Here is a 144,179-nt window from a genome sequence, read left to right as displayed (position 1 = left end):
TATCCTTACTTAGCGGTGCACCGCCTTTAGACTCACCCAATACCTTCTTAGCCACCTTTCTCATGCCACCCGCTATCTTATTCCACATTGATTCTGAATCCTCCTCGAGACACCAATCAACTTCCTTAACTATCTGCTCTACAAACATTCATTATTTAGCTTATTTCAGTGCCCACCACTTAATTCTAGGATTTATCCTATGTCTATCCCTTTTGCGGCATTGTCTAATTCTAAGATCTAAAATTAAGACTCTATGTTGTGTAGCTACACTTTCTCCCGGTATAACCTTACAATCTATGCAACCACCTCTATCTCTATTTCTAAGTAGGAAAAAATCTATCTGACTCGTATTAACCCCACTTTTAAATGTTACTAGGTGAGACTCCCTCTTCCTAAACCAAGTGTTTGCTAAGATCATATTATAGGACAAACCAAAATCTAAAATCCTTTCTCCACTTTCGTTTCTTTCTCCTATACCATAGCCTTCATGGATACTCTCAAATCCATCCCTATTAATGCCTACATGTCCATTAAGGTCACCGCCAATGAAAAGCCTTTCTTTATAAGATATCCCTTGTACTACTCCATCTAAATCTTCCCAAAATTGATGCTTAATGGAATCATCTAAACCTACTTGAGGTGCATAAACACTAATAATATTGATAATATACGTACCTAATACTAATTTAATAAGTAAAATCCTATCACCCTTCCTACGGACCTCAGCTACATTATCTATAAACTCACGACTCATAACAATCCCTACTCCATTCCTATTCTTATTTATTCTTGTATACCAAATCTTATATCCCCAAGGTTCTATCACTTTTGCTTTCTCACCTACCCATTTGGTCTCTTGTAGACATAAAATATCAATCTTTCTCCTACACATAACATCTACTAACTCTACCAACTTACCAGTTAAAGACCCTATGTTCTAAGTGGCTAACCTAATTTTATGATCTTGGAATAACTTCTTTACCTCCATCCGTCCAACAAAGTGAGGGAACTCTTGCCTATTTGACACCACATCCGGGCACCGGTGTGAAGCGTCGCTTTCGGGCGACGACCTAGCAACCCTTGCCCATTTATCACTACCTCCGGGCCTATAGAGTACAGTGCGTCACTCAGTAGGGAACACCCCAACGAAATTCTCATATTGGTTCATATTCATAGGGTATGACTAAGTTTTTATGGTGGCTATCACAGGCCTACCGCAACCCTCCTCCTTTATCCGGCTTGGGATCGACAGTGTATAAATAAACAGTTATACACAGGTGGAGTTAGAGGCCTTACTTGGGTCATATTTCAAAAAATTGGATAATAGTTTTTTGGATCTCTTAGGATCCAAATTCACGCCATAGGGGTTCATCTTAAGTTAGGATCCAAGTTTCTCTTCTTTTTAGTTGCAAGTTTAAGGCCCTAACGAGCTATATATCATGTTTCTTTGTTTCAATTCAAGTATGAATACAAGTTGCTTTAATGGTCTGTGCAGTTTTTAGATGAACTTAAATCTCAAAGTTGAGAATTTTTTGTTTTTTTTTCTAAATATTGGGTGTAGCTTAAAATAATTTAAGGTCTGATAATTTAGCTCATAGATTAAGAAATTGACTCCAAATTTAGTCACATGCAACCATTGAATTGTACTCGGATTTTCATCGCCACTCTTTTCTTGTGAACCGATTTGTGACTAGACAATGTATCAGTTTCGTTCAAGATACAACTGGATTTAGTAGCCCTTTTCAGATCCGGTTTTGATGGGTCCAAATATAAATATGTCTATATGGCGGATAAAGGTGAAGGCACCTATGACAACATGGGGGCTCTGCTTGTCTGGTAGGAGTAGCTAGTGCATGTTACCTTGGGTTAGGATGTTGCAGGTTCAAAACCCAATGCTATAGTTGTATAACTCCTCTTGCCTTTAAAAAAAAAGTCCTTTTAAAGAGGGATGTCATATGGGATATACGGTGCAAAATCATGGAGGACATATGGTAGAGGTGGAATACTTCACTCAGAAAGGCAGGTTGGAAGAGAGGGAATGACATTCATGGGATACCATCCTAAATAATACAGAGATTAGAGGGAATGTAATTATGGAAAGTGGCAGAGTGGATCTTGCTCACAGACTATCGCAAGTGCTGGAAGGAAGAGGTCTTAAAAGGGAGATGCCTATAGGGCTATTAGACCTAGGGATCCCAGTGGACCGGGGCAGGAGCAGGGGATAAGGTCTTCACCCCGCCCCATCTCAAAAACATGCCCTTCATCCCCTCTCTAAATGGGGCGAGGAGGGGTGGGGGCCTGTTTTCCTTGGGTTCACTGCCATCCCTAAAGAAGGATCAAGGACGGGGTGGGGCTGGGAAAGGCAGGGGCTCGGGATGGGAACAGGGGGGTGGGGGAAAGCGTAAGTTCATCCCCGCCTCTATCCCGCACGGGTTTTGATTTTAACCTCCATCCCTGTTTCATGTCCTCCATCCTCGATTCAAATAGGGAGAGGTGGAGCGGGGCCCGCTTTCCCCCAATCCACTGCCATCCCTAATTAGACCTTATATAGAGATTTGATAAATTTAAAATTAACTACAATTAATGTAAATCTCATTTTTTGGTTAAAAATCTAACAAAACTAGCAAGAGTGGGGCAGGGATGACAAAAACTGGAAGGATTATCCACTAGACTGGCATCCACTGTTGGAAGGGTTAATTTTGTATACAATTTCTGTTATAGTTTATTCCGACTATTTATTAACACTTAAGAATTCTTGTTAAATTGATTTTGAGGCATGGTTCTTAGTAAATAAGTAATGATAAACACATCTATAGGTTTGAATTAAGCAAAAAACACCTGTAAGTGCATTTTTTTAAAAGAGTATGAAACTATATAAAAGATAAATAGTCTGGAACCTACACATTACTCGATATCAAAATAACATGTCAATCAGATTACTTGTGCGACCATTTTGTTTACGCTCTCCCTCCACAACCACCACTTATTCCTATTTATTTACAGCCTACCATGATGTAGTAAATAACCAAAAATCCATATTATTTAAATTAAAAATGCTTATCAGCCTACCCTACCTCAACATTATACTTTGACATGCTTTTCAGGTATGCCAAATCATCTGTCATTAATAAATTTTAGAAACCCTTCAAATGTGCTAACACACCTACTCTCTAAAAAAAAAATCATTGAGGTGACCTTTGTCTGTCAATCAGAATCCATGGATGTGTACAACACGATTCATTTTCTAGTCGTTGCGCTTTGAAATGATGTAAAACAAATAAAATCAATATAAAATTTGGATGTACTATGGACCTTTTATTTTTTATACTTTGAAAAGTAATTGCTTAAAAAGATGTTCAAAAATTCCAAAAACATGTTTTTACTAAACCATGTAGACTATATTTGTAGGGCTTGATCTAAAAAATAACCAATATATGTGTATAGAAGAACAGATAGAGAGATCACACCAACTTGTCGATGTTCAAATTACTTTTAGTTTAATTCAAGAGAAAAAGACCCATCACATACACACATTAGATGACCTCCAGTTGGAAAAACCCTTGAGGTCCCCCTGCCCACATGAGAATACACCCGGTTTCAACCTTGCAGCAAGGGATGCCACCCGTGGGTTTCGAACTTGTGACATCCCATCAATTTGATAACATTCACAACTCGCCTCCAGATGAGCAGAGTCCTTGTGGGATGTTGTTGTTTACAAGTTACTCTTAGCGGTAAAATTTTTGTGGGGCAAAAGTATGGTAATTCTGAAAGCTAATTTTAGTAAATTTTTCCTCTTATGTAGGTAAGTTTTGCAGTGTTCATCCGGGAACCCCAGGTAGCATGCCAGCAAATACTGCTACGTTGGATCCTTTACAGAACCCACAATATTTTATTTTATCTCCTGTGAATTGTTTATAATAATTTGTACAACCGGTTAGCATCATTCATCTCTGCTAAGCAATCCAGCATAAAACATTAAAATATAAGACAAGAGGGAAATATCCCGGAGAATCAAATGAGCGCAATTCCATCACAGTAGTAATTTTTGTGCAATTATCAATTTATGTGAACAAGAAAAGTTATCCTTTTAATTATTTGTCTATACATTTATATCCTATTGATGGTGACCTCTCTCTCTATATATATACACAGAGAGCCTAAAGAATTATTAAGACAGGAAATCAACAAAGAGTTGAGCCCACAAACAAACAAGAGACCCAAACTAAAGGGCCAAAAGCATGAAATCAAAACAGAGAAAAAAGAACACAAAGATCAGCCAGGGTCTTGAGGAAGAGAGGGCAGCTGAAGGGGGTGAATAACATATGAAGAGAGGCACAAAATTGCGTACACATCAGCCAAGATGCAATGAACGAGCTTATTTAAGGTAATTAGAATTTGACAGAAGATCGCAGTGTTGCGAGACATCCACACAGCCCACCAGAAAGTAAAAAGCCAAGTTCTCCAGATCAGCCACCACCGCTTGCAACTGCCAACCTACGATGGGCTCCACAGAAGGTTGAGCACAAAAGATTCCTGTCTCATGATGACTTCAGGATGATTCCACGTACTTTTAAAGAGATTCACAAAGATTGGACAGGCCGAAAAGAGGTGGTAGGTGGATTTTTCCGCCGCTTGGCAAAGGACGCACCTACTTAGATACTGAAAACTCACTTTCTTTAGAAAGTTGTCTGTCTGGACCCTATCTTGCAAAATTAACCAGGCTAAGAACCGAGAGCGGGGAGTTAGACCATTAGCCCATAAAAAATGCTCAGGAAGCCAGTCAGCCCTAGGAGAAAGAAGAAACCGATAAAGAGTTTGGATGCAAAAAGCGTCGTTAGGCCCAATTGCCCATTGCAAAAGTTGCGTGTCAGGTCCGGAATAACCATCTTACATAAGGATGAAAGACATGGCCTTAAGCCACATGCAACGTAGGTGCGAGATATGAAGGATGCTGGAACGACGACTATAGTGGATCGACTCAAGGTAACCGTACTTAGCATAGAGCAAAGGAGCACCCGGATTGCTTGGACGGTGCACCATCCAACATTGCTTCACGTTGAGAGCAATACTCTTTAGTCTATGAGCGACGATCTCAAGACCAACCATACGCCTTGGTAACACCAACGAGTTCCATCCAACCAAGTGGCACTCAGTTCGAGGGTGGCAGCCAGACCAAAGAAAATCCATCATCAAACAGGAGAACTTGTTCTCCACACCCAAGGGCATCAGAAACATGGACATAAAAAATTTTGGGATAGAGGATAAGACGTTCCTAATAAGGGTAAGCCGACCGACGATGGAAAGGTAAAAAAACCTTCCAGGAAGAAATTTTGGTCTGGACTTTTTGGATAGTGGCAGTCCAAGCGACGGAGGGGATGCACTTAATTTTCAAAGGAAAACACAAATAGGAAATAGGTAAATCTGAAGTTGCACAGCTAAAAATCAATTGTCCGGTGGCCAACAATGAAGGGGGAGCATTGAACATTGACAAGCATCATTTATTGCCATTAAGGGATAAACCCGAAAGAGAGAGGAAAAGGTGAAGGATGAGCTTGAATCTCAACATCTGTTGTATGAAAGCGCGGCAAAAAAGGATCATGTCGTCAGCATAGGTGAGAATATGATGAGAGAAATTCTGGATGCCGATGGAATCAATTATGCCTTTATCTACAGTCCTCTTGAATAACACCACGAGACCCTCGTCAATGACATTAAATAACAAAGGAAAGAGAGAGCAGCCTTGCCGAATATCGTGCCCAAGCTTGAACTACCGACCTCTTTCTCTGTTAAGCTCAATCAAAGAGTGAATATTTGAAACCAGCTCGCGCACCCATCGAGAGAAACAATGATCGATACCAAAGTTGGTAAGCATGTGGAATAAGAAAAGCCAATGGGCTGAGTCAAAGGCTTTATGGAAGTCGAGCTTGAGAGAAAAGAAAGGTTGGCCACTGATATGCAAAGAGTGAAGAACTTCTGAGGCCAAGATGAAGGAGTGATGAATCCACCTGTGGGGGATAAAAGCGAACTAGGAGTATGAGAAGATTTGGCCAAAACCTTAGCAATAATGCGGTAGAACACACCCATAACCAAAAATGGATAGAACCTCGAGATATCAGAAGCTGCCACGTCCTTCAAGATAAGAGAGACAATGGCTAAGTGTGTGTGAACCAGCAGCCGACAGTTGCAATGGAACTTAGCGAAGACATTGAAAACGTCATGCTGAATTCAAGACCAAAAGATACGAAAGAAATCTACGAGAAAATTGTTGTAGCCGGGAGCTTTCCATCCTGAAAGACCCTTGATAGTCGAAATGATTTCAGCATCAACAAACTTAGATTGCATAGCTCTGGCTTAAGCTTGAGCTTGATCAATAGCCCAGACTAGACGAGGACCAATAGTGCCATCGGCGGAGGTCTGGGCAGTATAAAGGGTCTTGAAATAGATAGAAACCGTTGGTAAGATATTGTCGGCTAAGTACCTAACTCTCCCAATGGAGATAGATGGCATAATGTTCCTCCTGTGGCGGTGTGAAGCGTAGGAGTGAAAGAATCTAGTATTGTTGCCACCATCCGCAAGCCAATGCACCCTCGCCCGGTGTTTCCACGAATTTCATCCTTGATCCGCCAGGTTTGCAGAAGCAAAGAAAGCTCAGTGGATTTGACCTTTAAGCTTTGAAGGGTCGAATCAGAAAGGGATTTTGAGAAAGACATAGAATGATGAATGATCGACAACTCTTGCTCTCAGGCATCCATTTACTAGAATTTACTAATATTATTATTTAGAAGCCAAGCTTTGATGTCGCGGGTCAGGCAGGAAAGCTTCTATTGGCACTGGACAGTAGCCCTGAGCACAATAGAAGGCTTGCTCCACGAGTGGTAGACCATAGATTCGAAGTCTGGCTCCTTCAGAAACCACTTTTCAAAGATAAAAAACCTAGCAATGGTAAAGCCTTCCCCCCAACGAGTGATGACCTGGCTATGGTCCGAGATAGAAGAAGGAAGTAGGAAGCATGTGATGTCAAGGAGGATCTCCAGCAGACCGGGGGAGACGAGCACTCGATCGAGCAAACTGTAGCACGGGCAAAACCTTCTATTCGACCATGAGAAAGGCTCATCGGTAGGAGGAACAGGGTAAAGCTGGTGCTGTTGGACAAAATTATGAAAACCCTGCATAGATGTATGCGGAGAAATGAGAGAATTTGAGTTATAAATAGATAAGAAGCAGTTAAAGTCCCCCATAAGAAGGTGCAACTCCCAAAAAAAACTGATAATCCTGCTCAGATCTGACCATAACGCTGGATGAAGGGGAGGACGATTGGGGCCATAGACAATAGTGACCACCGCGAGAGAAGCTCCCACATTCAAGGAAAGGGCAATCGAAAGAGAGAACAACTAAAAAACACAATCTAAGGTTGATATCCACTAATTCAACCAATGTGTAGTAAATATTGATGTAATAAATAACCAAAAATCCATATTATTTAAATTAAAAATGCTTATCAGCCTACCCTACCTCAACATTATACTTTAACATGCTTTTCAGGTATGGCAAATCATCTGGCATTAATAAATTTTAGAAACCCTTCAAATACACTAACATGCCTACTCTCTAAAAAAAAAAATCATTGAGGTAACCTTTGTCTATCAATCAGAATCCATGGATGTGTGCAACCACTACAAGAAATATGTGGATTAGCTATAGTCATAATTCGTCGTTAATCCATCACAAATTCGTTACTGAACAGTTTAGCGGCAGGTAAGCGATGAATAACTTTCATCATAATTTCTTAGTCGTTAATTAGCGACAGAAAATATCTGTCACTACTTTCGTCGTTAATTTACAACGAATTAGCGAATGCCATGATTCATTGTGAGGCCATCGTTAATCCACATAGATTTATTTTTGCGATAGAATCACATCTGTCACGAATTTTGTCGCTATTTTATCGTCGGAAATGCGACAGATTACAATCCATCGCAATCCATCGACCGATTTATTTTTGTGATGGATAAATATTTGTCCCTAATCCGTCGCTAAATTGGACATCGATACTAATTAGCGACAGATAATATCCGTCGCTAATCCATCAAAAAAAAATTTAAAAATAAAAAAACTTATTTGAAATACAAATATCAAGAAAAAATTTCTCGTTATACAATTTATCTATCCTGTGTATAAAAAATAAAGTACACATAAAAAATACATATACAAAGTATCTGAAACAATGTATTGATCCACTATAATCCTCGCCAAATTCAAATTATTTACAAGTGAGCATTTACAAAAAAGTTTATTTTGAAACAACAAGAAGGTACAACAAATTCAATACATGAATCTAATCATCACCAAGATTCTGAGCATCATCTTCTTCATTTTCTCGATCTGTCCATTCATCCATGCCGCCATTAGCTCCTCTACGCTGATTATATCCAGCATCCTACAAGAGAAAAGAAAGGTTAGTATTGATAAACAAAATATAATAAAATAAATTATATGCAATGTACCTAATCTAAGGCAATCAAAGTAACATGAATAAATTACACATAGACTAGCTAACAATAAAGTGAAGAAAATTAACAGAATTCAGATATGTGTTCTAAGGTTGACAGAAAAAAATTCATAGTGATTCAATCATGCAGATATGTATTCTAAGGTTGTCAGAAAAATATCATAGTGATTCAAGCATGCATATATGTGTTATAAGGTTGTTAAATAAATGTCTTTTGTATCAGAATCATGCTTATATGTGTTTTAATGTTGTCAAAAAACTCTCATAGTGATTCAATTATGCATATACGTGTTCTTAGGTTGTCAAAAAACTTTCATAGTAATTCAAGCATGCATATATGTGTTCTAAGGCAGTCAAACAATTTCACAGTGATGAAATCATGCATATATATGTGTTCTAAGGTTGTAAAAAAACTTTCATAGTGATTCAATCATGCATATATATGTTCTAAGGTTGTCAAAAAACTTTCATAGTGATTCAATCATGCATATATGTGTTATAAGGCAGTAAAAAAACTTTCATAGTGATGAAATCATGCTTATATGTGTTCTAATGTTGTCAATTTTTTTTTATAGTGATTCAATCATGCATATATGTGTTATAAGACAGCCAAAAACTTTTATAGTGATAAAATCATGCTTATATGTGTTCTAATGTTGTCAAAAAACTCTCATAGTGCTTCAAGCATGCATATTTGTGTTCTAAGGTTGTCAAAAACTTTCATAGTGATGAAATCATACTTATATGTGTTTTAATGTTGTCAAAAAACTCTCATAGTGATTCAATCATGCATATATGTGTTCAAAGATTGTCAAAAAACTCTCATAATTATTCAATCATGCATATATGTGTTATAAGGCAGTCAAAAAACTTTCATAGTGATGGAATCATACTTATATGTGTTTTAATGTTGTCAAAAAACTTTTATAGTGATTCAATCATGCATATATGTATTATAAGGCAATCAAAAACTTTCATAGTGATGGAATCATGCTTATATGTGCTCTAATGTTGTCAAAAACTCTCATAGTGCTTCAAGCATGCATATTTGTGTTCTAAGGTTGTCAAATACTTTCATAGTGATGAAATCATGCTTATATATGTTCTATTGTTGTAAAAAAACTTTCATAGTGATTCAATCATGCATATATGTATTATATGGCAGTCAAAAACTTTCATAGTGATGAAATCATGCTTATATGTGTTCTAATGTTGTAAAAAAACTCTGATAGTGCTTTAAGCATGCATATTTGTGCTCTAAGGTTGTCAAAAACTTTCATAGTGTTGAAATCATGCTTATATGTGTTCTAATGTTGTCAAAAAACTTTCATAGTGATTCAATCATGCATATATGTGTTATAAGGCAGTCAAAAACTTTCATAGTGATGAAATCATGCTTATATGTGTTCTAATGTTGTCAAAAAACTCTCATAGTGCTTCGAGCATGCATATTTGTGTTCTAAGGTTGTCAAAAACTTTCATAGTGATGAAATCATGCTTATATGTGTTCTAATGTTGTCAAAAAACTTTAATAGTGATTCAGTCATGTATATATGTGTTATAAGGCAGTCAAAAACTTTCATAGTGATGAAATCATGCTCATATATGATGAAATCATGGATATACTTGCTTGATATCTAACAACACGAAACAAATGACATGAAACTTTCATACCTGACAGGCAACTGTAGGCGAAGTTCTTCTGTTCTGAAAAAAGTTACACAACTCATTACGGACAACGTCGAAAATTGATTCAAGTAAATAGTCATGCACTGTGTCCTTAATAAGCTGGCGAACACCATCCCAAGAATTAGCCTGGTCAATCAGATGCTTGGAGTTGATGCTGGTGGGAGAACTCTGAGAGCCCTAGCTGAAGAAGGCAACGACTGGTGTGGTATTCATATTACTCTCAAACCCGAACACACGACCCTTTTTTGGTTCACCGGTTGCAGTCACACATGCTGCAGGATCAAAAGGCGAATGCTGAGTGAAGTCATCGCCATATCGCTATATCATCTGCTGCTCGTATGACTCTTACAAAGTAATGATTACAGTATGGATTAATAATTAAGAATTACAATGTTCATGGTAACTTATATATTATAATATTTATTAATACAATAAATACATATCGTTGTAGTTCTTGCCTTCTCTGATATGAACTCTTCTGTGCTCTTACGTTTATGTGTTTCAACAAACACATCCTTGTAAGGGACAATGCCGCTTTTTCTGCTTTCTGCGAGGTTAAATGATAAAAAAATCATTTAAAAAGTATGCAACAATACTTATAAATTTGCAAATATATATATTGATGAGTTATCATTTTCTTCAGGTGGCTCCCAAAAGTCCTAGATCCACTTGTGTGTAGATGGGCATCGAGCATCTTTGCTCAGTTTTATGCAGTCTTTGCTGAGCGGTTTCGAAATTCATGCCCCGCCCACTTGTCGCACATTACATCCAAAAAATCTGACCTGATAGTAGGAGGGTCATGGCCCTTTCACTACAATGAATCATTTATCTCACTAGATGCTTTTATTGTTGCAGTCTTCATATTATGCAGCATGTCTGCAAATCGACTAGCAGCCACCTTCTGCCACACCCGCCTTACGTCTTGCTCCTCCATCGCAGTCGCAAAGCGACTCAAAGATGACAAATAATTTTATAAAGTTAGTAGACATAACTATAACAAAAAATTAAATATGAAATACATTAGCTATGATAAACGATTGTATACCATGAATAAGGACCACAATCTGTCCAACACCTATTTCGAGTATTCTTTTTATTGAGCGACCGGTCCTAAAAGATGTTGAACTAGTGACTGCCTAATTTCTCATATTACTTCTTGTGGCTCAAACCTCACACTGCACATGAATTGGTACACATTAACTATCGATATATAGTATTTATATGATATGTGAAAATGAAATACTTACGATCGATTAGCGATATAAACTATTTGATTGAGTCATTGTGTGTCAGACTGAGAAGACCCTGCATCTGGCGTTGTTTCGTGACTTGTATGAATAACTTGTGTAGGTGGGTCATGTGGAGGCGAAACATCATCTATAAAAAATGAGTTAGAAATTCACACAATGTGTATTTAAACTAATCAAGTATATGATTAGTTATATGATATACCTATCGAAGCAGCCTGTGAAGATGAAGGCTGAGATTGGCTACCACTGGGTGCTCGACCATTGTGACCTCCATGAACCATATTCTAACAAATAAAAATCTTATTTGGATCAGTTACATAACTCTATATCTTCATGGATACATAATCAAATCGAAAATAACTTCATTCAATACATTCAAATCATTGTAATATATTGCAATACATTCACATCAAACATTGCAATACATTCAAACATAAGATATGACATCACTTGCTAATCATAGATAACTTATCCTTAACTTGCAATACAATTAGATCAGTTACACAACTCAATATCTTCATGGATACATAATCAAATTGAAAATAACTTCATGCAATACATTCAAACATTTCAATACATTCAAATAATAAGGTATGTATTACAAGATGTATTTCACTAGCTCAAGTATGTTTCCTCATCACTTGTTTGACTTTCATATTCTTCTTCCTCCTCCTCCTCCTCTTCTTCTTTTTCTTCATTGGGCGCTCATCCACTTGGTATATTATTTGAATCACATTCTTCTGTACGTGTGTCATCAGACAATAGAGATATGACATACATACCATGTGCGACATCGTGACCATAAGAGAAGTCATACATATCATCTGATTGATAGTATTCACCCTCTTCAACAATCTTGTATTCTTGTAACTGATCATACTCGAGGTATAGTTTAGACTTCACCTTGCAAACAGCCCACCATTCATTTTTATCTCATTTACTTGTATTCGAATATTCAGTATAGTAAACTTGTTGAGCTTGCAAGGCTAATATGAATGGTTCATATGTTCTAAACCTTGATTTATGATTCACCTCTACAATGCCTGAGGCTTTGTCGACTCTTGTTGCTGTGCGATCAAACCAATGACACTTGAATAAAGTTACCCTATTATTTATGCCTAAGTAAGTCAACTCCATTATTTCTTCTATAACACCGAGTAGTCATGTTCATTTTCACTGTAGTTGCTACCCTTGACACACACGCCACTATTCATCGTTGACTTGTTTACACTGTAGTCTTTTATATGAAATCGATAACCATTTATGATGTACCTGTTGTAACATTACACAACTTTGGTCGGACCATTTTGTAAATTACATATTCCTTGGTCATTAACATCACTATGGCGAACCTACAAGCATAAACAATGACTGTGATCACGACCAATTAAGTAACTTATTGTTGTTTACACAGAAAGAATATATGTCATCATCCTTACCAACTCTTTTAACCATGCCACAAACTTATTTTCATGTCCTTTTTGTACTTCTGAATCAGTGAGATATGAAAGTTCTCTTCGCAACTCCAAATCAAATCGTCTGCACTTAACAAATATTTATATTACCAAACTATGTACGCACGTATAGAACTTAGTGTTACATATTAAGTATACTTACTCGATGTAGAGGTCGATCACTGAGCAATTAAAAAGGATATAGATTTGTACTGCGTCTTGCTCTCGATCTTCCAAGAGTCTTGACCGGCAACTACCAAAGGCATGCCCAAGTGGTTGAAATATCGATAGTTTTTCAGCTACAGTAAATTATTCTTCATCATCATTACGAGGTGGGCAAGTGTAACATGTTGGAATGTGAGGTTCAAAGTACATAGATGAGAAATTTGAGATCTCTTCTAAAGTGTATGCCTCACAAATAGAACCCTCCACTCTTGCTTTATTTCAAACCTTTTTTTTTAGGTCAAACATGCATCTGTCAACAATATACATCTTGTAATATAATAAATTCTAAATAACATTGAAGAAAAAAATATATAAAAAAAAATATCTTTCAAATGGGTACATCCAACGATATTGCACAAGACCACTAACCCTAAGTTCATATGACAAATGTATGATCACATGTTCCATAACATCAAAAAATATTGGCGAAAATATCTTCTCTAGCTGAAAAATAGTAGTGACCGTAGAATTCTCGAGATTTTTTACCTTAGTTACTACAACTTTTGATGTGCACAATGTTCTAAAAAATCTACTCAACTAGGATAATACCCCTCATATAGGTTTGTCTAACATATCATGGAATGCTAGGGGAATCAACCGTTGCATAATGACATAACAATCATGGCTCTTCAACCCATGTAATTGTCTCTCGTCTATCTTCACAGCCCGCGCAATGTTAGAGGCGTATTCATCTAGAAATCTCAATTGTCTCAACCATTGACATACCTTCTTTATTTGATCAGGTCCAAGCACGTACCTTGCCTTTGGTTTCAGTACTTTGCCATTATACTCTTTGAGTTCCAATTATAGTCATTTACATATTACTTTTAAATTCATACAGGCCTTTGGATTATCCTTTATTTTCTTTTTGACATTCATTATCATATTGAACACATTATCAAATACATTTTATCCACATGCATTGCATCCAAATTATGTCCTATCAATAAGGTCGGCTAATATGGTAGTTTCCAAAATATAGATTTCTTTGTCCAATTGTGATCCTTTCCAAATCTAAGGAAGGATGTCAGACTACGGGCATTTGTCAATCTATATGGAAAGTATCGCAATCATCTTAAAATCTCTTTGCCAGACAACCTTATAGGTGGACCTTCTATTTCAGTTGTGCCTACTCGGAACACATTCTTTTATCCTTGGAACGGATGGTCACTGGGTAGAAATCGACGATGGCAATCAAACCAGCACGGCTTCTTTCCATGCGTCAATCTAAAAAATTTTGTATCCTTCATGCAGTATGGACATGCCAACCTCTCATGTGTGCTCCAACCAGATAACATACAATATGCAGGAAAGTCACTGATTGTCCATAGAACAACAACCTTCATATTGAAGTTTTATTTTTTATGGGCATCGTATGTGAGAACACCGTCATCCCACAGTATTTTCAGTTCATCAATCAATGACCTTAAATATACATCAAGATTTTAGCCCGAAGAGGTCGGACCAAGGATCAATAGAGATAAAAAAAAAATTGATGCTTCATACACAAGCTTGAAGGAAGGTTGTGTGGGGTGACAAATACTGACCAACACGAGTATAAAGTTGATCTACCCCCAAATAGATTAAATCCATCTGTACATAAACCTAGCCTAACATTTCTCACTTTCATTGTGAAGGTCTGATGAGTATGATCAAAGCGCTTCCAAGCTTCCACATCAACAGGATGTATGATCTTGTCTTCATTATGTCGAACTTTATTTGCATGTCATCTCATGTGTTTAGCTGCCTTCAAAGACATATACAATCATTGCAATCTAGGGGTGAGAGGGAAGTAGCTGAGTGACTTGTATGACACATTTTTGACCTCATGCTACCATTGCCTCTTGTCTTTGTCTTGAATCAAGGATGCCCACATGACGGATATGATCTGTTATTTTCTTGATCTTTGAAATACAACATGCAGTGATTTGGACAAACATCTATCTTTTGATACCCCATACCTAGAGCGTTGACCATATTCTTTGCATGATAGAAATTTTATAGCAATTTCTTATCTTTGGGCAACATACTCTTCACAATAGAGCACAGACGGTCAAAACATAATTGACTCAAATTATACTCGAACTTCAAATTCATTAGTTAAAGAACTGCAAACAAAATAGTGTGACTCTCGCAACCATTCAAAAGTGGTGCATCTCTAAGTAAATCATAAAATCTACTAGCTGCATCGTTTGTTGCTTCTTCCTCTACCCCAGTTGGTACATCACTAGGACCCATAGCATAACCCAGTTCTGGTCCTACGGTATCAAATATCAAATCCATATATGGATTATTGTGCACCACATCCATCCGTGGGTCAAAATTATTCCAAAATTCTTCACCATGAAGAGCCCAATTCTGATAATCACTCACTAAAACCTTCCTGTATATGTGATGTCTAACGCCATGAGGTTCTACAAATCGATTATTCTTACACTTCATGCATGGGCACCTGATCCGACCTGTGGGATCCACTGTACTGACACTTGCCATTGCAAATTCAATAAAACTTTCAACACCATTCATATATTCAAGCGATACTTCATTGTCAACTATCCTACAATACATCCATTGATGGTTTGCAACCATTTTGTCCTATGATATTACAAATATTATCCTAACCAGTTAAAAGTGAATCATAAGAATGTTATAATGAAAAAAATATCTAATTTATCATGCATTCATGGTGGATGCAATGATTTGATATATATATATATATATATATATATATCATTCAATCACAAAAACTATGATGCATGCATTGATAACTTAATATTTTCATGTCCAAAACCATTCATTTGAAGCATGTTTGAAGCATTGATAACTTATAATTCATTTTTATGTGCAAACCCATTCATAACATGATACATTCATTTGAAACATGTTTTTATGATACAATTTTATATGAAAGGCATAATCAAATTGAAAATAACTTCATGCAAGCATGGATACAGTCACATCAAACATTATAATACATTCAAATCATTCATATCAAAATAATGTTAAACATGTATCTGCAACAAACACAATTCAATATCTCTCTAACTACTACCATGACTAGCATGAAATCTGAACTCCAAAAATAAGAGCACTTTTATTTTCATACATTAAAATCATGCTCAGCATGATCTTCGAACTCCATCAAAGCAGTCCTAAATATCCACATCTAAGTGAGTGTGTGAACATAAAATTGTTGCATCAAAGAAATTAAATAACCTGTAATGCGCTTGCATCACTTACTCATCACGGGTATTTACCCGATTTGCATGCTATTGCCTTTGCATTTTTTTTATTTCTTTTTACATTATATTTTTAGCCGCATGTGATGCTCAACACTAAGCATCACGCAATTAGCTCAGCTACGCACCTGCAAAGCACATTTATATATGATTGCGGGTTGGCTGCGGAGCGAGGCTACCTGAACAAGAAGACGACAAGGTCACCAGCGTGGGTCAGTTGCCAGGCCGAGCCTGGCCCCAACCTCAACCGAGAGAGAGGTGGGCTCGGCTACCTAGTCGAGCCCGACCCCATCGAAACAAAGAGAGAGAACGAGGTGCAGGGAGGGTCCAAAGGAGAGGGGGAGGGGCGCGATAGAGAGAGTGTCAACCTCCCATCGGCCATCCGATAGCCAATAGAAGGGGGAGGATGCCACAGGAGCCACCAGCCCCCTGCCGGCTATCCGACAAACCACAATAGAGAGAGGGAGACGACAGGGGGGCGTCGCACCTGCCGACCCTCTGACGGGCACAGAGGAAGCGGAAGGGCGCGACAGGGGTTGTCGACCTCCTATTGTCCTCCCAACAACATAACAAAGGGAGCGGGAGGGCGCGACAGGGGGTCGTCGGCCTCCTACCTACCTCTCAGCGATATAACAGAGAGAGAGGCAGGGCTCGACAGGGGGCCGTCGGCCTCCTGCCGACATCTTGATGAGCCCACAGAGATAGGGGAGTGAGGGAGGGTGCGGCAGGGGCCGTGGGCCTCTTGTCGGCCTCCCGGCGAGCCAACAGAAAAAGGGGGGGGGGAGCGGAAGGGCACGGTAGAGGCCATCGGCCTCCTGCCGACCTTCTGTCGAGACAACAAAGAGAGGGAAGAGGGGGAGAAGAACCAGAAGACAAAGGAGAGGAGGAGAAGGGAGAGGCGCGACAGGGAGCCGACGACATCCTACCGGCATTCTGACAACTAAAGAAGAAGAAGAAGAGGAGAAGAGGGGAAAGAGCGTACCTAAAAGGGGATTGGCATTAGTCGACATTATCGCACGCAGAGTACGAAAGAGATGTGGGCGTACCGGTGAGGTGGCTGGCCACTGTCGCTTCGTGGGTTGCGAGAAGGAGGTATCGACGTGAGAAGAGCGAGCAAGAGGAGGAGAGGAGCGTTGTTGAGAGAGATGAGAGGAAAGAAGAAGGGAAGGGAGGAGGCGGTCGCCGAAAGGCGGAGAAGGGAGGGTGAGCAACGGGGCGAGAGAAAGGGATGAATGAAACAAAAAGGGAAAAGAAAGGGGGCTCGCATTTGGGTTTTACGAAAAAAATAGTAATAGATTAGCGACGGAAAAATTCTGTTGCAAACGCCATCGCAAATTTGTGACGAAGTAGCGACGGAAAAAATGGTGTCTCGAAGTAGCGACTGAGTGTGAGACGGAATTCTTCCGTCACTAATCCGTCACAAATTTGTGACGACATTTGCGACAGAATTTTTTTGTCATAAATTCTGCAACTAATTCCAATTTTAGGGACGAATAGTTTTCACTCGCTAATCCGTCGCAACTTTGCGACGGATTATTTGTGTCACAAATTTTCGTCACTAAATAACACTTTTCTTGTAGTGAACATGATTCATTTATTAGTCGTTGCGCTTTGAATTGATGTAAACAAATAAAATCAATATAAAATTTGGATGTACTGTAGACTTTTTATTTTTTATACTTTGAAAAATAATTGCTTAAACATGATGTTAAAAAATTCCAAAAACATGTTTTTACTAAACCATGTAGACTATATTTGTAGGGCTTGATCTAAAAAATAACCAATATATGTATAGAAGAACAGATAGAGAGATCGCACCAACTTGTCGATGTTCAAATTACTTTTAGTTTATTTCAAGAGAAAAAGACCCATCACATACACACATTAGATGACCTCCAGTTGGAAAAACCCTTGAGGGCCCCCCCTGCCCACAGGAGAATACACCCGGTTTCAACCTTGCAGCAAGGGATGCCACCCGTGGGTTTCGAACTTGTGACATCCCATCAATTTCATAACATTCACAACTCGCCTCTACCAGATGAGCAGAGTCCTTGTGGGCTGTTGGTGTTTACAAGTTACTCTTATCGGTAAATTTTTTGTGGGGCAAAAGTATGGTAATTCTGAAAGCTAATTTTAGTAAATTTTTCCTCTTATGTAGGTAAGTTTTGCAGTGTTCATCCGGGAACCCCAGGTAGCATGCCAGCAAATACTGCTCCCTTGGATCCTTTACGGAACCCACAGTATTTTATTTTATCTCCTATGAATTATTTATAATAATTTGTACCTCGAAGGATCAAACCGGTTAGCATCGTGCATCTCTGCTAAGCAATCCACCAGAAAACATTAAAATATAAGACAGGAGAGAAATATTCCAAAGAATCAAATGAGAGCAATTCCATCACAGTGGTAATTTTCGTGCAGTTATCAATCAATTTATGTGAACAAGAAAAGTTATCCTTTTAAATATTTGCCTATACGTTTATATCCTATCGATTGTGACCTCTCTCTCTCTATATATATCTATATATATATATATAGAGAGAGAGAGAGAGAGTATATATATATATAGAGAGAGAGAGTATTTAGTGTTATTAAAGCACAGAACTATATATTGAGTATAAATCATTTTATTTTCAGATTTTTTAGATTTTGTGTATATCACACCTTATACATGATCTACAAGGTATATTTAGTAGAAAATGAGTTTTCAGTAATCTGATTGTGACATATAAGCAGATTTTTTCCAAAGCTTCAAAAATCAAGGGCCCACAATGCACTAAAATTTCATAATTCAAAAATTCATTTTTGTAGATCCAAATAACACGATCCAAGGTTTGGCTATTAGCAAACAAATCAGGTTGAATACATCTATGTGGTCATATTAGGTTAATAAATCTTGAACCTATGATTTCCAGCTCAGTAATTATGTGCCTTTAATAGCACCAAAGATTAACTCATATATAGATAGAGAACTGAACATATTAGACCCCATTTCTCGTTCTGCCCTATAGGTTTTAAGTGTTTTACTATAGATCTGAACCGTTAGATGTGTTTATCATGCTCAATTTAGTGGGAATAGACTCTTGGATCATGTTTTTGGATGAAAAATATATTTTTCTGATCCAAGAAAAACTGGTACCTTCATAGCCATTGATTTTGGATCACGAGAAAAAACTGTATACAGGTCAGATTCCGTCGATCCAAAAGCCGGTTTCCACTAAACAAAACCTATAGATCACATATACGGCATTAGACATGAGAAAAAATACCTAAAATTATGATTTTTTATGGAGCCTAATGAGACCTAGCGAAAAAGGGGCCTAAGAAACTCAATACAGGGGCCTAAGAAAATCAATTGCAACTGCAATATATATATATATATATATATATATATATATATATATATATATATATATATATATATATATATATATATATATATATATATATATATATATATATATATATATATATATATATTGCAGTTGCAATTGATTTAGCAAAACTTTTTTTTAGTTTTTTTTATTGTAAAATCTAACCTCATGGGTGTAATCTACATGTTCCTTTTAATATGAATCGACTTTGGACAGTTGAAAACTAACGTGTACAGGTTTCAACTAAAAAAAACATATTTTTTCCTATAAAAAACACAATCTAAGGTTGATACCCACTAATTCAACCAATGTGGTGAATAATTTAAAAAATCACCATTGACGGTGATTTTCAATATCACCTGATCCCATCCCGCAAATATGTGTGTGTGCGCGACCGCGTATGTGCAAGTATAACCTATACGCCTAGTAAAAACCATGTTCATATGCCAACGGGGGCTCTGGTTGTCGGGTAGGAGAAGCTAGTGCACGTCACCTTGTGTTGGGACGTTGCAGATTCAAAACCCAATGGTAAAGTTGTATAAATGGTAGGGGTCTGCCTAACCCTAGATTCTACGCCATATATTATCAATCAGGCCTCATAGATGTATTCAGCATAGATAGGTATCAAGCTTAACTCAAGTTTGATTGCCTTGTATTAAAGTTAATCTTGTCATTTTCCAAGGCTAATCCATCCAGCTCATCCTTGATACTGATGGGTTATCACGCGTTACTATATTATAATAATTTCGAGTTATCTACTGAGATATACAAGGCTTCATGTGCTTTTCTTTTGTTTTATACTTCGCAAAAGTTACTGCAGTGGACCTAGTTGTTCACATTATTCTCATTTTTCCCGTTTTGGAACTGTATGCAGTAAATACAGGTCTACATTGGCTCCCCTTTCCATGAAATCAGGTTGGAGTGCCAAGGCCAAGGATTTTTTATATAGGACCCCCTCTAGATCCGAATCTCTTGTTCCCTGATCGGAATCTGTCTTCCCGGCCAGTACCCACCAGAATATTTTGCCGGAAACCGGTCGCTTTACCTAAAGAAAAAAAAAATCTCTTCACCACATCACATGCTCCTAGCACCATTTTGGGGCACCTTGTCATTCCACTGCCTTACAAATGAACCATTGACTGGGCTAGTTTGAATAATATCCAAAGACTCAACATTAATCAAGCATGGTTTGATGAGTCAAACGGGATTTGTTCAAGTCAACCGTTAGCCTTCCAACTCAGATGTTCACCTAGTGCATGGATCTTTGTGAGACCAGATCAGGTCATATTGTATATAACAGATTCTTTGAATGGATTCGATCCTCACTGCACATCTCACTTGATGGAGATATGAATGGGCCCTACTCTCGTCGTTTCGCAATCGAGATGTACAGTTCCCCATCGCGATTTGTGGTGGGGATTGAACTTAACCAACACGGTCTGTTTTATACAATATGACACGATCTGCTCTTGGTCATTGTCATGGTTACTGATACTCACATTTTTTCTATTAGAACAAGTCTAGTTGTATACCCGCTTAGTCATTTGAGTTTTGATCAAGATTTGAGCAACTGGGTCGAGTGTACTATCCAATTCTGGACGCAGGCATGATCAAGTTGGTATCTATCTTGACATTTTTAGTCTACAAACTGGATCTTGAAATTATGATCAGATTTTGCTGACTATTAAAAACTCAATCATGTCATCATCATCATCATCTCACTGTTGAGGCAACGACTTTTAATAACCAATGAATTTTCAGCCCCTTGGTCACTTAAATGACCTATGCAGAAAAGAACAGGAAAAGTGATGCCTATAGTTGACAAAGAGTTCAGGTTCATGGGCATATTGGTTCTCACGGTGGAGGACCATTTTGTCCACCTCAATTATGTCTGATATGAAAAAAGAAGGGATTTAAGGGGTTTTAATTATCAATATATAGGGAAAAGTAATAAATTATCTTGAAATTGCTTTATGGATCCAAGATTGGACTTTTTCACATTCCGACAAAACCTTACCTGCCTCACCAAGCATCTTGAGAATTGTAGTTCTGTCATTACTCACCTCTCTCTCTCTCTAAGAAGAAAAACTGAGTCTCCCCTTTCAGGCCATGGAGCCACCGGAAAACGTCCCCCAAGAACCAGATGGGCTCCAAGCAGCACAGAGCTTCATCTTGAGGTGGGACTCATCATCCTCAGATGAAGCAAGGGACAGAATGATCTTCGACGGTGGCGACAGGCATGAGGCCGACCGATATCTCTCGGCGGTGGATCTGATCTGCAACTCCATGCAAACGGCCTCCATCACTGAGAGCCGTGACCCCATCCGGCTCGCGATGGCGAGGCTGGAGGATGAGTTCAGAAATATACTCATCTCTCACAGCTCGCTGCCCGAGCCTGATACTTTGTATCTTTCTTCATACTCGTACCAAGAAGATCAAGAGGAAGGCAAAGAAGGGGAAGAAGAAGAAGAAGAAAAAGAAACAACAACAATTTCAGCAAGCAAAAGAAACGGACTGACCAAGATATCATCTTCCGATATCCTACGCGAGATAGACCTGATCCCAGCTGAAGCAATCGATGACCTCTGCAATATTGCGGCCCGGATGGTCGCGGCAGGCTACACGCGCGAGTGCATCCAGGCCTACAGCAGCATCCGCAAGCCGATCCTGGACTCGACGTTCGGCCGCCTAGGCATCGAACGGCTCAGCATCGGCGACGTCCAGCGCCTTGACTGGCCGACCGTCGAGTCCCTCGTCAACCGCTGGATTCGCGCCTCCCGTGTCTGCATCCGTGTCCTCTTCGCTGGCGAGCGGCACCTCTGTGACCTCATCTTTCCGCTCGGCAGCGGCGCCGGTGATGCCTGCTTCGCCGAGGCAGCTCGCAGTGCCGCCGGTCGCCTCTTCGGCTTCGCAGACGCTATCAGCATCAGCCGCCGGACCCCGGAGAAGCTCTTCAAGATCCTCGACCTCCATGATGCAGTCTCCGAGCTCCTCCCAGACATCGAGACCGTGTTCCAGCCGAAACCCACTGAGTCCATACGAATCCAAGCAGGCGAGATCCAGACCCGGCTGGGCGAGGCCGCACGCGGGATGCTAACCGAGTTCGAGAACGCGATCCAGCGCGAGACCTCCAAAGTGCCGGTGCCCGGCGGGACCATCCACCCGCTCACACGGTACGTCATGAACTACATCAGCCTGATCTGCGACTATGCGCAGACGCTGACGAAGCTCATCAATCAACGGCCCCGGCTCGACCCGAACTCCGAAGCCGAACCTCCCGATCCCCACTTGACAAGTGGGGATGGGGAGGATGGGGAAGGGGAGACCTCACCACTGGCCTCCCATCTAGTATTTATTGCAACCATACTACAAGCCAACCTAGAGAACAAGGCCAAGCTTTACAAGGACCCCTCCCTAGCCCACCTCTTCATGATGAACAACCTGCACTACATAGTGCAAAAAGTAAAGGGCTCACCTGAGCTGCGCCAGATGATAGGAGATGCACGGCTCAGGAGGCACACAGGAAGGGTCAGGCAGCACGCAACAGGGTACCAGAGAGCAACCTGGTTGACCATACTGGGCTGGCTCAGGGATGAGGGGATCCATGTTGGGGGTGGGTTCTCAAGTGGGGTGTCCAAGTCTGCACTCAAGGAGAGGTTCAAAGGGTTCAACGCCGCGTTCGACGACACTCACCGTTCCCAGGCCGGCTGGCAGGTGCCTGATGCCCAGCTCAGGGAGGAGCTGAGGATCAGTATTGCAGAGAAGCTGCTGCCAGCGTACAGGGGATTCTTGGGCAGGTTCAGGCACCACTTGGAGGGTGGGAGGCACTCAGATGTCTACATCAAGTACTCTGTGGAAGACCTGGAGGCTGCACTGGAGGACTTCTTTGAAGGGTCCCCTGGTTCTGGGCTCAACAGGAGGAAGTCTCAAGGGTAGGAGGGTTAGCTGATGGGTGTGGTCCAGGGCAGTGGCTTTTAGGGGAGTCAATGGTCATGCCATGTCGGTTAAGTTTGACTGTAGGGAAAAGTGGGTTGGGTTTGTTTTGGAGATTTGAAGTGTTGGAGATTGGATCTATGGGTGTAGTAAGCCTTTGGGGTTTGGGGAAGCGGGTGATGGGATTTTGGGTATAGTATAGGATGGTAGGGTAGAAAGGAGTTAGGTCATGTTTTCGGGTTTTAGGGTATTACTAGGGCAATTGGGGATTGGATATAGGTCAGATTTAGTTAACTGTATTTTAAGTTGTGTTTGTTTGATTGGTGTTTGGGTCTGGGGGAGGTTCCAGTAAGGTTTAGTGTTTTAGATTGTAGGTAAGGTGGTGAATAGATGAGATTAAGGGGTTGGGGTATGTGCTTGTTTGGATGTTTTTTTAAGCACGGTGGGAATGGGGATTTGGGTCAGATCTCAGTTGTTGAAGTGGGTCATAGTCCAGATAAGGTTTTGTGTTTGCATGGTTGGAGCTGAGCTGTGGGTCAGATTCAGGCAAAGGTTAATGAGATGTGGGTCTGGCAATAGGACTTATATACATAAAATTTTCAGTTGTTTTCATTGGTATATATCATGATATGAGAATAGTGGTGGATTGATTGTTTGATTCTTTTTTTTGTTTTGCAATAATAAAGAAAAGTTGTGGTGATTTTTTCAAGGTTTTTCTTTCAATCATTTCGAGGATGTTTTTTTGTTATGAATGTTGAATCGTTGAATGGCATTGGTGGTGTAGCCGTGTGAGGATGTCAATTGGATCGGGTTCGATTTGAATATCCAACGTGTTGGTTATCATTCAGATTAAAACAGTCCAAATCCAATAACCTAATGGGTTGGATTCGGATTTACATTCTCACATCCAAAACGGACTACAACTAACATCTAAGCACTAAACACGCTTAAAAGTGTATCGTGTTCCATTAGTATCCGTTTTAAATCCAATTACACAAGATCTGATTATGTCAGATTCGGGTTATTAGTACATCCAAACCAAATCCCACCCATTTACATCCCCTGACTAGGGGTGTCAACCGGTTGGGATTTTTTCGGACCCCGGTGAAACCAGACTTGGACCAGATTTTTGGGTATGGTATCAGATCCGGACCCGGGTCTAATCAGGTCTAGTATAAGAGAAACCATACCTGGACCCGATAAGAACTACATGAACCAGACATGGACCATATTCGGTAAAATAATATTTTTTATCATTTTTACATTGAAAATTTGCATGTCCTAATCGAAACTCGGGTTGGGCTTGGGTCTGGTATAAATTTTCACAAACTATACCCGGGTTCATGTATTAATCGAATCTTTGGGTCCAGACCCGGGTCCTAATCGTGTCTTCTTATTTGTCATCATACCCAGACCCTATAAGGTTTGGTCTGGGTTGGGTCCGGGTAAGCCCGGCACTTTGACAGCCCTTGACTGCAGCAAAACCAGGCCGGTTCTAAGGGACACCAGACCCAGACACAGTATGGGAACGGGTTGTTTCCAAACTTCCAGTTGGGTTTGAGATGGCCATGAATACAAATAAAGAGAGAGAGAGAGAGAGAGAGAGAGAGAGAGAGAGAGAGAGAGAGAGAGAGAGAGAGAGAGAGAGAGAACAGTTCAGGTACTGATAGGATCTAAACAGGTCCACCACAATAAACATATCCAGATCAACTTAGAACCAGAGGTACGTATTGAACCAATTGGACGCTACGCGATGAGTCTAATGGACCAGGTGTAATAGGACCATGTTATTCCTATCCTGAGAAATAGGCTGAGCAGGTGAATAATCGTCCAGACAATACCTTAGGGTTGGATCTCATCTGAGTCCTGTGGATCAGGCTTAGGCATATCCAATTCCAGATGGAGATGTGACTGCTAATTGGATCCGGTCCAGATTCAGGGTCTATGAAGGATTTCCAGGATGAAAGTTTCGCAATTTTTGGCTCTTCCTGATCGGATCTGACTCCCCTATGTATATAGTTATTCTGGATCTGAAGTCATCCTTACGAAGCTGCACTCAAGATGGATTAGTCCAAAATGGACCTAAAAGGATTGAGCCAATTGACCAGTTTGGGCATGTATGTAAGAAATAGTTTGCATAGGAGCATACCTTGGGGTGTCACTTGGTTGGATCTTGACTTATATTGGACCAGATTTGACCCAACAAAGCCAGGTATGAACCAAGGCTCTTATTGAATCAGTCAGGTAGGATCCCCATTTGGATCAAAACCTCGTTCAAGTATCTTAATTTATTCAATTTGCATATGACCTGAGACATGGAAAATCATTGAATTTATATGTGACACAGGGAGAATCAGGAATTTTCTCTATAACGCTCAATCTGGATATAGTAAATGGGTCAAACTCGGGTTGAATATAGTCAGATGTAAGATAATTCCTATATTGAATCCAAATACGATTTGACTTTTAAAAATATATCTTAATAGATGAGACATATGCATATAATCGGATCAGTTCTTGTCAAGTCTTAAGTCGGGCTCGGATTTGGATTCAGACTCAGATGCAAGTGTGCTACAACCAAATCCTATTCCAATTAGCATCTAGATCCGGTTTTGGTTACCGAATTCAACTAAACCAACTCAGATTGGATCAGTTCTCTAAACCGAATCTAAATCATTTACATCCCTATCTACATGGTGAATAGAATGAATTGCGCCCATATTTGTAAGGGTCCCACATTCTCTGACCCATATCCATCAGTATGGTCAAGCTACACAGTCAAGTAAAATCATCCCAGGTCAATTTGAATATGGATCGGTATGGCACACTTAAAGAACTCATAATTACAGGTCCTTTTGATTAGTTTGAAACTATAAATGTGTTTATTACAGTTTATACATTAGAAAACATGCTTAGAATCAAAGTTTTAGTGCAATATGGACTGTGATCATTAGATTCTTTTAAAAACCTGCTTTAACACAAAATAAAAAATCATCTGATGGATGTTATCAACTAAATAAACCATAGAGATGATTTTCGATGAGCTTAATTTACAAAAAGTGTCATAAATTACCAAAAGTTTCACAAGTTAATATGGTCCATACGGGTCCATATTCAAGTGGCTTGGGACAGACCAATAAACAAATAATTATATATTAACTCGAATGGTTTCTTCCTACTATCCATATTGTATGGTTAGGGATGACAATGGACCGGGTGGGGGTGGGGGTGGGGGCAGGGGACAAGATCTCCACCCCGCCCCTTCTCAAAATCCTGCCCTCCATCCCTGCACGGGTTTTGATTTTAACCTCCATCGCCGTTTCATGTCCTCCATCCCCAATCCAAACGGGCCAAGATGGGGCGGGGCCCGTTTCCTCTTGGTCCACTGCCATTTCTAAAGAAGGATCGGGGACGGGGCAGGGCAGAGCAAGGCGGGGATGGGGCAGGGCAAGTAAAAGCGTAAGTCTATCCCCGCACAGGTTTTGATTTTAACCTCCATCCCCAGTCCAAACGGGGAGGCGGGACTGGGCCTCATTTTCCCTCGGTCTACTACCATCCCTATCATAGTCTGCACCAAGTTGTAATGTTTCAGGCCTTGTTTTGCAAATCAGACCCCACAAATGTGTTCAGCATAATGCATTTGTTAGGAATCAACTGTTGTATCATGTTTTTCAATGAAAATATATAATTTTATAAGCCTTGAAATTTATAGAAATTAAGTGTCATTGATTTTTGAAGCCTTGCAAAAAACTTCCTCACATGTCATAATCTAATGATCCAAAGGCCAATTGTAGAACAAAAACTGAAAAAATAAAAAATTTGATAAAATTAACAAATGGATGAATCAAATTCTAGAAAAGATACTCGAGAGGCTATTGTCATTCACGATGCAAAATTAAGGAAGATAATATGCCTTAAGCATGTGCATTAGGGAAAAAAACAATTATGTAAAATCTTGTAACAATCATAAATATAAAACAAACAACATACACGTCAAGGAGTTGAAAGTCTTTAGTGCAGATGTGCATACGGATCAATGGAAAATCTGGAATATGTAAACCAGCAAAATATGTAAACTAGTATAAACCGAGATTTTCATAGGGGTTTTTGCAAATCTAACCCGGCGGATGCATTCAGCGTGCTCCATTTGCTTGTAATCGACTATTGGATCATCATAATCGGATCAAGAAATGTGATTTTGTATACTTGAATATTTATGAAAATTCTAAGCCATTAATTTTCATGCCTTAAAAGATCCTTCTATACATCTTAATAAGATGATTTAAAAATTCATTTCTACAAAACTAAGCATCAAGATCACATCGGTACGGTAAAATTTTAGAAAAATATAAAAAAAAATTTGACTCTAAGAGCAGGAAGGAAAGTCAGGCAACTTGATGTGAACACTCTTCCTAAATGGCAACTTGAAGGAAGAAGTGATCATGGTTCAGGATTTGAAAATCTATTGTAAGACCCATAATTGTTTGGTAAAAGTTCTGAAAAAATTCATGAGGCATTTCAAGTGTAAATAGCATCTGAATTCGGAATATGAATCGAATCAATTTGTACGAATCAGTTATACTTAAGATATTCGTATCTTCGCAAATATATGCTCAAACTATTAGGGAGTCATAACTTCTTCCCTAAATAAAATCAAAGAGATTTGTATGAGCCAAACTTCTTAGTTACGTCAATATGAACAGAATGGCGTACTAAAAAAAATTTCAGAAAAAAAATCGCCCAAAACCCAAAATTTTTGTGGGACCCACAAAAATATTGGTGGGACCCACAAAAATATTTCTCAGAAAATATATTGTGGGACCCACAAAATATCCCATGAGAATATCTCATGCGGGCCCCACCTCAAAAGGAACCTCCTATCTTTATTCGGAAAGCTAGGGGCAAAATGGAAAAAAGATAACTTAGAAGCTAAGTTTTCTTGGCTATAAATAGCCTTGCCTCCTCTCTCTCTTCTCATAAAAAACTCCCCCCCCCCCCCCTCTCCTTCTCTCTCCTGAACCTCCCCTACCTAGCCCACTTGGTCTGAGCCTGCCTGACTTAGCCTGAGTCTGTCAGACCTGGTCTGCACCCACTTGATCTAATCCATACCCACTTGACTTAGCTTGAACCTAGTTGGGTTTAGTCAAAGTTAAAGTCCTTTTTTGTCCCAAAATCTGGTTTGGTTCACTTGACCCAGACCCAGCTTACTTGGACTAAGACTGAACTTGCTTGACCGAGTTGCCTTGGACCGAACCCAGTTTGATTTAAACCACTTAGGCTTAGCAGCTTGACCTACTCTTTCACTTTCTCAACTAGGTCGAACTTATTTCACCCAGTCTGACTTCTCGAAGGAAAGATCGAACCTTGTTCGAAGCAGTCGGAGCCTTCTGAAGTCGTTTCTTCCCTGATTTGAAGTAAGTTCGCTTCGTTGATTCATCTCTCTCAAGTATTTACTTATTTATATATGGCGTATACCTTCTGAAGTAGTATCTGACTCTAGTCCTTGGTTGAGTCCTCTAGAACACTTCGGTGTTCACGCGCTCGCCTTATGACTATCGTCAGATATATATGTTTGAATACGCAGTATATGCGTTCTTAAAAATGGTATCTCACTCTAGTTCTTGGTTGAGCCCTCTAGAACACTTCGGTGTTCATGCGCTCGTCTTGTGACTATCGTTGGATATTAATTCTCGTGTATATTGTATTTTGTTTTGTCGTCGCATAATATAATGTCAAGGCTCCTGCTTTCTGCAATTTACATTATGCACTTAAATTACGCATTTTGTATTACCATCGCATCGAACGATGCCCAAGCTCCTACTTTCTGCAATTATATATGTAAGATATTGTATTCGGTTTCACCCCCGAATAATATGTATATGCACTCTTTACATCGCTGTTATATAAAGCACATGTTTCTGCTTATACTACATATAATGCTCATAAATGAGACTTCAAATGGAGATCAACTCTAAATCACCGATGTGATTTTATTGTCACTCCTCGATCAAGATTCTGCTTGACGAATGAAGCCTCTATTGAAAAGGCTTCGCTTTTATGCAAAATTATTTTTTCGTAAAGACGTAAGTCACTTATGCATGTCCTAGATATGACTGAAGGTTTTATCGAACCTCGATGGATACAAAGTACGCACAATGGTGTGCATTCATTCTCGAGTTAAAGCTTAGTGATTTCTCTGTCAAAGAGAAAAAGTGTTGCAGAAAATTCTGAAGAAGTTCAACTAAGCCTGAAAAGAGCGTAGCATGTTACTCCATCATACAGAGGAGGTGTTGCTCATATTCCGTCAAGTACTTTCTATAATGTAGAAAGGTTCGACTCACTCTTGTCGTCGAAGCAAAGGAAGTGTTGTCGAAATAGTTGGCAAGAAAGTTACCAAAATCAGTTGAATGGCACGAGGATCCCCCTATTGTTGGAACACTACCAGAATGACTCATTTTCATGTTTGTCTGTAAGGACACTTTACTCGTAAGGGTCGCAGAGCTAGAGTAGTTGTCGCACCTTGACTAGGTCAACTGCTCATTGCGATGATTCGCGCTGAGCAGTCGATCCATTGAGATCATGTCATATGCTTGCTCATTGAGATACTGATACACAACTAAACTCGTAAGGGTCGTCGTGTTTGAGTACATTGTCCACCCGAAAGAAGTGAGATGTTCGTATGGCCGCAGATGCCGAGAGCAGAGTCAAGCATGCATATGAATAAGACTTAAAGTCTGAATAAACCCCGTGGTCAAAGATCATGTTAGGAAGGACTACTGAATGGGGTTGGGAACATATGTCCTCAATGCGGGAGGCACTGACTACCCGAGCGGCATGCGCATATCTGATAAGTAATTGTAAGATCGACAGACCCCTTTAAGACTATCGCTCACCATGGCAGACAGTGATGGTACAGCCCGAGTGACATGTATTTGATTATGAACCTGATAGAGTTCAATGAGACCTCAATCACTCAAGAGGTTTGAGGTCATGGTTATCCTTAAATTATCTAAGGATTGAACCCAACTACTATAGTAGAGGATGCATCCGAACCGACTTAGTAAAGTTCTTCTGGTACGAGCTTACCGCCATATCATGGATAGGATCAACAGGCCTCTCGAGTATCTAAAATACATGAAATAATCAACCCCTAGAGCGTCACATTGATGCCTGAACAAAAATTCTCCTGCGTATCAGGGGGTGAAAGGAATAATATCGAAACAATACATTAGCTCTAGGTTCAGCGATGTATAAATGTATGAGTGAATGAACGTTGTTGTGTTAAGTCCTGCATAACCTTAAGCAAGGTGTCATGGTCGATATACTACTAGATCGATAGAGCAAAGACCCGTGTTGTATTTGCACGACCAAGCGAAGCTCGAGTAGCTTGCATTTAGGTTCGTAGGATACGGATGTGCTAAGTATGAAGACTTGAGCTTTGACATCCCAATAGAGGCCCTGGAGAGGCTTACGCTAAGTCGTGGCGACTTGAGCGTGATATTCAAATCACAGCTCTGAAGAGGCTCACGATAAGTCATGAAAACTTGAGCAAAGTGTTCAACCCATAGCCCTGAGGAGGCTCTTGCGATATATGCTAAGTCATGGAGACTTGAACGTCGTTATTATGAACTATGATCCTGAGTGGTCAATGCATTTACTTGAGTTGAATGGATGTATGATTGCTTGCTTATCAGACCATCAGTAGTTCTGACCCCGTTTAATGGGAATTTTAGGTGTTGAATCTGCGTTGCGATATGTGGAGCAAGGCGGCATCGAGTTTTAGGGTTTCTATAGACAGAGTTGTACCGCTTTATTTATTAAAACTAAGTATTGCTTTTTCAAGCAGTGATGTTTGTAATAAACAAGTAGTTTTGATAAATGAAACACCTCGGTGGTCAAAGAGATTGGCCACATACCTGTGACTTACTTGGAGTTTTCTAAAATTGACAACTCATTATCATCTAATTTCGCTGCTAAAAGCTTTTCTAAGTTTCGCTGCAAAGAAAAAAATAAGAAATTCATGAAAATTTTAACTTAGCTTTGTTTTAAAAATCTGAGGCGTTACAGAATTGATATCAGAGCAAGTGTATGAGAAACATGATTCAAGATTCGTCATGTTTGCGATATCGCACTGTAAGTATGATTTTATACTCTCTGACCGGGTAAACCCTTGTCAAACTATAGATGACTTCTACAACAAGGAGAATCATGTCGAACGAGGAGTCTCGTACACATAGGTTCCTACTAGAGACACTCAATAAACTTGTGTCTGCCATTCGTGAAACAAGGCAGAAACCAACCTCGCCTCACAATGAGAACAACAAGAGAACATTCTCAGGTGGCCAGGAATCACGACCATATTTTTATAAGAGGGATTTTTAAGTAGGAAACTTTGCTTCACCGACCGAGCGGCCATCACAGATGGTAGAAGTCAATCAGTCTTATCAATAATCCAATTTTCATTGCTCAAGGTGTAGTTCAGATCACCTCGAAGGGGTTTGTCCTCGCGATACAACAAATTGCCTATATTGCGGCAAACCAGGGCATCGTATAAGAGAATATCGCAAGAAGGCCTTAGATCTTTAACAGAAAACATGGGATCTAGAGGATCCTCTCAACAAACACAACAACAACAACTGTCACTACCTAGGGCAAAGCAGAAACCTGTGTCAGGTCGTGTCTATGTGGTGTCAATCGAACAACTCACGAATAATGACCATATCAAGAAATTTGAATACCTTGATAGATAGAGTTGTGTTGGGTAAAAACAATCGGAAGACAAGATCCAATGAATGCTCGAGACAAGAGGATCATGACCTTGTGTACGGTCATCTGGATCGATATGTATTCTTGTTCTCTAAAGTAATTTTAGATTTGTCAAATCGAATTTTAAGTACTTATGCCCAAATTGGTGGTTATAGATCCTATGAATGAGAAATTTAATTTGCGTAATTAGAACGCTAAAAGTCAATAAAATAAACCATCAAGGAATTATTCCCAGGAAGAGTCTTGTAAGGTTTTACATATTTAAAATCAGACAGTCTAGTCAGGGCGAGCCTATGAGGATGTACAGCTCTACGTGAGTGTACATGTTCTAAAACCAGTAGCTTGGCTAGTATGATTTTGTGAGGGTGTACTGATCCAATATCAGGTAAGTCTGACAAAGACAAACATGTGAGAAAGTACGTTTCCAAGATCAGGTAATCTAACAATGGACTTGATCTGATATGGTTAAACCTTGTGAAAATGATCTGGGTGTATTAAATAGTTACACCGAATGGCTATGAGTAATAGCCAGTTAGAAGAGCATCGATTCAACAAAAGTTGTCATTGTTGCAGCATAATTTGAACTCAGATATGAGAAACATACCCTCATTGATCATAGATTATGATATAAGGTTATGATTGTAATGAATACGATGCTGAACTAAGTGAATAACACTATGAATCTAATATACGAGAAAAATATTCTGAGTTCTTCACGCAGTACTCTTAACTGAATTTCGTGGACGAAGGGGGTAATGATGTAAGACCTATAATTTTTCAGCAAAAATTTTGAATAAATTCATGAGGCATTTCAAGTGAAAATAGCATCTAAATTTGGAATATGAATCGAATCGATTTGTATGAACTAGTTATACTTAGGATATTTGTATCTTCGCAAATATATGCTCAAACCGTCAGGGAGTCATAACTTCTTCTTTAAATAAAATCAAGAGATTTGTATGAGCCAACTTTCTTAGTTATGTCAATACAAAGATAATGGCGTACTCAAAAAAATTTTGGAAAAAAATTGCCAAAAGCCCAAAATTTTTGTGAGACCCACAGAAATGTTGGTGGGATCTACAAAAATATTTCTCATAAAATATCTTGTGAAACCCACAAAATATCCTATGAAAATATCTCATGTGGGCCCTACCTCAAAAGGAACCTCCTATCTTTATTCGGAAAGCTAGGGGCAAAATGAGAAAAATATAACTTAGAAGCTAAGTTTTCTTAGCTATAAATAACCTTGCCTCCTCTCTCTCTTCTCATAAAAAATGTCCCCCCCCCCTCTCCTTCTCTCTCCTAAACCTCCCCTACCTAGCCCACTTGGTCTGAGTCTGCCTGACCTAGCCTAAGCCTGCTTGACCTTGTCTGAACCCACCTGACCTGGTCCAAACCCACTTGACTTGGCTTGAACCTAGTTGGGTTTAGTCAAAGTCAAAATTCTTTTTTGTTCCAAAACCTGGTTTGGTTCACTTGACCCAGATCCAGCCTACTTGGGCTAAGACTGAACCTGCTTGACCCAGTTAACTTGGACCAAGCCCAGTTTGGTTCAAACCACTTAGGTTTAGCAGTTTGACCTGCTCTTCCTCTTTCTCAACTAGGTCGAACTCATCTGACCCAGTCTGACCTTTCGAAGGAAAGATAGAACCTTGTTTGAAGTAGTCGGAGCCTTCTGAAGTTGTTTCTTCCCTGATTTAAAGTAAGTTCGCTTTGTTGATTCATCTCTCTCAAGTATTTACTTGTTTATATATGGTGTATACCTTCTGAAGTAGTATCTGACCCTAGTCCTTGGTTGAGTCCTCTAGGACACTTTGGTGTTTACGCGCTCGCCTTGTGACTATCGTCGGATATATATATTTGAATACGCAGTATATGCGTTCTTAAAAATGGTATCTCGCCCTAGTCCTTGATTGAGCCCTCTAAGATACTTCAGTGTTCACGCGCTCATCTTGCGACTATCGTTGGATATTGATTCTCGTGTATATTGTATTTTGTCTTGTCATCGTGTTATATAATGTCAAGGCTTCTGCTTTCTGCAGTTTACATTATGCACTTAAATTGCGCATTTTATCTTATTGTCACATCGAACGATGCTCAAGCTCATACTTTCTGCACCTATATATGTAAGATATTTTATTCGGTTTTACCCCCCGAACAATATGTATATGCACTCCTTTACGTCGTTGCCATATAAAGCACAAGCTTTTGCTTATACTACATATAGTGCGCATAAATAAGCGTTCAAATGAAGATCAACTCCAAATCGCCAATGTGATTTCATTGTCGCTCCTCGATCAAGATTTTGTTTGACGAATGAAGACCATATTGAAAAGGCTTTGCCTTTGCGCAAAATTGCTTTTTCATAAAGATCTAAGTCACTTACGCATGGCCTAGATATGGCCCAAGGTTCTATCAAACCTTGATGGATGCAAAGTACGTACAACAGTGCGCATCCATTCCTGAGTTAAAGCGTAGCGATTTTCTCGTCAAAGAGGAGAAGTGTTGTAGGAATTCTGAAAAGATGTCCATCGAGATTAAAAGAAACGCATGCTTCCTCAGTTAAAGAGAGGGAGTGCTGCAAAAAATTTTGAAGAAGCTCAACTAAGCCCGAAAAGAGAGTAGCATGTTACTCCATCATACATAGGAAATGTTGCTCATATTCCGTCAAGTACTTTCTACAATGTAGAAAGGTTCAACTCACTCCTGCCGTCAAAGCAGGGGATGTACTGTCGAAATGATTGCAAGAGAGTTGCCAAAATCAGTTGAATGGCACGAGGATGCCCTATTGTTGGAACGCTGCCAGAATTATTCGTTTTCATGTTCGCCTGTAAGGGCACTTTAATCGTAAGGGTCGTAAAGCAAGAGTAGTTGTCGTGCTTTGACTAGGTTAACTGCTCGTTGTGATGATTCACGCTGAGCAGTCGAACCATTAAGATCATGTCATATGTAGCTCATTGAGATACTGATACACAACTAAACTCGTAAGGGTCGTTGTGTCAGAGTATGTTGTCCACCCAAAAGAGGTGAGATGCTCGTGATGGTCGTAGATGCGGAGAGCAGAGTCAAGCATACATATGAATAAGAATTAAAGTCTGAATGAACCCCGTGGTCAAAGATCATGTTAAGGGGAATTACTGAATGGAGTCGGGTACATATATCCTCAGTACGGGAGGCACTGGCTGCTCGAGCGGCATACGCATATCCGATAAGTAATCATAAGACCGGCAGACCCCTTCAGAACTATCACTTACCATGGCAGACGATGACGGTACAGTTCGAGTGACATGTATTTGATTATAAACCTAATAGAGTTCAATGAGATCCCAGTCACTCAAGGGGTTTGAGGTTGTGGTTATCCTTAAATTATCTAAGGATTGAACCCAACTACTATAGTAGAGGATGCATCTGAACTGGCCTAGTAGGGTTCTCTCGGTACGAGCTTACCGCCCTATCATGGATAGGGTCAACAAACCTCTGGGGTATCTAAAATGCATGGAATAATCAACCCCCAAAACATCGCGTTGATGCTTGGACAAAAATTCTCCCACGTACATGGGGGTGAAATGAATAATATCGAAACAATGCATTAGCTCTAGGTTCAACGATGTATGAATGTATGAGTGAATGAACGTTGTTGTGTCAAGTCCTACATAACCTTAAGCAATGTGTCATGATCGGTATACTACTGAACCGATAGAGCAAAGACCCATGTTGTATCTGCACGACCAAGCAAAGCTTGAGTAGCTTGCGTTTAGGTTCGTAGGATACAGATGTGCCAAGTATGAAGACTTGAGCTTTGACATCCCAATTGAGGCCCTGGAGAGGCTTATGTTAAGTCATGGAAACTTAAGCGCGATATTCAAATCACAGCCCTGAAGAGGCTCACGCTAAGTCATGAAAACTTGAGCGAATTGTTCAACTCATAGCTCTGAGGACGCTCTTGCGATATACTTTAAGTCGTGGAGACTTGAGCGTCGTTATTGCGAATTGTGACCCTGAGTGGTCATTGCATTTACTTGATTTGAATGGATGTATAATTATTTTCTTATCAAACCATCAGTGGTTCTGACACTGTTTAATGGGGATTTCAGGTGTTGAACCTGCGTTGCGATATGCGGAGCAAGGCGGCATCGAGTTTCAGGGTTTCTCTTGGTAGGGTTGTATTGTTTTCTTTATTAAAACTAAATATTGTTTTTCCAAGCATTGATGTTTGTAATAAACAAGTAGTTTTGATAAATGGAACACCTCGTGGTCAAGGAGAGCTTGACCACATACCTGTGGCTTACTTGGAGTTTTCTAAAATTGATGACTCATTATCGTCTGATTTCGTTGCTAAAAGCTTTTCTAAGTTCCGCTGCAAAAAAAAAAAAAAAGAAAATCATGAAAATTTTAACTTTGTTTTGTTTTGAAAATTCGAGGTGTTACATCTACAGTTTTTCAATTATGTATGCAAATTAAAAAAGGCTCTATATGGTTTAAAACAGGCGCCTCGTGCATGGTTTAAGTGCTCAGTAATGCATTGGTTCATCATAGTATCATGGGTTCTAAGACTGATCCTTCCTTGTTTATATCTCATAAAGATAAAATGCAGATCTATATTTTGGTACGTGTTAATTGCAACTCTTACATCAACAATTTGGTTTTTTTTATTGGAAAACAATTTGCTCTTAAGGATCTTGGCAAGTTACATTACTTTTTTGGTATAGAAGCATGTTACGCTCAGGCAGGGTTTGTTCTTTCACAGAGAAAGTACATCTTGGACCTCCTCTAACATGCTTGACGTTAAGCCAATCTCCACACCAAGGTCTGCGTCGAGTAAACTTTCCACCACGAGTGAAACTGAATTTGAAAATCCTACTCTCTATTATAGTATAGTTGGAGCACTCAAATGTCTCACGATTAACCAAGCCTGATATTTCCTTCAGCGTGACTAAAATATTCATTAACCGTCCAACTACTGAGCACTGGACAAAATTAAGTCAAACGTATCTTGAGATATCTAAAAATTCTCCATTCAATACGGCCACCTGTTTAGGCTCTCCAAATCGCAAGATATTTTTGTTATTCATATGCAAATTAAGCTGGATGCTCGGATGCTCGTCAATCTACTTCTGACTATGCTCTGTACCTTAGACTGAATCTGGTATCTTGGAGTTCTGGAAAACAACATATTTTATCTTGCTCCAGGCCAAATAAAGAGCTCTAGCCAATGCTTTTTGCATAAGTCACCTAGTTACTTTTTACTTCAAAAACATGGAATATCATTACCCTCTCCTCCAACCATTTGCTGTGACAATGTCAGCACCATCTATCTGCTCACCCCACAGTTCATAATTGAAGCAAGCACATCGAAATCGATGTCAGCTTCGTTTGGAAAAAGGTGGCCAAAGGACAAGTACGTGTTCAAAATTTGTCCTCCTGCGATCAAATTGTAAATCTTCTTAGCAAACCGTTGCCAATGACTCAATTTAAGTTCTTCAGGAACAAGCTCAACTTGAACTCTTCCCCCCGGATGTTGAGCTTGCAAGGGAATGTTAGAGATAAAGATAAAGAGAAGAAGGTGCAACACTCTATTAACATTGTGCAAAACTCAATTAGCATGCAGGACTCTAACGTTATCACTTCCCATGTGAACCACCTCTCTATCCACACAATTATCGTTGATCCGATCAACGTTAATTGTGTACAACAACAAGACTTTAATCAAGGTTCCATGACAAGCTTGTGTCCCCGGTCAAGGAAATGAGTGTGAGAAATATGAAAGATTCTCAAAGATAAAAAATCATATAATTCAAGAAGTTTATCCATGTAAAGGAGTCCTCGTGAGACAAAACTTAGAAGAGTTCAATTATAGTGTGAATACTTGTAATCAAGGAGGAGTTTATCTCTCAAAAAACGTATTCCTAGGAGAGGGATTCCACTCCACAATCTTGTACTCTTATATATATATATATATATATATAGGTCCTTTCACCTATTCATGCATGAGTAAAAGAGTGAGAGGCCATCATCAGTGGAAGTAGATCCCATTGATCGAACCACGTTAAATAGCGTGTGCTTGTGTCTTTGTAGTTTGGTAAGTATGGTGCTCTTCACAATGAACTCTAACAATTATAACCATGTTGAATAGATACCAGGGAGGGTTGGGTAAAAAACAACTTCACTTATAAGTTTCAATTCATTGATTTCATATGAACACCTCAACCAAAGACTATATTTATATACGTTACATTAAACTAATTGTGTTTAACATTAGATAAATTCAATCTTGGTAAAATAACTAAAATACTTTTAAAAAGTAGCATTTTAAAAAAAAATATAGTTACCTTTTTAGGTCAAAAAAATAAATTTGATTCATTCATAAAGTTACTTTTTTTAAAAAGTGTTTGCCTTTTTCAATTTACTTCAAGTTTAAAAGACCTACAATGATAAAAAAAAGTAGCCATTTGTTTTCAAAAAAGTATCATTCTTTTAAGGGTATTTTAGTTATTTTTATAAAATTAAATCTATTTGATGTTAAACACTAGTTTAATGTTATAGAGAAATGGGTGTGTGTTGAACCCATTCGATGCTAAAGCATGCTGACCGTCCATCATGGGCGTTGATGGACGGTCAATTAATACAAAAAAAATTGCATAAAAAACCCTTTAGCAACGCACTAAAGACCTTTTTCAAAAATGTGCCCCGCTTTTATCTGGGCACTAAAAGTGCCAATAAAAGTCTTTTTGCCCAAAATTTGCATTTTTCATGCAATTTTTGCATTTTTTGTACGTTGTTCATCCATCAATGAGCGTGATGGACGGACGATTAAGGCATTTTAGCTCTGATTTATCACCAATGTGGTTTAGCACGGACCCATTACTCACATTATCAGAGTATATATATGAAAACTGGAGTATGTTTACCAATCAAATATGTTTGCTGGTATGAAATGAGAATTTCACAAGTTTTTTTATAAATCTAACTCTCTAGATGCATTCGCCAAGGTCCATTTGCTAGCAATCAACTATTGGATCTATCATAAATTGATCAAGAAATATAATTTTTTATGCTTAAATATTTATGAAAATTCTAAACAGTTGATTTTCAACCCTTAAAAGATCCGTTTTATACATTGCAATTGGATGATCCAAAAGTGTTTATATAAAACCAAGCGTCTACATCACATCCATACGGTAAAAAAAATTTAAAAATGTAAAAAAGACCTATAAAAATCCAGGTTCATAACAGTAAGGATATTTGGTTGACAAACATATATTAATGAGTCATTGGAAATATGAGAACTAATTTGTGAACCATAATTTTTTATGCCATCTACAAGATAGGTTTCATAAGAATGCACTCTTGAATCATCCAATTTTGATGCTTAAATGAGTTTTTCTAAGGCTTTAAAATCAATGGCTCATATTCTTAATAAATATTCAAGCATTCAAAAATCATATTTTTTCATCAAAAATACATAGATCCAATGATTGATTCCTAGCAAATTCAACAGGACAATCACATCCACATGGTTCTATTTGCAAAAAAAGTGTTGGAAATGCCCATATTTTCAGTTCTTATATATATATATATATATATATATATATATATATATATATAATGTGGTAGCTGCTAACCACCGGGACAACTAAACTTTCAAGGGTTCTCCCAAAGTTAGTACATATGCGTTGGCAGGATCGATTTAACACTTGGATCATGTTTTTTGGATGACATGATTTCTTAAGCCTTGAATATTTAGAAAAATCTTAGACCATCCATTTTTTAAACCTTACAAAACCTACCTTCATATCGGAATAAGATGATCCAAGAGTCTTCTGTAAAATCAAGCGTGTAGAACACATGGTCAGATTTAAGAAAAACATGAAAAATTCCTTCGAAGGCCCGGTTAACATGATGGTTAACTAGAAAAGTAGTTAGCAGCTATATATAACCATAAAAAAGTGGTTAGCAGCTATATATAGAGAGAGAGAGATCATTCAAAAAATGTTTTTCCATGTGCTTTCGAAATTCTTTTTATTATAATGCAAGAATCTTTTCTAAAAACATTTCATATGTACAACTGAGGCACCGAACTCCACGTAATCCTCCTTAGTGATCCACATCTGAGAAACAAACAGCAACATACATGTCAGCACGAGAGAGAGACAAAGAGTTGAATCATGCACAGTGCATGATTTTTTTTTTGATAGAACAAACTCAAAAAAAACATGCACAGTGACCACAATAACTCAGAATATGAATGATTTGGTGAGAATTGGACCCGGTCCAGGCACGGGTTATAATGTCAGGCCCCTAATCTATAGACGTGATATTATCTGTTTTGGCTGCTCCACTGGGGGCCCTGTTAAAATTTAACTATAGATTCCTTCAAGTGGGTCTTTATCAAGATGTGATCAGCCCATGTGTTTGGATCTGAGTTCAACAGGGCATGACCCACGTTGGACTTTATGAAATTCTTCCATTATGTACATGCAAATGGGTTGGATAAGGAGCAAGTAACCTTTTACATCTTGTCCAAGAGTTCCCAAGTTCATACATGCCACAGAAGGCATCATGGGGATTGAGCATCCAAAAGGTCAGAAAATGAAACAATGGTTTGTACCCAGTTAAGAACCCTCACTGGATCCAGGTCTAAGTGGGCCTAGGACCTGTCCCATCCCAACCAGATGCCTCCTGGTTTAGACCAGGTAGCTGATACACGGTTAGATCCAATAGATCTGGCACACTAACAGTTAGGGTGGGCAGGCGGCGCTTTATGGACCACAACCAGTCAAATAGAGACCGCAAAAGGGCTGGACCAGGCCATGCCTCAAAATCCCTGCCCAAGCTCAGCCCAAATGGTCCAGACTGCCCGTGGCCTATCAGCCTTTCAATGAAATAAATGTGGGCAGGGAGCTGACCGATTCATTCCTTAAAATGGATCAGCCGTCAGGCTGGTCAAGTCCAGTTTGTCAAGGAGCAGGCTGGGCCAAGCATCAAATACCCAACCCAAGTCCAGTCCAAATCATACTGGCTGAACTGATGCAATGCCCATTTCCACTAGCTGCCTAATATTCTCAATTGATCACAAATTTGAATGCTCAGGATTGAATCATGTTTGGTAAGTCCCACTGGACAATGCTATCTTTGAATCTTAATCAATAAGACAGAAATATGTCATGGATGAACGGTGGTGATGCACTACTAAAAAGGAGATACCACATACCTGTTGGAAACTGCTGAGGGAAGCCAGGATTGAGCCACCAATCCAAACACTGTACTGCCTGTCTGGAGGGGCAACCACCCTTATTCTCATGGTTGGTGGAGCCATTTCCTTGATCTCCTTAGCAAGCCTATTGGCCAACCCAGGTAGCATGGTGGTCCCACCACTCAACACAACGTTTGCATACATCTCCCTCCTCAGGTCAATGTCACACTTCCTTATGGACCTAGATACAGCTTCATGCAACCCACATGACTCCATGCCAATCCAACTAGGCTCGAACAGGATCTCAGTGCAGCTGAACCGACTCGAGCCCAATGTTATGACCTGACCATCCGGCAACTCGTACAGGCACGAGCTCTCTCCAGATGAAGCCATCTCCTGCTTAAAGTCAAATGCCACATAGGCTAGCTTTTCCTTTATGTCACGAACGATCTCTTTCTCTGCTGATGTGGAGAACACGTGGCCATCTTCCATTAGCGACTTTTCGAGGGTGCCAGTGAGATCCTTGCCGGCGAGGTCAACCCTATAGATGGCATGTGGGAGGGCATACCCTTCATAGATGGGAACCACGTGAGTCACACCTTCTCCTGAGTCCATCACAATCCCTGTGTGGGCATATAGTCTTAGAGAAGTGTCATTTTGCAGCTATGGTTGCATAACATTAGACTACATGAAGTTGGTCATGGTCATGCATAGGAGCACTAGAGCATGTTTCACATGAACTCAAGCATAGTATGAGCCTATGTGAATGGAACTAGTGACCAAAGATTCTGTCCTAACTAATGAGAAGCATCCTTAGGGTCCAACAGATGAATTTCTGCACTTATACTAAATGCACATGATGATTTTTCCTTAATTTGTTTAGAGAAAATTGAAAAATAGTAACAGCAACAGTCAATCTAAGACAACAAAATTGAAGAGACAACCTGATGTTGGATTCTTATCAAGGTGTCTGCTTGATGACTGAAGTATTCAGACATCAAACAGACCTGGATCTGTATACATCAGTCTGAGAGTTCCTGCAAGGTAAGGTTATAGTTTTCTCATACTAAATTTATCTGATTCAAGTACAAATATTGACAAGCTCTGAGCTATTATATGTGAAACGCAGATTTTCAGAAAGGCTAAATCTGAAAAGACTGGTGCTAAAGTTTTGAATGTGAATCAAATATGATCAAACTCAGATAATTAGGTTGAACTCAGTCACAGATAGATCCAAACTGAATCTAGCCCCTTTTAACTCCCTATGCTTGAGTTCGTGCATCCATATGTAAGGTCTCTGATTGATAGCCAAGTTAAAGTTATTTGTGACTCAGCCAAAGTCTCAATCAACTAGAGTCAGGACAGCTTGTGAAGCTTCAGCAAGCACCTGAACAGTATTGAAGAGCATAGCTGAATCTGCACAGATGTTTATTCTAGTTTCATTTGGCATGGCTCAAGTCCATGCAGACTTGGGTTATAAAGCACTACCCATGGTTGAACCACATGAAAACACAAGCAGACAACTTCAACCATGTCAAACCCTTGAGTTAGGGCCTGCAGATAGGTTGAACCTTGAGAAGGTTGGTTTTTGAAGTCACGCCTACATCTCACTAGACCAACATTGAGATGGGCTTGGGACAAACTGACCAAGTCATTGCAAAATATAGCAAAACCATAATCTAGACAACCCAAGTCTTAAGTCAATAAGTAATGTATTGGCATGGACCAAGTAGAGCACAAAGTGCATCTAGCTCGACTCTAGTCCTATATTTCAAACCAAGGTGAGGAGGCCCAAACCAGTTGTGCGCCCACTAGCATAGAGAGCTAAGACTGCCTGGACTGCTACATAGCTTGCCGGGACATTGAATTTCTCGAACATGATCTCGATCAACTTCTCACGATTAGCCTTTGGATTTAGGGGGGCTTCCGTCATGAGAACTGGTTGCTCTTCTGCACGTGCCGACAGCTCCTTTTCATATGTGTGCTGCCACATACACTCCATGCCTTCCCAGTCTCTAACTATGCCATGCTCTATTGGATACTTTAGCAAGAGGACACCTCTCTTGGCTTGAGCCTCCTCACCTACATAGACATCCTTCATGTTTGCGATGCTGGCATTCATGCTCCTGTTCTTTCGCCGTCCGATCACACTAGGAAAGATGACACAAGGTGCATCATCACCAGCAAATCCTGCCTAGCATTGAATCATGAAAAGAGGTCTTTAGGATCAAGGCAACATGGTTCATCTATGTTTTGAAGGCTTAGTGTTAAGCAGTTCAGTAACTCGTCTCTAGGACACCAAATGAGTAAACTTGGATATAAGAGAGAAGATCAGGTAAAACCCTGCTTTTGCAGGTTACTGTGAAACCAATATACAGGACAATCATATGCTCTGCAGTAGAAGCTACTGCCCACTTTGGATGCCAAACAGGGATCGTTTCATGTTCGGTGTAGTGGATTCACGGAAACTCTTAAATACAGGTTTTACACAATCAGCCCACTTAATAAGGGTGTTTTTGGATTTACAGAATGCAATGGAACTGGACTTGAATCAAACTGAATTCTCTTTGTCAGTTAGATTGTCGCATCTAATTGGCTAATTCCATTTGATTCTCAAAATGTACATGTAATTCAATTACTTGGAAATTGAATTCCTTATACTATCAAACTGGTTAACATAGGGAAGAAAAGGAAAAACCAAAGCTTTATATGGCTGTCAAAATGACTGATGCTGAAGAGGAGTCATTATAACCAAGACATGCATCTCAAACATATAGAAAAGAATATATAGGATGCAAATACAGAACCACCATCCAAGCAACTCCACTCAATTTTCAAGAATACGATTCTCGGAACAGATGAGACAATTTCCTTACATTGGAAATAGAAAACCTCTTTAAATGAACTTGGTTAGAAAAGGGGGTAAAAGGGAAGAAATTCAAGCATTTATGTAGCTGTGTCGTTTAGGATGACTGGTGCTGCAAGCAGAGTTACAATAACAAAGACATGCATCTCAAAGAAGGAAAAAGGTATACATAGGATGTTAACATAGACCAATTATCAGGCAGAAATCCATCTCAAAGATGAATGGTGTATGACATAAGTTCAACATTGTGATGTTCTGTGATCAACTAAATAACCAGCCCTCATCCATATTTGATACTGATGTCAGAAGAGACTGAGACATGTCCAGTATTACCAATATGAACTTTTTGTAGAGTTTATTAACTCTTCCCTGTATTGAAAATAATAATCAAAATCTAATGATTTTCCGATGCCATTACAAGCCTTCCTGGTATCCACTTATATATATTTTTTCTTTTTCCACATAATGCCTAGAACTATTACAAAACATGCCAAAAAATATGTCAAAGTGAAATTTCCTAACATTTTAGTTAGTTGGTATCCATAAATCTAAGAAAACCCACCACCATCAATCAAATGTAAAAGAAAAAAAGAAAAAACAAACTTATTTGATCATTACCTTTAGTGTGCCTGATCCATTGTCACAAACAATCGCTCGAATTTTGTCACCCTCATCCATCTTGATCAGATGAGCACTTTATCAGCCAATCTTGAGATGAAGATGTTGATGGTACCGGGGGATTCCTTTATTTTTGATATCAGGCAGTCTAAAAAATCTTGTGGTGATGATGTTGATGATTCTGATGATGAAATTGCAGAGAGAGAGATGTTATGGTATCCAAAGGAGAAAATGTTTTTCTTGGGTGCAAAGCTCTCTGCATCTCGGAGAACAAAAACCGAAAAAAGCAGCTTTACAGCTCCTCCCCATACGGCAACTCGGCAAGGCTTCCCACAGGGGCCAAGCCCAGGGAGGTGACCCCTACTTTATATGAGAAAAAGATTTCTTAAAAGTGCTACAGTTTCTTTTTTCTTTCGATTTTTTTAGGACATAATATGATTTATTGCTAATTTTTTTAAGAGCCATTTTCATGCAGCGGCGCTGGATGCTTAGCATGCAGCTCCATTACTGCTGACCAAGGTTGCCAATAAGAGAAATGCAAACGAGAAGCGGAAAACGCGATTTTCTAAAATTCATGTGAAACGGGAAACGGGATATATATATATATATATATATATATATATATATATATATATATATATTGTGTGGTTCAAAAGTGCAAATGTAACAATATGGATGAAAAATATTATAAGTTTACATAAATTTTACATTTTTACTGATATTATGTTAAATAGTATGAATTAATTTTTTTATAAAATATATGATTACATTGGTTATAATTAAAATAAGTAATTAAAATTTTGAATAACACATATATCTCAACTTTTCATTGAAAAAAATCTTATTCAAGAAAAACTTGTAGAAAAATAAGGAAACATGTTTCCAATTAAGAGAAATATGTTTATCATATAACGTAAGTAGGTTTCCCATATGATATGAAACGGACTTCTCACTCGATGGAAAACGGTTTCCCATGTTTTGCTAGAAGTTTTTCACAAGTTTAAAAAACACATGATTTTCAGTTTTAAAAATGTTTTCCTGGTAAACGAGTTTTCCACATATAAGTGGAGCTTCCGGTAACCCTGCTGCTAAGAACAATACACCTATCTCGAGAAATGTCAAGATTTTTAATGATAACATGGTAATAATTTTACCAGTATTCATCCGAATCGGCCCAAATTTGAATCTATAAGGGGGCTAACTAGGCCCTTATAGAATTAGAACATTCGTCCCCGATTTGAATAGGCCAATTCTGCCTAGCTTTTTTTATTTTTAATGAAATTTAAAAAATTAAAAATAAAATAAAATTGACTGCTTCGACTCGAATCGGTTTGAGTCTGAATCGATTTGAAAAATGATTCAAGTGTGAAACCAATATTGATAACATTGATGGTAATACCAAAGGGGGGCTCAGCTTGTCTGGTAGGAGCAGATGGTGCATGTCACCTTGTGATGGGACGTTGCAGGTTCAAAACCCAATGGAATGGTATAATTGTATAACTGGTAGAGTCTATCAAAAAAACTAAAACCAATTGATGGTAATAATGTTCAACCAATAGGTTACAACATGCTTGTCTTAGTAATTGACCAAGGAAAACGACAATTAGAGAAACTTTTTTTTTAGTCCATAAAATTTATCCATTTAATGATGACAATGGTAATAATGGTCATTAAGAGGTTAAAACATGCTTAAGTAATTGTCAAGGAAAGCAACAATTGGAGAAATTCACTCTAAGGCCTTCAAAAATTGACAATAAAAAGCACATCAAACTTTTTTATTGTTAAAAACATGTCAATTTTTTGTTCCGTGAATCAAAACCACACTTCTGTTAATTTAACTTGGGTTATCATTAATCCAAGTTGAGCCAACAGGACAAACTTACTGATTAACGTTTTGGAAATGATAAAACACATCTATCTTTTGGTAATTATAACACACATTCGGCGTGGAAACATAATTGGCAGAAATTAAAGAAAGGAGTAATAAGTCAGGAAAGCTCCTCGGAACAGAGGTAATCAGGATAACAGACTAGGAATTGGTAGACCCAACATATATCTCTGTTAATGAAGATCATGTTTTGAAATGTTAAGGTTTTGGGTAAGTTAGTTGAAGGGTTAACTGGAAGAGTGGATGGAGGGAGGATTCATCCAATTGAGTATGTTACCATGAAAAGCCCTTGTGCTATTTGTAAAGAAAAATGATAGATGGTTAAGGTTGTGCAATGATTATAGAATTCTCAAGCAGGCAACCATAAAAAATAAGTATCCATTACCTTAGATCAATCAACATCGAGAAGTGAAAGTGTTCTTCAAGATCGATCTCAGAACTCTGTATATCATAACTCAGAATAAAAGAAGATATATCAAAAACTGCGTTCAACACAAACCCACAAACACATTGCGAGAGTCTTCAAAAATCCTAGAAATTATGCGTTGTAAATAAGATATTTTTGGTAATTATTTAGCTAAATTTGCTAAGGGGGGATGATCATATCTTCAAAGGATCACGCCGAGATTGGAACCCATTAGGTGATTTTGCACACTGAGTTTTTGTAACTACCTGTAATCTAAGGGTCTGCCTAACCCAGTTTGCTTATCAAAAAAAAGAAATTTATAGCACACATTCGGGGTGAAACCACAAATTTTTTTTTTATAGAAGGGGACAACTGTGTGTGTGTGATGTTAATCGTTTTTTGTTCATGCACCAATTGAAACTTTCAACAATTCTAAGGCTACGTTGGGTTGCTTTGGGGTGTTGTGCAAATGAGATTCACTTTCTAAATCTCATGAGAATTAGAATCTCATGAGATCCAAACCAAAAGAATGTTAAAGAGGGTTGAGTGTTTCGATGCCAAATGAATTTTTTTGAAATGTTTATTAATGATGGTTCTACACTACCATAATCAACATTTATATTAACTCACAATCACTAATTAATTGAAGACAAGAAATGAGGCATTAAGATTTTCCATAATATGCCACAAATTGGAGCTATTGTAATTTTAGAACCATTAGACTTCAAATACCATCAATCTGAAGCGCTATACAGAACATTCTGTTTTTAGAAGCATTAAACAACAAATACAAGAATGGTTTATATAAGAAACACTGAATTGAATTCAAGTGGCTCAGAAATACTGATTTGAATTTCAGAAATTAGAACAGCAAGCAGCAAAAATCAAAGCTTTAAATTGGAATCTTCAGAAAATTTAAATGAGATGGGACTGCCTCTGCTGAAGACTGTATATATTATTAATCGTCGTTTGGTTTTCGGTTTTAGGTGGGGCCTGGACCCATAACTTATATGGGTCAAGGCTTACATGTATAAGTTTTTATTAAAAAAAAAACATATGAGGGGGCAGGGTCCCTTTTTTATATATACATGGAAAAACAACTCTCAAGATCAGATGTAGCCAGTGATGGTCTGCCGTGCTTACGGTCACTGTCCTGGCAGCATAAAACTCTATGGGCTTACCTTTGCCCCCAAAGGAGTCGAGTCGCCATGCTTCTGACACTCATGAGATTTGAACCTAAACCACCTTCCTAGCGGCCTCATCCCACTACACCAAACCCTTTGGGGGCGCGGGCCCAGGGCATCTGCCCACCCACTTTGGTTCGGACCCTGCACACATTTTCAAAGCCCAAGTTTTTTTTTTTTGTTAACCATGAGAAAGTTTGAGTTTGCTTTTAATAATATTAGAAACTTAGGTGTGTTGTTTATTATGGCCTTTTTTCTCTCTTTTTTATAGCTGAAGCAACATATAACCTTTTGTCCACTGGAACTACAATGGATTGGCTCGTGCCTTGTTTGCAAAGTGCATTGGATTAAAAGCTTACTCTTCCAATTCCAACGCCCATTCACCTACACTTACTTCTGCAGCCGAAACCAACATTTTAAGATCTAAAAACAGATGAAAAGCTCAAAGTCTGCCATCGGCTGGTGAGTTTTGGATTTTCGTCAGTTTTTTTAAAAATTGACTCCATAGATGTATTCAGCATCATTGATTTACTAGAATCGATACTTGGATTATGCATTTTGGATGGAAAAAATGGTATTTGGAGTCTAAAAATTTTATAAAAACTATCAGCTGTTGATTTTTGAAACCTTATAAAAGCTTATCTATGCATCAGAATCGAATGATCCAAGAAATGATTTCTATAAAAACAAATATATAGATCACAATTGTTTGTATGGTCAAAATTTCAAAAAAATACCAAAAATCCAATAACACGTTTTGTCTAACACTGTGATCATTTTGTAGGTTTTCATTTCAGCACACACATAATATATATATTGAGAGAGAGGGGGGGTGGTCCACCCAAGAAATGGTCTGCCCCTTGTCCTTCCCTTTAAAATCTCTATGTTAAATATTTTTTTCGCAAATATGATCATATGGATGTGATTTTCATCGTTGAAAACATATCAACAAACCCTTGGATCAAACTTTTTTAATGTATACACAGGATTTTACAAGGTTCTAAAAATTTTAAAATTTATATGTTATAAAATCTTACTTACAAATAAATAAAAAAATTGATCCAAGAGTTTATTTATATGTTTTCAATCATAAAGATCACATCCATATGGTCAGATTTGCATAAAAAAATTAACATAAAAATTTTAAAGGGGAGGTTGAGGGGTGAACCACCCCCCTTCTCATATATATATATATGGTCACTAAAATATGTGAACCAAAGTGTGAAGTAGGCAATTCGAATACTTTTTACAAATTCAACCTTGCAGATGCATTTTGCTAGTAATCGATTGTTGAATCATGTATTTTTGATGAAAAATGAGTTTTTTTGATGCTTGAATATTTATAAAAATTTTGAGTCATTGATTTTTAAGTCTTAAAAAGATCATTATTATACATCATAATCGGATGATCGAGTAGTTTGGTTCTATAAAACCAAGCATCTAGATCACATTTGCAAGGGAAATTTTAAGAAAAAAATAAAAATGCTTATGAAAATTTTGGTTCATACTCTAGTTAACAAAATTCTACTTAACATATTATATATATATATATATATATATATATATATATATGTGTGTGTGTGTGTGTGTGTGACAGCCCGGATAAAGGAGGAGGGTTGCGGTAGGCCTGTGACAGCCGGCATAAAAACTTAGTCATACCCTATGAAAATGAACCAATATGAGAATTTTGTTGGGGCGTCCCCTACTGAGCGACGCGCTGTACTCTCTAGGCCCGGAGGCAGTGATAAATGGGCAAGGGTTGCTAGGTCGTCGCCCAGAAGCGACGCGTCACACCGGCGCCCGGGTGTGGTGTCAAATAGGCAAGGGTTCCCTCACTTTGTTGGACGGGTGGGGGTAAAGAAGTTAGTCCAAGACCATAAAATTAGGTTAGCCACTTGGAACATAGGGTCTTTAACTGGTAAGTTGGTAGAGTTAGTAGATGTTATGTGTAGGAGAAAGATTGATATTTTATGTCTACAAGAGACCAAATGGGTAGGTGAGAAAGCAAAAGTGATAGAACCTTGGGGATATAAGATTTGGTATACAGGAATCAATAGGAATAGGAATGGAGTAGGGATTGTTATGAGTCGTCAGTTTATAGATAATGTAGTTGAGGTCCGTAGGAAGGGTGATAGAATTTTACTTATTAAATTAGTATTAGGTACGGATATTATTAATATTATTAGTGTTTATGCACCTCAAGTAGGTTTAGATGATTCCATTAAGTATTAATTTTGAGAAGATTTAGATGGAGTAGTACAAGGGATATCTTATGGAGAAAAGTTTTTCATCGGCGGTGACCTTAATGGACATGTAGGCATTAGTAGGGATGGAGTTGAGAGTATCCATGGAGGCTATGGTATAGGAGAAAGAAATGAAAGTGGAGAAAGGATTTTAGATTTTTGTTCGTCCTATGATATGATCTTAGCAAACACTTGGTTTAGGAAGAGGGAGTCTCACCTAATAACATTTAAAAGTGGGGTTAATACGAGTCAGATAGATTTTTTCCTACTTAGAAAGAGAGATAGGGGTTGTTGCATCGATTGTAAGGTTATACCGGGAGAAAGTGTAGCTACACAACATAGAGTCTTAATTTTAGATCTTAGAATTAGACAATGCCGCAAAAGAGATAGACATAGGATAGATCCTAGAATTAAGTGGTGGGCACTGAAAGGAGCTAAACAAGGAATGTTTGTAGAGCGGGTAGTTAAGGAAGCTGATTGGTGTCTCGAGGAGGATTCAGAATCAATGTGGAATAAGATAGCGGGTGGCATGAGAAAAGTGGCTAAGGAGGTATTGGGTGAGTCTAAAGGCGGTGCACCACTGGGTAAGGATACATCATGGTGGAACAAGGAAGTCAAATTAGCTATTAAGGTTATAAGAGAGTGTTATAGAAATCTAAGTAAGAGTCGTGATAATGAGAAATTGGAGAAGTATATGATAGCTAAGAAGGAAGCTAAAAAAGTAGTTCGAAACACAAGAGCTAAGGTATATAAGGAGGTTTATGACAAATTGGATACCAAAGAAGGCGAGAAGGATATTTATAGGCTTGCAAAAATGAGAGATAGGAAATCAAGGGATTTGGGTATGGTTAGATATATCAAAGATGAAACGCAAAGGGTTTTAGTCAAAGATGAAGAGATTAAGGAGAGATGAAAAGATTATTTTGATAAGCTATTTAATGATAGTCATGCTCAAGATCTTGGAGACTTCTCTATTCCTTTTCATGAGATAAATCGTGACTTCATGCGCAAGATTCAAAAGAAAGAAATTGCAGAGGCTTTGAAGAAAATGAAATCAAGAAGGGCAGTTGGCCCAGATGGTATACCTATCGAGGCTTGGAAATGCTTGGGAGAGAAAGGTTTAGAATGATTGACAAATCTTTTTAACTTGATTTGGCGAACAAATAAGATGCCTAATGAGTGGAGGAAAAGTACTTTGGTGCCTTTATATAAGAATAAGGGTGATATACAAGATTGCACAAACTATCGTGGTATAAAACTCATGAGTCATACTATGAAACTTTGAGAGAGGGTGATTGAGTCTAGGTTAAGGAAGGTTGTCATGATATCAGAGAATCAATTTGATTTTATGCCTGGAAGATCAACTATGAAAGCTATACATCTTCTTAGACAACTTATTGAAAGATATAGAGAGAGGAACAAAGATTTGCATATGGTTTTTATTGATTTAGAGAAGGCATACGATAGAGTACCTAGGGACATTCTCTGGTGGACAATGATGAAGAAAGGTGTTTCTCTCAAGTACATTAGTATAATTAAAGATATGTATAAAGGAGTAGTAACCAATGTCCGCACTTGTGGAGGGGTGACAACCAATTTTTCGATAACGGTTGGGTTACATCAAGGATCTGCTTTAAGCCCTTTCCTATTTGTGATAGTGATGGATGAGCTTACGAGATCAATTCAAGAAAATGTACCGTGGTGTATGTTGTTTGCTGATGATATTGTTTTGATTGATGAGTCTAGAGTTGGGGTTAATGCTAAGTTAGAATTATGGAGACAGACATTGGAAGCTAGAGGTTTTAAGTTGAGTAAGAGTAAGACTGAATATATGGAATGTCGGTTTAGTAAGCAACGAAGTACTGATGGGAGTGTAGTGAAGCTTGGTGAGCAAGAAATACCGGCGAATGATTATTTCAAATATTTGGGATCCATCATTCAAAAGTATGGAGAAATTGATGGAGATGTAAATCATAGGATAAAAGTTGGGTGGATGAAATGGAAAAGTGTAACTGGAGTGCTGTGCGATCGTAGAATGCCATTGCGGTTGAAGGAAAAGTTTTATAGGACGACTATTAGACCCGCTTTACTATATGGTACGGAATGTTGGGCTGCCAAGAGACATCATATTCAAAAAATGAGTGTAGCTGAGATGCGGATGCTTAGATGGATGTGTGGAAATACAATAAAAGATAAGATTCAGAACGAGGAGATACGTAATAAGGTAGGTGTTGCACCCATTGAAAATAAGATGCGAGAGAATCGTTTACGGTGGTTTGGACATATTCGGCGAAGGCCTAATGATGCTCCAGTTAGAAGGTTAGAGAAATGAGAAAATATATTAGTTAAAAGAGGTCGGGGTAGGCCTAAGAAGACTTGGATGGAGATGATAGGAAAGGATATGAATGCTTTGAACCTCACCGAGGACATGGCATTGGATAGAAATGATTGGAGGAAAAGGATTCATGTGGAAGACCCAAAATGAATTTCTTTTTTGGTTCATATCGCTGACCCCAATTGTTTTGGGATGAAGGCATAGTTGTTGTATATATATATATATATATATATATATATATATATATATATATATATATATATGTGTGTGTGTGTGGAGAGAGAAGGTGATAGCTGGTAACCACTTTTCTAGATAACAGCCGTGTAAATCGGGATTTTGGATGATTTTTCTTAAATCTATACAGTTGAGTTCGACATGCTTGATTTTATAGTAATCAACTTTTGGATCATTGAATTCCGACATGTTAGATTTTTATAAGGTTTAAAAAAATGATTGTCTAAGATTTTTTTATATATTCAATGCTTAAAAATAATATTTTTTATTAAAAAAACATGATTCAAGTGTTTTTTTTTAGTAAACAAACCATGTTGAACATGTGCGGTCATACTTAAGTAATACATGAGAAAACCCTTTGAAAGCACAGTTTGAGCAGCTACCACCTTTTCTCTCTCTCTCTCTCTCTCTATATATATATATATATATATATATATATATATATATATATATCGGTAAATGTTTGCTATCTTTCTTTTTAGTTTTCAAAGTCTAGCTGGAGTTAGGCAGACCCCACCATTTATTATTCAATCGTACCATTGGGTTTTGAACCTGCAACATCCCACCACAAGTACTGTCAGCTCCTACCAACAACACAGGAGCCGTTGGTAATGTTTGCTATCTTTGCGGATAAGGAACCCCCAAATGAAAAAATATAATATTTTTATGTTTTTTCAGTTTTTTTCACATCTAATCCTCCTAATGTGATTTACATATCATGTTTAGCAGAAACTGACATTTGGATAACATTTTCTGATGCATATGTTAGATTTTACGATGATTGAAAAAAACAATGGCATACAATATAGCAAAATTTCAAATCTCAAAAAAATATATTTTTACATCAAAAAACTATTATCGGATGGTTGATTTCTACTATTTAAATCATGTGATCAGATAGCTAGGGGGTTCCTTACGCACTAGGTTCATATATATATTATTTATTGATTGATTGAAAAAATAAAATTTTTATTTAAGAAAAAATTTGCAAAAATATATGAAAATTTATTTCCTAAATAAGAGAAACAAGTTTCTCAATTAATTAAGCAGGTTTCCCATGTGTTATAAAACGGGTTTCTCACTTGATGGGAAACAGATTTCTCATGCATTTTTAGAAGTTTCTCACAGGTTTAGGAACTCAGTTTCGGTCTTTGGAAACAATTTTCCAAGTTTGGAAACAATTTTCCAAGAAATGAGTTTCCCACATGTAAGTGGAGTTTTGTGGTAACTCTGGTATGTTGACACCCCTAGAAAAAGCTAGATGATTAGGCCAACACCCTTAGAGATAGCCGGATAATTAGGATCCACTATCATAATCAAAAGGTCTGGGTTCCAATCTCATTATTTCTCAGATATTTTTTTTTTATTTCTTGGGTTAGGTCATGACCCCACATTGACAGGCCTCCTATTGGTAAAAACCTCAAGGTCCACCAGCTTTCACCTTGCGGCAAAGAACGCTACCATGGTTTCAATAATAGCAAGATTGGATAAACTGGATCAAGATGGATCCAGTCAACCAATGATTACAACTAGAGGTGCCAGTTGATCAGATCTGTTGGGAGCTCTGTACTGAATCCAATATATATTTCACAGGGATCTCAAAATAGAATCTGAATGTGCTTTTGGATCACATTTGGTCTTATGTGATGAGTTTTTTTTTGGATTAGAGCTCATATTCAGATCGATAATTTTGTTGAATCAGTCCTTGTTCTGATTTAGATTCAGATTCAGAGTTAATACAAAGTTTGGATTCAGGTTAGGAACAACCATGATCCGGCTCATACCTGTGTCAAGGGTCGGGTATGACCTGATCCTGACACATAGCAGATCCGATTAAGAATTCGGGTTGGACCCTTAGGATATGATTAACAATTTAACATAGGGAGTCGGGTATGGTTTATGAAATCTCATACCAGATCTGGATCTAACCTGAGTTTCGATTAAGATCCATATTTTCTTAATGTAAATGACATAAAGAATATCTTTTTACCGGGTATGGATTGGGTATGGTTTATATAACTCTTTTGGGAACCAAGTATGGTTTTTCCTATGGTACCACCGTACCAGCATCCCAGAGTCGGATCCAAGTCCAATGAAGATCCGACCCGTTGAGACTCTTGCTGTCATGCCACATCCATGTGCACCCCTAGTTAAAAGTGGCATCACACCGAACCTGCAGGAGAGAGAGAGAGAGAGAGTATGGGATCAAAGAGGGCTTCGGAGATCGCATCTCTTCTGCATCTGCAGCCTCATCCAGAGGGTGGCTACTTTGCAGAGACATTCCGGGATTCTTCGATACAGCTCCACACCTCCCACCTCCCACCTCAATGTGAGAATCTCTCTCTCTCTCTCTCGTCTTTAGCTTTCTTGGTAGTCTTGTTGATGGAGTTACACCAATTTTATGGGATTCCTTTGTTGTTTGGTTGCAAAGTTTGAGGTAGAACAGTTGAATTGGAGTCATTTGTATACTATGGTTTCAAAAAGCCACCTTGGTGTTTCTTATTTTAATCATTTTTTTCTAGCTCATGAAGTTCATTTTGGACTTATCAGCAACTTTGTCATTTAAACTGAAAGTTGTTCTTCATCTCCTTGTTTGTGTGAAAATTAGTCTTTGCATGTGCTGCGGCATTAGGGGCTGAATCCTAATACATTTTCATTACAATGGCTAATTGGTAAGTTTCATTTGTATGTATGCACCTACTCTATTTCCATTATGATAGTTATTTGGTAAGTTTTATTTGTATGTATGTACCTATTCTGTTTTCATTACAATAATTATTTGGTAAATTTCATTCGCGTGTGCTGCTCTCATAATCATTATTGCTTGATCTACTTCTCCATTTATTCTAGATGTTTATTATCATTTTGGATCGATTTGTGTCAACCCTTTGGTTGTTCATCACGGTCTTGTTGTTGCTTTAAATTTGAACTTCTGGCGTATTCGTTCATATGTGGTGAGGATGTAATTTCTAAAGTAGAAACAGTTGTGGATGTTCTGGTATATGATACATATCATGGTGCTGCATTGAATCAAAGAAATCATGCAGCTGTCTATCGTATAAAGCTGGTTTGCACCCCATCCTTTTCTAGATCCATCATGGAAGAAGCATGTGATAATTATTATAGATCTCATGCATTTTCAGTATCTTATGTAGCAACTTCATCTGGTCTTTGGACATTTCTATGGTGTTTTCTGAATTTTTGGATAAGGATCCATGTATTCTTCTCTTCAGTCCTTGTCTTTGGCAAAATGGTTCTCTTATTCCAAAAATGAATATCAAACTCGTCTCCATTGGCTTTCAAGAGTTTTGAATTCTATTCTAAATGTATTTGGTGAAGGGCATAAACATAGAAAATAACTGCCTATTGAATTTCTAAAATAGTTCTATAAAATATTTGCATCTGCAGCTTCGGTTCAGCAGAGGGGTGTTATTTGTGTGTCAACAACTAGGAAACCTAGTTCTCAATTTTTATTCAAGCTGAAGAGAAATATGTTGGAAAAAAATTGTGGGTTGACAAGAAATCACCAACTCAGATTGAGGGCACATGGCAGCAGCAATGCCTCTAAGATAGTTTTGCCCTCATATTGTGGTGCAAACTGGATGTTTAAAGACTCATTATGCAACTACCCTAGCCTAAGCACACAGTAGTTTTAAAACTCAGCAAGTCGGCCTAGTTATCAAGTCAATCCCACTCAGCACTAGACCTGGTCATCATAGCGGATTAACCAGTTTCTTGGAAAAAGCTCTCCTAATCTAGTGGACAAGGCATTCTCACAATGGACATAACTGTGAAACCTCATGGACTTGTCAATCAAGCCTTTCAATGTCTGAATCAATATGTCATCAACTCTAATCAGAGAACCAAGTGCGACCAACTGATATGTTGATTCATGTAGACCATGATGGAAAAAGATCCTCTCCTGATATTTCCAATTCTTCTTCACTTTCTAGACCTTTTCTGTAAAGGTCTGCTCGAACCATCTATCAAGAGTGTTCCACAGATTCATAGTGGAGACTCCAGGAGGCACCTACAACAGAACTTCTTTCGAAAGTATTGTTATTATGTAAACAACCACAGCCTATCATCCTTTTTCCAAGCTGTGTACTGGGGATTGAGGACCGGCAAACTTTGGCTGCCACTTCCTTTTTAAATTCAGCCATATTGGAATGTTCAGCAGATTCAGGAATGGTTCCGTCAAGATGGTCTAAGACATCATGACTCCAAGAAGAGGTATAATTTGTTTTTTCTAAGTAATGAAGTTTGTGGACTCTGGTTTTTCTAAAACTAATTGGCTCAAGGAGGATTAAGGGGAGTTGATGCCAAGATTGAATGAGGTAAATGCTGCGTGTAACTAGCTTAAACATTTTCTCTAACCAAATTAAAGCCAAATAACTCAAAGATCAATCCAATTTGGTTAATAATTAAAGCACCTCATCAGACATGGGCTTGGGAAATATAAGACCAGGTATGTGAGCAGTCAATGAGAGTGTCAAATGGAAGCTAGATGACATCTCGAAGATTGAAAATTTTTATTTGATCCTTGGGCAGGCCAGTACTCTGCTCATCTTTTTAACCATCAAGTGAATTTCCAGCTATATGATAACCTCTTTAACGTTGCTAGTTCTGAAATGCTGGACAAATCTCAATGTCTAAGATGTGTCCTTGTTGATAGCTTTATGCATGTACCACAAGAGGTGAGGGAGATTATAGCAGACCAGATGTGGGATCTAATATAGGAAGATCAACTCAGATGGTCCAAGGATAATACATTCCCTTTATGCTTGGCTTGGGATGCAGCACGAGAGAAGGGGCTTCAAGTTAATTGTAGCAGGCTCTTTTGGTGCATAAAAAACACATTCCTAGAACTGCACTGACATTGAGGTTTGCTATTTCCTGATGTGTATTTATAAGAGATTAAAAGACCTTCAGTTTGTATTCCCTAGCATTTGTATTTTTTTTTGCCACAAAGAAGCACACTTTTTCTTTTGACGCACTGTTAGTAACCAGGTGTGGAAGAGGGTGAGTGATCTTCTCAGAGATGACAAACTCCAAGGCTGGTATCAAGGATGCATTGGCTTTTGTAGAAGAAATACCTCTCATCTTGGGTGGTGGATTGTCGCTGGATTATTACGTTTCAGATTATTATTTGGAGATTATGGAGTTTGTGTGATATGGAAGCACTTGAGAATGCTAATTCAACAGCTAACTGGTATTTTTGCCTCCTTAGGTAAGGGAGCACATGATCTTCAGCAACTGTGAGCACCCTATCATTTCTAATCGGGGTTGTGCTAAGAGATGGTATCCTCCAGAATTTATAGGTTAAAGTCAAGATATATAGCCTTTTCTCAGAACAAGGGAGGATTGAATTTATGATTCGAGATCACACTGGTCTTGTGTGCTGGTTGGTAAAAAACATGACAGGAAGTGATAAAAGATAATGGGACTGATGGCATTATAGATTAGAAGATTTGAATCAACCAAGTAAGACTAAGATTGAATAATCTAGGCAAGATCTTGTGTAGGGACGCAGACAGCCAGGCTTAATCAATAAAGAATTTATTGATTTTGTCTACCAATTTGAACATATTTGTTTTTGTCTTGTAATGAAGACCTGTAATTTCTTGCTAGGGGTTTAGCTCAGTTATCTATTTTGGGCCGGGAAAGGTCTTGTAAAGATGAACTGTTAAAATGTACCTCTTATATATATATATATATATATATATATATATATATATATATATATATATATATATATATATATATATATATATATATATATATATATATATATTACATCAATACCCGATAGGGGTATTTTTGTAATTTCACATAGCTGTTTTAGAAAACAGCTATTTTCCAGTTTTGATAAAATGTAACTTTTCTTTTTCTTTTTTATTTTTGTTTTTTGTATTTTTTGAGAACCAAAAGGGGCTCCAACCATAGAGTCGTTGGAGCCCCCAACGGTCACAAATGTGACCGTTGGGGGCTCCCAACGACTCTATGGGAGCCCCCTTTTGGGCTCTCCTTTTGAGGCCCTTGGCCTTCCTTTCTCTCCTCTCCCTCTTGTATAAATAGAGGTGAACCCCTTGTATATTTTTCATTCTTGAGAGATCTCTCTCTTCTCAATAAGAGGCTTTTTATATTGTTGCCTTCTTAAAGGCTTGTGCTTGTGTTGTCCCTTAGTGGACTTGTGATATTGTCTCTTTTATTCATTGTTGTAAGTGCTTATAAGCACTTTTTATATTTCCGCAATATCTCCTTACATGATATCAGAGCCACTCAATTCTTGAAGGAAAGGTGTGGTTCGTGTATTTCATATTTGGTGGACCTCTTCTCACTTCTTGGCAACATCATGGAGGCAAAGATTGACTTATCCTTCAAGCGCAATGGAAAGAATGATATGATGTGGGCATCGGCAATGGAAAATAACCTCAAAGGTAAGAAACTTTGGGGTTTTGTCATGGGGACCGTTCTGGAACCTAAGCTTATGCTCACAAAGGACGAAGAAGGTCAAGAAAAGGCTCTTGAAGGAGATGCTCGCCTCAAGGCCATTGAAAATCATCAAAAAGAAGTGGAAGATTGGGAAAGCAATCACGCAAAAATCCTTGCGTGGTTTATGAACAATGTTGAGCTTAAGGTATGTGCTAACATAGCTAAATTTCGTAGAGCCAATGAGGCTTGGTCCTTTATGAAGGGTATGTATACCCAAAATGATCTTGCAAGAGCATATTTCTTGCAAGAAAAGATTAGAACCACCAAACAAGGTGATTCTAGCATTCAAGACTATTATAGTGCCCTAAACCCACTATGGGATGAATTGGCTCTTTTGGAGCCAAAATGGGTTTCTATGGAAGATATTGATTTAAGACAAAAACAAATGGAACAAGAACGATTGTTTCAATTCCTTTTTGGGCTACGTCCCGAATTTGAGCAAGTGAGATCCTCACTTCTCCATAGATCTATTTTTCTTCCTATTGAGGATGCTATTGCCGAAATCACTCAAGAGGAGACAAGGCTTGGCATGAGTAAACATGTTGATGAAGTACTTGCCGTATCAAAACCGGGTAACAATGTTAGAACCTATAAACCTCTTCATTTTGGGAAACAAGGAAACTACAATGAAGGAAGAAAAATGATTGTTTGTCATCATTGCTATGAGCCGGGTCACATTAAACCCGCTTGCCCAAAGCTTAATGGAACTTTCAAGCCTAAGGTGGCCTCTCTTGAAGAAACTACCACCAAAGAAGATGAAGGCAAGAACAATGATCTCAAAGAAACTCTTGGACAAATATCTATGGCACTCCAACAAATTCTAAAAGTTTCTTCCTCCACATCGGGTGCGGCTATTGCTTCGACATCATCACCCGGTACGTATTCTTGGATCCTTGACTCCGGAGCCTCTTTTCATATGACCCCCCATGAAAATGCACTTATTGATGTTTGCATCAATTCAAAGGACTCTTGTGTCTCTACGGCCGATGGAACCTTTTTAAAAATTTCAAGTATTGGCTCTTTTAAAGATTCCCAAAAATTTTGTGTTCCAAAAGTAAGAGTTGTTCCCAAACTAAATCTAAACCTTTTTTCGGTCTCTCAAATTGCCGACCATGGATGTGAAATATCTTTTTCATCTAATGGTTGCTTTGTGCAGGATCTCCGGTCCGGGAAGCGGATTGGAAAGGGAGACCTCTATTATATGGACCATCTCGATCTCCCTTCAAATCATTTTTGTTCTTATGTCCAAGAAAAAAATATGGAAACTTGGCATAAAAGACTTGGTCATCCAAGTTATTCTAAAACTCTTTCCTTTTGGAAACAAATTTTGTAAGGAAAAAGAAATTAATTGCAAAGATTGCATTTTTGGAAAAATGAAGTCTATTCCATTTCCAACTAGAACTTTTCTTTCATCAAGACCTTTTGAATTTGTGCATTTGGATGTTTGGGGGCTTTCTCCGTTTATGTCTAAAGGGGGCTATTCGTATTATGTTACTTTTATTGATGACTTTACTCGGTATGTTTGGATTTACTTTCTTAGTCATAAATCGGAAGTATTCACTTTCTTTAAAGATTTTCATAAAAAGATTCAAAATCAATTCCAAAATGATATATCTATTTTAAGATCCGATTCCGGTGGCGAATACTTATCTCATGAATTTCAAAACTATCTAACCCAAAATGGGATTTTCCATCAAAGGTCATGTCCTAGGACTCCTCAACAAAATGGCCTAGCGGAAAGGAAACATAGGCACATTATAGAAACCGCTAGAACATTACTTGTTTCTAGGAATATTCCAAAGAAGTTTTGGGCCGAAGCCGTTCTAACTTCCACTTATCTAATCAATAGAATGCCTTCTTCCAAATTAAAAAATGCTTCTCCCTATGAAAAGCTCTTTAAAATTTCACCCGATTTCAATCGTCTTCGTATTTTTGGTTGCAAATGTTTTGTCCTATTACATAAAAGAGATAAGTTGTCTCCAAAAGCAATTGAATGTGTATTTTTAGGATATGGTGAAAATAAAAAAGGGTATAAATGTTATGATTTTAAGAATGATAAACTATATGTTTCAAAAGATGTAACATTTCTAGAAGAAGAGAACGGTTTTGATAAAATAGAAGAAACAAATGAAATTGATTACATATTCTTACATGATCTTATCGATGACATACAAGAAGATTTTCTTGAAAACATAGAAGATACACGTGAGGTGTCCCATCTTGATATAACACCCTCAAATGATAGTGATACAAATATAAATGTTTACTCAGGAAGAAATCAAAAAAATCCTATTAGTGCCCTCAAAAAATATTCTCAAATTTCTGAATCTTCTGAGGAACCTCAAGTTAGACATTCTTCTAGAATATCAATACCCCCAAATAGGTTTGTATTCTATGATTCCTTAACCCCCAACTATCGGGCGTGTTTAATAACCCTACATTCTTATTTTGAACCCACTCACTATAATCAAGCTAAATCTATACCACATTGGGTTGAAGCAATGCAAGTTGAACTAAATGCATTAAAAAAGGCTAATACTTGGGAAATAGTTAATCTACCCTCACACAAAAAACCTATTGGGTGTCGATGGGTCTTCAAAGTTAAAACTAAAAGCGATGGCTCTTTGGAACGATATAAAGCTAGATTAGTCGCTAAGGGATACTCCCAAGAATATGGCATTGATTATGAAGAAACATTCGCTCCCGTAGCTCGAATGACTAGTGTTAGGACCCTAATAGTTGTCGCATCAACCAAAAAATGGCCTATTTATCAACTTGACGTAAAAAATGTTTTTTTAAATGAAAGTTTAAGTGAAGAAGTTTACATGGATCCGCCACCCGGAATTAATATTAAGCAAGGTCAAACATTTCGGCTTTTGAAGGCATTGTATGGCCTTAAACAAGCTCCTAAGGCTTGGTATGATCGTTTCAGTGATATCATGATAAAATTAGGATTTCACTCTTGTTATACTGACACTGCTCTTTTTGTCAAAAATGTAGGTACTAGTATCGTAATATTGTTGCTTTATGTTGATGATATGATTATCATTGGGAATGATCAAAATAGTATTATTGATGTTAAAAATATGTTAAAAAATAATTTTGATATGTCTGATTTAGGTTTTCTTAGATATTTTCTAGGAATTGAAGTTGCATATTCTTCTCGAGGATATATTTTGTCACAGATGAAGCTTGCTGCAGATATCTGTTCTAAGTCTGAGATTTCTGATGACAAGAAAGTAGAGACTCTCGAGGTTATTAATGCCAAATTACGGTTGAAGGATGGGGTTCCTCTGGAAGACCCTACACCCTACAGACAACTCGTTGGGTCTCTCACCTATTTAACTATCACCAGACCAGATATCGCCCATGCGGTTCATTCAGTTAGCCAATTTCAGCATGCTCCTACCACTGTGCATATGAGTGCTGTTCTCCGAATCATTCGCTACATTCGGAATACCATCAATAAAGGGTTATTTCTATCCTCCTCTTCTTCCTTGAATCTTCTTGCTTATACTAATGCAGATTGGGGAGGTAATCCCAATGATCGAGTCTCAACTACTGGTTTTTGTGTCTTTTTAGGGGACTCTTTGATTGTCTGGCGATGCAAGAAGCACCAGAAAGTTTCACTATCATCCACTGAAGCTGAGTATCGGGCTATGACAACCACGACAATGAAACTTGTATGGCTTCGCAGTCTGCTTAAAGACATGGGGGTTGATATTGTAAAAGTATCTTCAACAAGATACTTTAGTCGATAACGCAACAACCTTAAGAATAAATGTGTGAACATACACACCCAAGAACACTTGTGCACAACAAGCACAACACACCGAATCACAAATGTGCACTTGCACCCATAAGTTTCATAAACACTAAAGAGGTTGGGCTATAATCCCAAATCCCTTGAGAAAATACAAGAGGAGCTGCCCATATATATAGGGCTTGGAGGAGGCCTTGGGAGGGGCTCCACATAGTCGTTGGAGCCCCTCCAACGGTCACAAATGTGACCGTTGGAGGGGTCCAACGACTAGTGGGTTGGGCCCCTCCCAATGCTAGTACAAGCATTAAATGCGAAAAATAAAAAGAATAAAGAAAAAGAAAAAAGAAAATAATTACAAAAACATATTCTTGAAAAAGAATATGTGTAAAATTCCTAAACTATCCTTACTAGGAATATATATATTTTATATATATAATTGGTAAATACATATACATATATTATATATATGTATATGTATTACCTTATATATATAAAATATATATGCGAAATTACAAGTTTGATTACATAATTTAACACCCCCCTCAAACTTAGGGCAAGATGACCGAAAGTTTGCCAAGAAGAAAGTTGAATCGTGGGGCGCACAGGGCTTTAGTAAAGAAGTCTGCCAACTGATATTCGGACGTGACATAGGGAAGATCAATAACTCCTCGGAGATATGCTTCACGAACATAGTGACAGTCCATTTCAATGTGTTTAGTCCGCTCATGAAAGGTGTGATTCTTTGCAATGTAGATTGCACTCTTGTTGTCGCAGCATAGCTTGGTGGGTCCTTCAATTTTGATCCCCATGTCTTCTAGCAGTTGGTGAATCCAAACAATCTCCATGGTAGTAGTTGCCATGGCCCGGTATTCAGCTTCGGTTGAGGAGAGCGACACCTTTTGTTGTTTCTTGCATCTCCACGAGATTAGTGAGTCTCCTAAGAACACACAAAAACCAGTGGTGGAGTGACGGTTATTTGGGTCACCTCCCCAATCTGAGTCAGTATAAGCAATCAATTTTAAGTCAGAAGAAGAGGACAGAAAAACTCCCTTATTTAGAGTACCCTTTATGTATCTTACGACCCGTAAGATGGCACTCATGTGAACGGATGTAGGCGCATGCTGGAACTGACTTGCAGTATGGACTGCATGGGATATATCTGGTCTGGTAATACTCAGATACATCAAAGATCCTACAAGTTGTCTGTAGGGTGTCGGATCCAAAAGGGGAACCCCATCATCAATTTTCATCTTTGCTCCTACAACCGCAGGAGTTTCACAAAGCTTTTCATCTGTAATACCTGACCTGTCAATGATCTCAGAAGCAAGCTTAGTTTGAGATAAGAAATATCCTCTAAGAGAGTATGCTACTTCAATTCCCAAAAAATAAGTCAGAAAACCCAAGTCAGACATTTCAAATTTATCTTTTAAGATAGATTTTATACTCTTAACCCCGTTAGAATCACTCCCAGTGATGAGCATGTCATCAACATACAGAAGTAAAATTACAATCCCTGCATTGGATTTTCTAATAAATAGAGCAGTGTCAGTAAAGCAAGAGGAAAAACCATTTTCAATCATAACAGAGTTAAATCTATCATACCAAGCCTTGGGGGCTTGCTTTAGACCATAGAGTGCTTTTTGAAGACGAAGCACCTTTCCCTTAGGAGTCTCCATTCCAGGAGGAGCATCCATGTAAACTTCTTCGCTTAAGTCGCCATTTAAAAAGGCATTTTTCACATCCATTTGATAGATGTTCCATTTGTTGATAGAGGCAACGGTTATAAGACATCGAACGGTGACCATACGAGCTACAGGAGCAAAAGTTTCTTCATAGTCAATACCATATTCTTGACTATATCCTTTTGCAACCAAGCGAGCTTTGTACCTTTCAAGGGATCCATCACTTTTAGTTTTTACTTTAAAAACCCATCGGCACCCTATTGTTTTCTTGCCTTTAGGAAGATTTTGAAATTCCCAGGTTTTGGCTCTTCTCAGGGCCTCAAGTTCATTGTCCATGGCATTAATCCATTCAGGGGACTTTCGTGCTTCTTCAAAATTTCTTGGTTCGGTATAAGAGTGGATGGCACTAAGGCAGACTCTATATCTTGGTGAAAAAGAGTCATAGGAAATGAACCTAGAAGGAGGCCTTCTACTTCTCTCAGTTCTACGAGGGATCACTTCATTCTGAGAGGTACTGGAACTGGCATCATTATATCTGTCAAGAGCACTCCTAAAGTTGTTTTGATCTCTATGAGAGTAGGTGATAGGGTCTCTAGGTAATTCAATAGGTTGATGTGACGAAGGTGGTAAGGAGATGTTTTCCTCGGTTTCAAATTCATTTGTGTTACTTTGATCTGACTCATTATCACTAGTGTCATCGTCCTTGTTTAGTAAATCAAATAAAAAAAAATAATCCATATTTTCATTATGGGGGTCACAACGTTCAAATCCACTAATATTTTCCAAGAAACTTACGTTTTTGGAAACATACAATTTATCACTTTTGATATCATAACAACGAAACCCTTTTTGGGTTTCAGAATAGCTAAGAAAGGCACAAGGAATGGCTTTAGGAGAAAGTTTGTCATTCTTATCAGTGAGAACAAAACATTTACACCCAAAGACCCTTAACCTGCTATAATCAGGTTCCTTATCATACAGTTTTTCAAAAGGGGAAATTTTGTTTAAATTTTTCGATGGGAGTCGGTTTATGAGATAGACAGAAGTAAGGGCTGCCTCAGCCCAAAGATTTTTTGGAATGTTTTGAGAAATGAGCAAAGTCCTAGTTGTTTCAATGATGTGTCTGTGCTTTCGTTCGGCTAACCCATTTTGTTGAGGGGTTTTCGGACAAGATTTTTGGTGAAGAATACCAAAATTTTCAAGATAACTTTTAAATTCATTTGAGAGGTATTCTCCTCCAGAGTCAGACCTAAAGATTTTCAAACATCCATTGAATTGATTTGAAATCATCATGTGAAAATTCTTAAAAGTTGAAAAAACTTCATGTTTATGTTTAAGGAAATAGATCCAACAAAACCTAGTATAGTCATCCACAAAGATCACATAATATGAAAATCCTCCTTTTGACATTACCGGAGCCGGTTCCCATACATCGGAATGGACAATTTCAAATGGTTTTGTCGTAAACATGGATCTTTGAGGAAAAGGCAAACATTTCATTTTCCCAAGAATGCATTCATTACACAAAAAATCACTTTTACAAAGATGTTTAACAAAAGGCAAATAGGAGATTTTAACTATATTGGGATGACCCAATCTCTTATGCCATACATGAATATCTTTGTTTTGAACGACATTGCAAAATTGACTCTTGGGAACTTGAAGAAAATCAACGTAGTAGAGGTCTCCTCTTCTAGAGCCTTCCCCAATCAATCTCCCGGACTGGCGATCCTGTATCCAACACTTATTAGAAGAAAATTTTATATCGCAACCATGGTCCGAGAGTTGGGAAACGGAAAGAAGATTTAGGTTAAGGTTTGGGATAAAACGAATTTTTGGAACAAAGAAGTCTTGTTTTTCAAAATTCCCTATTCCTTTAATCTCAAGAGATGTTCCGTCCGCGGTTGGTACAAAGGATGGAAAAGAGTTTTTAGAAAAATTTGAAAGAGAGCAATAGCTAGGGGTCATGTGAAAGGATGCCCCGGAATCTAAAAGCCAAGATGTCTTACCAAGGGAAGGAGATGACATAATGGCTCCGGAAGTGCCTCCCTTGAGAAGAGGTTGTAGAGCTTCTACGATTTGTTGAAGAGAAAAAGACTCACTTGATGAGGAAGGGCGTTCTTCAACTTGAGATGCCATAGCCGTTGCAATCAATTTCTTCCATTTAGGACACAAAGGTTTGATATGTCCGGGTTCTTTACAATGATAGCAAGTCACTTTGCTATAGTCTCTTTTACCATACCGATCATTTCCTCCTTGACCTTGATTCTTGAAATGAGGAGGTCTATAGGTCCTCATGTTATTTCCCGGTCTTGACACGGCATTAGCCATTTCACCATCTTCTTGAGTAGAGGAAGTAACAAGAATGCTAGGATTATTTTTGCCAATCCCCATACGGGTTTCTTCACCACTTAGCTTGGTGATAACATCTTCAAGAGAGGGGGATGTGAAGGCGGAGAGAAGAGAGGACCGAACTTGTTCAAATTTGGGTCTAAGGCCATTCAAAAAATTAAAGAACCGATCTTCTTCAAGTTGTTTGTGCCTTAATTCGATTGCCTCACTACTCCATTTAGGTTCAAGGATGGCAAGCTCGTCCCAAATGGAGGATAATTCGGCAAAGTACTCCCGAATGGTCATGTCATTTTGTTGGAGAGTCAAAGCCCTCTTTTGGAGAAAGTACTTGTGGGATAGATCTCTTGAGGTGTACATTTTCTCAAGATATACCCAAGCTTCGGAGGCCCTTTTAAATTTGATGATATTGGCGTTTATCTTGGTCTCAACGGATGAAAATATCCAAGATTAGATCTTGAAGTTCTTCATTTCCCAATCATAATGTTTCTTAGAATACTCTTCAAGAGCCTTTTGTCTTTCATCCCCTTCAAGGATCTTAATGTCCGCTCCTTCAATAATGGTAATTTTGGGTTCCGGTTCCGGTATGGATCCATGAACGTAACCCCAAAGCCCCTTTCCTTTGATATGAGCTTCCATATTACCTGCCCAAACATGATAGTTTGAGCCATTAAGCTTAAACCCAAGGGAGAAATGGGAGTCTTTTTCGCCCATTAGAGAGGAAAGAATGCAAGGGATAGTACGTACCTTAATTACTTTTCACGTCTTTCTTGACAAGAGAGGAGCCTAAAATATTGCTCGAAGAAGGTGATCTCCTTTGATTTCAAGAAACTTGAAGGCACGCTTTTCGAGGAATGCAAGAGGAGGCGAATCGTAATTCTTCTTCTTCAACGAGACTCTGATACCATGTAAAAGTATCTTCAACAAGATACTTTAGTCGATAACGCAACAACCTTAAGAATAAATGTGTGAACATACACACCCAAGAACACTTGTGCACAACAAGCACAACACACCGAATCACAAATGTGCACTTGCACCCATAAGTTTCATAAACACTAAAGAGGTTGGGCTATAATCCCAAATCCCTTGAGAAAATACAAGAGGAGCTGCCCATATATATAGGGCTTGGAGGAGGCCTTGGGAGGGGCTCCACATAGTCGTTGGAGCCCCTCCAACGGTCACAAATGTGACCGTTGGAGGGGTCCAACGACTAGTGGGTTGGGCCCCTCCCAATGCTAGTACAAGCATTAAATGCGAAAAATAAAAAGAATAAAGAAAAAGAAAAAAGAAAATAATTACAAAAACATATTCTTGAAAAAGAATATGTGTAAAATTCCTAAACTACCCTTACTAGGAATATATATATTTTATATATATAATTGGTAAATACATATACATATATTATATATATGTATATGTATTACCTTATATATATAAAATATATATGCGAAATTACAAGTTTGATTACATAATTTAACAGATATTACCGAAGCCTCAAAATTATGCTGCGACAACAAGAGTGTCATCTATATTGCGAGCAATCATACCTTCCATGAGCGTACAAAACATATCGAAATGGATTGTCACTATGTTCGTGACGAATTCTTACGAGGAACCATTACTCTACCATATGTCACTTCAGAATATCAGTTGGCGGACTTCTTCACTAAAGCTCTTCCGACTCCTCGCGTCCTGTTTCTTCTTGGCAAACTTTCCGTCATTGCCCCGTAAAGTTTGAGGGGGGGTGTTAAAATGTACCTCTTATATATATATATACATATATACATATATATATACACACACACACATATATATATATATATATATATATATATATATATATATATATATATATATATATATTACATCAATACCCGATAGGGGTATTTTTGTAATTTCACATAGCTGTTTTAGAAAACAGCTATTTTCCAGTTTTGATAAAATGTAACTTTTCTTTTTATTTTTTATTTTTGTTTTTTGTATTTTTTGAGAACCAAAAGGGGCTCCAACAGAGTCGTTGGAGCCCCCAACGGTCACAAATGTGACCGTTGGGGGGCTCCCAACGACTCTATGGGAGCCCCCTTTTGGGCTCTCCTTTTGAGGCCCTTGGTCTTCCTTTCTCTCCTCTCCCTCTTGTATAAATAGGGGTGAACCCCTTGTATATTTTTCATTCTTGAGAGATCTCTCTCTTCTCAATAATAGGCTTTTTATATTGTTGCCTTCTTAAAGGCTTGTGCTTGTGTTGTCCCTTAGTGGACTTGTGATATTGTCTCTCTTATTCATTGTTGTAAGTGCTTATATGCACTCTTTATATTTCCGCAATATCTCCTTACATGAACATCCAGATGAAATTGAGTTGTAACCTGATGTGTTTGTATCTAAAGCTGTATTATTCAAGTAATTGAACTGGTAGGGTCTGCCTAACACCAGCCTGTAAGAACAAAGAAGTGAAAGAGAGAGAAGAAGCAACTTTCAGCCAAGGGCACCTTCCTTGCTATTCTGACATTTATATGTGTTATAAGTTTATATCTATACAGATTAATGGTACAATTTATAATATTACCCAGTTACCCCTATGTGACAGGTGCGGATGCGTGTGTGGATACGGGTATGGGTGCGGCGACACTTTAAAAAAACTTGAGTGCAGGAAGGGTATATATATATATATATAATTTTTAATAGTTTTAAGTTAACACTAATGAAATAAAAACAATTATCAGATCATTAATTCATCATGCATAAATTCATGCAATAAATCAAATTAACATCTACAATTGCTATTCCTCGTCAATAAAAAATAACACCATAATTAAATCAACCTAAATATATTATGGCTATGCTATGTGAATTAAGAAAACAAGGAATAATTCAACAAGTCAAGCAGAAAAGAAGTAAATTATACTAATAGAAAAAACAAACAATGCATAATTGCGTACCAAAAGTATATCATACACAATGTTATACCTGGGTTTGGTTTTGGTGAACCCAACCTAAGCATACTAGTGAACCCAAGCTTGGGTTCACCAGAGTCGAACCCAGCATGCCTGGGTTCATCTCACCAGAGGTTCGACCCTTGTGCCAATGAGGGGTAGAGAAGGAAGAAGAAGAAAGAGAGGAGGTGGAGGAGAAGGAAGAAGAAAGAGAGGAGGCAGCGAAGGGAGGAGGAGAAGAAGAAAGAGAAGAGAAGGAAGAAGAAAGACATGAGGAGTCAGGATGGGGAGGAGCAGTCAAGGAGGAAGAGGAGGAGTCAGGGAAGGGGGGGGGGCAGTCGTGCCCTAATACCCCCACCCCACACATTTTCTTTTTTTTTGGACCAAAATGGACTTGGTCAAAATTGACAGAGTCCATTTTGGACAAACATAATTCTGGGTGCGGGTTGACTGCACCCAAAATTATTTGACCTCACCCTGTGTGGCAAATTTTCAATTTTTCCGCACTCACACCTGATAAAAGTTAAAACTGCCTTTGATTGGCAGACTTTGTCCTGAAAATCGAGAAGGAATGGAAGGGGAGAGGAGAGAGAAGAGAAGTCGTTTTTTTTCTGGGAATCGGCAGCCACAATCATTCTTAGTGGCTGCACTAAAACATCATTAAGATAAATAGGTTTTACAATTCTTTTACATGGACAAAACTGCCCTGTGTTAGTAATGTATATTACATTACAATATAACATACACGTGAACCATATGGATCCTCTACTGGATCCATATCCGATCCATATTCTAATACCCTCCCTCAAGTTGTGCATGGGAGTGAACCATGTGCAACTTGTTCTTCAGATACCAAAAACGGTTACTTGTGAGACCTTTTGTGAACATATCAACGACTTGGTCTTCTGAAGACACATAAACCGATTCAATGTCTTTGTCTGCTACCTTTTGTCTGATGAAATGTTGGTCAATCTTAATATGCTTGATCCGACTGTGATGAACAGGATTGAACGCAATTTGTATAGCACTTCTATTATCACACATGAGAGTTGAACTTGAGATACTCTCTCCCATCTCTATAAGTAGATGCCTAATCCAGGTCACTTCTGCTGTAGTAGCTGTTATAGATCTATATTCTGCCTCTGTGTTGGATCTTGCCACAACTTTCTGTTTTCTGCTACTCTATGAGATAAGATTGCTTCCAATGAAAACACAGTTTCCTGAAACAGACCTCCTTTCATCTAGGTCCCCTACGAAGATTGTACATATGTGAGTCCATCACCCACCGTGCCTTTTAGATAGCGAAAAATACGTTTGATGACATCCATGTGACCAGTCTTTGGTTCATGCATGAACTGAGATACTTGATTTACAGAATATACAATGTCTGGTCTAGTAAACGTAAGGTACTGTAACATGCCCACTAAACTGCGATACTTGCTTGCATCGGGATATAACTCACCATCACAAATACTGAGTTTTTGATTGACAACACTGGGTGTAGGCACAAGTTTGCAATCTGTTATTCCTGCTTTGGCCAGAAGATCAAGAGTGTATTTGTATTGAGTTAATGACATTTTTTCATCTTGTCTATCCACCTCTACACCAAGAAAATATCTCAGTTCTCCAAGATCTTTCATCTTGAATTGCATACTTAGTAAAGCTTTAATTCGTTGAATATGGTTTGGAGCATTACCAGTGATCACTATATCATCAACATATATAAGTAAGAGAACCATAGTGGTTCCATCTCTGTATATGAATAGAGAATGATCTACTTGGGAACGAATGAAACTGTGGTTCTGAATCTCTAAGGAGAAGCTTTCAAACCATGACCTAGAGGCTTGCTTTAAACCATACAATGCTCTGGTTAATTTGCATACATATTATTTTGGGTCTCCCTTTGCATAACCTTGAGGCTGCTACATGTAGACTTCTTTTAAATCCCCATGAAGAAATGCATTTTTAACATCAAGCTGACTAAGGGTCCACCCATGTTCAATAGTCAAGCCAAGGATAATACGAATAGTTCCCATTTTCACCACTGGACTGAAGGTCTCATCATAATCTTGACCGTATTTTTGAGTGAAACCTTTGGCAACAAGACATGCCTTGTATCGTTCAATGCTATCATTCGGTTTATACTTAATCTTATACACCCATTTTGAGTCAACAACATTTTTATCTGGGGGACGACCAACTATCTCCCATGTTTGACACTCATGAAGTGCCTCAATCTTCTCATTCATCGCTTCAATCCATTTGTTAGATTGAACAGCTTGACAAAACCCAAGTGGTTCCTTGTGTTTTTCAATCTTGGATAGAAAGATATGAAAATCCATAGAGAAGTTATCATAACTCATCCATTTTTCAATAGGGTGCCTTATCCTGCCTGATCTTCTTGGTGCCTCTCTGTTACTAGACAATGACATGTGTTCTCCAACAGGTGTATCTGTTTGCTCTCTGGGTCTCTTGGTATAGACATTTCCTTTGTATCTCAGACATTCTGTTTCTGATACCTTATCTGAAGCTGTCTCATCATATATGCTTTCAAGAGCCAAAGTGGTATGTTTAGCAACATGTGAAATAAGTTCAGCACTGAGCCATGGATCATACCAATTATCAGCTGCATCACCGTGTTCACGATTGTGGTTTGCTTTATTTTTCAGAAAACTATTTTCATCAAAAACAACGTTTCTGGAAATTCTAATCTTCTTATTGGCAGGGTCATAGCACCTGTATCCTTTGTGTTCATCTGCATAACCTACAAATTGGCACATAGAGGCTTCGTCCTGAAATTTAGTTCTCATGGATTTGTCAATATGTACATAACATGTGCATCCGAAAACTCGTAACTCATCATAATCAGGGTGTACACCAAAGAGAACATAATAGGGAGACTGGTTTTCAAGGATAAGCATAGGAAGACGATTTATCACATGAGTGACAGTGTGAAAAGCTTTTGTCCAAAGACTAATGGGCAACTTACAACCATGCATCATACTCATTACACTTTCCACAATATGTCTGTGTTTACGTTCAACAATTTCATTTTGTTGTGGAGTGTACGGGCAAGAAACTCTACGATGTATCTCATTATTTTGGAGAAAATCTAAAAATTCTTTGGAGGAATACTCACCACCTCCATCACATTGGAGAATTTGAATATTTTGGGAGAATTGATTTTTAACATAGGCATGAAAGTAACGGAAAATAAGAAAAACCTCTGATTTGTGTTTCATAAAGAATATCCAGGTAAAACGAGAGAAACTGTCAATAAAAGATACATAATATTTATTTCCAGAAGAGGAAGGATTGGGGGCTGGGCCCCAAACTTCAGAACATATTATCTCAAAGGGCATTGAGGCTCTTTTATTTATTTGATGAAAAGGAAGTACATGACTTTTGCAGACCTGACAACTGAGACACATTTTATCCTTTAATGAAGGTAGAACAGACTCTGAAAGAAAACCATTGGACACTAACTTTTCAATAAAGACTTAGCTACAATGACCAAGACGAGAATGCCAGAGATCTGACTTATTACATTTGGATATGCTTAAGACGCTTTTAGAGACATGATCAGACTTGGGCTTCAGGACATTGTAGGCTGAATCTTCATTGAAGACATACATGTTTTCACGTCGCTCTTCTTTAGCGAACATCTCCTTCGTTTGAAGATCCTTGACAAAGACAAAAGTAAGGGTAAATTCCACAGATGAATTGGTAGAGTCAACAAGCTTAGAAACAGAGACAATATTTTTCTTTATATTTGGTGCATGAACAACATCATATAAAAGAATAAATGACTTAGGCAAAGGAATGAGAACGTTGCCTATGTTTGAAATAGGGTGGTGAGTCCCATATCCAGTTACAATATTAGATTTACCAAAATAGGGAGTCAAAGTAGAGAACTTACCTGCATTGCCAGTGACATGAGTTGCTGCCCCAGAGTCAACATACCATATTCCATCATCATTCTATTTCAGATTCAAATTGGCCATCACAGATAAGAGAAGATCCTTAGCATCATCACTGGCCCCGAGTGTACCTGCAGTTCCTGATGTAGCAACATTTCTATTGTTTTGCGTTCTATTCCAGTTTTGTGGGTTGAACCAGCAGTTGGCTTTGATGTGACCTCGTTTGTTACACTGATAGCATGTGGGAACATTCGTTGAAAAACTGACAGTGGAATTTGGTGTAGGTAGTAACCCACGTCCACCCTAGATTGGAGTTTCCCTGCCCCTGCCATGTCCTCCTCGTGCATGATCAGCTATCATCCCTCTGGCAAGAACCTCATGTGTAGATGATTGTCCTGCTAAAGCATCAGACATGCTTTTCAGAGTCATCTCGTATTGAAAGAGTTTGACATGTAATTCCTCAAAACTGAGCAACGTAGGCAAGCATAATAAAGAGGTAACAAGAATATAATACTCTGATCTCAGGGCATTCAGTGTCTGTTGCACCTTTTCTTTATCTGGCACTGGATACCCAACCATGGCTAATTGATTTGTGATGCTTTTGACTTGATTTAAGAATTCAATAATGCTCATTGCCCCATTTTTTAACATCTGAAATTCACGTTTAAGAAACAACACTTTAGCTTCTTATATCTGAGAGTAGGTCTGAGTTAAAGCCCCCCACAAAACATTAGATGTGCAATCATCAAGAATGAAAATCAATACTTCTTGTGACAATGTGGAAGTGATGTACGCGACTAGGGCCTGATCGCGCTTCATCCAAGTAACAAATTGATGCAGCGGCTTCGAGGGAAATTGAATAGCTGCCCACCAGAAGATCGGTGGCTTTTGTTTCTTTTATTTTCAATAGTAGTTCAATAACTAATGGGAAAACAACAAACAGAAAGAAAAAAAAGAACTGACAATAATAGAAAAGGGGAAATAAAGGAATAAGCAAGAACAAAGAATAAAGTTGCAGTCTCTTCAACCTTCTCTGCCCACGAAACCCTAGGAGCGGGCCTTTTAAAAACGATTTCTGGATCCGGGTCGCGGGTCCAGTCCTGCACCCGAATCACGATTCGGGTCAGCTCCCATTGGCTGTTGACTCTGTGATGTCTGCACCGCACCACGCCTGGAATAGGTGCGCAGGGGTACTTCCCTGTGTCGCAGCTCCGTACCTGCACTGGGGTCGGACACATGGGTCTGGTCATCTGCCCTTTGTGGTGGATCGGGTAGCCCGATGGATCCAGTCGGGTCCTGCCATGCATCATTCTCCCCGGGTTGGGAAGAAGTCGGCTCTGACGACTTGTTGTCTCCATAGTAAGCATATAGATCAGTCACATTGAAAATAGGGGAAATATGCCAATCATCGGGCAACTGAAGGAGGTAGGCATTCACACCTAGTCGCCGAAGGATCTTAAAAGGACCATACTTCTTAGGACTCAATTTGCTATAGGTGCCTACCGAAAAACGCTTGGGACGCAAGTAGACCCAGACGAGTTGACCGACTTGAAACTGGACATCACGACGACTTTGATCTACGAAAGCTTTGTAGGCCTCGTAGCTTTCAACCAGTTTGGCTCGGACCTGTTTGTGGATATCGCGCATATACTCGACAGCATCAAATGCGTCTGGAGCTGGAGCTGGTAACGAAGAACTATTACCTAAAAGTAATGATGGTCTCATGGTTAGTGATGTTGGTAACGAAGAACTTCAACTCAATATCTAGGATGGTGCTAATCTTGAACAAATTGATTCCATGGTATTTCAATATGGTAGACATGAAAATGACTGACAACCTAGTGCCTTAGAAAACTACTCTAACTTAGAAAGACAACAATTAGGTGAACCTAGAAGATCTGACAGGATTTTCAGACCTCCTGATAGATTTGGTTTATATGAATCATTTTCTTCCTAGAATAGAGCCTGTCTAGTTAAAATCCTGTCATATTTTGAACCAGCTACCTAGAACCAAGCTAAAAAGTACCTCGAATGAATAAGAGTCATGCATGATGAATTAGAGGCACTTGAAAAATTCAAAACTTGGGAATCAATAGATTTACCTAACTGGAAGAAAACTATAGGTTGTATGTGGCTCTACAAAGTAAAAACGAAAAGTGACAAAACTTTAGAGAGATACAAAGCTAGATTAGTAGCAAAAAGGTATTATCAAAAGTACGGTATAGACTATGATGAAACTTTTGCACTCGTAGCTAGGATGACCTCCGTTAGAACACTTATAGATGTAGTTGTTATCAAAGGTTGAGAAATATACCAAATGGATGTTAAGAATACCTTTTTAAATGGGGGATTTAAAAGAAGAAGTTTATATGAATTCATCTCTTGGATATGAGATTTCTTCTGGAGTGGTACTTCATTTGAGAAAAACTTTATATAGCTTAAAACAAGCACCTAAGGCTTGATATGATGTATTTAGTTCTGTTATGATTACACTTGGATTTAAATCTTTTTTATTAAGAAATATGATGTAGGAATAGTCATTCTACTTCTTTATGTCAATGATATGGTTATCACAAGTGAAGATAAACGGGGAGTTGATCATATTAAAGTTATTCTCAAAAAACATTTTGAAATGACTGATCTTTGTTTTCTTAGATTTTTTCTAGGAATCAAGGTTGTCTATTCCCCTTCGAGGATATAAACTAACTCAAATGAAGTTTGCTAATGATATTATTGATAGGTTCGGGGTTACTGTTGAAATAATGGTAGATACTTCACAAGTTATCAATGTCAAAATGAAGAAAGATGATGGATCACCTTTGGAAGATCCTATTCCATATCGCCAATTGATCGGTGCCTTGACTTAACTATTATCCGTCATGATATTGCTCATGCAGTATGGAGTCCATACTGAAAGCCAGTTCTAACATTCTCTCACCATAGTTCACGTGAGTGTTGTGATAGAAATCATTAAATATTTACAAAATTTTGTTTGTAGGGGTGTTTTATTGTCTTCTTCCCCTCTTGAGTTAATTTCTTACTTTGATTCAGATTGGGGAGGATATCCAAATGATAGATGCTTAACTATTGTCTTATGTGTTTTTTTTATGTAACTCTACGATGCCTTGAAAGTGTAAGAAGCAACAAAAAGTATCGGTGTCATTTATTGAAACTGAGTATTGTGTGATGGCAATCACAACATCAGAGATTGTATGGCTATAAAGACTACTTGATGACATGGAGGTTTATTTGCGGTCACCCTCTAAGCTATGTTGTAACAATAAAAGTGTTATATACATAGTTGGCAACCATGCATTTCATGGTTGAACCAAACATATCGAAATGGATTGCCACTATATGCGTGAAGAATTTTTGAAGAAAACTATCATCTTTCCCTACGTTGCCTTAGAATATCATTTGAATGACTTCTCCAAGGCGCTTCTGTCACCTTGGTTTCACTTTTTCCTTGACAAACTTTTGGTTTTTACACCATAAGTTTGAGGGGGAGTGTTAACATACATATAATAAGTATGTATATATACATATATATGTGTATATATACATATATATGTAATAGAAAATACTCATAAGGGGTATTTTGGTTGTTTTTAGATTGTAATAGTGACTGCTTGGTAGGGGCGGGATCTTTCCCCATGTATTTCTTAATGATTTTCTAAGCATTTTCAATATAATCCAACATATATATTTTACTTTGTTGCTCTCTAAGTGATTGTGTTTGTGTATCTCCTTTGGGAGATTGTATTAGGCCCATAAGTGATCCTTTGTTTGTATTTGTTTATCTCCTTTGAGAGATTGTATTTGGCCCATAAGTGGCCCTTTTGTATTTGTGCATTCTTGTAGCCCTTAGAAGCACTTTTTGTATTCTTTTTGTTTCATTACACATTCCTCATCATTACCCTCCACAATGCCTTTTTCGTGATGCAGTCAATTTTTCTTTTCCAAGCAAGCTTATCTCATGATAAACTAAATTGCACATTATCCAATCTCACCCAACTTGAAAGAAGGTTGGTTAGTTCGTAATTATTGTTATACTTTTGGACATCCTCTTCTATTGTAAGCTGTTGTTTTTGATAAATTGTGCCATTAGCAGCCTTATCTACATCACTGAAAATGAATTTTCGGATCTATGTTTTAGTCCAGAATTTTGGCAGTGCGTGCATCTCGAGTCCTCCATATGCAACGATATGAAATGTGCCCTTCCATCCCCAAATCCAAACCCATGATCCTCTCTAGACACCTTACCAAAGGACCACCATAATCTCTTGGTCTTTAGGTACTTATTCTTCATGAAGTTTGTCCATTGTGAGTCTTTAGTGAGGCTGTTCTGTCCACAATATGTTAAGAGTAGCTTTGTTAATTTCTCAAGTTTTCTTATTCCAGCACCTGTCTCCAACTTGCGACTGCAAACAGCTTCCCAGTTTATGAAAGTCATGTTGTTTCTATCCTCTACTTCAATCCATAAGAAATTATGAACGTATCTTAGAAGAGATTTGATGATTGAGTGGAGTTTGAGGGACAAAAGCCAATTCAAGGGCACACTAGTAAGTACATGTTGGATTAAGCATAACCTACCAGCATAAGAAAGTCTTCAATTTCCATCATTAAAACTTTTTAACTCATACTGATGATCAGCCTTAATTTCTTATGAAATGAAAAAAGTTTTAGATAATTGAATGGACAATTACCTGGAACCAAAACCCATTAGAGAGCATAATCTGGATGCTTGGTCTCGATTTATAGGAATCAGTAGATTTGGCTGTATTCACCTTTATATCTGCATGTTTTTCAAACTCTACAACATTTTCTTAAGCTTTAGATCACAAAAGAAAAGTGCATCATCAGCAAGACAGGGAGAAGCTATGACCTCTCAACATCTAGGCAATGTGGCACATACAGTTCAACTTGTTTTATATCAGGCTCTACCTTTTTAAAGAAGCATGCCATCACTATGATAAATAAATAGTCTGACAGTCATTTTGGTGAATATCACTTGATCTAGTAAATCTCCTATCAGGAGACCCGTTGATGAGCACTGGAGATAAGGTTATAGTTATGAACTAGAAGGCTTGCCTTCCAGTTCATCTTTTCAAGAATATGGCCCTTGAGGCATCTGAAAAGAATAGGCAGGTGACTTTTAATTATGTGATAATGGCTCGTCCCATGGAACAACCTGTCCCATGAATGCATTGAGGACCTTAGTGATTGATTCACATAGGAGGAAAGATATAACAATTCAGAAAGGGTAATCTGGGGCATCTCATCCTGATTAAAGGAGGCATCTGTCGGAAGTACCTGGTCAATGTCCAGCACCACCACAACCTAATCGTCATCCAACAAGGGATTCAGGCATCAAATACACTTGGCACATTGGAATGACTGAGCAGTTGGCTTCTAACCAGAACTAACTGTGGAGACACATCATTTGCCAATATTTCTATACAGATGGGAACCTCGACGTATGAGAGAGAGAGTGTTGCTTGCCCCAAAATCAAGGGTCCAAATGTGGGACCCTGTGCCGACCCTAGTCAGATCTGATAGGGCCGAGGTGCCAATCATAATGTGATGGAACTGATTTGCTAATGATCTCTGTCATCTGTTAGAGTAACACCAACCCTATTGAGGACTGTTTGTCTTCATTTTTTTTAATTTGGGTTGGATCCACATCATATATAACCTTCACAAAGTCTATATTCCATGAATGGACTCCAACACCTGCATATGTGTCATATCATTTGTAACCATTCCAAGTGACACCTACATAGATAGAGTACAACAGTCTTTAAGTTTGAGTCTGTGGCCATATGATTCATATCTAAGAGCCCCTTTGCAGACTTCCCTAATGGCCTTAGTTTATTCCCATCGGAGACAAGTCAAGCATCAAGTCAGTTGGTAAACAATGATCCTTGACATGATATTCTCATGAACAGAATCCCCAACCATGGCTGATTCCCATTTGATTCGCTTGTTTGGGAAACTTGTTTACTGATATGCTGATTATCGTACTTATCCCCTACCATACTTAAGATTTGACATGCAGAACAGATTTTGATTGTTATTCCAAGAGAGGGAGGCAAGGACATGCAGAATAAATTTGATTGGAGTTCAAAAGTGTGCATCACAGACAATTAAAACAGTTACATCAGCAGATTTCACTAGCTTAGACTGATTAGTTTTCTTATGCCTACTATTAGCTGGCTCTCAAACGTTTTCTGTCACACTGTTATGAGTATTGTGGGTTCATTTATTGAGCTTTATGGTGTGTGATGAATCACAAATGTCTAAGTTGGCTCCTCTTGTGAGATTGCAGACAAGGTGGACAGACCAATAAGTACAGCTATATATTTCCTGTTGCCATCTGGAAGTGTGTCGCATCTCCATCGGATTCCTTGTGCTGAAACGTGGCATTTCTACATGGGAGAACCACTCACGGTGAGTATGATTTGCTTTTTGCTTTTGCAAGATCCCTTGAAAGTCCACCGCCTTTCTAAAATGTAGAAAGATTATATACTATCTTTCATCTGCAACCATCTCCAGATTTGATAACGAGGTGCCACTGGATCTACAATACTCTTTCGTTAATAGTTCTAATAGAATCATGAGCATTGAGGTTATGGGATCTTCTATTCTACTCCCATACAGCCCAGCATTGATTTTAGAAGACATACTTTGAATGTTGGCTTGCACATCTACCCTGGTAGCTCATACTTCTGGGTTTATATAGATGAATGGAAGTTAGGTCGGAAACATTCTTATGTAATCTGCTGTTTCCATACGTGTGCCCCTATATTGGTATCATTTCACATCACTTATCCCCCCGCTTGACTATCAAAAGAATGGACCTCAAATATCCACAGCACCTATGTCCTGGCAAAACATGCGCAGGCATGCATACAAACACATGCATGTATGTGCAAATAGAATTAAGACATAATGTTCTACTCTTGCCCCCAAACATGCATCTGCATTTGTTATAAAGAATGCTCTTTGAAAACGCCTGCACACACACACACACACACACACACACACACACACACACGCGCGAGTTTCAGTTTGACATCTTGTCATTAGACCATGAAACCAACATGTGATTAGGGGTTTAACATGTCCGACACTGGTCCAGAAAGCAGTAGGCAACATTCCCCGTGGATTGCCAGATCCAAGAGATATCTCTTTTGGCACATTAAGATTTTCTTATGAACCGGGGATACAACCAGAATGGTTGGGCTAAAATATACACTCGTGAACCTTATTAGTGATTAATCCTTTGGCATTCACTTACTGCTATGCGTTTGTTTTTTCATTGAAAAGGTGTTTGAGCTAAGCGAAGATGGAAAGTTCAAGCTGACTATTTTGGGTCCCGACCTTGAAGCCGGCCACTGCCTTCAGTACACAGTGCCTCCCAACGTCTGGTTTGGTTCATACCCTACTAAAGACGTCCAGGATTATGCACTGGATGGCAGTTCTATCACGATAGGTCCACCGAGGGACCCTGAGCTCCACTTCTCTCTGGTTGGATGCACGTGCGCTCCTGCATTTCAGTTTGAAGACTTCAGGCTCGCCAAGCTTTCTCAGCTTCTCCCTCTCGCCCCAATGCTTGAACCATTCTTACGTTATCTTGCGTTGGCAGACTGAGTCAGTTTAGTTCCTGGCGTTGATGTCTTAGTTGTGTTCTTCATGCAGTCAAGAGTACCAGAGACCATTCAAACTGGCTAGACAGATTATGTACTACAGAGTACTTTTCTACTTTTCAGAATTCTGCTACCTATTTTACCATCACCTAGTTGACGCATAAGAGAGAGAGAGAGAGTTTCTTTTTCCTGTGGTGGCAAGGAAGAGCTAAGCTTTTTCAGTGTACCTACTTACAGCATGAGATAAATGTATAACAGTAGGCAAAGAGACCAGAAAGCATCAAGGCAATGCATTGAATCAAGAATGAACACCTGAACTCTGAACAGATACACCAAAAGAAACAGCCCTACAATCACGTATTGTTTCTCTTTCCTGTTAAAATATAACATACAACTTTCAGCCAACAGCTTGGCTGAAGATTCAGCATGAGCATCACCCAAGTATTCATTCGTTGAATGGGTGATGCAGAACTAAGAACAATATATTTCTACTGGTGTCTACTCCCTCTTGTCCTCTTGGGAGTCAGCGTTATGTGGAGAAGAATCGACGCTGATGTGCAATTGTTTGGTCTCTGTGAATCCAACGCTGCTGTGTTCATCCTTCACAGGCATGCGTGCAGGCCTAATCAGAGTCAAGGTATCTTCCCTGTCAAAGTCCTCACCCGCTTCCTCCGAGTATGCATAGCTGAGACAATTCACACACGCAGCAACCATAAACTATGGAAGCAAAGGAATTGACTGTATCAACTAACTTGTTCAAACGATGCTTACCGCATAGAGTTCTGCAAAGGTGCCCAGAGCACACAGATTACACAGAGGATCGAGAAAGAGAGCACCTGCCAAAATGCCAGAATGATCCAGGCACTCTGCCACCGTTGGTTGTAGATATCGGTCGACTTGAAGTAGAGCTGCAAGCATAATATTTAACTTTTCAGGGAGTGTTTGGATCAGAGAAACAACTTTCTCATGTCAATTTCACCTAGGAGCTGGCAAAGGTATAGGGGGAGTTTTTTTACACACACTTATGGGAAGCCACTCTAACGTGAAAAGGATGGCCATGCGGAAACAGGGGTGGGGCATTCCACATCTTTCCCAGGGGGAGTTCTTTTCACCCCCAGTGGGAAAGACCCTCTATCTTACGAAAGAGGGTCTATTTCATATGAAATGGAGTGACAAACACCCCCGCAGGGAATCAATATGGCAATCCCATCTACATGAGCACCTTGAGCATTCTCTACGGCCAAGGAGTCTGACCAACATAGACATGTTTCTTTTTCTAATAAGAAAAACCAAATGTGATCAGTATCAAGCAGATCAATTCTGGATACCTCATAGCCAATCCAGCCAACCGATACAAGCACAGCCACCACCAACGCGTTGATGAATTTCTTGTAGATATCCAGTTTGGCCATCATCCGTCTTGACTGCAATAGAGCATCCACAATAACAGTTAGTAAGCGACTAACTTATTTCAGAAGCTCAACAATTGTGCTTTAATCTAATATTTCCATCTACCAAACTAGGGTCAGAGCTAGATCATAGTCCTGTTATGTTCAGCTCCAGGATATGCATTGAATCAAAGTAGGTGGCACTAAGTGCTGCAGTTATTCAGTTTCAGACAAGTCAAGAAAGAGTCGGAATAGGATCAGGGAAGGGTGAACAAGGCAGCCTTAGAAGAAACCATCACAACAGAGGAATCTGAGAACATGTTTATATTCCCATAAGACGACCTATGGATCAGAGTTATCCAGAATCCCAGATTATTAATAAGTGTCTGGCTCCTGAGAGTCGAAGATGTCAATAAAGTTCAGAGTTATCCTGAGTGAAAGTACAGTAATGCACATAGTACCACAATAAACAGTGCAACACAATCCGAATTCTGATTTCACTACCAAGTTTGAACTCTAAGCCAAGAGAACAAGGCCTTGCAGTACCAAAAGCTAATGAAATATAAAACAGAAAATAGAAAATGAAGGGGAAAAGGTTCAAATATTACATTATACCTGAAGCTTACCAAGTGTCTTGGAGAGAGAAGAGAATATCCAGAGAATGAAGAAAGCATCAAGAAGGGCAACCGGAAGTACGAGAAACAATCTTGCCTTTCCTGAGAAATCACTTATCGAGCCAACATTCTCTACCAATTCAAGAACTTCTGATGCCAAGAAAAATGTTCCTCCTAGCAGAAGCACCTTTGATGTGAGACCCCCGAGTGTTGGCCTCACAACCCCATAACCCATAGAAACCACAAGTATTATCACATGTGAAACTGTTCTCTTAATAGCACCGAATGTGACTGCCCATATCGTAATTCCTGATGGTCGGACTCCAGTTGCATTAAAAGCAGCATACTCGAAGTACCACAGTGCCATCTCAAACATTCCCAACCCAATAACAAGGGTTATACAATTTTGGAGTGGCATAACTTCTCACCAGAATCTGGCATACTGAGAGAACCAGATGATTCCAAGTAGTACAAATGCCAGAGATATAAACCCATAGAAGTTCATAAGCGGGGCCATTCTTCCAGGAAGATAACCAGTGGAGTTTTTCCATATGGTCTTGCCATCTACAACAAGTCCCTTGAGGTTTGAATCACAGTGAAAGAAATATAGGTTATACATTCCAGTACTTGTGATCTGTATTGACTTTGACTCCATAGTTGTGTAAAGGTTGTCTCCTTGAAAGTATACAGGGAATACTTTCGGCCAGTCAGGATTTTTCACAGAGGGACGGTGAATGATCTGACCTTCCATACAGGCACCAATCTTAGCAAGATCTGGTGTGCAGCACACAGCTCTTTGGCCACCATAAGCAGAACCACCAATTGTTTCTCGATCTTCCACCTCAAAGACAACAGCCTGAATCAACCCAGTGTTTCCACCTGTATTGGAATGAAGCTCAGAAGATTTTTTTGTCCTTTTGAATGCCATTTTTTCAAACCTGATTTGAAATAATGGGAGTGAGTATGGAAAGTAAATCATAAAATACAAGGGAAAATGCTCGAAAGCAAATTGCTGGTTCCATCACTGTATTATTACAGTGACTTAGAGTTATCAAGGCACAACTACCCACTCAGCCTGCCATCAAATAGTTACCAGTAGAGACTATCTATATGTAACAAGTTCAACATTAATATCATGATTTTATCACGGTTTTTCAAAATCCCATACTGTCCAAAAAAATGTGTTATGCTCAAAAGATCACCTGTTAAGAAAATATCACATTTTATTGCCATGTTAATATGACAAAAAAATTTATTTGTTTATATTTTATTCTTCTCTACAGTTCTGTGTGTGTACAACAACAACAACAACTACGCCTTCATCCCAAAATAATTGGGGTCGGCGATATGAACCAAAAAAGAAAATCATTATGGGTCTTCCACATGAATCCTTCTCCTCCAATCATTTTTATCCAATGCCATGTCCTTGGTGAGGTTCAAAGCATTCATATCCTTTCCTATCACCTCCATCCATGTCTTCTTAGGCCTACCCCGACCTCTTTTAACTAATATATTTTCCCATTTCTCCATCCTTCTAACTGGAGCATCATTAGGCCTTCGCCGAATATGTCCAAACCACCGTAAACGATTCTCTCTCATCTTATTTTCAATGGGTGCAACGCCTACCTTCTTACGTATCTCCTCGTTCCGAATCTTATCTTTTATTGTATTTCCACACATCCATCTCAGCATACGCATCTCAGCTACACTCATTTTTTGAATATGATGTCTCTTGGCAGCCCAACATTCCGTACCATATAGTAAAGCAGGCTTAATAGTCATCCTATAAAACTTTCCCTTCAACCGCAATGGCATTCTACGATCGCACAACACTCCAGTTGCACCTTTCCATTTCATCCACCCAACCTTTATCCTATGATTTACATCTCCATCAATTTCTCCATACTTTTGAATGATAGATCCCAAATATTTGAAACAATCATCCACCGGTATTTGTTTATATTTTATTCTTCTCTACAGTTCTGTGTGTGTATGCCAATAATTTCCCGATATCTTTCTCTAAATACAATTTCTTAATTATTGCTAATATTTTCCCTAGAACGAGATTTGTGACATTGGATACTGCAAACTTAGGAAATTTAAGTTCATTGATAATATATTCGGCAAAAGTACAAATCACATGAACTGCCTAAATCTTGATTGTCTCTTTCACACCATGAGACTCTAAGATACCAACATAAATTATACTGGAACATTCATTTTTCAACTTTTGCTGGAATTTTATCAACCTTATTAACACTAGAAATAATCAATCAAGACTTAGGAAATTATATGTGCCTCTGAAAGCCTTGTAGCTCAGATCAGAGGATCTGAGCTGGCATGGGGCTTGCTGATGTGGTGCAGGCCCCATGCCAAGATCCGAGTGCATTTAAAACACTAGATCTAAATTCAGGGCTTTTAGATCCCTGAAATAAAGGGAGAGAATGAGGGATCTTAGGGTGTGTTTGATAGCACGTTCTGTGGCATGCTGTGGATGCGCTGAATGGCATCACCATCAAACAGTGAACGTGGCGGATGCACAGAACCACGTTCGTGAAATGGTGTTTCCCCGTTCCAACCCCCACCCCTTACGCTGGGAACAGGGACGGGGTTTGCACTAATATATATATATATATATATATATATATATATATATATATATATATATATATATATATATATATATATATATATATATATATATATATATATATATATATATATATATATATATATATATATATCGGGCAGGGGGTAATACCCCCTGTCGCCCTTCATTTTGTCTCCCCTGCCCTCTCTGTGAGCCTCCCCCCAACGCCGACCCTCCGGTGACCTTCACAGGTATCTCTCTCTCTCTCTCTCTCCTCTGTGTTTCCCTCTTTGTGGCCTTATTTGGAAGGGCTAGGGTGTGGGATTTGTTTTTCTTGCAAATTAGTGTTTGGATTTGGGGCTCTCATGATTGATAGGATTTGGCATGCTCTGTGTGTTGAGTATCAGTGTGGATGGCTGATTTTTTACTGTTTTTAGGGTTTAGATTTGGAGCTTTTGCTTGATTTGGATTAGCTTCAATTGTAGGATATATTTGATTTGAATGGCACCCTACATGTATTGAATCCATAATAAACATGTGAAAACACTCATACGGTGGGGCAGATCAGGTTGTATGATCCGAAACAAAGTTATCTGACCCATTATCCATGTGTGTCCGAGTTGTCCGCACAGCGTAAATCAAACGCCGGATACAAGGAACAAAGCTACTTGTTCAGTAAAAAAAATGCTGGACGGAGTATAGTTGTTACAGAAAGACAAAACATGTGTTATGTCTGTTCTGTTCTACTGTTTCATCCAATCTTGGACAAGCAATCAAACACACCCTTAAGGATCTCTCCTCCAAGCAGATCCCATGGATCCGAGGGATTCAAACACACCCTAAAGGATTCTCAGATCATGAAACCTAACCAGCAAGTGAGTACTTCATGCATCCATCACAATCACAATGTTTTTTTAAAGTGATGACAATTTGTTCCTATAAACAATCATACATAAATATTAACCATGAAAATCATAATATTATTTGTGTTTTCTTCCTTCTAATGATAAAAGAAAGACAAGGCTTCATCAAATTAAGGAAGAGAAAAAGACTGAATAGTGGCTTCATCAAAATAAGAAACATAAAGACTGAATGGTCAGTAGTGATAAGCTATCACCACCCTAATCTTGTAGTTCACATGATACAAACATGTTACATCCAATAGTAATCCACAGCAATAGGTGAAGGGCCAACCTACCACCTATATCACATGGATATGGATGCAGGACCATGATGCAATGCAGATACACTTGTTATTATATGATACTTCTAAAAAATCAGGACATGGGAACAAGGCCATACACACATAGATGTGTTTATGTGTGTCTGTGTGGATAAATCAGCAATTCTAAATCACTATCTTCACTCTCAGGTGACATTATGTTCCCATTTGACAATGTTAACCATAAGAACAGATTATAAGCTTATAAAAAATAACATCATCATCATCAGTATCTTCACTCTCAGTCTCAGGTGAGGCCCAATATTTCTTAAAGTCCAACAACCTTGTTCAGAGAATACCAAGCTAACATGCCTTAAAAATTTTAGTTAGTTCATAAAAAATTACAAAGAGAAACAACAAAATTTTCTCAAGTAAAAATCCCAACGGAAACATCATCTTTCTAAGGATAGATCCTACTATTCTTGAAACGTGATGACAAAACTAATGCATAAAGTTACACATGCCCGCACAGGTTACCCATGTCCATCACCTAACCTAAACCCTCCACTAATCTCTGATAACCACTGAAAAAGAAACCAAAATTTTTAAACCAAGAAATTCATTCAAAATGGAGAAGAAAACTTCCAATAATATCTTTCCTAAAAACTCAAACCCAAGCATAAGCATGAACGACGTAACTCTTAGACCAGGACTCTTAGCTCTAAAAAAGAACTCTTAGACCAGAACAGATGAAAAGGACCAACTAAGCCACTCCACACCGTAGAAATAAACCCATATTTCTCAAAACGTTAAAGTTACCAGCAAAGTGTCCATTTCCCAAATAATCAATCACAAGCATAAAGAGAATGAAAGACATGGAACCATACCATCAAAAGAAGAATCATCAAAGAGAAAGAATAGGACATTATGTGCATTGCTAAAACCTATAGATTAGCAACAGAGACAAATTTTGCAGTAGAACAGAACCAGCCAGGTGGATGAACCGCCCAAACAATGTATCACCAGAACACAAGATATCAAAAGGTCTAGAAATTACTCCCTAGAACGGAGAACAAAAAGAATCTCCAAACTCTAAACCTAGAAACCAACTGATAATAACACTTATAGTTTCTAGCTAAGCATCTCTTAGTTTCAAAGACCGAATGCATTGATTGCACCAAAACATATAAGAACAAATATGCGATGAATACCAGACATTAACTCAAGAACCTTCAAATAAACGCATGATTATAGTTAAGACGCATAAATTTTCACCAAGAAACAACAAAAAATAAAAAAAAATCAGGAACAAACACAAAAAGAAAAAGAAAAAGAATCCAGAAACAAGGAGAAAGAAAGCTTTCTTAATGACTACAAACCGTAGAATTCCACAACGATATCGAATACCCTAACACGGAAAACATTCCGTTCTATATTTTCCCCAGAAATTCACACCGATTAGGTCATTCTAACAAAGTAAATAGTTCCATTCACAGAAACTCTCACTTAAACCAAGAGATCCAAGAAATAGAGATTAAAAATGCATGAGATCTAGAAATTACCGGATATACGACTCTCCGTTCGCGATCGCAGACGCATTCTTGCCGGAAACAGACGCGTAAAGCCCCTCGCTGCCACCATGGAGGACAAAGGCGTTCCCTTTCGGGACCAATTCCTCCTGGACGTATTCGTGAACAGAGGCATCGGCAGAGAAGAAGAAGGAAGAAAAGATGCAGAGAAGAAGGAACCGATCTGAAGTTATACACATTCTCCGGCTTCTTTTCTTCTTCTTCTGAGAGAAATCCAGTGAGGAGAAGCAGAAGAAGAAGGGAGCAAGAGAAGTGTTTCTGGGAGGTCCCTGAGATCTCGATCTTCTCTGCAAATCGAATGAGTTACAGAGAGTGAAGGAGTGGGAGGAGGGTTTAGCTTAACCTGTGTCGGTGGTTTAAGCCCAAAGTGTGGGACTGGGGGAGGCCGGGAGAGAGATCTCATGTTGGATTAAATATTAACCCGTGGCTAAGAAGGGGAGCCCAGCTCTGTGTGGGTAGGGATACGATCGGACACGCGATTCGAATTTGACATGCGTGTTCAAAAATGTTTTAGAAAATAGCAAACCCAAGACAGATAGGTCTGGTAACGAACCAATTGGCTCGGCTCGTGTTTGTATTTAGCCGAGTCGAGTTCCTAAATGTGACGAGCCTAACGTGTGTTAGGCGGTGGTCCATGTATCAGCATGACACATTTTAGGTGTCCTGCAGTGTTTCACCTCTTTTATTGGAACAGTTGTTTTTGAGACACTTGCGGCAAGTTTGACACATGAGATTTAGAAATCTAATCTCATAGCAATCAAACATCAAACTTTTTTTTAGTACAAAACTTTAAAACGACAATAAATTGGCACAAAACTCATAAGTAAGATTTAAAAAGTAAATAGCATTTATACGTGATTCATTTTTTCAGGAGGTGTAGTGAGATTTTGAAAGTGAATCTCTTTAGAACAGTATCTTCACTTTAAAAAAACGCAACCAAACGTAATTTGAAACAAAATTAAAAATTAAAAGAGTGAAACACTTAAGACAAAAACTAGACTTGTTCCTAATGCCTTTGTGCTCAACAGGTACCGTCAATCAAACGCCTCCTGGTAAACCCAAATCCACCAAATAACAAGCATGTGGCTTTAAGCTCGGGTTTGTGTTAAGTATAGAATCTCAAGCCTGACCATGATTACTCGATTGGCTATGAGAAGTTTTTTGAGACTTTGAAATTTTTCTTCCTAATTATGAAGTCACACACACACACACACACTTCTTTGATGCATTCCAAATTTTAGAAAAATTCATTGTTGAAAATTGAAAAACGTGCTTCTCTTAATACGAAAATGAACTTCCATATTATAAATGTTTTCTCTCGTGCTAAAGAGATTGTATTTTTTCATTTATCTTGCATTATAATATATAAGATATTAGTCATAAAATTATAATTTATTTTACATAAGAGCACAAGTTCTAACTGTATTTTATGAAATACTCTTCTCACTTCACAGTTTCACCTATGGCTTATTGCACCTGCTTCTTACTTTGGTAGGGATGGTTTGCATCAATGTCAAAATCTGTTCTCAAGAAAATCTCAACAAGAAAAAATATTGCAATAAACTGAAAACATATACACAAAAAGTGTAAATATTATCATAAAAATATACCAGTTGTGAATTATAATAAAACTGCAAAATTTTCAAAATATAGGTGACATCTTGAAATATATAGTGTTTTATGGCCTGCAAAAATTTCAAATTATTATATTATTATGGCTTGATATTTTGTTGTACAGGTTTGAGTGCAAATGAGCCTAATATAAGCAGGACCAAACTAGACCTAAACCTAAATTGGAAAAATATGAGTTTACATCCGAATCAAAACTGGTCATGGTCACTGGCACAGGTCCCAAAGTGGTTTATGTCGTTTGGTGATCCAACGGCTCACATGGAATCAGCATCTTTGGATCCAACTTGTTGATTGTTGCATATTTTGCGGGTCAATCTTGGCTGTTGTTTACTAGATTCATGTCAGAGATGGAGTAGAGTCAATTATTGATGTTAAGAACAAAGAATGGTGTCATAATTTAAAAAAAAAAAAAAAAATCCCTAAACCGTAGGATTGTCAATTCTAATCGTATTCTTTAAACAAATTTGCAGTTTTTCTATATTTTGTAGCAATCAAAGTGATTAATCAAATCTATACACGGCATCACATCTTGGTTGTTGCTTTTTTAGCTTTTGGGGCAGTGGATAGGCCGAAAACGGTGTCTCTCACCTTGTTTGGATCGGGGATGGAAGACATGAAACGGGAATGGAGGTTACAATCAAAACCCGGACAAAGATGAAGGTAGGGATGGACTTACGCTTTCCCCCACCCCTCCTTGCCTCGCTCTGTCACGTCCTCGATCCCTTTTAGTAAAATGCTAAAATACTCTTTAGGGACGACAGTGGACCGAGGAGAAATGGGGCTCCGCCCGGTTTGGACCAAGGATGGAGGACATGAAATGAAGATGGAGGTTAAAATCAAAACCCTTGCGTGGATGAAGGCAGGGATGGAAGGCAAAATTTTGAGACAGGGCAGGGGTAGAGACCTTGTCCCCCTCCCCGGTCCACTACCATCCCTACTATATGGTAAATTTACTTTTTTTTCCGACAAAGAAAGGTGGGGTTAGGTAGACCCCCTACCAGTTATACAATTATACCATAGGATTCAAACTTGCAACATCCCAAGACAAGGTAACGGGCACTGACTGCTCCTGTCCAGGTTGGTGGTAAATTTACTTTTTAGCTACATTAGTTTTTAAATGTTTAAGATAAGTATTTTTTTTAATTTATAACTCGATGAAATCACACCTAGCACGAAGACCTGATCGCGCTGGTTCAGCATGACATACCTGCCATCAGCATAAAACTCTGAGGCTAGGACCCCTGTCCTCGAGGCCTATGCTAAGTATTAGCTTGCCCAGAGGGACAACTTACAAGATAATCTAACCTTGACTGCAGGTCTAGCAGCCAAGGTCTCACCCCCCTTGGGCTTAAGATAAGTGCTTACCTTTCTTTTCTTTTTTTACCCTTTCAAGTTACTTATTTGCCCTTCATTGCTTACAAAAATGAAGAGCTACAAAAATGATATTCAAAGAAAAAGGTTAATCATGTATGTTAATCTTAAAGAGTTCTCTGGAGTCTAGAGTTGGGCAGGCGTTTATCTTAAATATGAAAAGTGGGGAGGCATCTAAAGATAAAATTTTCAGCCTATATACAAACAACAAATATGAATGCTTTGAACCTCACGGAGGACATGGCATTGGATAAAAATGATTGGAGGAGAAGGATTCATGTGGAAGACCCAGAATGATTTTCTTTTTTGGTTCAAATCGCCGACCCCAATTGTTTTGGGATGAAGTAGTAGTAGTTGTTGTTGTTGTATACAAACAACAAATAAATGACTTATTTTAGAAAAGATCATGATGGTGAGGATTGTATCTGATTTAAGGTTATTCCACATAAAAGAAAAAATGATTTTTCTCATATGGGAGTACAAGTATGATATTCTTACCAAAATAACTGGAAATTTCAAACAATAAGTTACAGTAACTACAAACAAAGGAATACAGACTCAGCAATGCTTACTTTTGCCAAATTTGTACAGCATGCACTGCTCTAAAGTGTTATTTGTGCATGCACACTTGAGCACATCAAAAAAGGAAAAACAACATATTCATGTATTTTATAATACCATTGCACATGGATTGGATTGGCTAATAACATGGTGTGATCCATCATGAACACACCACTCTGTTTAGGGGTGGCCATTGGTCTGGGTGCCCTGACGGGCTGTCGGGTACCCAGCTTGTAAAGGTCGGGCAAATGCAGCCCAGGCCCTAATGAACTTGGGCTAGGCTCAGCCTGACTAAACAATCGGCTTGATTTGGGCCACGCCCATGTAAAAAACACATGGGGCCTGACAACTCCGAGAGCCCAACCCAAGCCTGATTACAATTGACTCAGGTTAGGCTCGGGCCAAGAATTGGGCCGGGCCTGTCGAGCCGTCCCGATGGCTACCCATAACTCTGCTAGAGAGGAACTCAGTTTGGTCTATTAGTAAGAAAAACTTCGGTAATCCTATTAATAAAACACTTAGCTAGAGATGTAGAATGGGCCAGATTCTATTTAGATCCAGGCAATAACTAAAGTCTGACTTACTTAATCTAGCCAGTATATGATAAAGTGATCCTTTGGCTCAGGTTAACAGGATGTCCCTTACTGGAGTCACTAGAATATAAGAACTAGAAATATGGGCATTTCCAACACTTTTCTTGCAAATTCAACCATGTGGATGTGTTTGGCATTGCGAATTTGTTAGGAACCAATCATTGGATCGTGTATTTTTTATGAAAAATGTGATTTTTTAATGCTTGAATATTTATAAAGATTATGAGTCATTGATTTTAAAGCCTTAAAAAGTCTTGTTTATGCATCAAAATTGGATGATTCAAGAGCAGGTTCTTATAAAACCAAACATGTAGATCACATCCATATGGTTAGATTCAAGAGACAAGAACAAATAATTTATGAAAATCGAGGTTCACACATTAGTTCTCATATTTTTAGTTCTTTCTAGTGACTCTCCGTTCTTGTATCCGAATCTCTCTCTCTCTCTCTCTCTCTCTCTATATATATATATATATATATATATATATATATATATATACATTTGTTGGAGAAAAAGAAAGTTCGGGTACACCATTGGATCGGATCAGCGGCCTGCAAAAAGGTCACGAGGTTTCCCATTCCAAACAGACAACTGACAAGTGAAGAATGTATAGAAATTTCAGGAAAGCAGGCTGCAACAGGACTCCTCCAATCTTATCTCATCTAAGGAAGAATCCAGAAGATGCCAACAGCTTAGGAAAAAGCCTAATCTCCAAGAAATCAAATTGTATTCTTGCCAGTATCAAAATATTGTAAATCCCTTATTCAGTGAGATGTCTTTGTATTCAACACACACACACACACACACATATATATATATATATATATATATATATATATATATATATATATGAATTAATGGAATGCTCTCTCTCATTGACAATTGAGAGAGAGAGACACGTAGGTCACAAACTCTTTGTGCATGTGTAATGTCTGATATCAGAGTTTGCAGGGAATCATGCCAACTGCATTGTCGTTCAACAATTCTGCGGCTCCTAGTCAGTCCAGTGTGAGTGCAACTAAGGTTGCAAACGTGTCACTCCAGGAAGCCATTTTTGGAAATTTTGGCTGTTTTAGCTCCAAACCAACTAGACTCCCCAATGTATTTTGTGATCCAATACCCGACCCGTTTGCATTCCTACATGCAACCAATTAACCAAAGGAAGCTGCATAATCTATAACCAATGATGATGGAATGGCTCTCCTTGGGTGTTTGAGTGTTTCATCAATGAGACTTTATATATTTGTTTTTATAATGTATTTAATAAGAAATATACTGACAGTTTTTACAACATCTAGACATATCTTTAAAATATGAAAAATTGATGGCTCACAATGCATTTAAAATTTTATAATACAAAGTATTGTGGGCCATCGACGCTTTAAAAATGCACCTGAATATCGAGAATTCATAATCTAAAATATGTTGTTTACTATATAAATGACCAAAATCTAATATGTAGAGTTCAATCGGTGAAAATCTCTATTGTTAGAGAAAGAACATTGTCTGATCATCATTGGTTATAGATTTTGCACTTTCCTTTGGTTGCAGAGTCCCACTCCACATATTATATAGGGATGGCAATGGGGCCCCGCTCCTCCTTGCCCCATTTGGACTGGGGATGAAAACATGAAACGGGGATGGAGGTGGGAATGAAGGTTAAAATCAAAACCTACATGGGGATGGACTTATGCTTTCTGATGCCCTGCCCCATCCCGTCCTGATCTCCGCCTTAACCTGCCCCGCCCTGTCCCCGATCCTTCTAAGGGATGGCAATGGACTGAGGGAAAATGGGGACCCGCCCTGTCTCGCGGCCGTTTGGACCGGGGATGGAGGTGGAGGTGAAGGTTAAAATCCAAACACGTGTGGGGATGGAGGTCCAGATTTTGAGACGGGGCGGGGGTGGAGACCTTGTCCCCTGCCCCCACCCCAGTCCTTATACACTGCCATCCCTAATATTATATGTGTGATGTTTTCTCCAACCATTACAACAAAATAGCCCTCCACTAATTTACAATGTGGGTCGGTCAAAAACTTAAGGACACGAGTCTCATTACTATGACTTATGTGCATTAATTCTAAAAATGTGCACCAATGGAACCAAAACCCTATCACGTGATAAATAAATAATTTTACCAATTTTACATCTATTCAAGCATGATTAACCAACTAGATGGACAGAAGCCTTCCTTCCTTCTAAAGGGGATCGAGGGATCTCTTAAGTGATCCCTTTTATGCCCTCAGCCAATGACAAAACAGCGTTACAATGGGACGATTGGTTGTAGCAGGGTTAACAGAAATTCTACTTGCATGTGAGAAACCCACTTCCTGGAAACCATTTCTAAATAGGGAAACCTAGCTTTTCCCAAACTTGTGGGAAACTTCTAAAAATGTATGGGAAACTCATTTCACTTTATATGTGGAACCTACTTACCTTATATTGGAAACTCATTTCCCTTATTTAGAGAACATGTTTTCCATATTTTTTCTGCATATTTTTGTTAAATATAAATTTTCTTTTTCCAATAAAAAGTTGAAATGCACATATTATTAAAATTTTAAGTTATTTATTTAAAAAATTTAGATTTTCTATATATTTTGTATATTAAGAACATAGTGTGTTAGATGAAATTGAGAAATTTCAAAATTTAATGTAACCGCATTCTTTTTCATATTTCTTGATTCTATCTAAATTTATGATGCATTTAAATGCTTAATTTATGAATCACTAGAATATGAGAACCACCTTGTGAACTGGGCGTTCCACACCTTCTTTGCAATACTCGATAAATTTGCTAGGAATCAACTGTTAGATTGTGTATTTTTAATGAAAAAATATAAATTTTGGAAACTTGATTATTTATGAAGATTATGAGCCATGTTGATTTTAAAGCCTTAAAAAAAACTTGTTTATACATCATAATTGGATGATTCAAGAGATGGTCGTTATGAAACCAAACATATAGATCACATCCCTATGGTTAGATTTAAGAGAAAAGAGCAAAAAAATTCATGAAAATGTGTTTCACACCGTAGTTCTCATATTTTCAATTCTCTATTCTAATGACTTTTATTTATAATATTTTATTAAAAGTTGTGGTCAATGTAATCATGTATTTTATTAAAAAAATATTAATTCATATTAGTTGTTATAATATTTGTCAAGCAGTAAAGTTTGTGTAAACCTCTTGCATATTCTCAATATTTACACTTTTGCTGCACACACATATCACGTTTCCCCGTTTCCGCTTCCCATCTTGACAACCTTGGGTTGTAGCATATAAGGGATAATTTAAGACATCCCTGGGTCCCAAGTTCCTTCCAAAGCATTTCAGTGCTTTTCATCATTACACTGAACGGTACTGATGCTCAAGCCAAACTGGGACCAGTGACGAGGTTTACTATTGTAAATTGAACAAACCTCACTAGTTTTCCAATATAGCTGACCCAATGGCGTGGCCAAGACTCAGACACATTAAGAGGTGTGAGTTCCATAAATTCACCCAAGTAAAAAAACAAATAGGTTCTTAAACTTTTCTAAATTTTATATTGGTTCTACAATTGGTTTCCTGAATTCATATGGATGTCTTAAAATGGCTTTCATTTAACAGGTACCGAAAGCTTTATCCCTCAACAGACATTAAGTCGAAATATATAATTCCCTGACCTAAAAAAGGGAGTTGGTTAATTACTAAAAATATATCAAAAGATGTCATTTAACTTTACCTGAATTCATATACCTCTCTCTCTCTCTCAATGATGATTGGATGGGTCTCCTCCAACAATTGAGTGTTTGACCGATCGAATCTTAATATTTGTATTGTAGAATTTCTTTAAGAGAGAGAGGGGGGGGGGGGGGGGGGTAGGGGATGAAATCCTACACGTATGACCTACTTGGTGTAAATAATATTGTAGAATTTCCTTGGGTATTCATGCATCAATGAGGCTAAGCAAAATAATAAATACCATTCTACAAAATCTAAGTACAACCGCCCCTCACCCCAAAACCCAGTACAGGCATGTACACCAAAGAGTCTGGCAAGAACCGACCTGAGAAAGCCTCAGCCGTTCCATCTGGAGGGTTCATCCCTACAATGGATGATCGAGATGATCTGCCATCCAAAAGCAATCAGGGCCCCACCATGAACACATGATCTCTACCAATCATTTGGACAAATCCATTTTCAGAAGCAACATAGATCAACTTTAAACCGTAACATGGAATTTCCTACATGCTTCCAATAGTGCAAGCACAATAGGAAAAGACTAAACGGGAAACTAGAATGCCCAAGGAAATAATTAGATCAATAGGAAAAGACTAAACGTGGAACTCGAATACCCAAGGAAAGAATTCTTGATACCAGTAACTTACAATGGCAACTGTCAAACGAACACCGTATCACTGAGAACAAATTCTCTTAAGAATCATTGAATCTTAGGAAACATACATTGTTACAACAATGAGAATCAGTAGAGCAGAATGGTGCAAGATAATCTTAATCAAAACCAACTCCAGCTAACGTATCTGCCACATTTGAGAAGTAAACAGAAAAAAGATACCTCCCAGGGCATCCAGATTCTTTCGTGCAGCACATCATTTGAAAAAAATAATGACAGAAATTTCCTAATTGTCCTTTCCAGAAAAGAACTGCAAACCAGATACCAAGAGAGAATAACAAGATCTTCAGCAAGCCCAAATCCTTCACTCTTCAATCATAAAAAGAACTCGGAGATTTCAAGGAAATGTGGCCACTGTTCACCATGAAGCAGACTCTGAATGACTATTGCAAGCTTGACAGCATCATGAGAAACTCTGGTATATCTGTTTGCATCAAGACATTACCCAAACAAGCATGTTTTCAATCCAAATCTAGAAACTCCATTCTCTTTCTCATAGAACCTTTGAGATCTGTAGCATCCCTTTCAGCCTTTTGAGCCTGTATAATAAACAAAACATTAGAAAATGTAGTACATGCACCAGAAGATACAAATGCCAAGTATGCAACCAGTCTAGGGACTGGCTGGTTTCTGCCATAGTGACCAAAAGTGCAGCCAAAATCTTGTGAGAAATTGAAAATTTTATATTTCTTGCATTCTTTTCAAAAAAATATTGGCAAAAAAATTACTTTAAAAATAAAAACCAAAATTTACAAAGGAAAATTTTGAAGATTTAAAGTAAAAATTAAAAAAATCAATTTCTTGCAATATTTGCATTTTTATCAGATAGAAAATCCTCGTGTGTTTTTTTCACATTTTTTGAAGAAAATGCCGATATTTGTTACTATGGTTTCTGCCCAATAAGTAATTTGACAACTTGAGCAGCAAGAAACCTCCGAATAAGGCTTGATGATGATAAGCAGCAAGAAACCTGGCAGTGGCACTGGGTCAAATTCTAGGATGCTCAAGCCAAATTTGATTAGCCTGATCCAATATAGGCTGACCACAATATAGTAAGGCTGGCATAGCAGTGGGCCACTATACACTGGTGACCCAACTGAAGCCTAAATATGATCCAATAAACGACCCCAGTAAAGCTTTTGGAATTGATCACAGATCACCTAGTCTCAAAAAATTTCAGCTCAGATGTTACTACTCTTTAAGTATATCATAAGGTTATTAATCTTCTTTGCAGCTCTTACACTTTTTATCTCCAAAGCTGAAACACGAGTCATGTGAGCTGGAAGTTCCTCCTTCTCAAGATCCTGGATGACAACATGGTCAATATTGAAGATCAAGCTTGGGCCTTTCATCGTTTCATCCCATGAAAAAAAAAAATTAACCAGATCATTGAACATGAGATGACCAATATACCAGCTCACCGATCAAGACAACATTTTCTCCTCGAATAACATAAAGGCCAAGAGGAATATCACAGTATAGGTCTCCAACAATTATACGCTCACATGCACCTTCTAGTACAGCATTTGCTGTTGATAAATAAAGGTGCAGTTAGCTAACAGATTGTGAAACAGCTTTAACGAGTAGTTACTTCAGAAGGAAGACATCTTTACCAAATTGATCAAATGAACGAAGAACCCCAAGTAGCTTCCTCCCATCTCTAAGCAACACAAGAAGTTTCTCTGAAATGGCAAGCAAATTCTGAGTATGAACCAATGACTTCCAAATTCAGACAAACACCTTAACTAGGATGCACACAAAATCAATAACATTTAGAAACATTAATCCAATAATTATGAAGATACCCAAAACACAATATAGAAAAGTGTGAAATGCATCAAATACTACGTGCTAGGTGCCTGATAAGTATTCAATGCTGAAGAGTTTAATTTAACAAGGACAGTTAAGGGTATTAGCAACATAATGATAGAATAGAGGATTCATGTAAAGTTAACTCAATTCGCTTGGAAGAGTTGGTTCTCCCACCCATCCAGCAAGCATGTGCCATCATTGTGCAACAGAAATTGCCTCTCCAACACAGCAGAGTAAGTTACCATTGGAACTAATCCAGTTTTATGATTGTTCAAAACTCTATTACAAGTTGGTTTAGATGATAATAAAATGCCCCATCTACCTATATCATTTATTAACTGCAAAACCAACCAAAATGTGAGGTATTATCTTTAGCACCACAATCATTTTCATAACTTGCATGTGAGAGTGGTGTGACCCTGAACATATAAAAAGACAAACTGCCAAGTTGTACGTTACTTAGTAGGCATATTGTCCCAAGTCCCAAGAACCATGCATTTGAGTTCCACAACCATGCCCAAATGATCTACATGATGAGACCTAAATCCACTTGTATCTCAATACTGGCAGAAAATCTGTTCACATATGTACAAGTGCTCATACATGGCATGGCTTGGCTGGTACAACATGGTCGTTTTTCAAAAGAAAGGAGTAAGGGTATGGCTGTGTAATATCGTGTGCGCGTTTTTTCATGATTTTAAATTTCAAAAAGTTATGAATTTTAACTAAGTATTTTATAAGAAAAATAAAGATTATAGAAAATAACCTCAAAAATAGGTGACATCAGCGGGATCTAGGCGTGGCCCAGAGCCCACTGACAAGACCTAGTTAAGTCAATTATTATTTGTAAAAAAATTCATTTTTAACCTTTAAAATCAAGCAAAAAATGAGCAAAATTCAGTTAAATTTAAGCGAAATTCGGAAGCAAAAATCAGGTAAGTATACTGTTAGATGTGTCTCGTAATTTTGAGAATGTCGATGCTTCACTTTTTCGAAATCGGGTTACGGTTGACCCAAAAATCGTGTTTCTCAAAAATGACCTGCATCTATTTTTACCTTTTTTTTATTGGATTGGACTGGATCTACTCCATTTGATTTAAGCTGATATGGATCTGGACCAGTCCAAGATACATATTGACTAAGATCTGGTTTAGGCTGGACCCATATGGATTTAGATCTTGGATTCAAATCTAAATCCGAAATCGATAGCAATTTTAAAACTAATTTAAATGTTAAAGTTTCAAAACAACTTTAAAATAGAATAAGGATGAGGTAAAGTTCTACCCCATATGGGCTCCCAGAACCCCCTTGAAATATTCCTTGAGAATATTAATTTAAATAAAATAAAAGATATAAAATCTAGATGGATAAGGAAGGTAGAAGGTAGAGTTCTACATATGGTAGAACTCTATCTATGTGAGAGGACTCTAGAAGGGACGTCACCCCCTCTCTATATGAGAGACGAGTTAGACCCTTCTCTCTAGATCTCGTTTTCTAGAGAGAGAGAAGGAAAAGGGGAAAAGAAAGAAAGAGAGGAAAGGAGGAAGAAGAAGAGAAAGGAGAGAAAGAATTCATCTTTCTCACCGATCGTCCATTGTTTTTCGATCTTTTTCTACATCCCAATCTAAGGTACGGGTTTCTTTCTAGATTCATACGCGAAGAAAGAGTCTAAAATCAGATTCATGTAAAATTTTAGAAAGAAAAAATAAAATATGATTTCAAAAACATGTTTAAACCTACGTTATAATTCACGATTTAGTGTATTCTTTGGTTGATGTAACCATGCCAATGGTTTTCACGTTTAAAGCATGTGTTTGACATCCATAATATTCGCATATTATAGAAATACATGCTGCCGATTTTCTGCATCTAACCTTTTTTATGCTGAATATATATATATATATATATATATATATATATATATATATATATATATATATATATATATATAAAATTTTGGCCCAGCCGATTTTGGCATAGGTTGGTTTTATCACTTATGTTCAAAGAAAAATATAGATATGTGTAAACATGCTATCGATTTTCTGCATGAAGTTGTTCCTAGCTGAATATATATGTATATATATATATATAATATGGTAATATGGAGAAGACAAAATTGTTTGAAGCACGGATAGAACCGGAAGCGCCCCTTGTTTCAAAGAGAGGAGGATGGGTTATTCACATTTCATTTGATGGTCAGAGGCGAATTGAAAGCTAAGCAGTGGTAATTCTAAAGATCCCCCGGGGGAAAAATAGAGATGTCTCCTACGTTACCCGTAATATGTGGAATGGAAGTATCGACGTAATTTCATAGAGTCATTCGGTCTGAGTGCTACATGAAGAACATAAGATGTCCAGTCAACTGCTGCGCCTCAACGCATTTCGGGGAGAACCAGCTAGCTCTGGGTTCGAGTGGCATTTCACCCCTAACCACAACTCATCTTCGAAAGATATGAAAGATCTCCCACCCCATTTCATCAAGTGGTCATGCTAGAGACATAAACAGTCATGGATAGTTATGGGTATGATATCCTTCCGAATGAGATAAGAGAATTTCCTTTATTTCTCTCAATTGAAGAAATAATTGGAAAATAAAACAGCAAGTACAAAAATGAGTAATAACCCCCAGTAGAGACTGGTACGATTCAATTCAACGTTTTGTTCGTTCGGATTTGATTGTGTCATAGCTCTATAATTCGGATTAGATTTATTTATTTTATCGTTGGATGAACTGCATTGTTGATATTGACCCCAAAAAAGAAACGGTAGGTACAGCTAGTCCGTGAACAGCCAACCATCTCACTGTGAAAATTGGATAGGTTCTATCTATGGTCATTAAGGCCTCCTAAAAGGATCGACTAAATTCATCGAGTTGTTTCAATGAATCGAAACGGCCAGTTATATATATATATATATATATATATATATATATATATATATATATATATATATATATATATATATATATAATTTTGGCCCAGCCGATTTTGGCATAGGTTGGTTTTATCACTTATGTTCAAAGAAAAATATAGATATGTGCAAACATGCTATCGATTTTCTGCATGAAGTTGTTCCTAGCTGAATATATATATATATATATATATATATATATATATTCAGGATGGTTGATTTCTTAAAGCTGGACCTATATGCATACTAGAATCAGATTTGACGAGTTATATTTATATTAAAAGAAAATTCTGATTATATGTGATCGAGCTCACATGCATACAGTTGATCATGTGCTAGATTTGTTGTTTCATGCTTCTGAAAATGTTTTTTGCTGACCCGTGTACCTCAATACAACAAACAACAACTACGCCTTCATCCCAAAACAATTGGGGTCGGCGATATGAACCAAAAAAGAAAATCATTCTGGGTCTTCCACATGAATCCTTCTCCTCCAATCATTTCTATCCAATGCCATGTCCTCAGTGAGGTTCAAAGCATTCATATCATTTCCTATCACCTCCATCCATGTCTTCCTAGGCCTACCCCAACCTCTTTTAACTAATATATTTTCCCATTTCTCCATCCTTTTAACTGGAGCATCATTAGGCCTTCGCCGAATATGTTCAAACTACCGTAAACGATTCTCTCTCATCTTATTTTCAATGGGTGCAACGCCTACCTTCTTACGTATCTCTTCATTCCGAATCTTATTTTTTATTGTATTTCCACACATCCATCTCAGCATACGCATCTCAGCTACACTCATTTTTTGAATATGATGTCTCTTGGCAGCCCAACATTCCGTACCATATAGTAAAGCGGGCCTAATAGTCGTCCTATAAAATTTTCCATTCAACCGCAATGGCATTCTACGATCGCACAACACTCCAGTTGCACTTTTCCATTTCATCCACCCAACCTTTATCCTATGATTTACATCTCCATCAATTTATCCATACTTTTGAATGATAGATCCCAAATATTTGAAACAATCATCCACCGATATTTCTTGCTCACCAAGCTTCACTACACTCCCATCACTACTTTGTTGCTTACTAAACCGACATTCCATGTATTCTGTCTTACTCTTACTCAACTTAAAACCTCTTGCTTCCAATGTCTGTCTCCATAATTCTAGCTTAGCATTAACCCCAGCTCTGGACTCATCAATCAATCAGCCTCAGTGCTTGATCTAGCGATAGCCTTTTGTTTTCTACTGCTCCAAGATACTAAATTTCTTCCAATGTAGACACAATATCCTGATGTAGATCTTCGTTCGTCAGGATCTCCTGCCCAGTCTGCATCACAGTATACAGTAAGTTCGTGCTCATCTTTGCCATATGACTATGGTGAATATATCAATTCATCCCCAATAGTCCCTTTCAGATATCTAAGGATTCTCTTGACCGCTTCCATATGTCCAGTATGTAGCGCATGCATAAATTGAGACACTTGATTGACTGAATAAATGATGTCAGGTCTAGTGAATGTGAGGTACTGTAACATTCCTATTATGCTTTGATACCTGGTGGGGTTATCACACAGATCTCCATCATCAGTGCTAAGTTTTTGATGAAGCACACTCGGAGTTCCTAGAGGTTTGCAGTCTTTCATACCTGCCTTGCTGAGAACATCTACGGTGTACTTATGCTGAGTGAGTGTCAAACCATGAGTCTGGTTATCAACTTCTACACCAAGAAAATAACGTAGAACTCCAAGATCTTTCATTTTGAACCTTTGACCTGGATTCTCTATTTCTATCCAGGTGACCTAAGAGACCTTGGCTCCTTATAAAAGGAATGATTTGCCTCTTCCAAATCAAGAAGTTAGGGTATTCAACTTTTCAAAAACAAGTTGATTGAGAAAAATTGAAGAAATATGTGATTGGGAGGAATAAGGATCCATAGAGAATGAAATTCAACAAGAGTGCTCACGAAATGCTCAGCCCCCCCCCCCCTTTTTTTTAAGGTTGTCAGATTCAGAGAATAGAGAGGCTGTTAGATTCAGAGAATAGAGAGACTGAACCCCTTTGTTTGCACTCGAGAAAATTGATATTGAAACTTTCCCACGTTAAATATATTTTCAAACAAGTAGCAAAAGAGAAACGGGAAAGGGAACTTCACAGCAAATATATTTGAATATGTAGAAATATATGCGTGGAGGGGATTGAACAAACGATAGCAATAAAAAGAGTCACGCAGGCAATATCCAACAAAAAAATGAAATGGGGCACTCGATAGGTCTGGGTTTCAGCCACTCGTTTTTGTTTGTTTGTTTTTTTTTTACGATCTGGGTTCACGTGAACAGGATTCACGTGAATCTCAGATCCAAGAGAGAAGCAAGCCCACGTGCGATGTGGGTACACAAAAAAAAAAATCAGAAAAGGGAAAAGAATGAGAGAAGAAGAAAACGAAGAAGAGTACAAAAGGGGGGAAAAAAACTGAATCTCAGATCCAAGAGAGAAGCAAGCCCACGTGCGATGTGGGTACACAAAAAAAATTCAGAAAAGGGAAAAGAACGAGAGAAGAAGGAAACGAAGAAGAGTAGAAAAAGAGGGGGAAAACTCAAAAATCCGATGGTCGCGCCTGCCGGAAACCTCCTTCCCTTTTTTTTGCCCTTAGACAGATCTGATACCATGTTAGAAATCCACCCGTACCTGCGTTGAAAAAGAGAGAGAGAGAGAGAGAAACGAAGAGATGAAAGCAAGAGGTGAGTGGCTGTCACGATTTCAGTATGAAATCGTGACCTAAACTATTCATTTATAACTTAATTTTTACAGAGGTTTGGATCTGGGTCTGGTGTATCCAGACCCGATTAAAATATAACGTATATTGTACACATTTTTTTTACATGGATCGGGTCGGATCCTGGGTCGGATCCTTTTGCACCTTTTTCACAAAATGCCTAAGTTTACCCCTCTCAAACAATTAAACTTGAAAACTGTAATGGATAAACAAGTGAGACAAAGAATGTGCACAACAATTTCAAGGTTTTTTATCATGTTGCAATCACATTCAATGCAGCTAGTTCTCCTTATTTTCATGAAATGTTATGAATTGTGGGTGAAGTCGGACCTAGTTTGAAACCTACAAGCAGAAAGGAAATTGCAGGAAGGTTTTTGAATGATGAAATAAAAAAGATTGAAAGATCTTTAAAAGAGTTTAAAGAGTCATGGAGCTTAACAGGTTGCACAATCATGGCTGACGGTCGGAAGGATAATAGGAGCAGAACACTGATCAACTTCTTGGTTTATTGCCCAAAAAAGTATATTTTTTTTAAAACCGTTAATGCATCTGATATTGTTAAAGATGCAAACAATCTATTTAAAATGTTAGAGCAAGTGGTGCTTCATGTCAGAAAAGAGAATGTTGTGCAGGTAATTATTTCATTGTTTCAACTTTCAAACCTTTTAATCTATGTCACACGGGTGCGGGTGCGGCACTTTCAAAAAACTTGGGTGCGGGGGTGCGGCAAAAATATTAAAAATTATATATATATATATAAAGTCCAAAAGTTGGACATAAATGACCGCACCCAGGGTCAGGTTGACCGCACCGAGTGCCGCACCCCCATCGCGTCGACACGGGTGCGGCACCTAGTTGGCTGAGTCCCTGTGACAGCTTTTAATTGATAATTGTTTGCAGTTTTCAATTTTCAACTTACGCTTTCCTGCTCCAATTTAATATATAGCATAATAATTGTTATCTTTTAATCCTTTCTACATTTTAGTTCTATATGTTAATGTTTTCATTTTTCAACTTCTCAATTTCTTATTTTCAGGTGATCATTAATAATACAGCAAATTTTGTTGCTGCTGGAAGAATGTTGGAAAAGGATTACAATTTATTTTGGACTCCTTGCACCGCCCAATTGCTTTGATTTCATCATTGAAGATATTGGAAAGATGAAAAGGGTGAAGAAATGCATAGACAGGGAATGAGAGTAACAAAAATTGTACGTTGTTGCTACACATAATGAGGAATCATTTTACCAACAAAAGGGAGATTTTAAGACCAGTCAAAACAAGATTTGCAACAAATTTTATTTTGCTTCAAAGCTTACTTGAACATAAAGCTGCATTGATAAAGATGTTTGTATCTTATCAATGGGTCAATTCTAGATTCTCAAAACTTGAAGAAGGAAAGGCAGTTGAAGAGATCATCATGGATACATGCTTTTTGGAAGACAACAGCTACCCTAGTAAAAACTATAGAACTTCTACTTCACATCTTGTGATTGGTGGATAGTGATGATCAACAAAAAACTGGGGCACATATATGAGGCAATGGATAGGGCTAAAATGAAAATTAGAGATATCTATGGTGGAGATGAAAGGAGGTAAAAAGTTTATTGGGATTTGATTGACAAAAGATGGAAGGACCAACTCCACCACCCTCTTGATGTTGTAGGATATTTTTTAAATCCAGCATTTCAATATTCACCTGAATTCTCAAAGGTAAAATAAAAATCTATCTAGTTATCAAACAAATGTTTTATTTTTTATTAGCATCTTAGTATTTCTATTAATATGCTATTGATGACATGATGACTTCATATTTTTCTCAGCATCCTGAGATTCGGCGTGGCTTGAAGCAATGCATTTTGCGCCTAGAGCCTGATCAAAAGAAAGCAGTGGCTGCTTCAGGTACTTTTTTTTGTATAACTTCAAAGTATACATTATATTGCAACATGCAGATATATTCAATTATTCATAAAACATGAATATGAAAATTATTTACTTGATTTCATAATTTTCTTTAGATCAAAGATTTTACATGTGCTGCCTCAGATTTTGGTCAACCTTAGACAGTGAAGACTAGAAATAAAAAACTACCAAGTGCATAGCTATTGTGTTTGTAATTTTATATTGATATTGATTTTTCAGTTTCCATCAAGTATGTAAGTTGTAACTTGATGGTTGTTCCATTGTTTCATAAAAATATTAACTTGTAGGTAATTATTCATTTTTCAGCAATATGGTAGGAAGAACATGGGGGATGTACACTGAAATTACAAAAAAATGCAATATGCATCCTTAGTTGAACTTGTTCCAACAGTGGATGTGAGTGCAAATGGAGCACATTTGACCAAGTGCATACAAAGAAGCGCAATGGGTTGAAGCAAAGACGATTGAATGATCTAGTTTATGTTCATTACAACTTGAGACTGAGGGAGAAGCAAGTCTTGAGTGTTGGAAACTCCTGTGTCATTTGACAATATTTTCTTAGACAATCCAATTGACTCTTGGATCACACAAGATGTGGAAAATGGTGTGGCTGGTGAAGTGTTTGTTATTTGCTTATTTTATCAATTTAAGGATTTAAGTATATAATATATTATTACATTAATAATTTAGTATGTTAAGGATACATCATGGTGGAACGAGGATGTCAAATTAGCTATTAAGGTTAAAAGAGAGTGTTATAGAAATCTAAGTAAGAGTCGTGATAATGAGAATTTGGAGAAGTATATGATAGCAAAGAAGGAAGCTAAAAAAGTAGTTTGAAACGCGAGGGATAAGGTATATAAGGAGGTTTATGACAAGTTGGATACCAAAGAGGGTGAGAAGGATATTTATAGTCTTGCAAAGATAAGAGATAGGAAATCGAGGGATCTGGGTATGATTAGATGTATCAAAGATGAGGAGATTAAGGAGAGATGGAAAGATTATTTTGATAAGCTATTTAATGGAAGTCATGCTCAGGATCTTGGAGACTTGTCCATTCCTTTTCATGAGATGAATTGTGACTTCATGCGCAAGATTCAAAAGAAAGAAATTGCAGAGGCTTTGAAGAAAATGAAATCAATAAGGGCAGTTGAAATGAAATGGGGATCTTTGAAACACGAGCTTAGATTAACAAGAGCAAGTGTCAAGAATGACACTAAAGCATAACCCTTAAAAAGGGTATAACTGGAAACAAAATAAAAATAAAAATGTATTCTTTATTGATATGAAAAACCAATTGCTTAAGAAGCATTGGAGTAAAATACAAGAGGGGCTGCACCCCTTTATATACACAGCTGAAAGAGGACTCAATAGAGCTGTTGGGCACAGTCCAACAGCTCTATTTAGAGCTGTTGGAATGTGTCAGTCCAACAGCTCTATTGCTAGTCAAGTCTGGACAGGACTTGACTAGCAACAGTCATTCTAGTTCAAACTGAACTAGATGACATAAAGACAAAAAATAAAAATAAAGGAAAAAAATTACAGAAAAGAAAGAAATGAAAAATGTATTTATATATATATATATAATAATATAATATTATTATATATACATATATGTACAGTTTTACATTTTAACACTCCCCCTCAAACTTACGGTACAATGAGCGAAAGTTTGTCTAAGAGAAAGTGAAATCGGGGAGCAGCGAGAGGCTTTATAAAGAAGTTTGTTAACTGATATTCTGAAGTGACATATGGCAGATCAATTATCCCGTGTAGATATTCCTCTCTGACGTAGTGACAATCCATTTCGATGTGTTTGGTGCGTTCGTGGAATGTTCTGTTACTGGCAATGTAGATCGCACTTTTGTTGTCACAACACATTTGTGAAGCTTTTGTTGCTTCAACTCCCATGTCAGCAAGCAGTCGTCGGAGCCAAACTACTTCCATGGTCGTGGTTGCCATGGCTCTGTATTCAGCTTCGGTGGATGAGAGAGATACCTTCTGCTGCTTTTTACACCTCCACGAGATTAATGATTCCCCTAAAAAGACACAAAAGCCAGTGGTTGAGTGTCTGTTATTGGGATCACCTCCCCAATCAGCATCAGCATATGCAATTAAATCAAGAGAAGAGGAGGAAGATAAGAAAAGTCCTCGTGAAAGAGAGGACTTGATGTATCTGATAATACACATGATTGCTCCCATATGACCAGAAGTAGGAGCATGTTGAAATTGACTTGCTGTATGAACAGCATGTGCTATATCTGGTCTGGTAATGGATAGATAGGATAGTGCCCCGACAAGCTGTCTGTAAGGAGTAGGGTCTGCAAGAAGTTCTCCATCATCAATCTTCATTTTAACATTAACAACTTCTGGAGTGTCGACTTTCTTATCATCAGTAATACCAGACCTGAAAACAATATCAAAAGCAAATTTAGTCTGAGATAATAAATATCCTCTAGGAGAATAAGCAACTTCAATGCCTAAAAAATATCTCAACAAGCCCAAATCAGTCATTTCAAAATGAGATTTAAGAAGTGTTTTGATTGTTTCAACTCCCTGTTTATCGCTTCCGGTGATGATCATATCATCCACATAGAGAAGAAGCACAATGATCCCTGCATCAGAATTCTTAATAAACAAAGCAGTGTCAGTTAAATAGAATTGAAAACCAATATCAATCATAACACGACTAAACCTATCATACCAAGCTTTTGGTGTTTGTTTAAGTCCATAAAGAGCTTTTTCTAAGCGAAGGACTTTACCCTTAGGAATACTTAGACCAGGAGGGGGTTCCATATATACTTCTTCAACTAGCTTTCCATTTAAAAAAGCATTTTTGACATCCATTTGAAAAATAGACCATTTTTTAATAGAAGCTAAGGCAATTAAGGTTCGGACAGTAGTCATACGAGCCACCGGAGCAAAGGTTTCTTCATAATCAATCCCATATTCTTGGGCATAACCTTTGGCTACTAAACGGGCTTTATATCTTTCAAGAGTACCATCACTCTTGGTTTTAATTTTATAAACCCATCGACATCCTATAGTTTTCTTCCCTGGAGGAACATCTTGAATATTCCATGTAGAAGCCTTTTCAAGTGCATCTAATTCAGCTTTCATGGCTTCTATCCATTTGATATCATTTTTTGCTTGAAAATATGTGGATGGTTCTTCATATGAGTGAATTAATGCAATAACTGCCCTATATGTGGGTGAGAAAGACTCGTATGATACAAACTTTCCTGGAGGCCTCGAGATTCGGGTTGATTGTCTAGTTGGAATGTTAGAATATTTCTCAAGTGCACATGGAGGATTAGACTCTTGTCGCCTGGAATATTGAATACTAGTATCTTTATGAACTTCTTCATTTTCAACATTAAGATCAATAATTCTTTGATCATCATCAAAGTTACAGTCAAGGTCATATTCATCAGATGTTGATGTTAGATCTAGCAAAAAGGAGTACTCAGTGACGTCTTTTAATTTTCTAAAATCAAAGAAGCTCTCCTTTTCAAGAAAGGAAACATTTCTAGACACATATAGTTTATTATTTTTGAAGTCAAAACATCTATAACCTTTCTGGTTTTCAGCATATCCTAAAAAGGCACAGGGAATCGCACGAGAGGAAAGTTTATCATTTTTGTCAGTAAATATGAAACATTTGCACCCAAATATTCTTAGTCTAGAGTAGTCTGGAGAAATGTTCATAAGTTTTTCAATGGGAGTGATATTTTGTAACGAAGAAGATGGCATCCTATTAATGAGATATGTGGCAGTTAAGGCAGCTTCTGCCCAAAAGTCTTTCGAGACTTGATTTGCTATTAATAAAGTCCTAGTGGTTTCTATAATATGGCGATGTTTTCGTTCTGCCAGTCCATTTTGTTGAGGTGTATAAGGACAAGATCTTTGATGTGTGATGCCATGCAATTTAAGATAATTTTGAAAATCTGTGGATAAAAACTCTCCCCCTGAATCTGTGCGAAAAATAGTAATATCATTTTGAAACTTGTTTTTAACCATATTATGAAAAGTTTGAAAGTATGAAAATACTTCAGACTTATGTTTGAGAAAGTACATCCACGTATGTCGGGAGAAATCATCGACAAAAATAACATAGTAAACAAATCCTCCTTTAGAAATTACTGGTGCAGGACCCCAAACATCCGAGTGTATTAATTCAAGTGGTCTTGAAGAGAAAAAGGTTCTGTTCTGAAATGGTAATCTTTTCATTTTGCCGAGAATACAATCTTTACAATCAAATGATTCAGAGTTACAAAATTTCCCTAGATTTGGAAAATGTTGGATTTTGGCTATATGTGGGTGACCAAGTCTCTTATGCCACAGTTCCAACTCTATTTTTTGAATATTATAACAAAAAGCTTTTTTCGGCATTTCCAAAAAATCCATGTAATAGAGTCCTCCTTCTCTATGGCCTTCCCCAATCAGCTTGCCTGACTGGCGATCTTGTACCCAACAACCATGAGAAGAAAAAGAAATATTACACCCATAATCAGAAATTTGAGATACAGATAAAAGATTTAAATTTAATTTGGGAACATGTCTAATTTCTGGAATAAAAAAAATTTTTGTTTTATAAATTTTTTCAAAATTTCCTATTCCTTCTATTTCAAGAGAAGTCCCATCAGCAGTAAAGACCTTTGACACACTTGTTTTATTTTTAACACATTTGGATAGACTTTGATTATTTGGGGTCATATAAAAAGATGCACCAGAGTCAAGAAGCCAAGAAATTTTACCTAGATCAGAAAAAGATGAGGCTGTTGCGCCGGTTGAAGCTTCAGATGAGGAAGAGGCACCTTTGATGAGAGGCTGAAGAATCTCCATTAGTTGGGCCAGGAAAACTGGTGCATCCTGATCTTTAGGCTCCGATCCAGTAATTGCAGCTCTTTTTTCTCTCAGCTCCTTAAGTTTGGGACATTGTGGCCTGTAGTGTCCCGGTTCATGACAGTGATGACAAATAACTTTCTTCTTATCATAGTCACCATTTTGTCGGTTAAAGTGAGGAGGCCTATATGATCGAACATGATTCCCTGGTCTAGACACGGCTAAAACGAAATCATCTTCAATTTTTAAAGAACCTTTCTAGAGACGATTTTCTTCCATTGTTAACTCTTCAATAGTTTCAACAATAGAAGGAATTTTTCCCCGGTGAAGTAGGGCTGATTTAGTGGTTTCAAATTTCGACCTTAATCCAGTGATAAACTGGTAAAAATGTTCGGCATCGAGTTGTTTCTGACGAAGCTCGATGTCTTCGGCACAATGCCCATTGTAATATTCACGAATAGTTTTGTCTCCTTGTGTCATCATTCGAACTTTTTCTTGGAGGTTGCACACGTGTGCAATATCTTTAAGGGAATACATATTCTTAAGGTATTCTCATGCCTTATCGACATGATCAAATTTGGCAAGACTTCAAATTTGGCAAGACTTGAGCATTTTTTAATGTCAACGCTATTGATAAGCCATGACATTATCTTCGCATGAGATGATCTCCATTCTTTCCATTTCTTCTCGTATGAGGCAATAGCCTTGATTTTCTCTTCTTCCGATAGAGGGACATCTTTATCTCCCTCCTTTTTAGTAAGAGATAGCTTAGGTTCCGAATCGGAACCATCTACAATCCCCCATAAGCCTTTTCCCCATATATGGTGCTTCATGATTGAAGCCCATGTTACATAGTTCGTATCGCTTAGTTTCATAGGCATGATGGTGATTTTATCATTGTCATCCATCGATTACAAGGAGAGAAAGAATAGGGATAGAAGAGAAACAAGAAGGAAAATGAAAAAGAAAGAAAAAAAAACAATACAACAAGATGTGAAATCTTCTCCAATGAAGTGATAAAACACTTCTCTTCAAGTGGCGAACACTTTTGCAAACGGGCACGGAAACCGAGGCAGCTTTTCCTCAAGATTTAGTACTTCCGCGGCTCTGATACCATGAAATGAAATAGGGATCTTCGAAACACGAGCTTAGATTAACAAGAGCAAGTGTCAAGAATGACACTAAAGCATAACCCTTAAAAAGGGTATAACTGGAAACAAAATAAAAATAAAAATGTATTCTTTATTGATATGAAAAACCAATTGCTTAAGAAGCATTGGAGTAAAATACAAGAGGGGCTGCACCCCTTTATATAGACAGCTGAAAGAGGACTCAATAGAGCTGTTGGGCACAGTCCAACAGCTCTATTTAGAGCTGTTGGAATGTGTCAGTCCAACAGCTCTATTAAGAGCTGTTGGACTGTGTCAGTCCAACAGCTCTATTGCTAGTCAAGTCTGGACAGGACTTGACTAGCAACAGTCATTCTAGTTCAAACTGAACTAGATGACATAAAGACAAAAAATAAAAATAAAGGAAAAAAATTACAGAAAAGAAAGAAATAAAAAATGTATTTATATATATATATATAATAATATAATATTATTATATATACATATATGTACAGTTTTACATTTTAACAGCAGTTGGCCCAGATGGTATACCTATCGAGGCTTGAAAATGCTTGGGAGAGAAAGGTTTAGAATGCTTGACAAATCTTTTTAACAAGATTTGGCGGACAAATAAGATGCCTAATGAGTGGAGGAAGAGTACTTTGGTGCCTCTATATAAGAATAAGGGTGATATACAAGATTGCACAAACTATCGTGGTATAAAACTCATGAGTCATACTATGAAACTTTGAGAGAGGGTGATTGAGTCTAGGTTGAGGAAGGTTGTCATGATATCGGAGAATCAATTTGGTTTTATGCCTGGAAGATCAACTATGGAAGCTATACATCTTCTTAGACAACTTATTGAGAGAAATAGAGAGAGGAACAAAGATTTGCATATGATTTTTATTGATTTGGAGAAGGCATACGATAGAGTACCTAGGGACGTTCTCTGGTGGACAATGATGAAGAAAGATGTTTCTCTCAAGTACATTAGTATAATTAAGGATATGTATGAAGGAGTAGTAACCAATGTCCGCACATGTGAAGGGGTGACAACCAATTTTCCTATAACGGTTGGGTTACATCAAGGATCTGCTTTAAGCCCTTTCCTATTTGCTATAGTGATGGATGAGCTTACGAGATCAATTTAAGAAAATGTGTTGTGGTGTATGTTGTTTGTTGATGATATTGTTTTGATTGATGAGTCTAGAGCTGGGGTTAATGCTAAGTTAGAATTATGGAGACAGACATTGGAAGCAAGAGGTTTTAAGTTGAGTACGAGTAAAACAGAATATATGGAATGTCGGTTTAGTAAGCAACGAAGTAGTGAAGCTTGGTGAGCAAGAAATACCGGTGGATGATTGTTTCAAATATTTGGGATCTACCATTCAAAAGTATGGAGAAATTGATGGAGATGTAAATCATAGGATAAAGGTTGGGTGGATGAAATGGAAAAGTGCAATTGGAGTGTTGTGCGATCGTAGAATGCCATTGCGGTTGAAGAGAAAGTTTTATAGGACGACTATTAGGCCCGCTTTACTATATGGTACGGAATGTTGGGCTGCCAAGAGACATCATATTCAAAAAATGAGTGTAGCTGAGATGCGTATGCTTAGATGGATGTGTGGAAATACAATAAAAGATAAGATTCAGAACGAGGAAATACGTAAGAAGTTAGGCGTTGCACTCATTGAAAATAAGATGAGAGAGAATCGTTTACAGTGGTTTGGACATATTCGGCGAAGGCCTAATGATGCTCCAGTTAGAAGGATGGAGAAATGAGAAAATATATTAGTTAAAAGAGGTTGGGGTAGGCCTAGGAAGACTTGGATGGAGATGATAAGGAAGGATATGAATGCTTTGAACCTCACCGAGGACATGGCATTGGATAGAAATGATTGGAGGAGAAGGATTCATGTGGAAGACCCAGAATAATTTTCTTTGTTGGTTCATATCGCCGACCCCAATTGTTTTGGGATGAAGGCGTTGTTGTTGTTGTAATAATTTAGTATGTTACCCTTTTGTTAGTTTATAATGAGCATTTAAGTAGAGTATCTTTGAAAATTGAAATATTTCTTATGTTTTTCTTCTCTTACAAATGTAGGATGATGATTCTCAACAAGAGAATATGGACATAGAATTGGTAATGTGTGAAGAAGAAAATAATGAAGATGTTGGTTCATCAGCACAAGTGCATGCTACCAATGACAATGAGGATGAGGGCTCAGTTGAGATGATGGATTTGGTGTCTAGTGGAGTTGATGGAGAAGATGATGATTATCATGATTTGTACTCTTAAGTCCAGACATAGATCTAGTAGACTTTGATTATTGATAGGATACAATTACAAAGGATAGGACCTAGGAGCTGGGACCAAGAGTCTAGGACTGATTAGGAGTTATGACTTTTAAGATGATGGTTTCTTTTTGGGGGTTTTGACAATTGGCAATGTGCATTATGCCATTTTGATGATTCCATTTCTAAATTGTGACAGGCTGATTGCATATGGTGGCCAGTACGGGATTGTCAAACTTATCTAAAATCTAAATTCTGAAGTTCTGAAGTTGTGAAATGTGAAACATTTACTAGTTATTTTGAACTTTGATGATAAACTGTTAATTGTTTGTCCATTTTATAATTTTTATTAGTGCCAAAATATTACAAAATGATGTTTGCAACAGGTTGAAAAATTCAGGTATGCTTCTTTATTAGTTTATTCTGTTATCTTATGCATTAATTGCATTTTATGATTTTCAATTTTAAGGGATAATGCTCTTAGAAATTATTAGAACTTAGAAAGGTAGTGATTACTAATTTACTTGTTTATTTTTTACTTGTTTTATTTCTACCTGTGTAGCTTAATTACTCATTTCATTATTGTTCATATGTGCAGCTCTGAAGCTTATTTTATTTTTTATGTAGGTATTTTGTAGTTTCTATTTTTTGATGCTTTGATTTAGTGAATTTGCTGCTTGAAGTTTGATTATTTGCATTCACATTGTAGAAAACATAGTGTTATATTCAATATTTAAAGTATTATTTAAAAAAAAAACTTAAAAAATGTAGGTCCTAAGCCATCAAAGTTACCGAGTCGACCCTCTGACTCGCAAGTCAAGGGTCTGGCAATCCGAATCCGAGTCACGGGTCTGCCAACTATGATGCAAACAAAGAGGTGGAACAACTTCTAATGAATTCAGAGAGCTAAGAACAAACGCAATTGAGTTTAGTTACCTGAGTACCCAAGCACCCCCCAAAATCTCCAAGGATCTAGACAAAGACCAAGAAGATATAGAGAAACTGATACGATCCCCAACAAAATATATTCAAAAGGAAAATGCCAACTTCCAACCATGCCCAAGAAAAAAGCAAAAAGTTCCTAAATATCTATGTCACATAGGTGCGGGTGCAGGTGCGGGAGTATATATATTTTTATTTTTAAAAATAAATGGGGATAGGTTACCCTTTTATTATATAAGGGGAAGGGGTAGCCCGTAACCCCGTCCCCTTCTATTACGTAACCCCCTATCCCCTTTTTATTATAAAAAGGGATGGGGGTTACCCTTTTATTATAAAAGGGGAAGGGGATACCTCATAACCCCATCCCCACTTTTATTAGCCATCCCCACCACCTCTCTCTCTCCACGAAGGAGAACGAGGAGGAGAAGACGAAGACGAAGAAGGAGGACCCCAGCTCTCTCTCTCTCTCTCTCTCTCTCTCTCTCCTTCTTCTTCCAAGGGTCGGAAGGGGGAGGGTTTCGACAAAGATTGACCAAAATGGACTCAGTCAAAGTTAACTGAGCCCATTTTGAACAAATATAACCCTGGGTGTGGTCAACCCGCAACCGCATCACGTCAACGCGGGTGCGACGGCCCTTTTTCCGAGTCCATGTGACATAGCTAAATATCCTCTCAAAGCAAAAGAACAATAGAAAGTTGCAGATAAAGTCTTTTTATGCATCCTAGACATAGAAAGTTGCAAGAATAGAAATTCTTAGGAATACTAATTTTGGTTACTATCACAAACATCAATCCCTAAAATGAACATATGAAAATCCAATAGTGACAAAACATTATTTGTCATTGCCTCAGCTTACCCACTATGCAGATCCACATGAAAACAATTGTTCTCAGTTGCAACAAGAAAGAGAAGAATTCCATGATTCAATTCCTCAGAAGAAAGGGATTTTCTTGGAAGTTATGGGCATAATATAATTCACAATGAAGGAGGAGGAAGAATTATAAAAAGGCTAACCCAAGGTAGGTTGAATTTTTCATGAAATCCACTAAGGAACAAAGATGGCATGGTCAATAGGCACCTAAGAGGAAGTGTGGAGACAAATACTGATTGGCATTCACAAGATTGAACTCTAAAAATTTACACAATCTTTTCAAGAGGAATACTCAACAGGAAAAAATCAGGAGTTAGACGGAGGTATCCTTGCAGTTGGGCCAAAAAAGAACACAAGAAAACAGAGATTAAATGGAATCTCAGTGAGGATGTTACTCAAGGTTTAAGTGACAACACAGTAGACGATGATAACTGAAGGGTGGCAACAAAGTGAAACCGTTATGACTGACGAGCTGAAAGCCTGAAACCATTGACAAGATGCACAAATGGATGCTTTTGCAAGCATGACCACACAATTAGGCATAAAAAATGACAAAGATCAGCACCAGTGATTTAAAATTTACATCATTTGAAAACATAGTTGAGCTAAAGCAAAAAACCATGGGAATGTCAAACATGGGCAAAGAAAAACGACCATCTTATGGCCTGGAGAGAGATACTAGCCCCAAAATAAGAATGATAGTATATGAAACTGTGGAAGTCACACAACCATAAGCCCTTCCAGACTAGCATTGCATGAAACAATAGGGGCCCTGCAAACCAAAAAGAAAGAGCTAGTATAGATGGCGCTGGTGAATGTATTAATTTAGTCCAGGTACAAGAGTTGTAACACGACGCCATTGACAGCGGGGTGCAAAGAACAAGAACAAGAAGCAACCAAATGGAAAAGCAAATGACTTCTCCGTTTCTTACTCATGCTTGTGGTTTACTGCCGAAGGGAGAGCAAGAAACTTCAGACTACAATAGCACATATAAAAATGCTTTTGAATGGGAGGAAAGGCAACCTAACTGCCAAAGCAAAAAATTCATGTAGGGAATAGCTCATAAAACCTCATGAACAATGGCAAGTGGCAACAGAGGTAAAATCTCATCCTTTAAAAAAAAATTACTATGGACAATCTAAATGCACATATATGAAAGCAAAAGAACATCACCGAACCAAACAGATTCCACGAATAAATAGCTTCATGAACAAACAACTTCAAACACGATAAGCAACCCTCAGGCATTACTAACCTACAACAAAACAGTCAATTTTAAGCAACAAATCCTTCAAAAGACATGTAACCAAGTCTCAAAAAAAATCCAGAAAATGCAACAGTTAGTAAACTAACCAAACCATGTTTTAGGCTACAAACATATACGCCATGGAAAACAAAATTCAATTCAGAGATTTGTAAGACAACCAAAGAATATACAGAATCTAAATCTATCAACAAACCTATTCTTGGCGAGCAAAAGCTACTAAAGTACAACAAACAATCGGAACCATGAGCAGCAAATGCTACAAACAAAAGAATGATTAGATGCAAGCAAGGAACATACTATCAAGGTAGCTAGCAAGAGAGGTGGAGAGGAATATTTCGTCCGCGCTTGCCCACGACATCGCTTCTTCGGTTCGACTTCGAGTTTCCTTCCTCCAGAAAACCTTCCCTACTCCCAGTTCCCTGCAGAACCCCAACAAATGGCATTGGCAGCCCTGTCTACAAATGCAGCACCCCGCTTGATCCTAACCCTAAGGATCTCCCAAGGCAATCAAACGAATGAATACCACATGAAACCCTAAACCTAATCACCAATCAAACCCATAATACTTCCAATGTATGAAGAAAATTACTGCAAATCTCACCAGAAACAGGAACAAATTAACTGAAAAAACAAATTTTCATCCAAAACCTTGGTTTTACAAGATTGGGTACCCCAAAAATAGAAAATTTCCCACATGGGTGATCCAAAAACCGCGTTTCGGATACACATGGTTTCTGTGACGCATGGACCAAGAACCGAGAGGATGCTCTGAGCTAAAGGAAATCGAAGCCCACCTCGGTCCGTCTCCTGGAGGAAGAATCGTGGATTGAACGGATGATCTAGCGATTCCTTGGTGGATCGTGTCTCTCTCTCTGTCTCTGAGCTCAACTGCTCGTGGCAAGCTCCGATACGTGGACCCAACCTTTTAGGTTGACATAGTGACACAACATTTTTTTTTCGTAAATATCGACCGGCTAAATTCTCGTGATAAATTGAATGTTTTTTCTTGTACTGTTAGCAAAAACAGCAAAAAATTAAAATAAAAATAAAAAATTAATTATTTTACAAACAATAAAATAAAATTGAAAATAAAACTTAATTTCTACCGCTTTATCAGAAAATATTCACCAGTCAATCTTACGTTTTTTTTTTCACATTTTTTTGAAAAAAAAAACAATAGTTTTTTTTTTAAGGCAAGCTGGAGTTAGGCGGATCCCTACCAGAAGAACAACAGCCAACCATGTGGCAAAGGAATTCGATCATAAGCTGTCACACAGGACCCCGCTTACCACATACCAATACTTGTTGTAATGGTGTGAAAATCATAGTTGCATAGAAACTCTATTTTGCCTTATCCTGTTCAAGGCATACCAATAATTGGGGCTGGTATTGATACAAAATTAGTTTAAAAAATGCCAATAAACTTGCTTCTAAATGCATATGAAACTCATCTTTAAGAATTCATTGTACAAATTAAAATAGTATCAATGTAATAACCCAAAATTTTGAGTAATTTTCATGCATATTGGGTCCGAGATTCATTATCGGATCCAAAAAAATATAATTAAAAAGTATTGGGTAATTGGGGCTGGACCCAAATAAAGTATACTATGGGTCCGTCGATCCATTTTTTGACCCAGATCCATTTGTGGATCTGTCAAATGGCTGCCAACTCGGATCCACATTAGAGTGGATCTATAACTTATTACTGACCCGGATCCGATACAGTGGCACCGCGGGTCGCGGGGTTTGGACCCGGACCCAACTACGTTATAATTAATAACATGATTCAAGAATCGTGCCTAGGCAAAACAAGAATTTCAAGAGGGGGCGTAACCACCGGTCTCCTCTCATTAAAAGGGGGAAAGCAGGTCTCACCTCTCATCTCTCTTCCTCCTCTCGGCTCTTTCCTCCCACCTCGCTGAAGCCCTTCTCCTCGCCGTCGACGATCTTGTGCTTGCCTGCAGAAGCACCGACATCGGAGGAAGCCGACCACCTGCAACTGTTGATGCTGAGACCTCCAACGATTTTTCATCCGGAAAGAGGTAGGATCCTGATAGCTTTTCTTGTTGGGTATCGCATGAATCCGGGTGGGATTTGGGGATTTTAACATTTAAAAGAATGTAGATTTTCCTGTTTTTCCCTTTTCTTCTAGATATTCTGTGGGTCGAGTATGGGGCTTGGGGTTTTCTCGATGGGGTTCTTGGCTGCTGGAAAACCGAAGATGGAAAAATGTTGGGTTTTCTGGTGGTTACGAACCAGATTCGGGGGTTTTTTGTCTGACTCTAACCCTGCGATTCCCAAATCCCAACAGTTTGGGGGTTTCTTGTCTAACCCTAGCTCGAGGGAAAAAAATATATAGGCTCTAAGTATTCTTGTCATAACATTTCTACCCAAGCTGCACATTTCTTGAGATGCATGTTCTTTGTTTTCTGCTATGAAGCATTCTCTGTAGTAATATGATGTATGGTGTTTTTTTTCAGGGAAGTATGGGACTCCTCTAGATCTGATGAATACTTTATTCTTTTAGAAATTTTGTTTTGTGTTTTCTTAGATTTCTTTTCTTCATATTGAAATGAATTCCATGATATGTTCAGTTTCACCTTGTTATATGATTAGTTTTCTTTTTGGGAAAATATAATGGACTCACATATTGGAATGCTCATGTCCCGACATGTTTGGGGTATGCTTCCATGGTTACATTACCATGTGTCTCTGAATGGATTGTTTGGGAACTTCTGTCTAATGGGTAATGCGAATGTATTACCTGATACAGGTGTTTTGGGCTTTGGTTATCCATGCTTGTGTAAGGCTGTCACTAATTAAGGTACATATGTTTTGACAACCCAAGGTTGTTGTTACACTCTAACCACGCATCCTTATATTCGTTCTTTTTTGGACAGTCGAATGTGTCTGTTTGAATTTTTGATAAACCGAGCATCTTTGGTTAATATATTGCGTTGTATATGATTGTGGTTGATTGATGGTTTACAGTTGTTTTAAGTCTAGGTTTAATTCAACAAAATTAGATTAAATTATTGAGTTGGAAATGAAACTGTAGTAACTATTCTTTTATCAAGTGTTATGAATATGGGTTCTGCAGCATTGCGTATTCACATGCATGCTATTGGAAACATTTTATTCCATCTATGTATAACATGATGTATTGAGTTGTTTATAGTTTACCTGAGCTTTGAAATCTTAAACTTGACTTTTTTAAACAGGAAAACTTCTCAATGTTCTTAAATAAGAAAGATTGTTTCTAAAGCTCACATGTAATGCAAGTTGATCTTATACACAGAGTATCACATACATAATGCCCAAACATAAAACCAATGTAAACATATGGTTTATATGATGATCTGTTGACAGTTAAATACATGAGTAATATGTTATTTTATGGATGGTATCAAATATGAATTCCTATTATTTTGTTGATTATGATTAAATTTGATTATATGATATCTTGTGTTCTATCATCAAACTGATTTGTTTTAGGTTGATTAATATCCAAGATAACTATATGTCATCTTATTGACTATATCAAATCTGTTTCAATGTTGAATTAATAACGGATATTAAATTTGAATATATATCTTTTCGTTACCTATTGTCATGCTTGATTTCAAGTTATTCTATTACCTATTATTAGACTTGAGTTCTAAGTTAATTTATTTTCCACCATCAGTATTGACTTCAAGTAGTTATGTTGACTGTGACTGGTTTACATGAAATACCACGTGCTTAAACTGCTTTTTGTTAGAAAATGTATTATTTGAACTGCTGGAATGATGTATGTTAGTTGTGTTGAGGAATGGGGTTGTTATATTGGTTTCACACATACGATGGAGTATATAGTGATATATGGATATGTGCTTTGCCTAAAAGGGCAATATATGAATGGGTTACCCGATGTAGGTACTTGAGTTATTGGCTTATGTGTTATGTTAATAAGAGTGATGAAAACCTAATTGTAATTATGGTGTGGTTGACTGGTTTAAAAGCACCGGAGCACTCTGAGTGGGATTAAGAAATCAATGTGGAAAAAATATATGGATAGTTTATACACCTTGGTAAAATGACTAAGGTTGAGATCTACTGCTATGGCAGTAGAAGGAAGTTGGGAAATATCCTGAACTTCAGAAAAATGATTAACTAATGAAACTAGTTTTTGAGGCTTACCTTGGAGAGGGTAGGTGGTACAAAACTTTGAGGACTTTTGTTGTGTTTCAAGCATGAAGCGACTCGTTGGTCCTCATCCTTGGAGTTAAAGACCAAGACTACCTATGTGTCGTAGGTGGTAGTTCCATGTCTTCTGCAGAAGTTAGGGGTGCGTCCTGTTTTGAGTTGAGCCTTTGGGAGATTCTCTCGACTATTAGTCGCTTCCTTGGAGATTCAGTCTTAGTTAGAATGTTTGGGTTAATAAAATACTCTTGAATAATATATCCTTCAACGTTCTCTTCTAAGATGGTCACCTGTGTTCATGTGTACCCACGGGGTAAGATAATTTAAACACAATTTAGAGCAGTTAGATATCACAGTGAGTGAAAATACTGGAGAGATATGTTTATGTTATTTAAACATGCTTTATATTTTAAGTTTGTGATGATATAAAATTATGAAATGTGTAGATATGAGGCAGTTGAATAATTATCTGAGAGTTGTACATGTTAATGCTATGATTGTTGCAATACACATCTCACTTACTTATTAATGTTATACTCTGTTGCTATTATAACTATTGCATACCATACCTCTCTTGCTTATTAATGTTGCACACTATGCTTTACCTACTCAGTTAGGGTTGTTGTATAACTGTTCACATACTCATGTATATGAATGTTGACTTCTGTTACATAAACTGCCTACTTGTTTAGACATATGTTAAGAATTACCTTTAACACCCACATCACATGTTAGATTCATGACATACCTGCATTAAAAATTACAGTTTTCCTACTTAGACGTGGTAGTCTAATTCCTATAATTTTCATAATTTTCAGGTAAACGAGTAGACTTATGAGCGGTTGCGGGATGAGGCATTGAATCAAGATTGTTGATTTATTGTTCCAGTGATTCCTTGGGTTTATGGTAATTTAAATGTTCATATCATAATGAAATGAAATACATGTGTTGAGTTTTCTCTCAAAAGTAATGTTCTGAAATGCTAACCCTATATTGGTTATTCTTTCCGCTGTTATATATATATAAAAAAAATCTACATAAATCTGGGTTAAAATTTCGGGGTGTTACAATCAAACCTGATTTTAACTATATTAGTGGCAATCATTGTATCCCTCTCAACGTTTTTCTTGTAGTGACCCTCCTACACCATTCTTATATATATATATATATATATATATATATATATATATATATATATATATATATATATATATATATATAGCTTACTTCATTGAAACGTTCAAGCTTCTCTCACTTCCATTGAGACTGTCATGGGAGTTTTTTTTTTCAATTTAAACCCGATTTGTTTACCTTCGTATCAATTTCATGATTGACATTTGAGAGGTCCTACCAGATATCATGCTCATAGTTACATACACTTTTTCACAAACTCTTGCAAGAGGCTTCATTTACATCGTTAACAGTGTTAGCTTAAGATTGTTTTACATGTATTTCCTTATTTGGTTATTGTCTTAAAATATTTTGCTTTCAATATATATTTTGCTTTTACAAGTCGCCCCTACCACATGAGCAGAGAATTTATGGGTTAAACATTTTTTAAGTGCACTACCTTTGGAGGTTGACAAAGGACTTATTGCTAGGGTAGGAATCCTTTCCCTCTTTTTGTATGATTTTGTTCATCTATTCTGAACTTTTTTTGAAGCCATATCTTTGCATTAATTACTGATCAATATAAATAATAGAGAATGATAAATAGTGCTTTAAGAAATTTGTGGCTTTGATTTATCATGAAATCGGATATATAAAAGAGTTATTCTTCAATCGTAGACAGTCAACAAATATGGATAGATGTTTTGGACGATAATAATATAGAATCGATGTTATTTACTTGGATGCTTGCAAAGTAAAACAAGGAGTAGTTGCTGAAGAAAATGATGTGAATCTTGTGGAGGTAATTAGGAATATAGATGTTCGACGTGCAAGCAATGAAGAAGCACCATTATGTACAATTGATGTTGTACATAATCAAAAGAATACTCCACAGGATGAAGATGCCATAATTAGGTACAAGTCAAACTTTGGAATTTATATTTGAAATATAGGTGTGGTTATGAAGGTGATATTTTTATAGTTAATCATGAAATTTAGAAATGTAGAAATATTGGATACATAAAAACAAATAAAGTGATAAATAATACAATAAATTTTTATTTAGTTTGTGCCTCCGAACAATCAATGAATTATAGCAATGATCATGCTGATAGTGAATAATCGAATGATGATGATTACTATATCATATTGAATGAGGATGACTCAAAAATGATAAGAGAGGACAAAAATAATGATGACATGAGATAATTAATGGCACATGCAAATGATGCACAAATAGCAATTAGAAAGTCAAATTTTTGGTATGTTGTATAAGTTATATGAGCATTTATTAAGTAGTATAATTGTTTTTTGTTTTAATATTAATGAGATACAGTTAATAGGTTATTTTTCAATGGATTCTCATACATTGAAGAACGATTTTAAATCGTCAATGCAGAGATATTTCAATTGATTGACGAGTTGCACAATTAAAAACTTAATGATTGGGACTTTCCAATGGCTAACAACAAACTCAAATAGTAGAGACATTATTGCCAGACAAAGGTTTAATGATCTATAGGCAATGTCATGAGTTTTTTAAAGATGATATGTTAAATAATAACTATAAATCAAAATTTATGAGGAACGATAGTAATAAAGTGATTGTCGTATGTATAAAAAGAACTTACAGATTATCAATGATTTTTCTTAGAAGATTCATTGCACAAAGGTGTACGGTGCAACATTCTTTCAAGTGAAGAAGTATGAAAGACAACATATATGTGATGGGTTATTGTGTAACCTTTGAGTGAAAAAGTATCAGTCGCAAGGATTGTTGGTATTATTCATAAGTGTCTGCATGATAACTTGAAGATGCCTCCAAGAGAAATCATCAATAACATCAATCACAATGAAAATGTAAAGATTAGTTATAAACAAGTATGGTGTAGATGTGAATGCACGGAGGAATAACTATATAATTCATATGAAGACTCTTTCAACAAGCTTCATACCTATTTGGATCATTTAATGAGAAGAAATCCAAGAATGATAGGGTTCATTGAGACTGATAAGAAAAATCAATTTAAGTACATGTTTTTATCCTTTCATTCATGCATAAAAGTCTTTCTAAAATAGTGCCATTTAGTTCTTATGGTAGATGACACATTCTTAAAAGAAAAATACATGAATATATTATTGTCAACTTATAATATTGATTCTTGTGCTAAGATATTTTCAGTAGTGTTTGTAATTATTGATAAAGAATAAAAAAGATTCATGGATGTGATTTTTGAAATATATGAAGCACGGATTCATACACTTCAACAAGTTTAAAGAGAGAACAAAATTTACTATTATCTCAAATAAGCACCAAGGGTTATTGTATGTTGTCTCCCACACTTTTCTTAGATGTCATGTTGGATATTGCACAAAACACTTAACAAAAAACTTTTCTAATAAATTTGGTTCACAACTCAGTGCAATTTAATGAAGCACAACTTGAGCAGTCATGAAATCAGAATGCAACTATTTTTTTGAAAAAAACCTGAAGTAAGATGCAACTACATATGATTATATTGTCACTGACGTGGAACGGAAGTTGTGGGCACTATATCACTTTTTAAGAAAAAAATATATGGGTATGACATCTAATATAGTAGAGTACTTTAATTCATAAATTTTTTCTGATACATGACAAACCCTTAATGTCTCTTCTAGAAAGACTTCATCTCATGCTAATGACATTGAGAAAAGAAAGAATATCAAGCAAAAAATGGGTGGCGTTATTATGCCTAAATTAAAAGAAAAGATAAAGACACGAAAGCGAAAGACATAACAACTGGATGTGGTTATCGTATATTGCTACCAACATCTGTACGAGACCTGCAACCGATCTCATGATTACAATGTTGATCATAAGAAGATGCAATGTTCTTGTGAAAAGTAGCAGGTAAGTGAGATTTCATGCGAACATGCAAGCTTCCAGAGGATTACTATGATAACTACTTCAAAGTTGAATCCTATCGAGCTCCATATCATACATTTTCATTCATTTTTATGGCAGATAATGTGTCACACAATGCTTTATTAGCTCTTATTCTAGTCTATCCATAGAAGGTGATGTACTCACCCATGCAACCTAAGGTGAAGAGACGGATAACAATACCAAAGGATGTTGTGTCATACAAGTGCACTGTATGTGGTGAGGTTGGCCACAATAGGCGAAAGCACACATAATAGTATTTTTTAGTACCTCTTATTATGAAATGAGTGTGTATTTATGTGTGCTTCTCTATGTGTGTATTTTATATGAATTGTTTGCTTATATGTATTTATTAAAAGTTTTTTAATGAACTGCTTTAATGTTTTATGTATTCTATGTATATCTTAGGCGGGCCTTTCACGATATGATACCTAAAGAAAAATATGACAACAAGAAAAAAAAATAAGTTGATAACAACATAAAAAGTTTGGTTGTAGAGTTGCCTGAGCATGACTTCTACATGAATACTTTGTTGTCCAGTGATGTAAGTGTTAGGTTTGTGTGTTTGTATATAGACTCATTTTAATCTAACATGAATGTATCACATATGTTGATTATGTGACATTTGCATAAATTCATAAAAAAATTTATTGATAATCATAATCGATACATGACAGTAAGAATAAAACTACCAAAGACCATTTACCTTGCCTTATATTTCTCAGTAAATCTTCAAAGAAATAGTCTTCATATTTTTCTATCGACCAAGAGAAACATTCTTGATATTCAGCTATTCACTCAAGCGATGGGCCGAAGTACCAAGGTTTCTTATGCCATGCAAAATAATCAAGGTCAGTATCTTGCCGTAGGTCCCTAAGGAGTTGTTAAGTCCTCAAAACCCAATCCTTGCAGAGTTGCTGCAATTGGTATCTCAACCTGGAGTCAAATATTGGATTTCCTTAGGCAACCATAATTGGATTCAACACATGAAGGCAATACAAGAAGGGCACACTAGCTGCTACGTTTTTTAGAATATACGAGATATTATCGTTCAATAGTGTACCTTTTGGGTTAGAAATCTAGATGTGATGGTTTGTCTAATTATGGATTCTGTCGCAAGAGATGGAGATTGTACTATGTGAAAAAACAAACCCTCTGATTGGCATTTATGTATGTAACCACAGTAGGACATGTGTACTGTATGTTTAGGTAGGGAGTCTTAATCTCCCAGCTTGCTAATAAAAAAAGGAGAGATTAATTATTTAATATTGTTCATAGCAAATGGTCAAATGTGAATATACCAAAGAAGGAGCTCATATTTTCTTTGAGAATCAAAACATGTCATATCTTTTTTAAAAACATGATAATGTATTCATTGAACAACATTATATAATTAGATTTTCATTTACATGTAGATAAATTACTTACGTCTTCAACTTGAAATATTTGTAGATCTCAATTTCTCTCAACTAGGGCAATGAACACTGGGTTCTGTAAGAGATAACCATGAAAAAAATTGAGTTTATGCTCTATAATTCCACAAGTTTCGTATATAATATAGATACAAATATCAACAATCTAGTACAAACTCATTATTTATTCAATATATCTTTACTTTTCTCTTATATTAGGTAGGATTAATGTTGAGTTGTAGGTTAATTTTTTTGCAGAGTGCTTTGGCTACCACACTTACTCATATTGGATGACCTGCTACATGGATGGTATTCCTCAACAAGAGAACGAACAATTACTTTGCGCATGTGTCTAAACTCAATATGTATTTGTATATGTTGTTGATTTTTTATATGATTATTACAACAAAGATTGTTGTATATTTATCCTGATGTACATGCTATACTTAGGCAAAAATATGAACTTTCATTTCATGCAGATACACATTTATATGTCTTGTTTTGAATTGTTCTTGTGATGTAAACTAATTAGTTGTTTGGTAATAACCATTTTTTTCAGGATAATGCAACAAAGTATAGGAAGAGTATAGTAAATTACTACAAGAAATTAACGAATAAGAATGAAAATGAAGCAGCCCAAAAGGAAGCAACAGAAGAGGCAACAAAGCAAAATGGACTACAACACAATATATCTTCTGCAAGAGAAGTAAAGCCTACTACCTCAAAAGGTCCGAAGGTCAAATAAAATGATCCAAAGGAGGAGATGCCATAGGACCTTGATAAGAAAGTTGACATGAAGCAAATGCAAATTTTTTTGAGTTGTTGTTGACAATATTGTAATCAAATAATTTCAATAAGTACTTTATAAATTAATTTAATTACAAAGTTATACACTTATATTGTTTACTGCTACCTTTATATCAAATTTACTTTGATTTCAAAGTTATGCAGGTTCATTTTTCATGAATGAAATAAATATATGTATGGGTATGGTTATTTTTAATGAATGAATGATTTATGAACATGATTATTTTTTAACGAATGGAATGAATATATGTAGCAACTTCATTTTTTAGTGAACGAATGAATGAATATATGTATGAGCATGTTTATTTTGAATCAATGGAAGGAATGTATGCATGAACAAGTTTATTTTTTAATAAATAAAATAAATATATGTATCATTATATTCTGCTTTTAATGAATATATATATTTTAATGAATGAATGTAAATGCATATCATAGTTGTGAACTTTTTCATAATTGGATGACATTCAGACATAAAAATGTGTGAACCTCACGATAATTGAATGATATTCACAGCCAAAGAGTTAACCTTATCAATTAAACCACATTTACACATCAGAATGTGAGAACTTGAAATCATATTTAAGAATGTGGTCACATATTTATAAAAGTTCATCTTCGAGAGTTGCAAGATCCACAAGAATAATGCGAGAAGGTTCCCACATCTACAAATATGTGACCATATTCGCAACTGAAGAGTTAACCTTATTTATTGGACCACATTCATACGTCAGAATATGTGAACCTAAAACCATATTTGTGAATATGATAATATATTTAAAGAAGTCCATCATCAAGAGATACAAGATCTGCATGCAAATAACATGTGAAGGTCCTCACATCCACAAATATGTGATCACATTCATGACTAAAGAATTAAACTTATCAATTGGATAACATTCATATATTAAAATGTGTAAATCTAAAACCATATTTGTGAATGTAGTTATATATATATATACACACACACACGAACCTCCTGCCTATTATAAAATAACTTTTGCACACTCTTATGTGTGAATGTCATGATGTTCATATATTCTGATGTGTGAATGTCATGTAATTGATAATGTTAACTCAGTTGCAAATGTCATGATGTTCGCATATTCTAATATATGAAACACCGTCTAATTGAAAAAGTTAATTTTTCAGTTGTGAATATCGTAAGGTACACATATTCTTATATACGAATGTCATCCCATTAAACTTGCTCATGCATATATTTATTACATTCATTTAGGAATAAACTTGCTCGTAGAATCATTTATTTCATTCATTAAAAAATAAACATGATCATATAATCATGCATTTCATACATTCAATTGTTTACGTACTAGAAGTAATAGAAAAAGACATTCCTATCCACAAATCAAAACCATGTAGGCCAACTATGGCTTCCTTATACAAATTTACAAGATTACAAATGGATGAGGTTCACATCATACTTTGCTTGCCCGATGCGTTTACTCCAAGCTCCTTAACTATCTACTTGGTCATGGACCAAAAGTTGTTTCTTTTGAAAGTACAAAAGTTCGTATTGTTTTCATAATCTCTTAGGCTGGTTTGGTCTTAAAGTCAGGCCTATTTATCAAGTGAGCGAATTGATCGAGTATCCTATATATATATATATATATATATATATATATATATATATATATATATATATATATATATATATATATATATATATATATATATATATATATATATTGATATATTGGCAATTTCTTGACCCTTTTGAATCACCATGTAGAATATGACGAAGGCTGCAAGCCATAGAGACCCTTTTTTATTAGGATATCATTACTTATAATATATTTTAATTTTCTAAATATATTATAATCGGTCAACCCTTAATAGTTCATTTTTTGGACTAATTGTGATTACTAAACCTGCCTAACGAACTCGGATTCAGGTAGGGTACTGGGTTGCACCCAAACCGTTTACATCCCACCTAGACGAACTGTAGCTATCCTGGTGTATCCCCCAGCAGCCCAGCTTCACCATACCAAAAGAAAAGGTCCAAATCAGCGAACGCGATTCGTGGATCACGAGTTTTGTGCCCCCATGTGTTTACAGAATTGATAAGGTGGAAAAGATCATTGCACAATAACCAAGCAACGGCGTGGGAGCAAAAGCCTGTGGACCCCATAGGCCCCATCAATTTCTAATCAGCTCACGTGATGGTCTATGGCCCCATCAACACTAGGGGTGGGCATCAGGTTCGGCCAGAACCATTTAGAGCTGGGTTCATTGGGTTTTTAGTGCGATCCGGCTCTGAGATGGCCGGGTTCTTAACATGCTCAAGTTTGAAGATCAGCTCATGATCCAGCCCATTGGCCCAACGACCAACATTTAGTGGGTCAGTTCAGTTCGGCCCCAAACCCATTTGTAGGTTATTTATGAAAAAAGATCATAAATTAGTTTCTATAATATCAAAAGCAATGAATTAAATGAAAGATTAATGCACCCATCTAATTATCTTTCTATTCCATACAATCCATTCAACTAATTAGGTAAATAGTAATAGTTACCAAATTAATACGCAATCAGCTACTAAAAATTTAATTAGGTAGCTCAGTCGGCACGGTAGTCCGTAGCCTGATTCGTGTATATAACGAGCTGAAACCTGATGCTAATGGCTCAAAGCTTAAAACCTTGACCCAAACCTGACTCATGGTAGAACGGGTCGGCTTGGCCCACCAGACCGGTCCATTGTCCATTTCAGTAAAGTCAAGCTGACGTGACCGTGAGATGTCCAATGTGGGTGATTGCACACCATTGAATGCTTTTGGTGGTGTCAAAATGTGATAACTGGATTGTTAGTGTTGCACCATTTTATCGATGGGTTTTAGGTCTAAATCCAGGGGACCCAGCCTTGTTAGAAAAGGAGAAAAGAGAACACCAACTGTGAAAATCTAAATTATGTCCATAAGAACATGTGCTTAAAGAAATGATATCTGTTTAATACACATTTCTCTATTATTATTTTTTGAGATAAAGCATGATAACATTTTGCCTAAAGGGCTCTACTCATCAGGTAGAGGCAACTTGCCAATGTCACCAAGTTAGCTGGACATCATGAGTTCGAAACCAACAAGGGATCCCTTGTCGCAATGTCAAAGCTGGGCACATTCTCTGATGGGCAAAGAGGACCTTAAGGGTTTTATCCAATGTTATCAGTATCGGTGTGAAATTCAATACGCTGCAGGCCTGAATCGGCCATTTTTTAATAATTGTAAAAAAAAATACCAAAAAACTTTTTTAATATTAGTTTAAATATTTTTTAATGGTTTTAACATGTGTGTCATTATGATTTTTTATTATTTTTAGGCCGATACAGAATGATTTAGTTGAGTATCGGTATCGATACAATTGAATCGGTTGTCCAACGATTCAGGGCCGATACACAACATTGGTTTTATCAACTGAAGGTCTGCTAAACTAGAAAAAAAAAACAGAATATATTATAAAGTTTTGACTTCTTATAAGCAAGTTGGTCTTAGGTGGAAATCAATGAGTTTCTTAACTGTGATAAAATAATAATAAGCATTAATGAGAGAGTGCAAGGTAATCAAAATGGGAAAAATAGAGCATTAATGAGAGAGTTGGGAATGCTCTTGCAAGGTGTGGAATTTGATGCCGAGATCCCCACTACAAGATAGCGGATCCTGTAAAACGCTGAGAATAGCAATCTCACCCGGCGTTTGCAACCACAGAACCCACCCTTCTGTGGGTCCCACATGTACTCGCTCCTCTTTCTCTCGGTCACTCCTCTCGTCTCATCTCTTAGTCTCTGTCTCTCTCGCTCTTCTTTGTATCATATTCCTACTGTTTTACATTTTTAGGGCTTTATATGCTTGATTTGTTCTTATATTTTTCTGTTATTTTCTTCATCTGATTTATTTTATGTGTTTGTGCTATATTTTTATAGTTTTATTTCTGTTAGTTTATTTCATACTTTCATTTGACTGTATTAGTTTATTTCATACTTTCATTTATTGTTTGTATGTACTATGTAGATGATTTTCTTTAAAAAAATACTATGTAGATGATTTATTCTTGTATTATAGTTCTTAGATGTGTTTTATGTCTTATTCTATTTTTTTTTATTTTTAGTTGCTCTTACATGCTTAGAACTATCAATTAGCTATGTTTTGCAAAACGAATACGCATTGTATATATAAAGATATATTTATATAATGATTTTTGCTTTGTCTTATTTGCATTTACTGTTAGCCCTTGATGGCTTGGGCCTTTTATTATGATGCATGGTTGCTCACACATATATATGTTTTCTATGTAAATATTATAAATTTATAATATTCTATATTTATATTATATATAATTATATATACACATATCTGTGTATGTAATTCATATATAATCTATAAGCGTATGAGTTATCTATTTGATTGTTTTTTGAGTTATACTTTTAGTTGATTGTTTAGTGTTTAACTGTTTATGATTTCTGTATAGTTTATTCAATTGCTCATTTTTTCTTTTATATTTGTCTAATGCTTATTTTATGTCTACTGTTAATTTTTTTGCATCCATAATTTTATTTTTGTGTATTGTTTATTCACATTGTTAGTTGTATAGTTTATTTATTTATATAATTGGTTTACAATGTTCGACGACATGTTATGTTTTGTCTATTGCTTATATTGATTGATTTTATATTGTATACATGTTTGTTATTAATTTTAGCAGTTTCTATACATATTTTGTGTGTCTTTTTTATTTTATTTAGGATACCTCCTAATTTGCCTAGGCCCTGCTAGACTTTTTAGGGGCTCACCGCCTAGGCTCAATCTAACGCCTTTGAGTCTTTGACAACTCATAAGAGGTGGAATGCCCAAAATGAAGTAACCAATCATGGGCCTAATGAGCTGCCCGCAGACTAAGCCCTTGCCAATGGGCCTGCCTGGTCCATCCAGCCCAGCCCGTTGCCCACACCTACCTGGAACAAACACTCCCTAAGGCTAGAATCGCCCATCTTCATATCAGTTCTGTCACAAAGTCGCAGGCATGGACCTGGACTCATATTAAGCATGAAATTGTTATTTTTGAAAACTTGGTTTTTTATTTTTAATTGATTAAAAACATTTTTTTAACATATAAAAATGTATCATTGTTAAAAGACTAATTGAAAACTATTACAATTTATTAACAATTGTAAAATTATAACTATACATATCATAATGTATCATGTGAAGTGTTCACGTGTCGTGTCACTAAATCCCTGAACACTAGATCCAAAATGGTGTGTCCCTGTGACAAATTTTCAGCCCTTTGCTGTAACAAGCTGAGTCAAAACACTTTCTGAGTTCTCTTCATTGAATAGTGATTGACTGTACATATTGATGTTCAGAAGGACCTTGCTCATGAATGTTGGCTAGCCAAACAAACTCTACCACGACTGTTATCATTTTTGTTGTTGCTGTTGTTGCTGCTGCATCTGTTGTCATCATTGTCGCTATCAAGAGTCAACTAAATTACCTATAAATATTTTGATCCACTGATACAGTGAAGGATTTGCAGAAAGTAATTGGGGTAAAACCCAGATACTATGATATTCATTCCTTTTTCAAATTTCAGAGCCATGGTCAACAAATTTCACAGATCAAATGCAAGAAGTATTGAGAAGGTTTGACATATCTTCAACCCTTGACCACACTCTACATCTCCAAGACAATAACTGCAAAGAGAAAATAGATCCTTGGATTAATTGACATGTTTCTAATCATCATATGTTGTGAGGGTATTTCAATCATTTTGACTATCCATCATAAACCAACCCATCTGCAGTAAACAGGACAAATGGCTTAATCACATCCAGTCTTTTGACCAAGAGCTAAAAGACTGGCTTTAACCCAAATTTAGAAGTGGGTCAGAATGGGCCCTTCATCTGCTTGGGCTCACCAAGTACCCAACCTGACTTAGAAGGGCACACTCAGAGTCTACACAAGATGTATCTCATGCATGATCAGCCAAATCATTTGGGTTCAATGGGTCATTGGTGAGACCAAACAGGTCACTAGACATTGTATTCATCATCCTAGAAGTTCAAGTCAGTTAGTTACTCTTTGGCTCAAACTTCAGGCCACGGGTTGGTGCATGCTGCATTTGACTTGGTTCACTTTGATTTTAAGGACTACAAGTTAGCAAGAGAATAAGAGTGCTTACATTCAGAATCGGTCTTAACCCATTTACATTTGTCACTTTCCCTCGCCTTTGATTCATCTTCTGAATCCATTTTGGCCATTGATTTGCTCCTGATGAACTTCTTGCCTGATGCAGCATTTTGGGGATATATCTCATGGTGAAGAATTGCTCTGATCAACTGAAAACAACAATAAACAATTAAAGGGTCAAACGCAAATTTTTAAAGGTTTGACAAGTCCACTTTGAGCTAAACCTACTTGACCCAACTCAGCTTGACTCTATAATGTGAGCTTTGTCAACTTGGTCTTAGAGCTGGCCGGTACAGTCTTAACAGTGGCTCTCTCATGTTGAGTACAGGCAAGCTTACAATTCATGCATATTGAACAGTTTCACTTGACTAAGTTTCTCCACTAAGTGGCAGCTCCCAGCTAAACTTGGATTTCAGTTGGATTCCTTAATTACCAACTTGAGTAATTCGTAAAATGTTGCACAACTTCGTCAAGTTAAACTAATTAATGCTATTATATCTATGATCATCTAATCTTTTTGGGTCCATTAGAACTACACTGCAGTTCAGAATGGCTAGTTTCTTGGATTGGTGATTCAAGTAGACTAAGTTAGGTCGGCTTCTTAGTTGCATGTACTTGGCTACTGATATGTGATCTGGCCTGCAGCTTGGGTGTAGTCCCTTATGGACATGGCTAGGCCCAAAGATGAGCAACTGACTAGATTAAATCACCTTGGTCTTGTATGTTCAATTAGACTGAATCTGTTCATAACTCTACTGGCAACTTGTAAGTGTCAAACTCTAGGATGTGACCTTAGCTAAAGGGAGCAATCCGGCTTGAAGTTAGGACCTAGAAACCATGTAGGTCATTGATCTTAAAAGAGACAAGAGTGTTGGTGTTTGATTGTGGTGCTGCATTTACCTTCTCCATTCTTGACTCTAGCAACTGTGGCTCTCTTAGGCTTGGAGCTGGCGCAAACCTGCCTCGACATGAGAACATCTTCTTTAGTAAGAATGTGACTGATCTTTGCCTGATCCCTGTGCTGGTACTACTATCAGCACAGCAAACATAATTTGCCTTGCTTGCAACAACATAGAAATTTTCTGGATCATCATTTTCGCCGATAGACTCCCGAGCATGTCGTAGGCTACCTGTCCGGTCAACGTCTAGGCTCGAGGGACAATTCAAGAATTTGTTCAGGGGGCAGTCATTCCTTTGTCCTCCTCCTTTTGACTGTGGATCATGGTCAAGAGCACGTCTAGAGTGTTTAAGTGCTAAGTATCTTGCTAACTCTTGTTTAAGCTTCCCAAGTTCTTCTAAGGTAAATTCTGACAAATCTTGAATTGGAGATGGTGAATTTTCATGGGGTTCACAATTTTCTCTGAGTTTCTCGTCGATCTCCAAATTTCCGAAGGTTCCTATAGTCAGTAGCTCATGTTGCAAATCTTGGAGGCTGACGCGCTTCGAAGAATTTGCTTGGGATTGATCTTCTTTGCTAGCCTTGTTATTGGTAATGCCTGTATTAAAAAAAAAAACAGTTAATGAAGGATGATGAAAACATGATTAAGAGACAAAGTTACCAATCCCAGTTACTTTAAATGATTTCAATTTTATTTTTTTATCAAGCTCAATTAACTACTTAAAATGGTATGCCTGATTTCAATTATCAGACATCCATTCACAGGCCAGCCTGAACCAGGCCAAAGCCCAACCTGCCAATTTGATGGGCCAGAGTTGACCAAGCCTGGTCCAGTCAACCCATTGCCTCATGCTACTAGTACTAATATTAAGGGAGAGAAGACACGGCAGCCCGGTCTGTCTGTTTTCGACCTGACTGACATGGCTCATACATGGGCCATGGGCTGGATGACTAGGCCATGACCCAACAACAGGGCTGGACATAAGCCCAGTCAATGATAAGCTGAACCTCAAAAAACTGGCCCAAGCTGTGCTGGTTAGCCCATATGGACTGGCCATGTGTGGCATGCTAGCATCCCAGTTCAGTGCCCAACCTTTGCCAAGGCTGTTGACCTGATGAAAATTACTTTTTTTGTTTCTTTTTTACATAGAGAGACCACACTCGGCATTGGAGAACCTGGTCTTAGCCATTGACGGCGTAAAACTCTGTGGGCTCTCCTCTTGATCCCCAAAGAGCATCCTCCCTTGTTTTGTAGAAACGGGTGCCCACGCCGGGATTCGAACTCAAGGTAGGAAGAGACCTCCCTATTCACGAGCCCAAGACCAAGTGGGAGACCCCTTTGAGGTCATGATGCAATTTGTATGCCACCATAGTTTTAAAAATAACAATAAGCACCTATGTCAAGGGGCACTTTTGTTACTTTATGATTCATGTCAACTGTCAAGCATGTGATTAAGCCTTTACTAGTTAAAATAAAAAAAAATATTATCTTAACAAAGATTAGGCTGCATACTGAGCTACCCACAGAATAAAGATCTTTTGCAAAATAGAATGATCCCTTTTAGTTCCCAAAATCGCATATGGTATTTTCCTCTTCAGGCTACAACTGACAATTAACCATTTAAAACTGAGTTACAGGACAGTGATCTTAAGTACTGCAGGTAGAACCAGCGCGGCTAGGTCTCTGATACTGAATCTTTTGTGGCCAGTTTTGTTTGTTCAATGCCTCTTCCTGCCTTAGACTAACAGAGACCATTTGACCCACTTCACAAAAATTTTCAAAAATAAAAATTTGGCGAGGGAGATTGCATTCTATTGTTTTCTAATCTCTCATAAGATCAAGAATATTCCATAAAATAAACTATAAGAACAACCAAGAGGCTTAATCATTATTTATTAGTTGAAAAGATTAAAAGTTAAAAAGGAACCACACTGATTAGTGTTAGGTTCTTGTCACTTGTTTTTAATTTAAGCACTTCTCTTCCCTTGAAAAAAAAAAATTTTTAAAGTACAATTGAATAACCAAAATTCAGGATTTCCGTACCGGGAAAACAAAATTAGAGGAGCAAACAGAAATTCCAACTCACATGCATCTACAGCCGTTGATTTCTTGGTGGTTTGCCTTGCACTGAGCTTTTGTTGCATCCAATTCAAGATCTGAGAGGTTTACAATTGGAACAGCAAAAAAACAAATAATGTAAAGATCCAACAGCCAGCACAAATTAATAGAAAACATGAAAAGCAAAGGCATCCTGTCACAATCATGCCGTCAAGTCATGTTTTTTACATGATCATCCAAAGTGGATCAGATCAAGTTTTGTCTCTGACGGTACCCTTTGAGATGAACGTCTAGCCATATTTTTTCTTTTGTTTGCAGCCGTCCATTTTGTGAGCTATAAATCCCATTCATCTACAGCACGAATGGCTACGAAAAAAAAATTAAGAGGATCATCCTTAACATAAGTCAATCCAGTTAAAGTGGTTGGATGCATTCATCACATATCACATAGATGAACGGCATTTGAGTGACCCTAAAGTACCCGTGAACTGATCGGCATTCTAATGGTTTCTATTTAACCCGTGAAACAACATGATAGGATTGGTAGCAATAAAATTGAAACAATCTTGTCAACCACTTTTTGTTGGGGGGTGCACGCGCGCGCGCGCACACACACACACACACACACACACATATATATATATATATATATATATATATATATATATATATATATATATATATATAGAGAGAGAGAGAGAGAGAGAGAGAGAGAGAGAGAGAGAGAGAGAGAGTCCAATAAAAAAAAACTTGGTAATTGACAGCATTCATTTAACGATTGAGTTTTCATCATTCGGACTTTCCATATTAGATTTTTATCATTCATTTAGTGAGCGATATATATGTTTTGGATTATAAATTTTTTATGTTTAGATGTATTTTTGAAAGCCCTAAAAATCAACAGCCCACAATACTTTGTATTGTAAAGTTTCTCCATTGTTAAAACAGAAAAGCAGTCCATTATCATCGGTGGTAGATTTTCGACTTTTCTTTGATTGGACGGTTTCTCTTCCCTATATATATATATATATATATATATATATATATATATATATATATATATATAAAGCAAGTTTTTTCTAAAAATCAATGGTTTAGAATTTTTATAAATGTTCAAGCCTGGGAAAATCGTACTTATTATTCATTGAGAAAACACAAGCCAAGTATAGTATGATTCCTAGCAAATGGATCATACTACAACACATATGGAAGACCGAATTTGTAAAAAACCATAATACCCAGTTCATATAAACTCTTTATGGATGGTGGTTTACACCAACCAATTTCTCTCTCTCTCTCTCCATATATATTATTTAATATGCCAAAACTGTACAATCCAGCCATCGTTTTCAATTCTCAGACTGTCCAATATCAAACGAACACAAGAAAGTGTATAAATGGCCAATGATTTAGTAGCCATCAATGCAATTTCCCAACTGCGAAAGAATGTGATGGCTGTAAGGTATTCAAGATTCTCCTGCTTTAACTAAAAATGGAGAAAAAAACAAAAACAAAATGACTGTGATTTCCTAGTTGAAAGGGCAAATATTAAACCATTCAAGAGATTTTGCACCCGCTTTCATCACAGCAAACAAACATGGCAGCTCTCCTATTTCTGAATAGGTGGCATAAAGCAGAGAGCTGAACACCACAACCCATCTAAAATATGAACGGATACAAATTATTTTTCAGAAATCTAGTTGTTGATCGTTCTCCAGTCATTTCAATCAGTTAAAGAAAAAATATATATGCATTGCTTACCCTCATCGCAGCAAAGGCCTGGCTTGTAGGAAAGACTGCACCAATTGAACTACTTGGATCCCCTGATTTGTGGTTGAATTGGTGAGGAAGAAGAGGATTTAGATGATGATGAAGTTGTTGGTGGTGATGATGATGAAGAAAGGGAGGGTGATTTTTATAGTTTTATTGGTATAAAAGAGAGGTATGCTGGAAAGGCAAATATATAGGGCATGGTGATGCAGAAATCCATGACAAAAGGCAGTAGCTCTCCATTAGCTTGGTACAAGTTCCCACACGCCCACGCTCACTACTTTTTTTGGCTTTGCTTATTTAATTTATTTATCCACTCTACACCATGTTAAACCTCTCTCTCTCTCTACATTTTTTGCATAATGGAAAAGATCTGAATAAAGGACAGAGACCAAAAATTTTGCATATTGACCACTTTCACCCTAATTGGTTTTCAGATACCAAGGATGGACTTTGCTCAGATTTCTCTCTAATATGTATTCTGAGGACATTGGTGGGGTTCAATATTTATCAGTCTTGATGTATAACTGTTGGGTCTAACGCCGACAAGAGGTCTACTCATTTGGTAGGGGCTACTTGTGAACGTCACCAAATTGACAGCACATCACAAGTTTGAAACCCACATGGGCCATCTCTTGCTGCAAGGTTGAAGCAGCTCCTATCATCACAACTTTCAGCTCTCTTGGGCTACCAATAAGAGAGGTAGCAACCCCAAGTCTGTCCTAAACCTGGCTAGTGGTCCAATAGGATTATGAGGTAAAGCCCAAGTAGGCTCAAATTGGGTATCCCCAGCCAGGATCTAGATCCAGCCCATGGATAATGGCTTTAGAGAAGATTATGGTTTGGCATCAACCAGAGTATGATACATTTACATACACAAGTTGTTGCGAGTGGATTTGGTCCAGATATAGGTATTAATGAATCTGGCCTAATCTAAATTTGAGTTGAACTGAGAGAAAGCTATAAAAAGTTATCAGTGAATCCAGACAATATTAGCCCTTAATCAGACGGTGTGACTATTGTGATACTGAACCATCATAAATTATGAAGAAACACTTTTGATTCAAAATCCAATAGACTGAATCTTCAAATGTGAGAGAAAAAAGAGTAACTTTTGAATTATGTTTGACATGTTTTATTAAAAACATTTTATCCTTATGCTTTTAGCATATTGGCAATGATTAAAACCTACCAACATAGTAAATAAATCAAGATAAAATCAATGCAAACAAGGAAGTGTCCTGCCATATATGATTTTTTTTATTTGATGTGTGAATAAATCAATACACTTTTATATGTATTCCAATTTGGATGTTGGCTGTATCTAGATTCAATTTTGTGTTTGGATGTAAAACTTTAAAACCAAATATAACCCATTTAGTCAATGCGAGCTGAAATGCTACGGAATCGGATTAAATGGTGATTGTTTGGTTAGATATGCATTCCAAACTAGTGATGGCAGTGGAACGGGGGAAACAGAGACCCACCTGCCTCACCCTGTTTGGACCGGGGATGGAAGACATGAAACGGGGATGAAAGCAGTGATGAAGGTTAAAATCAAAACCCGTGCGGGGATGGACTTATATTTTCCCCCACTTCACCCTGTCCTCGATCTCCACCTTGCCCCACCCCATCCCCAATCCTTCTTTAAGTATGGCAATGGACCGAGGGAAAACAGGGATCCGTCCTGCCTTGCCCGGTTTGGACTAGGGATGGAGGTTAAAATCAAAACCCATGCGAGGATAGAAGTGGGGATGGAAGGCAGGATTTTGAGACGGGGTGGAGGTAGAGACCTTGTCCCCTACCCCTGCCCCGGTCCACTGCCATCCCTATTCTAAACATGAAGCATTGACATCCCCACTTGTGGGTTTTTTTAATAGTTATTGGGTCATTCAATGTGTCAGGTACCAACTTGGTCTTTTTCTTTTTCTGTTTTTAGATTATAAAAGTGTAGTCAGCTAGTATCATATACTTGATCAACTGTTCAAGGACGGTGTTGGAATTTCATGATAAGAACTGGGGTATTACGTAATCACATGGTTTCAATCATCGTGATCCCTGTTCCGACACGTAGGAGGTATGTTTGTCTCGTAGTCTGAGAAGATTCAGGGGTATTTTCGTCACTATAAAGTATTTCTTGCAACAAGGGCAGATGCTTTTCATAAATGGCTGAAACGCCCTCCTCATTCCGAAAATTTACTTGTCTGTTCTAACCATCTTGATGTCCCTCTTATACCCTACCACAAACAAAATTAGGTCGCCCTTACCCTTAGGGCCCGTTTGCATGTCACGGAAAAAATGGGTGTTTTCGGGGGAATAACGCGAAACCACACACTTTTTTTGTGGGGCCCACAGGTGCATGCAAACAAGGCACCTGCTTTTCACGAGAAAAGTGAGGGCCAAAATCAACTCAACCCCAAAACTGCAGTAACATTTTCCGTCCGGAGGGGTCCGATTCATTTACCACGAAAAGATGTGCCCCGCACACGGAGCATCCTTCTGCGGCATGTAAACGCACCCTTAGAGCTGACTCGCAAAGTGCCCCCAAAAAGATCGTATCATCTGACATCGTTTGTTAGAGGATCTATGTTGATCCCAGCCGTCCAACTGATGCTTTTGAACCGCTAGGATTAGACCACATCCAAGTGAGAATGTGGACTAATCTTAGTTGTTGGTTGTACGGCTAAGATTGAATGTAGGATGGATCCCCATTCGTATATTAGATGTTGAGATCTGTTCTTGCTGAGTATCCATCTGTAATGAAGAATGACTTGTTTGTTTTTTTATTAGACCAGCTGGGGTTAAGCAGACCCCTACCATGTATACAACTATACCCTTGGGTTTTGAACCTGCAATGTCCCAACACAAGGCGACGTGCACTAGCTGATCCTACCAGACAAGCTGAGCCCCCGTTGGTAATGAAGGCTGATTTGTGTAGTGATAGGGGTGGAGAGAAAAGCCCTTAGAAAGAAGAGAAAAAAAACACACAGCAAAGCCCATGAATGGATTGGATTCTCAAAGCAAGCTCACTGGTGCCTTTTTTTAGAGCTAATCAAAGGTAAGGGAGAGCAGGAACTTTTGCTGGAATTATATCATTTGGTCCATTGGGATTGTGCAGGATTAAAATGAAAGATCCTTTTTTGGCTCTCTTTACAGCACTATGTTTCCTATCTCCAGGGGGACTTGCTAGGTGTCTCACTAGACTCGAATCCGATTATTTTTCAGACATAGGCATATAAAAAATACTGATTCAACTATGCATGAGGGAGGGGTTTTTTCACCGATAAACTAGGTTGAAAACCTTGAGGGAGGTTTTTTTTTTTTTCACTTATTCGGGTTTTGGCAAGACCCAGTTACCAAAACCTGGTTTTTGGCCTAAAACCAGATTTACACCTCTAACCAGGTTTGGGGAGTCATAGAAACAGTATCCTAATTTATCGCAGAGATATTCCCTTGCTGAAAAATCCCAAGAGACATGCAAACGGACCAGATCCAGTATGGAACTTTTATGAATTTTGGTTGTTTTGATCCGATCCGGATCCAATTTTTTATGTATTTAGCTGATGCAGATGCAGATCCGATCCATTTGCATCCCTAAGCAGGATATACACCGAAGGGACATGTTGGCCAAATGTAAATCTACCATGGGCGATCCAGTCATACAAGAAAGACAATGTAGTAGACGTGATACAAAGATAATAACTAGGGGGAGTTTTTGGGCATTTCTAATTAATGAATAGGGGCATTTTGGGCATTATAAGAGAAGAATTCTTGTGGGCCCATTGGGTATGGGAAGATGCTGCATTGCAAGCTACAGCCAGTTGTCGGGCGTGGCTCTGTTCCCTGTAGACCAGATCCAACGGCTGAAAAAATTCCTCTGAATAAGATCTGACGGTTTCTGAGCCCACGACAAACCAAGCAGTGGATTCAGGAAGGCCAGTGAGTCAGGACCCTT

General features: G+C 37.7%; 5 protein-coding genes and 1 pseudogene across 7 annotated transcripts; 2 read left to right on the top strand and 4 right to left on the bottom strand.

Annotated features, from left to right (window-relative positions):
* Window positions 1-21,784: 21,784 nt before the first annotated feature.
* On the top strand, window positions 21,785-24,396 carry LOC149827473 (exocyst complex component EXO70A1-like). Its single transcript, XM_090020328.1, has one exon. It carries the CDS (start codon window positions 21,850-21,852, stop codon window positions 23,674-23,676), a length of 1,827 nt encoding a protein of 608 aa, XP_089876454.1. The 5' UTR covers window positions 21,785-21,849; the 3' UTR covers window positions 23,677-24,396.
* A 16,046-nt stretch (window positions 24,397-40,442) lies between these two features.
* On the bottom strand, window positions 40,443-45,434 carry LOC149827472 (actin-like). The gene is made up of 4 exons (XM_090020327.1): window positions 45,117-45,434; window positions 43,430-43,826; window positions 41,651-42,255; window positions 40,443-40,547 (listed from the first exon to the last, which is right to left on the bottom strand). The coding sequence occupies exons 1-4, from the start codon at window positions 45,174-45,176 to the stop codon at window positions 40,482-40,484; spliced, it is 1,128 nt and encodes a 375-aa protein (XP_089876453.1). The 5' UTR covers window positions 45,177-45,434; the 3' UTR covers window positions 40,443-40,481.
* A 10,153-nt stretch (window positions 45,435-55,587) lies between these two features.
* On the top strand, window positions 55,588-82,496 carry LOC149827471 (RmlC-like jelly roll fold protein). Its single transcript, XM_090019389.1, has 3 exons — window positions 55,588-55,735; window positions 80,877-80,998; window positions 81,878-82,496. The coding sequence occupies exons 1-3, from the start codon at window positions 55,606-55,608 to the stop codon at window positions 82,199-82,201; spliced, it is 576 nt and encodes a 191-aa protein (XP_089875515.1). The 5' UTR covers window positions 55,588-55,605; the 3' UTR covers window positions 82,202-82,496.
* Window positions 82,497-82,695: 199 nt separating this feature from the next.
* On the bottom strand, window positions 82,696-89,719 carry LOC149827470 (uncharacterized; annotated as a pseudogene).
* Window positions 89,720-98,102: 8,383 nt separating this feature from the next.
* On the bottom strand, window positions 98,103-119,768 carry LOC149827469 (sm-like protein LSM1B). 3 transcript variants are annotated; one of them, XM_090019388.1, is made up of 6 exons: window positions 119,655-119,768; window positions 119,158-119,279; window positions 99,710-99,778; window positions 99,510-99,625; window positions 99,338-99,400; window positions 98,103-98,635 (listed from the first exon to the last, which is right to left on the bottom strand). In XM_090019388.1, exons 2-6 carry the CDS (start codon window positions 119,216-119,218, stop codon window positions 98,558-98,560), a joined length of 387 nt encoding a protein of 128 aa, XP_089875514.1. In that variant the 5' UTR covers window positions 119,219-119,279; window positions 119,655-119,768; the 3' UTR covers window positions 98,103-98,557. The 3 variants fall into 3 exon arrangements, with proteins under 3 accessions (XP_089875514.1, XP_089875512.1, XP_089875513.1); XM_090019386.1 differs by having other exon boundaries at window positions 119,158-119,347; window positions 119,655-119,761; XM_090019387.1 differs by having other exon boundaries at window positions 119,158-119,341; window positions 119,655-119,698.
* A 15,689-nt stretch (window positions 119,769-135,457) lies between these two features.
* On the bottom strand, window positions 135,458-137,633 carry LOC149827468 (protein NEGATIVE GRAVITROPIC RESPONSE OF ROOTS-like). Its single transcript, XM_090018518.1, has 3 exons — window positions 137,552-137,633; window positions 136,398-136,993; window positions 135,458-135,646 (listed from the first exon to the last, which is right to left on the bottom strand). Exons 1-3 carry the CDS (start codon window positions 137,631-137,633, stop codon window positions 135,458-135,460), a joined length of 867 nt encoding a protein of 288 aa, XP_089874644.1.
* Between the last annotated feature and the right edge of the window lie 6,546 nt (window positions 137,634-144,179).

The sequence above is a fragment of the Nuphar pumila genome, chromosome 10, assembly GCF_984573655.1.
Source record: "Nuphar pumila chromosome 10, dmNupPumi1.hap1.1, whole genome shotgun sequence".
Classification (NCBI taxonomy): Eukaryota; Viridiplantae; Streptophyta; class Magnoliopsida; order Nymphaeales; family Nymphaeaceae; genus Nuphar; species Nuphar pumila.
Note: the sequence above shows the minus strand (reverse complement) of the source record. Positions and strands in the feature narration are given on the sequence as shown.

What these genes read in the sequence shown, in the direction of transcription:
- LOC149827472 (XM_090020327.1), bottom strand. Translation starts at nt 45,176, where the DNA reads ATGGATGAGGGTGACAAAATTCGAGCGATTGTTTGTGACAATGGATCA. An exon ending in ATGGATCAGGCACACTAAAG is followed by an intron (nt 43,827 to 45,116) that starts GTAATGATCAAA and finishes ATTCAATGCTAG; the next exon opens with GCAGGATTTGCTGGTGATGA. An exon ending in TGCTAGTGGGCGCACAACTG is followed by an intron (nt 42,256 to 43,429) that starts GTTTGGGCCTCC and finishes ATGCCCACACAG; the next exon opens with GGATTGTGATGGACTCAGGA.
- LOC149827469 (XM_090019388.1), bottom strand. Translation starts at nt 119,218, where the DNA reads ATGTCGTGGGCAAGCGCGGACGAAATATTCCTCTCCACCTCTCTTGCT. An exon ending in TCGTTCATTTGATCAATTTG is followed by an intron (nt 99,626 to 99,709) that starts GTAAAGATGTCT and finishes ATTTATCAACAG; the next exon opens with CAAATGCTGTACTAGAAGGT. An exon ending in TTGTCTTGATCGGTGAGCTG is followed by an intron (nt 99,401 to 99,509) that starts GTATATTGGTCA and finishes GTTGTCATCCAG; the next exon opens with GATCTTGAGAAGGAGGAACT.
- LOC149827473 (XM_090020328.1), top strand. Translation starts at nt 21,850, where the DNA reads ATGGAGCCACCGGAAAACGTCCCCCAAGAACCAGATGGGCTCCAAGCA.
- LOC149827468 (XM_090018518.1), bottom strand. Translation starts at nt 137,633, where the DNA reads ATGCTCTTTGGGGATCAAGAGGAGAGCCCACAGAGTTTTACGCCGTCA. An exon ending in GTTCTCCAATGCCGAGTGTG is followed by an intron (nt 136,994 to 137,551) that starts GTCTCTCTATGT and finishes TTTTTAATACAG; the next exon opens with GCATTACCAATAACAAGGCT. An exon ending in TAGAGTCAAGAATGGAGAAG is followed by an intron (nt 135,647 to 136,397) that starts GTAAATGCAGCA and finishes TGTTGTTTTCAG; the next exon opens with TTGATCAGAGCAATTCTTCA.
- LOC149827471 (XM_090019389.1), top strand. Translation starts at nt 55,606, where the DNA reads ATGGGATCAAAGAGGGCTTCGGAGATCGCATCTCTTCTGCATCTGCAG. An exon ending in CTCCCACCTCCCACCTCAAT is followed by an intron (nt 55,736 to 80,876) that starts GTGAGAATCTCT and finishes GTGAGATTGCAG; the next exon opens with ACAAGGTGGACAGACCAATA. An exon ending in ACATGGGAGAACCACTCACG is followed by an intron (nt 80,999 to 81,877) that starts GTGAGTATGATT and finishes TTCATTGAAAAG; the next exon opens with GTGTTTGAGCTAAGCGAAGA.